General features: G+C 38.7%; 3 protein-coding genes and 2 long non-coding RNA genes across 8 annotated transcripts; 2 read left to right on the top strand and 3 right to left on the bottom strand.

Annotated features, from left to right (window-relative positions):
• Positions 1-1,790: 1,790 nt before the first annotated feature.
• On the bottom strand, positions 1,791-14,020 carry LOC309442688. 2 transcript variants are annotated; one of them, XR_014184651.1, is made up of 2 exons: positions 13,414-14,020; positions 1,791-1,971 (listed from the first exon to the last, which is right to left on the bottom strand). It is a non-coding gene; the product is annotated as an uncharacterized lncRNA (long non-coding RNA). The 2 variants fall into 2 exon arrangements; XR_014184652.1 differs by having other exon boundaries at positions 13,427-14,020.
• A 25,269-nt stretch (positions 14,021-39,289) lies between these two features.
• Positions 39,290-54,757, bottom strand: DDX24 (DEAD-box helicase 24). 2 transcript variants are annotated; one of them, XM_082058524.1, is made up of 9 exons: positions 54,619-54,757; positions 53,539-54,286; positions 50,140-50,517; positions 48,693-48,846; positions 47,791-48,306; positions 45,610-45,685; positions 44,820-45,008; positions 42,215-42,348; positions 39,290-40,460 (listed from the first exon to the last, which is right to left on the bottom strand). In XM_082058524.1, the coding sequence occupies exons 2-9, from the start codon at positions 54,266-54,268 to the stop codon at positions 40,229-40,231; spliced, it is 2,409 nt and encodes an 802-aa protein (XP_081914650.1). In that variant the 5' UTR covers positions 54,269-54,286; positions 54,619-54,757; the 3' UTR covers positions 39,290-40,228. The 2 variants fall into 2 exon arrangements, with proteins under 2 accessions (XP_081914650.1, XP_081914651.1); XM_082058525.1 differs by having other exon boundaries at positions 54,685-54,746.
• Positions 54,758-54,895: 138 nt separating this feature from the next.
• LOC309442235 lies at positions 54,896-62,391 on the top strand. Its single transcript, XR_014184566.1, has 3 exons — positions 54,896-55,011; positions 60,012-60,183; positions 60,292-62,391. It is a non-coding gene; the product is annotated as an uncharacterized lncRNA (long non-coding RNA).
• Positions 62,392-63,233: 842 nt separating this feature from the next.
• PPP4R4 (protein phosphatase 4 regulatory subunit 4) lies at positions 63,234-131,671 on the top strand. 2 transcript variants are annotated; one of them, XM_082058551.1, is made up of 25 exons: positions 63,234-63,640; positions 64,111-64,184; positions 88,646-88,748; positions 94,617-94,764; positions 95,459-95,532; positions 97,648-97,754; positions 100,268-100,375; positions 105,276-105,397; positions 107,928-108,050; positions 110,575-110,744; positions 111,728-111,847; positions 113,811-113,888; positions 115,351-115,434; positions 116,689-116,871; positions 117,846-117,951; positions 118,736-118,883; positions 120,482-120,626; positions 121,546-121,587; positions 121,679-121,753; positions 123,836-123,911; positions 124,341-124,421; positions 124,759-124,852; positions 125,301-125,371; positions 126,120-126,258; positions 130,598-131,671. In XM_082058551.1, exons 1-25 carry the CDS (start codon positions 63,524-63,526, stop codon positions 130,644-130,646), a joined length of 2,637 nt encoding a protein of 878 aa, XP_081914677.1. In that variant the 5' UTR covers positions 63,234-63,523; the 3' UTR covers positions 130,647-131,671. The 2 variants fall into 2 exon arrangements, with proteins under 2 accessions (XP_081914677.1, XP_081914678.1); XM_082058552.1 differs by having other exon boundaries at positions 130,561-131,671.
• Positions 131,672-133,719: 2,048 nt separating this feature from the next.
• Positions 133,720-139,740, bottom strand: SERPINA10 (serpin family A member 10; the record flags this gene model as incomplete). Its single annotated transcript, XM_082058586.1, has 4 exons — positions 139,017-139,740; positions 137,519-137,792; positions 136,665-136,812; positions 133,720-133,911 (listed from the first exon to the last, which is right to left on the bottom strand). The coding sequence occupies exons 1-4, from the start codon at positions 139,720-139,722 to the stop codon at positions 133,720-133,722; spliced, it is 1,320 nt and encodes a 439-aa protein (XP_081914712.1). The 5' UTR covers positions 139,723-139,740.
• Between the last annotated feature and the right edge of the window lie 4,439 nt (positions 139,741-144,179).

Raw genomic sequence — 144,179 nt, 5'->3', positions numbered from 1 at the left:
TGGCACGAGGACCTGGCAGCCTCTGGGGATCCTTGCTGTGGGGACATTCTCGTAGGTACCCAGCTGGTGCACAAGGTCCCTGCCCACCCTGGAGCTACAGCCTGGCATAGGGAGTGTCACTGGGATGAGACAGAAGGTGCTGAACACTGCTCGCCATCAAACAGAGGGGCCAACAGCTGTGACGTGCAAATCAATGTGTTCTCAGGGTGCACGGAGAGCCCCAAGGCAGCGCGTGGTGCTGCTGAGCCAGCACCTGGGAAATGACACTCCGTGGCAGCTGAGCAAGGAGAGGGTTTTGTTTCAAGGCATTAGAAATGGGATACAAACGGCTCCCTGGGTCACTGGGCTAAAGCTGACCCAGCCCAAATGGAGGGGCCTGATGCCTGACAGTTGCCCAGTAGCTGGTGGGATGATGGGAGTACATGCAGGCCTGGTCTGGGTGTGGGAACAGGTTGATTGATCACATCATGGGCTACAGAGGGTAATGCCTGACCTCCTCAGCCAAAAAACTCTCACCCTCAGGTGTGACAGTCTTTTTGGACCAGTGCAAAGCACATTACCCTGTCAGTGTAGTGAAATCTATCCATCCACTTTGTGCTTGCTCTCTGGATACCAAAGCACTTTGCTATGAGGGTATGTCAACACAACACCTTTCAAAAGTGTTTAAATCATGTTTACAATTTTTTTCCTTCAATGAGTGATTTCCTTTTGACCTGAGATTGTGAGACAGGTTTAGACATCTTAAGCTAACCACACTATATATGAGTGTAGGTGGATGCATACAGAGTGTCAAAGATATTTTTATTGAAATGCTGCAAAGGCTTAATAATTTCTTGGTTGGCACATTCTATTTTTCATTAAAATGGTTTTGCTTTCTGTGTTGTGGTTGTACATCATGTCTGTCACATTAGTTGTGGTCACAGCTATGTATCATAGCTTAATCTCTAATATAATCTAATTTTCTGTTGTTTTGTGCCTAAAAATCAATCAGGCCAGTGGTCAGCTTAAGTAGACCTCATAGGCTGTCTCTGACAGTGATAATTTAGGAGCATTTGCAAGAAACTTCTGTCAGTATAAATTGTTCCCCTCAGAGACGTCCTGCCAGCTCATAGAGACTGGTTTAAATCTTCAAAACTTGGCACTTTGCAACCTTTCAAATGTTTTTCTGATTATTTACTTCTCAACAGTCTCATTTTCATGTAATGCTGAACCCAACTTTGAACCCTGCTAAATTCTTTATCTCTATGACATTTTGAAGCAACGAGTCCCAGAGCCGCAAATAGCACATTTCTGTGCTATTGTTGTCAAACTTCTGACAACCTCTTGCTGTGTTCCAGCAGAGACCCACATGCGGCTTTGAACACCAGGAGCAGGGACCTCCCTCGCAGACGGATGCTGGCACTGCGAGCCAGGCACTTGGGGAAAGCACGGCTGCATGCACCAGCCTGGCTTTTGACACATCGAGTCACATGGAAATGACAATGGGTCATGTTGTGAACACCGAGGTCACGTTGCACAGGAAACTGTGGTTACCTTTAAAACACAGTCAAAGAAAAAAAGACCCCAAACCCCATACATGAGTCAAAACTATTTTTGCAGGCAGCAGCTCTTGATGAATGTGCCAGCACACCCACTGGGACACACGTGGCACCAGCAGAGCCTTAGACACATTCGTGTCTGGCAAGAGCCAAAATACTCCTTTCACAAAATAGTGATTGATAGTGTAAGTTTTCCCCAGTGTTATGAAGTGTCTCTGGCTATTGGTTCACTGCTCATGATGTGAATAGGAATGGAGTGTTTCATATTCATTTTATTAATGAATACACTTTTTTAAAGGGAGGAAAAAAAGGAAAGATGCGCCAGAAACCACTGGAGTAATTGGAGGGCGCTGTCCTCATCACTGATTCTTGTGAGACAATCCATACCACTTGTCTGGCTCCAGGATCAGTTTGTTTCTGCTCTGCATCATATCTGTATAATAAAGCAAGGGAACTGATATTACTTCAGTGGTATGCTCAGGTATATTGGTCCAAAATCAGATAAGATGATGGAGTCACACTGGAGTGAGGATAAAACAATCAGTCCAAACCCACTAAGGTCTCATAATAAACTGGAAATAATGTACATAAATATGCAAGGAATAGATTAACTAGGCATTACCAGCCTTTTCTTTCCCTAGTGTACTTATATTTTAACATTAATTATAACAAACTATTACTGTGTCTTCTGAACCTTCTGTCATGCAAAACACACACATGAATAAGCACTCTTTTTCTCTCTTTGCATGTATATGTGCATATGTACAGATATTTTGTTGGAAATCTGCTGTACTTGGGTGAAGAGGCTGCAATCCTTTACAGAATCACAATCACAGAATGGTGGGGATTGGAAGGGACCTCTGGAGATCACCTAGTCCAACCCAGAGGTATGCATTCCAGGTGTGAATTTGTGTGGCAAGAGAGTAGCTGAGGAAAACATTGCAGAAGGTGCAGGCTTTCTCCAGCTTTCTGTTGATAAAGAATTCCTTCGCATAGCTAGAACTCCACTTTCAGATGCTTTCCATCTTTCCTTAAGTTCTTCACTATATGCTGCAAAATTGACAGACAAGGCCAGAGAACAGAGTCTTTTGCATTTATTAATGTAAACAATAAGTGGAACTTTAGTTACTAGAAATCAGTTTATCCCTTCTTATTTCAGTAGAACTGTACTTCTTTGTTTCCAAAGCAGGTGCAGCTCAGGCCAAGGGACATACGAAGCACTTCAGGGAGAGGCATGCACATTTCATAAAGAGATTTTAAAAATTGTGTCTCAGATCTGTGAAATAATGTGACATGCAAATGGCATACACTGTCTTGCCTTATTAAGTTCTCAGGACACATTAATACTTTTCCATTTTGAGCTCCAGACTGATATTCTCCATCTGGGAAAGAACAATGAGACTTCAGGCTCTTTGGTAATGAGTGAAAAGCTCTCTGCTGATCCCGGATGGTTCAAGGTAAATCACTGACAACCACAATAGTAAATAGATGACATATTTGTGCACAGAGTCCACCCCTCCATCTGAAAGCAGTATCTATGAAATATAAAAAATAGGTGTGCATTATGCAGATGGTAGACTGAATTGGAACAAGCAGAAAGAAGAGTTTGTCTTAGGAAGTATATGTCTTTACTGTCATGGGTGAACAAGTCAGAGTTCTGTGCTGGCTAAGCATCCTCAGAAAAAAATGAATCAGAAAAATTAGAAGCACAGTATGCATATCAGAAGAGAACCAAAAGAAACGACATAAAAATAAAGCTACAACTACATATAACTAAAATAGCATAACCTGGATATAAGCATGGGACTCTGTACCTCTTTTGCTTACTTTGTAGAGGAAAAACACACTTTGCTGTGAAAATAAACCAAAATTCTGCTGAGACCACTGTAGTTTGGAGGAAGATTTAAAAAAGGTAAAATTTGTGTATCGGTGCATACACTGCAATAGATACACATACCTGCACACAGAGATGCAAAGAGGGGACTGGGAACTGTGTGTGAAAAAAGACAGGACCAAGAAAGTTGGGCAGCTTCTGAAAAATCAAGAAAATCTAACCCTAACCCCCAAATTCTGTTTACAACATTTGTATTTTGGAGGTATCCTAGGAACTGATTAAACTGAATTTTTTTGCAGTTGATTTTGAAACTTTCAGGCTGAAATTTTTCCTGAGGTGTTACGTTTGGCAAGGAAGGGACATTGCCCAGATAAGGGTGTTAACAGGACTTGGCAGATCTCTGCATAGTGGCACACAGAAGAAAGATTTGTCAGAGCAAGTCTTGAGGCCCAAGTCTTGAGACTCCACCGTCTCTGCCTGGACACGGCCAAAGCTGCAATGGGAACAGGGTCTCTGGCCATGGCCAGGAAGGCAGCTCCCCACAGCTCCCCACAGCTTCCCATATCTCCCCACAGCTCTCCACAGCTTCCCATATCTCCCCACAGCTCCCCACAGCTCCCCATAGCTCCCCACAGCTCCCCACAGCTCCCTCCCTGCTCAGCAGAGATCAACAGAGGATTTGCATCCATCCTGAAATTTGCATTGCTCCAAGTCATAGTCTGGTACAATTAAAACAAAGTGGGGTGGATTTTGTTGATGCAGGCAGAGGCTGTTAAAAACTTTTCTCCTCCAGCTCCACTGTCTCCCTTTGCAGGAGAAGTCATCAAAATACATGTGTCTCAGTGCATAGAGCACTGTGTGTAGGGAAAGGCTCCTACTGTGCTACCAATTCATTGTGAGTGATTGGGGTCCCCAGCAATCTCAACTGAGGTATTTGCTGCAGCTGCACAACAGCAAAAGAAATGTTTTGCTGACCCAGCTGGGTGAATAGAGGTAGGTGACTTCAAATTGCACCATACCCTTGAATATGAAAGAAACATTTATGGGAAACATGCTGGTTGGAAATTCTCAGAAACAGCAGTGTTTCTAAAAAAATTAGGAAAAAAAGGAAGAATAATGGAGTAGTAACTTTCCCATACATGTAAAAGAGCTCTATCTGTAAACTTAGTGCTGTGCATTTAAGGGCAGCATCCCAGAAAATAAAAACAAACTGGGATGATGTCAGTAGGCAATGGCTGAATTTAAATCTGTCTGGCAACATGGAGAAGGGAGGATGTAGAAGGCAGTGAGGTGATTCATCATTGCAAAATCAGAATTTATAGAAAATAATATGGAGTCAATTAAAAAAAAAAAAGAGAAGACAGAACAACACCATGCAAAATATGACACATATGTGTACAACTGGTTGACTCGGTCCCAGTAACGCCTAGGACAGATCTGGGAAACTGAGTATGTGCTGCTCATGTGTGAGTCTATCTAATCCATCCCTCTACTGTGATGTGTCCACCACAGTGGCGTCTAGTTACATACCACAGAGCTCTGAAACATGAGTGTATTGACCTGCTTTGTCTAAACTGCTGCCCAAGCCTATTTGCCTAGCTACCTACATCCAGCCAAGTTGCCCTCGGCCTTCTCAAAGTGGTGCAAAAGATCCGAGAGGCACAGACCTTCCAACGTGTGTTGGCAGCATTTATTTCCAATAGAGTAACTCTATAAAAGAATCAGCAACATTCCAGACATGCCCATTAGTTTTGCAGATTTCAAGGCCATTCTCTTGCAGCTTGCTCTCAAAGACCTTCCCCCACAGTAATAAAATACTCTAGACTTCCAAAATTTATAACCATAAATAAATCAAATGCAAAAGACCACTTAATACTTTTTGAATGGGACTAATCTTGGAACAGAAGCCTGATTTTTCATCTGCCAGGTTTATTCTGTGCCTACTAGAAAATTAGTAGCTGGGATGATATCTCATTTTCCCATTTGTAAACTTATAAGACTAGGTACTTTCTCTAAGACTTCAGCAGTTGTGTCCACTGAATTAATCTCTGTAGAGGTTGCAGGACAAACATTTCACCTGAAGAAAATCCTCAGGAGCTGTTTAGCATCCATCCGTACAGAAGCACTCATTCAAGAGACCAACACACTCTGAATTATACGGATAAATATATGTCAGTCTTGCCTGTCAGGATCTGGGCTTGTAGATTTCTAAAATTTCAGGTCTTCAGAGTTAAACATTGATGTTAAACTTAAAAGAGAAATGCGACATAAAGGCTGTCATGTTGGTAATTCCTGAGTTAAATCCTCTTGTTGGAAACCCTGCCTGCCTCCAGAATGCCTTTCTCCATTGTGCAATCTGATGCGATGTATTTGCTGCCTGGCCCCTGAATGCAGTACTGAAGTATAATCTTTGCATCAACTTCTTCAAGAAGCTAGACAGGTCTGTTTTATATTCCCTCAGTCTGTATTTAGTCCACTTTGTCCTCATAAGAAGCCCTGCCTGTATAGATATGTACATATTTATAAAAACACCTATTAATTTTGTGTGCAGAACATTTCAAAGTACAGGCATCTCTGTAAACACTCAGACAAAAAACCCTTTGGCACTGAAAGCGCTGATGCCAAGGCAATGAAAGAGACTCTTTTCTTTGTCTTAACACAACCCTTTCTCATCTTTGCTACCATGCACTACCGAGCAGAGCTGTGTGATTTTATGTCACAACAATGTACCCCATATCACCACTATCATCAGGGTTAAGAAATGTATTAGTAAAAATCCTCATCACTGCAAGCTGATATTTCTCATACAAGGTTTGATTCCAGAAGCAATTTCTTGATCTGTTTGTAAACATACAGTGTAGGCTTTCTTTAAAAAGCAAAATCTAATAAACGAGATCAGATTTCTTGTTACATTTCCATTTAACTTAATATTGAATTTAAATGAAATATTGAATTTAAATGAAATACTGAAATAAAAAAGACTGAAATGACTTACTTCATAAAATAATATTTTCCAAGTAGTGTAATTGTTTTTGAAACAGATCAAGCTTTGTAAAAATCAGAATATTAAACTTCCCTTGTCATCAATTCATAAACTTTTAAAGAACCTTTCAAACCCTCACTGCATTCAGTATGCTGATGACAAATCTTCTAGAGACAAGGAGATGCATCCTGCCCTCAGCTCTTTTAACTTTTCTGATTACATCACCTGTGAATACAACCACTTGCCTTTAAATTCACATCAGCATCATTGAGTTTATTACTTGGCCAAATAATTAAATAACTGTGTCTCAACAGAAAATCAGTAACTGGCAATATTATCAAAAGAAACCTAATGAAAGCTGTTGCCTGATCAGTTTTTGCTGGCACATAATGCTGATTTTTTACAAACATGTCAATTGAGTAATTTTCTGGCTGATGTAAGTACCTAGTCCCACATTGGTGTTGTTACCTGCCAGCAGAGAGAGTGCAAGTCTGCAATGAAACTAACCAAAGAGTCCTACAACTGTGCCCTGCATGGCTTAGGTGACAGACAGCACCATCAGTACTAACATGTGGTCAGTCCCTTCCTCTGGTCCCCAAGGGAGGAGAGGAGAAATGGTCACCTCTGACCATCTCTGAGACATGAGAGATGGGTCTTCTCTCCTTATTCTCAAAGTATGGGTATGAGGCCAGAAAGACTTGCAGTCCTGCATAACATTCAACTTTTTCTGCATAGCTTTGGGTGACTCCCCAACAGCTCTCCACAGAAAATGTCAGGTAGGAACTCTTTCCTGAGGGCAAAATGCCTACTGAAGCCAAAGGCTATTTCAGCATATAGAGACAAGTGAACACCAAGTAAGAAATTCATTATTTGGGTGATACTTTGGTTGATTTGATTGACTGCTGTGTGGTTTCCCAGGGAAGAAAAGGACAGATGCGTCACTCACATCCCCATCATCCGTGAAGTTGGACAAATCTCTTTGCCCATTCATGTGTATGTCAGAGAATCTCAGGAAACAGCATTGTCTTCTTAAATCAAAACAAATCCTTAACTCTTAAATAAACTGCTGCCCTCTCATGTGCCAGCCAGGCTCACCCCTAATGTTTCCAGCTATTTGTCTGTTGTCATTTGGATCCAAGCTTGGGCCCCTAGAGATGTGAACATGTGGCACTCTGTTCCTCGGGAAAATTACCTTAGTACAGTGTATTGACAGCCAAGGTGAGGCAGTGTCATGAGTGCAGAAAGCCAAGCATACAGTAGATTCAAAGTGTCTGTTCAAATTTGAGCTGAGTCACATTTTTATATGGGGACTTCCCTCAAGTAAAACTATACATTAAAAAATTATGCGTTTTTAAATACATAGAGCAACCCAAAAGAAGTTATTCATTATGAGAAAAAGGTAATAAATTGGGAATGCAACCAAAGAGGAAAAACATACTGTGTTAAGGAAATAAATCTTAGTTCCAAATCTTCAACAATAGCATCTGTAGTTTTGGACAGCTCCTGTTTGGTACGTGAAATGTTTCAAGTCCTACCTCAGGTACTCCCTCCTGCATGCAGAAAGCAGGATGTGCCTCAGCACCTGCCCAGTTCCTTTGACTGGATTCATCCCATGTAACTGCAGGCACTGAGCACTGCTCCATAGTCTCATCACCTCACACCCCCTGAATCGCGACAGAGAGAGGTGGTACCTCCTGGGCACTGCAGAGTTTGGTTGGGCTGTGTTGAACCCTCAGGATGTTCATTTTTGTTTGGCTTTAGAGTTGGCTAACCTTCTAACCTTGTCACCTTTTTGAAACACCTGGAGATAAACAGGTTGCTTTCTATTCAATTAGAAACCCCCCACGAGGTTAGAGCTATCTGGAGTTTACAACTTGCTATTCATTTAAATCAACATGCACCAAACCAAGTGTAAAGACAGCACTGAGTGAGGCTTAGCTAGAGTCTGGGCATTTCCCATCTTCACCCAGCAAGATCCATGGATGTCAGAGACTCTGAGGGCTGCCCAGACCCACATGATAGTGTCCCACCAGCCTCACTGGTGCAAGTAAAGCCCAGCCCACCACCATCCCCTTTGCTGCTGCTTGGCTACACCCCTGACTGAAGGATCTCTTCCTACTTTATGGTTCTTGGGGGCTGTAGAAGGATTAGACCCAGAGTCACAGTGGCTTCTACCACGGCCTGAGGAAGTCTCATGGTTTACTATGACAAAATGAGGACTCCTTAAAACTGTCATGCTCCTGTTCTGGTTTGGGGTGACCACTTCAAATTGTATGCCTGTACTCTGCGAGGGTGGATCTGCAGATTCTGGCCAGCTTTAGGACAAAGAGTTATTGCACTCTGACTTGGATTTATGCAAGCATAAGAGGATTTGCTGTTCACCTTTACTGACATGCAAAGTCGGTTCTGTTGGTAGGTCCCTAGCAAGACACTGGCAAGCAGCTCAGGCATACTCCAGAAGACTCTGCTTCTACAGGGAGAGGTTGAAGTCAGTCCTGTCACAGCAAAGCTCATTGCCAAGATGCCAGAAATTAAAGTAAAGCTGTGTCCCAGCGGAGAGCAGAGCTGGCTGCCAAGTGCAACAAGAGGTAAGCATCCTTCTCACTCTGTGCTAGGAGAGGAGAGCCCTGGCATCAGAGTTTAGTCCTGCTTCATCCCTCGGTGATCCTCTTCTGGCTGTTCATGGGGAGTGTTTGCACATTCACACATGTTGCAGTCCGTAGGAAATTTAAGCAGCAGGCATAGTCCATTGGAGCAGGGGAAGAGTTGCAAACAATAGTCTCTTTCCAAGGGAGAGCAGAGTGCTTGGTGTTTCTCTCCATTTCTCACAAGTGCACATCCCGCATGCAGTGACAGGAGTGACTTTCATATTTTACCATGACTCGTGAGTCAGTGCTGCATAGACTGAAGCCTAGGTGTTCACTTGTGCTGTAAAGTCTGTTGGATTGGGTTCAGCAATGACACTGGGGCCAATTATTACATGAGTGCCTTCCCTATGCTCCATTCCCACTGTAGACACTTCAGTCATTTGGGACTTGATCTGCTGGAAGCTAATAAATCTATCCAGAACCCTGGATAATTCATCACTTTACCAAGTCCCTGAATGGGGTGCCTCATCCACTTGTTAAATACCCCATTTAGTTTATTTTGTGCCAAAACAGGAAGCAAGTTCTGAAGTTTGATAAGTTTTTTTAAGGCTAATGGTGTGAAGAGGAAACAAGCAATCCAAACTACCAAGTGGAAGTAGAGCTGAATGAAATGACACAGGGAGAGAAAAATAAACTGGTCACAAATCCTGAAAAATTGAGAATCAGGTAAGGGCTAAGCTCCCCCTGCCACAAGATCAGACTGCATAACACAGAGCTGCCTCTGTCTGCACATGGTCTCATCCAACTTCATTCGCCTCCCTTGTTCCAATTATTCACTTAATAAAAAAAATCAGCACAATAGTACAGTACTGGCAATAGAAGCAAGGTAGTAGAAGGGACCACTGCATCTTTAAGTCTTGTTCCCTGCTGTTGTTAGTAAACATTATTTATAAACCCCATTTAGAATATAACAAGACCCAACAAAACCAAGCAAGAAAATCTGAGCTAGGAACAGTAAGGGGCTGCAGAACTGCCGAGCTGGGCAATAAGAATGTTGATGTATAGTCAAAGGGGACTCAGGATTTGGGAGCTCAGGTTCCTTCTACAGTCAGTGGGGATTAGCATCCATTTTCTAGCCTGGCTGTCAATAAAGAAGCTGTGCAAAACTGCAGATAGTGGAGCACTGCCTCCCCCTCCTGTAGCCATATTTAGAATACAGCAGCTCTTGATGAATATTGCTAGGTGCTTCATCCTGACAGCCCACTGCAACCCCACCACAAGGAGCCCTCCAGGTTTAAACCCCAGGACCTCAGCTGGTGATCAACCCCTTCTGACAGGGCTCAGGTGTGAGCAGAAGCATGAAGCTGCTCAGCATCAGCAGTGCTGGGTGTGTGGGCACACAGAGCTTGCAGCTCCCAGGAGACCTTCAATGCCAGCGGGAGAGGGCTAAGTGACCTAGGCACCTCCAGCACTAGAGCACTTTCAAGAGGCTGTTGCTTGCAATGGCAGTGTGCAATGTGACAGTGTCCAACATGGCTGTAGTCTCAGCTCCCGTTACAGCCAGTGATATATTGTTCAAGACCCCTCTCTTCTGATTACAAGCTTTCTTCTAATTGACTCATGGCCCTTTATTTCTTTTGCTGCCAACTCTGTCCTTTAGTTTAACTGGCTCTTCATTCTCCCCGCTGTTATGCCCTTGCTTTATTTATAGACAGCACTGGTATCCACACTGGGATACTTTCTCACTAGCATTAAGCCAGCCAAGTTTCCCTTGTTCCAGACAGGGTCTCAGTTCCCTGCTCTGCTCAGCTCTCCTTGATTGCACCTGTCTGGTCCAAGTCTGCCTTCCTGAACACTGGACACAGTATTTGGGAGTAGATCTCACTAATGCCTAATACCACAATATATTAATACTTGCTATTATTAACTATTATGATTATTAGCATTACTATTGTTTCAGGAAGCCATTGGGAGGGTCAACTGTCAGAACTGCTAGATTTCCCCCATCATAGGATAGTTGTTTTTATATACTCCTCCAACATCATGGAAATCCTATTTGTGTGGTATAGCACAATTAACAGTTCCTTTGACACGAAAGGATCCCTTTAACAATATGATTCATTCTCACTGTTTGAACTAACTCTTCTAAAACAGTCTTGTGTATTTCTTAATTTTCTTAGCAGGCAGCAAAAGCTAGAGATTTCGTACTGAAAATGAGTGACAAACTGCCTGACAGTTAAGTGTTAGTCTAAGTCACCTGTTGGCTCTTTTACTGTAATAACAGCAGCTGTTGCTGCTTCCCTTTTCTCCTGATCTGTGCTCCGGTGGATGCAGTCACCACCATCAGCTGTGTGGAGGGGTGCTAGCAGTAGAGCTGGCAGCGATGGCAAGAACAGCAAGGAGTGAATCACACCCACTTCCCTGGGGCTGAGCCTGTGTGCCTGGTCAGGACTGTCAAGCTGCAGGTAGAGGACAAGGGAAGCAGATCCCTTCTATAGCAACTGCAGCCCAGTTTGATCATGGGATCTGCATAGCTTGTGGCTGGGAATGAGGAGCATACACTTCTCCAGCTGTTGCCAGCACAAGGGGCAGAAATTGTTTTCAGCTTATCAATACAGCTGTGCTTGCGAAGAAAGTGAATCAGGACTGCACAGTGCAGCTTAGCAGCATCACAGCAATTAATTGATGGTGTTGTCATTTTGGAAATTGGGTTAGGCAAGATGACATGAAGTTGCTGAAAGGATTCACAAAGTATGCATTTCATTTGTGCCTTGCTGAGCTTGTCTGCTATTGAAGATAGGGTCTAAAACACGCCCCTTTCACAGGGAGCTCTTAGACCTGCAGATGCCAACGATGCACTGCAGTCAGCAGGGTTGTTGTTCCTGAGGAAGAGGGCAGTGATGTTTGGATGGCTCCACCACACTACCGCTGCAAGCACAGACTGGACTGAAAGTGGCTGTAAGCACTCTGAGCCCTGACCCCCTTGCTTCCCATTTCCACCCTTGGCTGTCAGCTCTGTTGTGCTCTTGGCTCCACACCACCTGGGTAGAGCCAAACAGAAGAAACCTGCTTTGACAAACTGCAACCTATTGGTCATGCTTAGCTCTTTTCTCAGACCACGTAGCCCCCAGGACTCCTGTTTTGACCATGGTTGGATTCACTCCCTCTAGGTGACTGTGGAACTTGGCCTAAAATGGCTCCAGAGCACATGCTTGCATGGGAGTAGTGTGGAAGGGAGACAGCTCTGAAATTCTATTTCCACACTTTTGTGAGTGACGCAGTCTGTTTTTCTCCACTATTTTATTAAAGGATTAGAGGATTAGAGTTGCAGTAGAAGAGGCTCCAGACTGTTTTATAGCTCAATGTTTTCCAGTAAATTGGTTGTCACCCCTGTAGCCCCATGCAAGGCAACCAAGAAGGTTGTGATATGTTGAAATATTTATTACACTATAAAATGAATATAGTCCTGCTCCCTGACCCTCCCCCCTCACATGTCTAAGGTCAGCTATGCTCTGTCAGCTTCTCCAAACAAGCAAGTCAGTCCAACAAGCTTTGATATTTTTTTCTCTTGCTTTTATAACAAATATACTGGGGTCAAGTGAATATTTATGTTAGAATGAGGGAGGCCACCACCCAGTGGAGATTGTTAAACATAGATCCAGCTTGCAGAAGGCTTATTTGGTGTAGATAAATCCATTTGTGTTTTAATGCTGTATTTAAACAGATGATTTTCTTTTAAGTAAATTCACTGATGTGTTATTTACATACAGGTGAAGACCTGTCAACCATTACCAAAGTGTCTAATCCTACTAAGTTACACATACCTTACAGGAGATGCATGAAATGCACATAAATGCATCTTAAATCCTACCTGAATCCATTCAAACATTCCAGATCTCTGTGTTTTCAGTCTGATCTCAGCCTGAAGTGATAATTCTGCACCAAAAAGTTTATCACTAAGAGTTATTTAACACCTAGTCAGGTGTTAAGCCTATAAATAGTTTATCTCCTGGCAACATTTAGACCTTGCACCATGAAAAGTCACTGGCTTGCTTTCGCTGTGAGGTCAAGCCTGTTTGAAGGAACAGCCTGTTTAAAGGACACAGGAGTCCCCATACATATTAAAAACAAAACAAAAAAAAAACAAACAAAAAAATCCCAGCCCAACAAAAAAACAAACCAAAACTCAAATAGGTTCTCTTAAAAACCCATTTCACTCATTGGTGTGAATTCTCACACTGGATTAAATTCCTTGTTGGGTCACTAAAGACTCTGGCTGTATTAATTCTCTATTCATGGAACAAAACCTTACTTGGTGAAGAGTTTTTCTCCTTTCCATCCTTATCACCATGTTTTCCAGCAATTAGATTCTTTGGGATTAGAAGCTTAAAACCCTCAGTAGTACAAGTCCAAAGCATTTTCCCGACAAAACCTTGAACTGAAATAACTTCAGCCACCTTGTTTTCTTACCTTTCCACATTACCTGAGTAAAACAGGGTTGTTTCCTTTTGTCAGACACCCACCAGCATACGGACTTCACATAGTTTTCTCACAGCTCAGACTAGCAGATGCTTTGGCTTCAGCAGATGAAGCAGCAGTCTTCACTGTTCAGGCAGGGGTAGGGGGAGGAGACATGGTAAGTTTTTTTTTCCTAAGGAGTCTGTTTCAAGCCTCTTCAAAGTTGCAGGGAAAGAACCTGAAAATGTGAAACTCCCACTTTATAAACTAGCAAGCACAAAGAACTCCCAGTTTCTATTTTTGGAATTAATGATTGTTGGGATGACCTCCAGATGTGGTAGAGATTTGAGTGCTAAGATACGAGTCCTCCTAACTAGGTCATCTTGAATCAGATTCCCACTGCTAGACTCACTCCCCAGCAGTGAGATGAGGCTGTTATGCAGAGATTCTGTTCCTTCATGGATTTGCAGGAGGCTCTTCCTCAGAGGTCCATGGGCCATCAAAATTAGGCATCCTGCAGGAAGAAATCTGTACATCAGCAGGATTTGGTCCCCACTATACACAGTAAAATGTGTGATAGACGGTAGGTGGTGCCTACATCCACTTGATGTTCCATTTCCCTTGTGTCCTACTGATTATTTGAAACATGGTGGAGACCCTGTGGTGAGAGCTTTCATCAGGAAGCAAGAGATTCAGCTACAAACCAGAACCTGATAAAGAATTCAGTCATCTTGCCAGATGACTAGCAAAAAAGCCAGCATGTGACCTTGAAGCCTTGCTATAGGAACATGATACCACAAAAATTGTAATGTTATTAAAATGCCACCCTCTTGGAAGAAATACCTAGGGCCCAGACTCACATATAATAGTTGAAAAGGAGAATATTTCTGCATTTATTGCTGACCATAAATACAAAATATATTCCCCTCTTTTGAACATACTAGAAAAAAAACCCTGTTATCAAATGAGTGATGTCAGTGGCCACTGCATAGCCTGGATTCCCTCCCTCCTGGAGGTCCCTCATGGGTATCAAGTGGGTTCCTGGAGGGAGGCCAAGTGCAATCTAGGCCATGGTGATACACAGATGTGGTGACTGAAGCCTAATTTTGAACCATGTTTACAAGATGTTACTACTGCAGCTGATTTCTCTGGTTAAAAGATTTCTCCCTATATTTTTGGTTAAATCAATCATTCTTTACCCTTATTTTAATTGGGATAAAAGGAGAAATCATGCCTTTACTGGGAAGATAAGATAATCCTGCAAAAGCCCAGATCCTCACATCATCACCGACATTCCAGGCCAAGTCCCAAAGAGGCTCAAATGTCACCTGCTGGGCTTGGTCTGTGCCTGGCCAGCACTCCTCCTGGCGCCGACCTTTCTGCTGGGCAATGGCTGATGCTGACACTGGAGCTGCTCAAGGTTTACCTTGGCGTTACTGGTGAGAGGAGACGAATGTGGCCCTGCCAGCAAAGGCAGAGTTGCACAGCGCTTTGCAGAGCCTTGATGCCTGTGGAGTAGCCCACCCTGCACTTGTCCTGGCCCAGCTTGGTAAATTTGCAAAGACAGTTGCGGTCACTTGGAAAGCCATTTGGTAACTGGAAGCCATTACAGCTGGCCACCTCTCTGCAAGTGTGAAGCACAACAGTGGGCGAGCTTTCTGCTTTCTTCATCCAAATCCTGCTGAGTGAGCTTTCCCCGCTTCAGATGATGGGCAACAGCTCACAGGAGAAAAACCAGGAGCTTGAGGTACACATGACCTGGGAGAAAGGTCACCTCAGACAGCAGGTGAACGGGCTGCACAGAGGCCAGCCAGGGTCACAGCAAGGAAATGGGGACAGGGACAAAAGCAGCAGCATCCCTGGAAAGCTCCGAAAAGAAAAAGGGGAACTCCCAAAGAGATTTGTGCTGGGCTGGAGCCCTGCTCTGTCACCACAGGAGAAATAGCCTTTTCTGGGAACTTGGCAGTCCTAGACTTGCTGTGAGGGGCAGAAATCCAGGCAGGGCTTTTGTGTCAGGGCAGAGCCAAGAATAGGGCAGGCGGCTGTCAGCCACCCCCTGCAGGTGGCCCTGGCAGGAGATGGGATTGCCAGCGAGTCTGGACATGAGGCAGGTAAGTAACAAGCAGGCTTTGAGCGTGGCACCCAGGCGGCACTCCTCCGTGAGGAGCATGCGCACCTGTGGGCAGATAAACTCCACAGACTCACCTGGTTCACCCTGCCCACTGAAGCACTCTGGCAAACACAGCACCACCCGGATCAGCAGCATCACAAGATCAGGAGTACTGCAGCAGTGGGAAGTGTCTAGAGCAAACAACCAGGAACAAGGAGTTCCAAACCAGCCCCCAGCTCTACCAGCAAGTTACAAACAGGCTGGGAAAAAGCCACGTAATGCAATGCCTCAGTTTCCCTGCAAAGAACAACATCCCTCCACCTCTCACATTTTCTCTGAAATTTAATAGGCACATTAAACAACTTAAATAGCAGGGGGAAAGGTGCTAAAAAGGACTGTATATTATCATCACCATGTGCACATATGTGTGGTATGCACATTGCAAAAAGAACTGCTAGTCTTGTCTTGCTGCTGTAACACTAACAGCACTGGATTAGGCTCATTTTAGATGATATGATGACAGACATGATATAAAGCCAGGACATGGAGACTTGTACTTCTTGTCTGAGATATGTCACAACATGTTCTTCAAAGCTGATCATTTCAAGATTCAGCCCCTGGGAATGTAAACCTGAGGAGCAGAGTATCGTTGGAGAAAGCCACAGAGCACACAGTCTGCTAGGATAAATAAATCAACTTGGAGACTGCCTAAGTTTAGCTATATATGGACATTTCTAGAAAGTGAGAACTGCAATGGTTTTTCCATCAGTATTTCCAGGGCTTTCTTCAGCCTCTCCCAAAGTCCTGTATTACAATGGTTTAGCAGAATAATCCTGTCTTAACAGGGAAATAACAGGGACACAGAGAAGTGCTTGGTCAGAGGAGGAGCCAGGGAGAAGGCCAAGAATAGAGTCTAAAGACAGTCCCCAAGCTGCTACATCCACTTCGAAATTAGTGCAGAACCCCTACGTTTAGTTCCTCCTCCTCGAGAAGAAAGAATAGGTTACAGAATGGGCAGAGTAATACGTACTGGATCACTGTGGGAACAGTCATAAGTGATGCTACTGGAATCACTCACAGTGACAAAATCATATCATCATACTTCAGAGCCCTTTCAGTGAGAGGTCAGTGGAATTCAGAGGCATTTGTCTTCTTGCTCTTCCCACTATGAACCTCACCTTGCCTGTGGGCATTACACTAGTCCCTGGAAATTCCCCCTGAATCTGGAGTCTATCGAACTAGCTGCATTGAGTCTGGTCCTCAACGCCCTCCCATCAGTGCCCACAGTCCCCCTCTCCCATCCATCTCTGAGAGCACCAGCAGTTAAAGAAGGACATGGGTGCAATTCTCCTTCACTCATCCTCCTTTCTGCAGTCCTTTCCTGATGACAATCCAGCCCTGGGGAGCTCCTCAGCTCTGGGGTGGCAGAGGCAGAGGAGGATTTCAGGAGCAGAGGCTCTCCAGGGCCAGATGATGTGAGCAGGCACAGAAGAGCAAGAAAAGGCAGGATGCAAATCCAGCACCATAGATCACATGACACTGGGGCAGCACTTTGTTACTGGTCAGTAACACACACACACACACACACACTGAACTGTGTTAGCACAGCATCCATCACTCTTTATGAAAGGGGATCTAGTGCCTTATGTCTGGTGAATGTCTTGCCCACGATTTTCAATGTCATAACAGCATTTTCCATACATGGCTCTCCATCAGGCTGCCAAATCTCTAGATTCTCTAGGGTCAAGACTGAAATAACTAGATTCAAATCTCTAGGCTTCTATACCAGAGCAAGTTTGCTGGAAAAACACTACCAAATTGGAAAGGAAGCACCTGACACTGTTGTGCACCAGCCTGCAGTGAACTGAGCCTTTGACTTCTCCCTCACACCAGTCTAAACAGGACAGCTGGTTGCTAAAGTTTTGTGTCCTAAGAGTCACTGAATTAAATACTCCTAAGTGACTCACCAGGTGGTGAAGCTAGAGGCATTAATTGCAGGTAGCATCAAGTTAATTCAGATCTAATCTCAAACTCCTTGTCTTTCTTCTGAGTCCAAAGGTAGCATCAGTTTTAATAGCTCTGGCATCAAACCACTCCTCAAGACCAGCCCTCCTTGAGTCACCAAGAATTATCCAGCTACTAAAAGCCCCGTGGGACAGCACCTAAATACTGTTCATGCCCCAGACTCGTTGCCAAACTCAACAAAGAGTGCTATCGGGTGTCAAGGATGCTGACCTTAGGACAGGTAGGCAAGTGGAGGTAAAAGCTAGCACTGGTGCCTTGTCTGGCAGGTGTGGAGCTGGGCCCAGAGCCTAGGAGTGTAGATTCACACATGCTGTCCAAAACGTCCCACCACTGTGCTGCAGACCCTACTCCCTTCTCACCTTGTCAATCCCGAGCTCCACCCTGGGCAGCTGCTAGAGCAGGGCTCGGACTGCCTCTGCCTTGCCATGAGAAGTACTTTGGACCTCTCAACCTGAGGACATGGAAAGACCTTCAAACACATTCCTAATCACCATGTTATTGATAAGAGATGAGCAGTGTTCTCCTGTGCTGCAGCACTTTAAAAAAGCCAGTGTGTGCTGCTCTGTTGTAAGGCAGGCTGCACGCAGGGCCAGGCACCCGTGGCCCTGGCTTCTCTGTGGAGACAGTGCCTCACTTCAGTCCCAATCAGCTGGACAAGCTATGGGAAGGTAAGGGAGATTACATGAACTCTTTTCATTATGTCACTAGCAGCAATCTTCAGGTAACACCTCACAGTGAGTGTGGGGGTTTTGAGGCACCAAGCTTCCCTGAGAAGAACAAAGAGAACTATGTATCTAGTTCTGAGATCAGGTGCCACATCACCGGCTTGTATTGGATAAATAGTCCTAAATAACTGACCTGGGGGCACTGGAGACTGGAACCTGCATTTCTTAATTCCCAGTGGTGCATTCGTCTCACGGGAGGCACTGTTTCGTGACATGCATTTGAAAACTCCTCTCAACCTGCAAAGTCACGAGTAGAGAGCAACATAATATCATTATCAAGCTTGGAGATGCAGAGAAAACAAATGAAAACAAACATTAGAAGAGTAATTAGTGAGAAAAACCAGCTAGCCTGATGGACACATTCCTGTGTAGCCTCATCTAAGTGTTCCTGCTCTGGCAGGGGGATTGGACTAGATGATCTTCTGAGGTCTCTTCCAATCCCTAACATTCTGTGATTCCCTGATTGCCTAAAACAGCATAATCCCACCTTCACAGTGACTGTCCCTGAAATTCACATGGAGATGGTGCCAGGTACCCAGGTTGGCACCTGTTGGTGTGAAGCCTGTCTCTGGCTCTCCTATACTCCCCAGTGAGGGTGTGGTAGTGATGGCTCTTCATCCAAAGCATGGCACAGTGGGCTGGATAAGACTGGGGTGCTCACTGGACTGCCCTGCATAATGTTTTGTATTAAAATTGCCTTCTGATCACAAGGAGGATGAGATAAATACCTTTTCTCCAGCTGGTACTGCAGCCCCATGTCCAATCAGTCAGTTGGAAGACAAAAAACAATTACTTCTCCTTTCATAAAAGTGTAATGTAGCAGTTCACTGACTCAATCATCCCAGATCCTGCTAAGTTCTACATTTTAGATTTTTTCAGTGTTTTTCTGATACTACAGTTACTACTTACAATGCTGCTGTATAGTTAAAAACCCAAAATGAACCAGTATGCCTGTGGGCTGTATGGATATAAAAACCAACCAAACAAACAAACCCAAAACAAAATGCCCCAAACCACCACACCACATCCATTGGAAGAAGGACATTGATTTTCTTTCATTGTTAAAGGCTCAGTTCAATAGTACTTGGAAACTGACATTTTTTGATAAATGGGAATTATCAAAGCTCAGTTCATGTCTTAGAAACCTTTAAAAGACATCCTATTTATAACAAACTACTGCACAACCAACCCAGGACAAAGTCAGAACAAGAACTGATAGCAAACTAAGTTGTTCAATAAGATAAAGAAGAAAATAAAAATGTGTTTAAAGGCCCGAGGAAGGCAAGTGTTTTTGTTGTTGATGTGTTAAGAGAAATGACTGAACAACAATTTACATATGTGAAAATATGACCCAGTAACTCTGTCCAGGTCAGTCAGCTGAGGGACAGCATGGTCTGCTGACAGAAAGCACAGCCAGCACGACAGAATTCTGCAAGTTTTCATTTACCATGGGTAATATAATGAGTATCTTACATGATCAGCTTCACTGGGACTTAAAAAGCAGGATTTAGAGGCCACTGAGTACATCCCATCATTCTGGCTGCCTCTGCTCATCTCCTGCCACTCTCTTTTCTCTGAGCATCCTTGCCTAAGACTGATGCATGGGTCTCACCTCCCACAGTGATAAAACCACCTTTAGACAGACAAAAGGACAAAGCATCAGTCACATGGAGATGGCTGTCAGGCACCAACCAGTTCTGGAGTGAATCCTGTTAACAAAACCACTGCTAACAGGCACTGCTAATGCTGAAATCGCTTCTGAATGAAAAAAAGACATTCCGAAAATGTGATTATTGATAGTAAATGTAGCTACCCTTTCACACACTACAGCTGATATGTAAATACCTGGGGGAAAACTGAAAGTCACAGGGTTTTTAGACTGGAGTTGTACTTTGCTCCCTGTATGCCTCTGCTTTCCGAGAGGCCAGGATTGCCAAGCCCCCCCATTCTGTCCCCAGGGAGCGAGGCCAAGGCCTCCCAGGGTGAGGAAGCTGAGGGGTCATCTTGGCATCCCAGCCCCAAGAGAAGAATGACAGCTGCAAATGTAAACACCAACTTCTAAGAGGCATTATGGCTCCTGTTTTGATGGCATGTTTTTGGAAATTAAGTCAGAATTTTCCGCTGAATGAAACGTTTCTATTTCAGCAACTATTTCCCTTGCTTCCCCTCCGCTATGAAAGTGCTTCAAAGGATTTAAGCTAAAACTGCAAACTGCACTCTATCATTTTTCTTTCCTTATTCTTTTCTTCAGGCTACTTCAAGTCCCTTTTCTATAAGAAAACGACATGTCTGGAGTTTCTGTGGTCTTTGTTTCTGTGATAGGGCTATGAGGGCAGAATGGTGCCCATATTGCCTTTGTTCCTCTGGCATAAAACAAAAGCACTGACAGTTACATGGACAAAACTCAGAAATGTCTCATTCCTCCTCTGTGCCTGTGCAGAATGCAAAATGCAACTGAATTGCCCTGGCCCAGGTAGCTCTGGTTTCGGGGCAGTGGCAACCAAGCGCTGATATTCCTCACCTGCAGTTCCCCACCATCTTCTTCAAGATCCAATGGAGACTTTTGCCTTCTACTGCTCATCACTCCCCACTGCATGGACATGCCATTGATCCCAGCCCAGGCTCATCTGTACTGAAGAGGGATGACCAGACTCCCAGCCCTCTGCTCCCCTTCCCCAGAAAGAGAGGTGGTTCTACAGCTATACTCACCGTGGAAAACCCCTCCCAGAAAGGACATACAGAGGTGCATTTGCCACTGGAGCAATTCTGAGGAGATTCAGCACAATTGAAAAGAAGATGCACCACCTGATTTATAATTGGTCATAGTCCATTTAGAGCCACAGCTTTTCTCCAGCAGCCAGTCAGAATCTGTAGAGAGAAAGTAAATGTGACCCTACTGAGGCTTTTTGTTGTTTACTTGGGGAGAAGAGGAAGAGGAGAGAGTGGTGGGGAGAGCAGGATTATCTGGATCCTGGACTTAGGACTGTCCTCTCTACAAGGAACATAGAGCTTTGCTGGAAACTCAGAAAGGACCTTGCTCAGCATCAAAATTCCACATCTCAGGTTTTTGAAGAAAGCAGTAACCAAAGCTTGGGCGGCTCAGTTTATCTGACTGATTATGACACATTTTGGCCTTTTCCCCCAAAACAGCATTGTGCAAGCCTGCTGCTCTTTTTTTTTTTTTTTGTTTTCTACACTCAGATGTTGTTTCTCCTTTAACAGATTATCGGTAGAAGCTGGTAGGCCTGAAATCTCCAGACTGCTTTATGATGTGAAAAGACACAAGTTAAAAGAAGAATCAGACTTTTCCAGGCTCTGGCAAAGCTGTTTGTTTTCAGTGTGGGCCTCAGGTGGATGGCAAGGTTATGTGTTAATGTTGTGTAGGTTGTCTACCACACCACTGCTACTGAGCCTGTTTCCAGAATTAACCACATTTTACCATGAGCAGTAACTATGTTCTGAGCTGATACACAAACATCAATACACTTCCAAACCGGGGAAGTGTTTAATGATGTCATTAAGAAACTGCTGTTTCAATGCTGGCTTTACCGGTTTAGTGAAATGGGGACATAATCAGACATCAATGACACTCCAGCTGGATTACATCTGGATGGATGCTTTGAACTATCTCTTTACTCCAAAAGTCAAGAGGACTGTTGTGACTGAAGATGTGGTCTTCCCTAAGAACAGTAGCTTGCATGATTCAGTTCAGGATGTATTGGTGACTTGGAATACACTGTGATAAAAATAAGTAATACTGAAACACAAAGCTGGCATGTTACTTATAAAGTGCTTCTCAGATCACATTGGTATCCGTATTTCAACAGAATGTGCTTACTGCCTTATGCAGCAGAAATAATCCTGCTGACTTAAAGCTGCTGATTTAGAGAGCTAATTGACTCTGGTCATATTTAAACACTGTTGCACAAACTGAGTAACTACTACAAGCTAAAAAAAATCTTATGTTCAAAAATATTAACTGGTCAGAGTCTTTGACAGCAATTAAACAACACAAAAGAAAAGCTGGCTGAAAATGAGCCAGCAGTGTGCCCAGGTGGCCAAAAAGGCCAACAGCATCTTGGCTTGAATCAGGAATAGTGTGGCCAGCAGGACTAGAGAAGTGATTGTGCCACTGTACTCGGCACTGGTGAGGCCCCACTTTAAATACTGTGTTCAGTTTTGGGGCCCTCAGTACAAGAAAGACATTGAGGTGCTGGAGAGTTCAGAGGAGAGCAATGAAGCTGGTGAGGGGTCTGGAGCACAAGTCTGATGAGAAGTGGCTGAGAGAACTGGGGTTTTATAGTCTGGTGTCTACAACTACCTGAAAGGAGGTTGTAGCATGGAAAGTGTTGGTCTCTTTTCCCATGTAACAAGTGACAGAATGAGAGGAAATGGCCTCAAGTTGCACCAGGGGAGGTTTAGATTGGATATTAGGAAAAACTTCTTCACTGAAAAGGTTGTCAGGCATTGGAACAGGCTGCCCGGGGCAGTGGTCGAGTCACCATCCCTGAAGGTGTTTAAAAGACACGCGCTTAAGGACATGGTTTAGAAGTGGACTTGGTAGTGTTAGATAACGGTTGGACTTGATGATCCTAAGGGTCTTTACCACCCAAAATGGTTCTATGATTCTATGATTTGATGATTACCTGTACTAATGTTAATATACCCTTCCAAAAATCTGCAGAAGCTTTGCAGTTAAGACACTCACAGTAACCAGACTGATAGCCGTGGTAAGTTCACACCAGGGTCTCGGAAGCCTGCTTTCCTAAGTAAAACTGGTTGCAGGACTAGGACTCCTCCATCCAGCTGGAGCTTCAAGGTACCTGAAATAGGTGAGTGGAGATGTGCCTTTTGGATATCCTAGAGAATAGCAGAGAGAAGGTGAGAACAACAAATAGCATGGTTCTGAGGACCGTATTCCTAAAGGACTAGAAAGCCTGGATAGGAACATCAGTTAACCTCAGATCAGCCAAGTTAAGGTAGAGCAAAACAATGCATTTACTGGCAATAGAAGCAATGTTCCAATCGACAAATTTTTACTGAAGCTGAGGCAGTTTGACAGGTCTTGACCACAACACAGGTGCTCCTGACAACTGCCCTGGGGCCGATGGACCCCGATGTGCCTGTGGGTCTGCCCCAGCATGGGGATTTTGGGAGCAGCTGCTTGGGGCACCAACAAATGCTGTTAGGAGGGGAACAGACAAGTGTGCCAGCTCCAGGCAGCCATGCCACGGACTGCGGAGGTTTCGGTTTGCTGGAAATGTTGTTTTACACCCAATTTGGATCAAAACTTTTTTTTTTTTTTTTAAAGAAACACAAAAATTTCCCATGACTTCACACTTTCTGGATGGCTCTGCTTACTATCTGTATACATAGCACTTCATGCAGGGACCCTATCCCGGGGGGAGGTCAGAGGCATATGGTGATATACAGAATACCAAGCCCAAGATCCAAGACAGAGACAAATACAGATTTGCCTCAAAACAAGCAATTCAAATCCTACTTTATACTGTTGAAATGTAATCCAAAGCTCACTCAGAGGAACAGGGGCAGACACTTGAAGTTCTATATTTTTTAAGCACAGCAGATCTTTTTTTTAATGAATATTGAAAGCCAACAAGAATATTAAAATCCTAAGCAAGATTTTGGATAGTGTCTATCATTTTAATTACTTAATGGAAAAAACAGCAAGAAGACTGTGTATTATTTTTATAATAATAAAATGGTGGGATAACAATATGACGAAGCTGTATTTATTTCCAAAACTATCTGTTTAAAAAAAAAATAGTAGTTTGCATTTATGAAGCAAGATCAGCATGTTCAAGAGAGATTTTCTCCCACCACATACTGTGTTCCGAGTAGAACAGCCATATCCCTTCCACCCAAACCATATTCTCTAGAGGCAAGGGAATGAGAAGGAAAGGAACTGGAAGAGAATAGTATAAAAATCAATCTCTCATGAAGTACACCAGCTGCTAGGAACTTTGTGTTTCAAAGATTACTCCAATCTATATTTGTCTGTGGCCAGTTGTTGGGGTGTTTTTGCAATATTCCTTCTCAACAGCTACTTCTGAATGCTGTCAGAGATGAAGCTGATCTGCTGCTGCAGTCCACAATGGCAACTCCAATGTTTCGTGAATCCAAACGACTCCATGCTCTCAACAGCTACAGAACTGGTACATGTGTATGTCATTAAACCAAGACACTTATCACGTCAACATTATGGAATTGAACATGTGCAATCCTAGTTCAGTTGTTTCCTAATTGAAGCATCTTTGTGTTACTTGACTGTCACTCGGTGAATGCCTTGCTCTCAGTGATAGAGAGAATTAAATCTGGATATTGTTTGATGTTATGGATTGAATTAAATCCAGCCTACTTTTGATTCAAACTCTCACGCCTTCCTAGAAATCTGAGGAACTGTAAGTTTTAAGTAGGGCTTCTGCCCTACAAACTGGGAAAATTACCGAAAACATCAAATACTGAAAGCAAAAAGTACTGACTTATTTACTACCAGGCAAGAGATGTACCTAAAGCTGAATTGGAGCACTGACTGTATAAAAGCTTACAAAGCTCAAGAGGAAAAACTAAGACTGGTAGAAACCTTGTGAATTTAGTATCCCCCATATTTTAACAGTCATGACTTGAATCTAGTACTTCCTATATTTCTGCAACCTTGCTGTGGCTCAGTCATCCCATAGAAGTGTTTTTGCAAGTCTTGACTAGGCTGTTCGGGACTGCAGTGTGAGACTAAGCAAAGACCTGGGAATCTGCAAGTGATTGCTTGCTGAATAATGGGAGGATTTATTAGGTGCAAGCAATGGTTGTACTTGCTGTATTTGTTTCATGCTTTTTTTAGCCTGGCTTCTGGGTTGGGTTTCTTTTACCCTCAGTGTTTAGAGAAAGAAACTAAAGCCAGGAGAGGGCAGGTGCTATGGGCAGCATTCCTTGTTGTCTTTCATGGCTGTGTCTAATGCCCCAGAAGGACATGGGGACTTGGCTGAAGAGCCCATCCCTATGGCTTTTCCCTGGTTTTGTTCCAGCACCAGACATGTTCTACTTTTACAAGCACTAACAGCACTTGAGCAAACTGGGATCCAGCTGTCCCACCTTCTTGGAGGTGTTACCCAACAGAAGATAACAATGTCACTTTTGGGTCATGCCTGTGGCCCAAGATGTGCTTCGCAAACAGCCCCACTGCATGCACCCCAACTCCCATGGTCCTACTGCCACCCTGTGCAAGATCTGCATGCAGCTAATCTGCTCAAATGGAGACCCCATCTCAGCCTGAGTGACCGTTGCAATTAGGAGTCTATAGAGCGTAAGTATAAATTAGCAAAGCATGAGTGAAACTTCCCCAAAAGAGTAACCCACAAGAGGTGTCTGCTAAGGCCATTTGCCAACAAATGCATGAAGAGTTAAAATATTATTCTTTCAGGCATGAGGCACATGGGGAAAACAATCCAGAACAGCTGCATTTGGACAACTTTGGAACAGTAACAGGGGTTCGTTCACCTGACTGATGACAAATCCCCAGTGCCTGCTGTCAAGAGCCACATCTGACCACTTGCTTCAAGGAGTATTTTGTCTAAAGCCTTTCCAGCTTCCTTTGCCCTGCCTTGTTAGGGCAGATTTAAAGGACAACTGTGGTCACCTTCATCTCCTGACTGAACACACACAGATCAACATGTGTGCATGAGAACAAAATGGATGCAAAACACTGAGGATTTAAGTGAGGCTAAAGTCTAATATCTGTCTGCTTATTGTTTCTTGTTGATGAGATAAGTAAGTTACAAAAATAAGTATGTTTGGGCAGGTAAAAGGGGTAATGTAAACATGCAATGCTCATAATTTCACCCATGAACCACAAAGAGGAACATTTACAGATGTATAAACTTGGCCTGTGACACCTCTTGCTGAGGCAAACAAAGCAGAGTGTATTACAGCTCATGGTTCATAATTACTCTGGTCACATTCCCTTGTTTGCCACCCATGTGCTTTCGCTGCAGAGGTCCAGGTTTGGCCCCAGGGAGAGGGGGGGCCCGAGACTTAGCCCAGCTCAGCTCAGCTCAGCTCAGCTCAGCTCAGCTCAGCTCAGCTCAGCCCAGCCCAGCTCAGCCCAGCCCAGCTCAGCCCAGCCCAGCCTTCCTCCTCCTTTGCCAGTGCATCTGTGCCATCTAGCGTCTTTTCCACGTCACTATCAAAATGTACCACTTGGAGCAGCCCACCGTTATAATAGAGACATTCTGGAAAGTAATTAGTTGGCTAATTGCTAATAACTTTAGCTGTGTAAAGATATACCTGAGATAGAAGACGCAAAACTCTGTTGCATCCATGGCACACAATCACTTAGTCATTAAACACCAGGGAGAGCTGATCACAATTGAACACACATTAACACAAGTTATTCTTTCTGCCTATCTCTTCTCCTGTTACCTATGAAAAATAAAGTGCTGCAGTTTTGTCCTCAGGGAATTACGCAATGCAATTCAACTATGAAGGTCTTTAAAACTCCCTCAATATCTTTTTAAGTGCTTCAAAGCAGTTGCATGTGTTTCCCTCTGGAGAGAAAACACAAAGATCCATTAAAAAGGATGTTAGTTATTCCAGATGTAAATCAAGCATGAAGTGCCTTACTAATGCATTTGCCTTTTCTCTAATTAATAAGTCTCTACTTAATCACAGCTTTTGTAAGCATCTATTCAAGCAGGTCTTCAAGAGCAAGACAGTCTCTGCTTAGCAGAGCCCACAAAACCCTTAAGTATTTGCAGCAAACTGAAGATCTTCACTACAAGATGCCAAAACTATGTGTGACAAGAAGAGAGCAAAGCAAAAGAGACATTTTCAGTGTTGGTGGCTCCTGCTGTAGCAGAGAATTTTGTAAGAATCATCTGGCTGTTTTAACCTAAAAAGTCACTATACTGCACAACACAAAGGAAGGCAAAAAAGCCCAGCAGCCCCAAATAATCCCCCAAAATGCACCAATTTCTGTTAGTGTGAATTTTACTATAACTGTTAAAGCAAGACACCAACCACATTATTGAATTTTTTTCCCAAGCCAACAGAAATAATAGAGCATTTTATCTGACATTGCATCTGTATGGCTTCAGAAAACACGAAAAGGCTTAAGGATTATGTATCTTTAAGCAAAAAGTTCTTTCCTGGTGTTTACAGAAGATCAGTACAATTTCTGAAATACGGAGCCTGCTGTCTCCTGCTGGCCTAGGCAGTGCCTTTGGTCTGGCCAGACGAGCTGTTCTTGAGCTCTGCCTAACATCTGCAGAACAGGAGAGTCACTTGCTAAGTAAAACTCCTGGAAACAGCACTGACATTTTGATGGGAACCTAAAAAGCATATGAAAGCCACTACATGCAACAGCCTGAAACATCTTTATTGCCATGTGATGCTTTTAGTACAGCTGAAGAAGCTGCCAGACAGCACAGGCAGGCTGCTGTGTTTAGGGACAGAGCAGCTGAACGTGCATTCGAGGTGGGGAGTAATGAGCAGCAGAGGTGCTGAAGATGAGCACTCCTGCCTGCTGCACCTCCAGGCGATGCTGCACCTGGTTTACGTGCAGCCAGATTGGCTGCTTGACCAGAAGCACTGACAGCTCTGTCTGGCTTCATGCTATAAAGAAATAACTCAAGGAGCAACACTTGGTTGCAGAAAATCAGACAAAATGTGCGCAAAGGTAGAGAGAAATCAGCAAGACTCGAGGAAACTTTCCTACTCATACAACTGTGGCCAGTGGAGCACCATGTAGAATCATAGAATCATTTTGATTGGAAAAGACCTTTAAGATCATCCAGTTCACTGTTATGCAACAATGCCAGGTCCCCTTTAAACCACGTCCCTAAGCATCGCACCTATACATTTTTTAAACACCTCCAGGGATGGTGACTTGACCACTTCCCTGTGCAGCCTGTTCCAATGCTTCACAACCCTTTCCATGAAGAAATTTTTCCTAATATCCAATCTAAACCACCCCTGGCACAACCTGAGGTCATTTCGTCTCATCCTGTCACTTGTTACCTGGGAGAGGAAACCAGCCCCCTCCATGCTACAACCTCCTTTCAGGTAGTTGTAGACAGCAATAAGGTCTCCCCTCAGTCTCCTTTTCTCCAGGCTCAACAGCCCCAGTTCTCTCAGCTGCTTCTCATAAGACTTGTGCTCCAGACCCTTCACCAGCTTTGTTGCTCTGCTTTGGATGCACTCAGGCATCTCCATGAGAGCTGAATTAAACTTGACTGTCCCAGAAAAGCCCCTCCTCTCTGTTATTCTCTCAACATTTTGGTCTGCCCCAAGTCTTCCCTCAGTTCTGATCCTCTTCTCTGCAGGTGAGGGGAGGTGGGTGCCAGCAGAGACCAGCAGCCGCCAGCGCTGAGACCACCTCAGGCACGCAGCTGTCACCAGCCCCAGGGTGACAGGAGGAGCAGTCAGCATTTCGCTGTGCTCAGCAGCAAGGTGCACTAGCTGTCCAGGGAAGGAAACATGGCACATTTCAGCAATATAAACACCTATCACGCTAATGCTGGATTAAAAGAAAGGCCAAGCTTAGAGTCTCTCTTAGCTCCCCTTAATGTGCTCCTATGTGACTGGGAAAACTGCAGTTGAAGAGGCTCTTTCCAGAGATGTGCTGACAGAGGATGACAGGTACAGAGGATTTTGCTTGAAAGAGGAAGACACTGGAGGGAAATATATCACCTGGACTAGGAATCCTCTAGCTTTAGTGGCTTAAATTCAAACATCACTGTCCTATTGTGAACCTTTTTTTAAAAAAATCATATTAACTAGAGACATTTTAACAGCTTAGGTATTTGCTCCATTATTCTCAATGGGAATTATCAGGAATGTAGTTACTATGAGTAGTGTCTTTTAGGAACTCTCCTTGTCTTCTTGGTCACTGCAATGCAACTACACCTGGCAGGTGTTGGTTTTGGCACAATAACTTAATAAATAAATACGGGAAAAGCTGCAAATGTAAAAAGAAGAGAGGGACTGATAGAGATTTATATTTAGCCATGGTAAGAACCAAGAAGAGACAGAGCAACAATTCATGCCTTATTATTGTTAATAATGCCTAGAGAAATGGGGCAGAAAGGTGGGGTGGTAACTACAGCAGCGGAGAGGGACTTTGAGATGTAAAATGCTGAAGCAGTACTGAGAGAAAAGCAAGGCTCTTCCTTATCTTACCATATTTCATTTGCCTCTTGCAAAGAGGAGGTAGGATTCCACAATGAGAATAACCACTGCTTGTGCTGCAGCATCACACTGGTTTTGTACACAGGACAAAACAGTATCTCTCTAAAATACCTCTGTGTGAAACTAATACTTCAGATAATCACTGTACCCGCTTATCCCTCATTGTATCCACTGCTGCAATGTGCTGTGCACTTCATAATTCAACAGCAAAGTGAATTTTTTTACTTAAAGTTCAGCGCTGGCTAGGGACGACTGTACTATCAGATTTGCCAGGATGGATAAAGCCAATGGTTAAAACAGAGAGAAGATCTGTTTACCTCTCACACCAGCAGCAGCCTTTTGAATTTGAAGGCTTCCTTCCAGAACCTGAGAAAAGTTCTTGAACATGGCATTTTTGTGCAAGGGACACACAAACACAGTACCTGATATTCACTATTTACCAGATAAAACCAGAATCTTTTCATGTTCTAATTGGGAATGATGCCTGTCAATTCCTCAGACACAATGCAGCCTGCTGAACTCCCAGGGTTTTAAAATGCCAAATGATTTGACACCCAAATGGGCTCAGGCTTCTGGGACTTGGACAATCTTGCTCAATAATTGTTAAGCAACCAGCACAGAGAGGCCCGATCTGCAACTGGCAGTTCTGGCTGTGTTAGTGGTATTGGATCAGTAACTAATGAGAGCTGTCAGGAACTGGCAAGCACCACTTGTAAAGCTGTCACTTGAACCCAGTGTCTCCCTCCCAACACCCTAAGGTATTTAATCAATTTTTCTAAGCGAGTGTTTACTTTTCACATTAGCTCACCTGAAAAGTTATACTGCTAACTTAAAAACAAAGCAGAGAGGGAGAACATATAGTTCTAGCAATTACAGGGTCCAGAAAATTGTTTTCTTGAACTTGTTTCTCCCTAACTCCTCTGCTTTGGCCACTTGGTAGAGCAAAGCACATTTACCTGTGCATTAGTTCTCTGTCAGGGAAATGATGTTATATATTCAAAAGCCTGACTTGCTTTTCAGAGCATGTAAAACAGTCATAAATATGAGTGCACTAAAGAGCAGGAATGTTTACTTATGGCATTGTTTGCCCAGCAGTGGAACCAGTGTCTGATGGCTGTTTGTTCTTGCACCGTAACCCAGCTCCAGGAGGCTGTAATTCACCGTGAACTGAATTCTGGTTTCACTGTCTGTGTATGAGGAACAGTTTAATTAAAATGCAGGAATAACAAAGACAGCTTCCATTGACATATAGTAGATAAACCTTTGTCAGTCAGACTAATGCCTTACAAGAGGCAGTTTTCCCAGTCTGTTTTTGGTTTGGTGTTCGGCTGTTTTTTTTTTAAATAATAAGGCATTGCAGTATAATGAAGTATAATGGAAAATGCAGACATTTTCTTCATTGCAATCAGAAAGCTGCCCCTGGATATTGGTAACACCCAGGCTTTTGAGCACAGAAAAGCACTGGGATAAATGATGGTACCCTTTTCTAAATAAAACAGTTCCTGATAAATGTCTTTCAATGTTTATTTTTGTGCTGTAATTGATCATGTTTTAAATAGGAGAAAACAACGTGGAATTTCAACTTGATAAAGATGTCCTCATTTTTATGCTCCAAATGCCAGGTCTTGATTCACTTTTTTTTTTTCTTCCGGTCAATGAACCAATGTCATTTTTGTTGTCCTTGGGTGGGAAGTAGGAAGAAGACAGGTAAGTCAGTATCAGGGATCCTGTTTAAAGGCTTTGAGAAAGGTGCATTTTTTTGGTTGAGATTTGAGATTAAACTTTGAGGTTTTCTTCTTTCTTTTGAAATGTGTGATGACAACATTTTTTCCAGCTCGCATTTGTTTATCATTTGGTAAACATATGTGTCACTTCTTTAAGGAATGAGACATACAACTCCTGGGGAGGGGAGCAAATGAAAATATTTTGTTCTTATATAAATATATGTGATTGTATTAACTAAAAGCTAGGTCACATTGTTTGTATGTGTATACACATATATAATTGAATGATGTACTAGAAAACAGACTTTCAAAAACTTCTGTGATGAAAGGCATATACTTTCCAATCATGTTTATACATGTTTATATGTGCAAGAATAAACTTTTTTTTTCCCAGCTGGAACTTAAGAGATTTTGAGAACCTAGGAAAACAAAACAAAAAAAAAAATAGTGAGAAATATTTCAGCAAATTGAATTCTCACATATTTTTTAACTTGCCAGGAAAACCACACTGTGAGGTCATCTCAGAACTGAGAGGATGAAAATTACCTGACTTGAGCAACTTAAAAGTAATACTATAAGAAACAGTCTGAAATGACTGCACCTTATACTTTGCGGCTTACGGCACTATTATTACCAATATTGGTACAGAAATTTAATAGGGTTATATTCCTTTGTTATAGAAAAAATTTGATTAACCATATTCTTCTCTCTGAATAGCCTCGTTTAGCATTAGCAGCTTAGCACTAGTAGCTGAAGTAGTTGAAGCCTCTACTTTCATGGATCAAACAGCTCTGGATATTAAAAAATGTTTTTCTAAACATGTTCCTGACTGGCCAGGGAAGTCAGTGGACAGGGTAGTGCATTTGGCTACATTTGTATGCAAAGATGGAAATGAGAAAAGAGTTGAAGAGACATCAGAGGAAAGAGGAGATAGATGTGCTTGTGGCTGTGCTGAGGGAAGGGTTTGGAGAAAGTAGAGGGAGAGGCCAGGAAGAATCATAGGATGTAGATGGCATCAAAATGAACATGATTTCCCTCTGGGAGCTAATGACTGTTGTGCTTATTGTGGGGAATGGGGGTACTGGAAATGGGAATCTCTCATGAGACCAAGAGGGCCCTGGGAGAAATTAGATGAATATCACTGAACAGCAATGATAGGAAGAGGGAGACTCAGACAAACCTTAGCATACGTATGGGTTTTGGAGTACTAAACTGAATCAATAAGGGTCAAATTGGGGGAAAACAGAAGACAAGGAAATAGCATTCCTAGCAGATACAGTAGCTGCTGTATTACTTTTGCATTTCAAGCCTAATGGGTAACTCTCAACTGATAGAATATTGGTTCAAGGGGTCACAGGAAAAAAGAAACAATCACGTAGCCAGCCGGTGTTGCTATGGATAGGTGGCCAGGGAGTGTGGGGAAGATTCTGATCACAGAAGAATCACCTATGTGTTTGCTGGGATGAAACCTGTTACAGTCCCTAAATGCCCAGATCTATCTGTCCCCAGAAAAGGTAGAACTTCCAGCAGCAGAGGTCTGTCTCACTGCTGAAAACTCACGCGAAGTTCCTGAATGAGAATGGATATAATTTCAATAGATTTCAATAGAAATCAACACGATCGGTCTCCATAAAAACAAAGGGAGGAAAGCCCATAGCACTCAAGCAGTATCAAATTCCCAGGGAAGCAGTAAGAAGTATTCAGAAACAAATTGACCAATATCTGCAAAAAAGGAGGCTTGTGATGATGCGGTTCCCTGTATAATACCCCTGTTTCACCTGCTAGTAAAAACAGGTTGGACAACGGAGATCCAGAATATTGTTTTTTACAGGATCTCAGAGAAAAAAAAATCAATGTGTGATTGCACCCCATCCAGTGGTCTCAGACCCAGCAACAATATTATTCCAAATTTGCATGTTGGGCAAAATACTGTTATTAATCTAACAGCTGCATTTTTTAATCTTCCTATAGCAGAAGACAGCCAGCATATGTTTGTATTTATGTGGAAAGGCCAACAACTAATGGGGGAACCTGCTTGCCCCAAGGGTTCACTGGGTACCCTATGATATTCTCCCATTTGCTTAAAGATGACATGAAAGATATTACCTGGAGGTTCTATACTTGTACAATATGTAGGTAATTTGTTACTTGCCAGTAAAAAGTATGAAAGATACTATTTGTCTATGTACTGCTTTAGCAGAAAAAGGTCACTATGCATTTCTTGGCTTCAGCTGTGCCAGCAGGAAGTAAAATATTCAGGATTCATATTAAAACAAGAACAAATATTAGTAGACCCAGAACAGGTCCAGGCTATTGTAGAAATACCTTGACCACTAACAAATAGACAACTGTGAGGACTTTAGGCACAATAAGGTGCTGCAGACCCTGGGTACTGTGGCTAGGGGAGTTAAGTAATCCACTGACTGAAGCTACCGGGGCAGAGGAAGCGGAGCCTGTACGTTGGGGACCTGAGAGAGGCGGCTTTCTAGGCTATAAAAAGGAGCTTTAGCTTCTGCTCTGGCACCGGGATTGCCAGATTACTCCAAACCCTTTGAACTATTAATGCATGAGAAGAAAGGAGCAGCCAGCTGAGTCCTTACTTTAAGGCCAGGTCCACACTGCCGCCCTGTGGCTTAGTACCCAACTCAACGGGATCCCGCAGTGACAGGGAATAATTCCCATGTTAGAGCGATGGCAGCAACAGCAACTATCACAGAAAAAAACAGAGCATTAGCCCTGGGTCACCCGACAACAGTGCATGTCCTGCATGAAGTAGAACTGATTCTTAAGGAACATGCTACACAAGCACTGTCCCCACAAAGAGTGCATCTCTACAAATTAATATTATTAATACTTCTAAAAGACGTAATGTCTTAAATCCAGCAACTTTACAGTCTGTTTCCTCCGATGGTGAGCTGCACCATGCCTGTGCTAAGGTAGTGTTTCACTCCAGCTTCAGAGGAAGATCTGCAGGATCAGCCTCTAGAGAACTCAGATCTAACCATTTTCACTGATGGATCTTCATACTATATGAATGGACAATGACACACAGGCTATGCAGTGGTGAGAAACTTAAGAAATACTGGAAGCAGAATGCCTACAACCCGTGGTATGTACCCAAGGACCTGAATTAACTGTGTTAGCAAGAGGAGCCTGGTGGGGACGTAATCAATGGTAACTGCTTATTCTGATTTTAAATATGCTTTTGGAGTGTTTCATGCAACAGGTATGCTATGGAGAGAATGAAAGTTCCTTACCTCGTCAGGAAAGAATATTTCTAAGGGAAATGAAATCCAAATGCTCCTAGAAGTTTTTAAGCTTCCAAGGGAAATTGCTATAGCACAGTCTCCAGATCACAGCAAAGGATCCAGCAAATTTCAAAGAAATAAAGAATTGGCAGCTAAAGCAGCTAGAGCTGCTGCTTGCCAACCTATACATCAGTGTACTGCCATAACAACTCTGCTGATGACTGGCCAGAGATCAATAATCCATCCCAAATATATGCAGAGATTACTCAGGAAGAACATGCTCAATGGGAAAGTTGGAGGTCTGTGAAAGGTTAAACTGGAATTTGGACTATTGAGGGAAAACCCATTTTAACAAGAAAATATTTAATGACTTGGTCTAGGTGGTTTCGTGATAAAACACACTGAGGGATGACAGCAATTGTTAAGCAGATTGAAAAAATGTTAGTAGCTCCCAGAATACAGATGGCATAAAAAGGATTGTGAGCTCTTGTCCCACATGGTCGCAGTTTTCTGATGCAAAACCCAAACAGGAGGCTGGAGGATGACCATGAGCATACTTCCCATTCCAAACACTGCAAATTGGTTATGTCGACATGCTTCCTGTGAGCAGATTAAAGTACCTGCTGGTAAGCATGGATCAACCTTCAGGGTGGGTAGAAGATTTTCCTACCAGGAAAGCTGATACTGCAGGAGTGGATAAAGCACTCTTGTGGGATATTATTCCCAGATACAAAAAACCTGAAACCATACAATCCAACAGAGGTTCTCATTTTTTTAAAGGAAATACTAAACAATATCTATGGAAGTTTAGGAATACAGCAACAACCACATGTTCCATATCATCCGCAGTCCTCAGCACAGGTGGAAAGAATGAACAGGTCTCTCAAAAATAAAAATGCTCAAACGTAGTCAGGTAGGTTTGAAATAGCCTCAGGTTTCAGGAATAGTGGTATGGGATATTAGAAAATGTGGTTATTACGCTTCTGATAGCCTGTTGGGTTTTTTTACTTGTATTTGGAATTGTTTTTAAAATATACTTATGAAATCTATACAAGGGTATTGAAGAGTCCTCATACAAGATGAACTACATATGGGCAGGGATGCCTGAAAAAAAAAAGAAAAAGAGGACTGTTACAGAATAAATTTGATTAACTATTTTAACTATATTCTTCTCTGTGAGTAGCCTCGTTCAGCATTAGCAGCTTAGCGCTAGTAGCTAAAGTAGCTGGAGACTTAGGCTGCAAGACCTGAGCAACAGTAAAGTTTTTGATAAAACTAATGCTAACACAGAACTAGCTGAATGCGGCAGATGCGGGTGCAATGATGAAGATAAGGACTAAGGAAACAATTCCAAGAGAATGAGGTAACTTCAGGAGAAGGCCAGTCCAGCAACAGTGAAAACCAGTAACATATCAAGAGACCAGCAACCAGGATTCAGAGATTGGGCTTGGGAAAAGGATGATGGACGGTGTGGGTAGAATTGAGGGGTGTGATGTGGGGCAGGGGTCCCTCTCTGGAGGCGCCCAGCTCGAGCTGCAACCTGAGAACTAATAAAAGAGGGATTGGAAACCTTCACTCAGACTTGACATCAACCAGCAGGAGGATCCTAGGGTGGGGGCCTGTTACGGTGGCTGGCGTGTGTAAGCCCGTAACACCTGTCAGTACAAAAATTGCTTACACTGGTGCAGGTATTCCCACAAGGAAAGGAACATAAACTCTACTCCTATAAAAGTATCCACACTACTGATTAGATTGATATAATTACATCAATACCAAAAGAACATCAGACCTCTAATTGGCTCAGTGGTACCAAAGCCCATTTGTACCTTGTAGTGCCCTTTCTCCTTCCCCAGCCCAGGATTTGGGTCTGTGTTCTGTAACTGCAGCCCTCACGGAAATTTGGCAATTTGTACCATCCAAATTTGGTTGCTCTGGAAACGGGCTACAATTTCTTCCAGCTTCACAGCAAGAGCTGCTGAACTTCAAGACAAACAAGCGTAGCAGCTCTGTTAACTCGTTTCCCCAGGCTGATAAACTTGCTTCAGGAATCACAGATTATTTTCCTCTTTCTCATGCACTCTGAGGTGAAACCCATGAGGAGCTTTTGATTGACTTGAGAAAACACTGAAACCCTTAAGTGCCTTTCACAAAAGGAAGCTGAAATAGGAGATCTCACATGGGCCAGAAACATATCAGACCACATCTGCCTGAGTATCAGAATGGGGGTGTGGAAGTGATCTATAGAGGGTTACAGAATAAGGATCATTTCCTAAAAGAGAACCCTTCTGCCTGGTGCCTCCCTCCTTCTCCCCAGTCCTATGACCTCTGACAACACGCTGCTTTTCTGCAAGGACTATTGGATATTACTTACACATTGCTGCTTGCAGTAATAGTCTATTACTAGTCACTCAACTCATGGTTTTCTGAGTTCCTTCCTTCACCAGGCCATTTATCAAACAATCTGGAATCACTCTGGCACCCTAAACACACCGTGCTAGGACAGGGCAAAGCCATGGGTATTCTAACACCCGAGAAAGCACAGTGTTTCCTACCAGATTTTCCCCCTGGAGTCAGGCAGTATAAGGTGAGATCATCAGAAAGTGTCATTTTCCCATCTTTTTTCCCCCCTTAGGGAGCTGGATTCACAGTCTGGTTGTAGTAAGCCTGCAGTACCCAGCTTCTCAGCAAGGTGCAAATTACCTCTCCCATGCCACATGGCCAGCCACACGCCTGGGCTGCTGGCATATGGCAAGGCAGCACTCCAGTTTCTGCTCTGCTAACTTGCTGTTTTATTAACATACAGGGGAGGAGAGAAAGAAAAGGCTAGGGTAGTGTCAGGAAACTTTGCTGTCCAATATGTGAGATCCTGTCCAAACTTATCTCCTCAGCAGATGTCTTACACTACAGGGACTCTTCCTTCTCTTGACACGCATATGACAGACCAGGAACTCTGCAGCAAAGATGAGGTCAACTGGCCCCACGAATTCATAAAATAAGGAAGGCTCAGAAGCTATTAGGGTTTCAGTTTTCTGTTATGTAGTACCGGCTGCCCTGTATCAGCTTGGCCCCTACCAACACTCTGCTGAACTCACACTTTTATTAATCTACTTGGAAGTTGCTGTGACTGCCTAAAGAGACTTAATTAGTCCTTTAATTAATGGGTATTTTAGCAGACAGAAGCTGCCACAAACCACAAGATTACTTGTTTGAGGCCACAGCATAACTGCTGTGCCAGTAGAGCATTACAGAAACTGTTTAATACTACATATTTCATTACATACTAAAATTAAATTGCCAATACATACTTGATGTAAAACTCTTCATGTCTAATCCACACCAGTGATACACATGCAAATGACCAGAGCTGGAGAAAACATTCTCCTTTGCCTTCCTCTCTTCCTGAGTAACCTAGTTCATATTGAAGGAGGGCAGCTAAGTGGTAATATTTTCCAGTTACTGTTTAATAATTTGTTTAATTTAGCTAAAGCAAGTACAAGGTTTTTCCTCTAGGTAGAAGACTCGGGGTATCCTGGTAAGATAAGGACAAGGCAAAGCAGGCAGCCACAACAGAGCTTTCAGAGCACTAGGCACGTATTAAGACACCGAGATATTTTTAGGGTCCAAGCTCCACTTGAGCTCCTGTGGGGGTGCAACATCAGTAGATTAAGTATTGAGAGCTCATGCTGAGCACATCAGAGGCTGCAGGAGAAAACCAGCAGCACAGCACACCACAGGAGAGCACAAAGAAGGTGAGAAGGGCAGAAGTGCCATGCTCCATCTTGGGAAGACTTAGCCAGGCAGTGGGCTGAGGGCCAGACAGAGGGGTGGGAGTGTGAGAACTACATTGTTGAACTGAGAGAAACAGAAGCAGCCGAAAATCTCCACAGTAGTGATGAAGAGGAAACAAAAATACTGTCCCCCAGTTCAGTTCTCCTCATGATCATGTGGAATTAGAAATTACCAAAACTATCCTACCTCATGCAGATTTTCAGATAAGGGAGGAGATGTAAAGCTCTTGTGTCAGGATCCAGCCTTGATTTCGCTGATGAATTGTAAGCAGAAATACATCACAAAATGCAGAAAATCACCACCTGTTCTTCAGTCCCTTCAGGGATGCAAAACCCATGCACATTTCCTTTCCACAGTGTAAGAATATGATTAAAATGGCACAGAAAAGGACCAAGGGCATGCTTGCCTTTGCTCAGTTTTTGTTGTTTTTTTTTGTTTTTTTTTTTTTTTTTCAGTTTTCTTTACAAGGAACTTTCTTTAAATTCTTGTTTTTATTTTTCAGATGTCACATTAACTCCAAAGACGTTTTGTCTTCTCACATGAGGGAGGAAGCAGAACCTTACCATCTCTCCTCTCTCAAAACTTTCCCCCCCATCTACTCAAAAGAGCATGAGACAAATAGTGTTGCAAGGTAAGCTTCATACATAATTGCTAAGCTCTGAATGCTTATGATTATATTGTCACAGCTCTTCTTCAGTAATGCAAGGAAGAGAAAAGCCCTCCAGAGGTTGGGGAAACTTCGATTATTCACACAGATGAAAGAGTAAAAACTTTGCTCTTCTCACATAACTGGCAAGTGGTTGGAGGCAGCACTCAACTCCATAGACAAATTTATTTTTGACTAGCTGAGTAAATCGATGCCTCCTGTCAGGGCAATGACTCTGGTTCTATACTGTATGAGACACAAAAACTCAGCCTGATGTAGAGCTGGCAGATGAGGGTTCCCTGTGCTCTCACCAACACAGATCCCAGTGCTATGTCTTACCTTTTGGACACTTTTCCCCTTTCCCTGCCTGCTATGTGCAAAGGGCATCAGCAATGAGCAATTCAGAAACCCACATGATAGAAAACGGACATAGGCCTTGAGGTTTATAGCAGATATAATTCAACAAAAATTCAAAATACATTTTTCTGATATCTTATTTTTAAAAATAGCTTTAAAAACTATTTTCACAGGTCAGGTTAAAATTATTTAAAAGCATAATTATCAGGTAGCATTCTTCAATATAATCATCTTTGTATTAAAGCAAACATCATGGTTCTAACGTTTCCAAATACAGACTTAACTCCAAATATCAATTAATAAAACACTGAGTAGCAACACTTACTTCTCAAAAATCTACACATCTCCCAAGGTCCATCCATGCCACCTTGACTTTTTTTGCACATTCTAAAACATATTAGCAGAGAACTTAGGGAATTAAGACCCAGTAGAGAACAGAACAGAGAAATATTATCAGAGTAGAAAGAAAATTGGGAGAGATTTTCATAACTGGAATTGGAGACTTGCTGGTAACACTGCCTATGTTTGCTGCCCTTCTCATTGAACTGGCTGCAGTAAAAGCCAAACTTCCCATTACAACCTGCTCAGATTGTACTCAGACCGTACACAGCCTACCTTCCCCGTCCTTTAGGACATTAAAATTCAAATCAAGTTTTTTCATTAGAGTATGCCCACTGTGAATTTTACTCAGTATCTTTAACCCTTCTCACAAAAAGGAAAAATAAACAGAACTATTTCAAAATTAACTTCTATCAATATAGAGAATTAGAACAAATAAGTAAGAAAGTAAGAAAACAAGATCCAAGACAAGATTCAACAGTAACTAGCCACATGCTAATAGAGCCCTTTAAATCAACATTTTGCTTTGTGCCTGTACAACCAAGACACAGGCAACATCCTCTGACGCTACGTGTCTTCTAGCCGAGTTCCTCCATAAGCACTGACAGCCTGGATAAGGATTGTCTTTGCTTTCGTTGCACTGAGTGATCTTGCTCAGTTATCTAATTTAGTTTTATTGATTTCTTCTTCTTGGCTTGTTGTTTGGACACGGTACCCAGAGCAGATTCTGAAACGCTCACTGACGTCTGAGGCAGCAGTAGTTTTCCAGACTGTGTTGGGTACTTAGTTTTCATAAGGACTTTAAACAGTGGCTGGGACAACATATGTTTTAGTTGTTTTTTCATCCCCTTCAGCATCTTTTGCTTCTGGCTTTCTTCTTGCTCACTAGCTTTTCTTCCTTGGGGCAGAAATCAAAGATACAGAATGTTACAAGAAAAGAACTTGCATTGGCCTCTTTCACCAGGCTTCTACAGTGCTAGGGGCAGATGTTCATCTCATCTTTCTCTCTCTAACAAGGTCACTGAACTTCCATAAAGTCTTCCAGTCATCTGTGACACTTTCAGGTCACCTAGGCTGTCCATGAGATAACAAGATCAAGAAGAATCCTAACTACTGAGTAACTATACCCCAGGTATCATTCTGCTAAATCATTCAGATAGCTCTCAACCCAGAACAGACTTGGGAACAAAAGGAAAAGGGGTCCAGAAGATAAGGGGTTAACCCAGGACTTCTAGCTCAGGCAAAAGCTTCTTCTATTTTGTTACTTTCTGCATGCCTCATTTCAGCACCTCTAAAACAGGAAACCCTTTCTTCCTTACACATAAAAAAAACCCATGAGGTGCTCAGATTTAATAACATAGAAGAAAGAAGGGCATAGAAAACACTGGAGATAGTTAATATGGTCAAAGGCCTGAACTGGAAGAATAAGTCAAGGCTGCTGTAAGGTAAATTGAAAGGACATTACTAAGTCTTTCGTAATGTGTAAGAGGCATTTATGGGAGAAATTGCTGAGATTTTAATTGGTCTACAATAAGCTATGAAAGAATCAGAGACCAAATACATTTTAAAGCATGAATCTGGCAAGATTCTGGCTGGCAATTACAAAGTGCTTCACTTGAGAGCTGCAACTTACTTGGACTGGATGTGCTCTTTTGAAAGTCATTTCAAAGCACAGCATACTCAGATTATGTCAAAACAAAACGGCAGAGTGCTAATTATCTGAGAGCACTCCTGAACAGTTTGGACAGAGACGATTAGTGTTTGCTTGCAAAGTGGCTGTGACCAAACTAGTCCAGCCATGAATAAAGAAAAAAAAAAATCTGAACATGCTTCAAAATCAAGGCATCTTCATATTTAGCAGCTAACAGGCTACAGACAGCTTAAGCTGAAGTGACCCAGGCAGCACCTGTACTCAGCATGCCTTCAAAGAACTGGAAGGAAATCATATGTCCTAAAATTTGAACATAATGTGGCATTTTATAGCACATCTAAGCAGTGCAAAACTTCACTGCCTTGAACTAATAGGCACCTGTAGTTGCACAGCCCTACATATTCTCTCAGGCACAGCCTGCTGAACGTTCAATTTTAAAAATAAAAGAAATTACTTACTTCTAACACACCAACGAAAACCTCAGCAACTTGAATATAACATTGGCCGTTTAGCCCACACAACTCAACCTACATAAGGCTCACATAATTTTTGGTGTTTGCTGGCGCTTCCTGGGTGTTCCCACACAGAGCTGTCAGGCTCCTGTCCTGCTGCCTGACTACAGGGGGGTGGGAGAGATAAGCAGAAGTGGAGAAACAGCTTTTTCTTTGATACAGAGGGGACAAGGCTGAAGCAGGACATACTGGGCTGTTAGATCACCCTAAAACATTTCCCAGAAACAAAACAGTTTTTGTTCTACAACACATGGACTTGTCTGTGACTTGCTAGAATTGTCACACCTCATTCCCTCAGATCCAGCACTATCTACTGTGCAATCATCCCAAACACACAAGCAGTACCATGTACTAAGTAGTGACATTACTTTCCTTCCCCTTCTGCCCTGCAGGTTTTAAGAATTTCTCTGCCACGGTGAAGAAGCCACTTCTGGACACCAGTGCTATGGGACCAACTAAGTATATCCATAAACAAGCATTTCTACTTGCCCATAAACATGTCATCATCAAGATCAACCTCAAGAGCCTCTGCAGCTTGCTGGAGCCAGGAGTCATGTTGCTTTGCCCGACTGTTGAAAAATTCTGCCTTCTCAATCTGCCGTGCCAAATTCATCCGTTCCTGCAACAAAAGCACATTTCAGACATGATGATCAGGTTTAAACACGGGACACTTTAGCAGAATCAGTGTTTGAGAGCATGCATAACAATGCAACTGAGGTGCAGAGACACTTTTGCTCCCTCTTGGCGTCCCAGCAGATGCCTCACTTAATAAACAAATCTCATCATTTGCTAAAGTGTTTTCCTTCTTCAGATCTATGATAGAATCTGACTTCTAAATCATGTCAACTATTAAATATGCCTGAGTGTTAACTCCTTATTCTTTAAACGCACCATTGCAAACACTTCAAAAAAGTCAAGGACAAATAATGATTCAGATACCAATCATTCTTAATTTACATATTTACACAGTACAGCTGATCTTAAAGTTACTGGTCTCAGCAATAAGGGGCAGCGTTGGCTTCACCCCACTCTGAAGAAGTCAGCTCCTGCAAGGCCATATGGAAGGAGTGACTCATGTTTTCAGAAACACACCTGGATCTTGTCTAGGCACAGGACAAAATGTCCTGCCCTTCTTCCCAGCTGCACAGAGGTGGAAGAAAGATGTCCAGCAAACCTAATATGACCTGCGGCCTTCCAGCTGGGCCAAGCTGTCTTAAATAACTAATTCTTTACGGAAAGGAAATCTGCACTGACAGTAAATAGTAATCAACCCAGCAGCAAGTTCTGCTGTTCGGAATGTTCCTGTGGTTGCACAAAACAAACCTTGTAGAGGATGCCCAGACCACCCCAAGGGAACAGTGTGCTGCTACACAGTAAGAGCACCAGCTGGAACTGCCAGGATAATTAACACACAGACAGAGAGGAAATTAAACATGCAGTTGACTAATAAAACAAGTCAGTCACTTTTTAGATCATTACAAGAAATTTTAAATAGTTTTTCCATCTTTGTAAAACTTGAGTCCTCTTGGTCTCTACTCTGGTTCACCAATTCTATTCTTCTCCACTGCGAAATCCTTTCAGACTTTTCCTGAACTGGAAGAAAGGCACGCAGAACCAGTGAAGGAGCGTGCCAAAGGGATAGACATAAAGGACCAGCAGCAACATTAGTCCCAGTGACAGTGGCTTTGTGATTAAGCCCAGGGCAAAGTGCAAAAGAGACCTGACCATGTGAAGGGCCTAGGAGGCTGGAGTCCTTTAATTACAATTACAAAGACATCTTTTTCTGGGGAGAGGAGCACTATTATGTATAGGAGAGAAGATCATGAGATGGTGGCAGGAAAATTTAAGTGTGGAAACAATATTCATTTGCCCATTAATTGACAGAGCATGATAAGAGCCAAGAACTACTCATCAAGAAACACAGAAGGGACCTCTGACGAAACACTCTAAAAACAACAGATTTCTTTCAGTAACCAGAAACATTTGGCAGGTGGAAGGGGGGTGGGGGGAGATGAAAAAAAAAATTAATCAAATTCTCTGTGTTACTACCAAGAGAAGAAAAATGAGTCTGTGGAAGCATTTCCTTGATTTTCTTCCTATTTCAGAAAGCTTCACCTCCTGAAAAAAATCATGCTAAATAGTCCATTTGCAGCAAGCCTGGGCTTTGAAACGTGCTGATGTTATTTGCAAGGTGAGAATACCCCTTTTGCCACTGGGGTGGACCCTGGGCTCAGTCCAAGTGAACTGGATGAGTATGAACCAGAATACCACATGGAAGGTACCTGTTGCATTATCTGACTACTTGCATTTTTCTCCTGTTCTCAATGACTGTGCAATATTCAGACACTCGAATCCCAGCTGGATTCCTTTCAAATGCAATATTTAAATATGTCCCATTTGTACAAGGCAGATGTCACCCAAACTGCCAGGAAAACGCTGAGACATGAAACAGCCTCTTATTTGAGAAGTAGAAAATCTGCAGTGACTAGAAGCTTTCTAAAATATATTGTTTTGTAAATTCCAACCGTTGTTTATTTGTGAGTTATTGAATGACTGAATTCTCCTTAAAATGGGCAATAACTTAAAAAAAGGAAACACACCTGGTTTCACAGAGTTCAGTGGCAGCTGTGGCCTCGCAGTATAAGAACTTTTAGGAAAGCAGATAACTCACTACTTCAGCTGAAAAGAGGCAGATGAAGACCACTGAACATCCCTGGACCTGCTACTGTTTTCTAGTCTGTTCCTAACACAAGAGGCTTTAAGCAACTCATTTTACCTAACAGAGCCACCCCAGCTCCCCAGCCAACTTCTCTGTACTGGTTTTTGGAATCTAGTCAGGAGAAGCTTTACATAACAACATGTAAGAAAAATGTAAGTGACATTTATGTTTGAACACCTTTTTTCAGGCTAGTTATTGAGGAGAAAACACAAATATTTCTAAAAAAAAGATAAAGTGTGATTAACTTAATTTTAAACCCAGGTCCTGAAGAGTAAATTTCATCTGAAACCTAGAAAGAATGTACTGGACAAGGCAGTAACATAAGTAAGCAAGCAACTATTCAGGCTGTAAAGAGATTGTTGTTTCTTTACCTTGATAGAAGTCATGCACTTGGTATCAACTGGGAAAAACGGAAGCTCTTCGCTCTTCTCCAATGTTTTATAAATTTTCCTAAAATTGATCAAGTCATCAGGGCCAATCAGCAATAGGCTAAGGCCTTCATTGGCAGCCCGGGCTGTTCTGCCGCTTCTGTGTACATACAACTCAGAAGTACGAGGGACCTGCAAATATTTGGAAAAAACATGAAGCTGGCCACGGAAAGCTAGCAGCAGCCTTTTATGCTTTGGCCAAGAGGTTGCCAGAGAATATTAGGTTTTAAATACACATGGTACACTGCATGTAACACAGCTGAAAGTAAAGTAAAAGATAATGTCTGGAGACACTTTTTCTTCTCTGGGCCAGTAATGTTCCTTGCATAACCTTTTGTGAGTCTCTCCTAACTTCTGACCCTCTGCCATTTCATTTGCAAAGTATGAAAAAATTCTATGTGTCCTCAGAGAAGAGTTATAGGGCAGAGTCAATTGACACCTTTGGATATCAAAGTTAAGCAAAAGGCAAGGAGAATCATAGCTATTATGTCCTTTCTCATATGTAATCACACTTTCATAAAGTGCTACCTACCACAGTCAGCCACTGCAGCAATGAGATCCTTAAGTACCGAGCACTAAGGAGAGCTAAATTAATAATGATTAAATCTCTGTACTCGGGACTATACTATATACAGGACCAAGAATCAAAGCTTTATAGCGTTCAGGGTTTGGATCAGCAAAAGCTTATTTCAAAACGAAAACAGTAACGGTAAAAACATTAAAAATATTTAACCTGGTAGTGGATGACATGCTGCACGTTGGGAATATCAAGACCACGAGCTGCAACATCTGTTGTCAGGAGGACACAGCTGAGAAAGTGATAACATAAAATTGAAGAGTAAACCATTTGCCAAGAAACACAAAATACAGCAAACCTGGAATTCTACCACAGCTATTTAAGGAACAGATTTGTACTACATCATCTGCTGGAAATATGCTATTTGTTTTCCCTTACAGAAAACGATACCCAATATTACATCAGAGGCAGCGTTGAAACAGCAATTCTTAAAAGTAAAAAATGCAAATATTACCTTTGACAGGTCTGTTTTGCTTCCAATAAAGAAGTTCACTACCTTGCTGGATCCTGTTTTCCTAAGCTTTTATTCTCTCCCAATTCACAGGAACGCTAATGCAAATCACTGTTCAGTGACCTAATCCAACCACTTGGCAGAGGGGTATGCTCCCCTTCATTACATTTTTCAGTGCTCTGCCCAGGTTGGCTTTAAAATTACCTTTAGCTTGATACAATCATACCACTAAAACCACAGTTGATCTTTTGGCAGGACAGATGGGTTATTACAAGTTTCTCCAGTTGAGAAAAATTGCATTATTAACATTATAGATTTAATTAACAGCATTTGAGGCTGAAATATTTTCTACCAAGTGGCATTCAAATAAATTTTCTCAGTAAATGAAAAGCTAAAAATATAAGGGGGGTATTCTGTTCTGACAATTAGAATTTCTGCTTACCCCTGGAAATGAAGAACTACTCAAAAAAGTCATTCTTTTATATAAACAGAGAAAGTCTGCCTAGCATATGAAATAATTTGTTTTAAAAAAATCTCCCTGCAACTGAGTTACTTGTAGGTAACAGGAATGCGTTCAGATTTTATAACATCTGACTGCATACCCTATTGCTACAAGGTTCAAAGCAGACATAAATAAAGAAAATTCTTTGGTTTGCAATCTGCAGGATGGTCTTATAGATTTCTTCTTGCCTTGGAAATCTGCAGTCGGAGAAGGCCCTGTCTGGCCTATGTCAGTGCTACCACTAGTACATTTTGCCAAGCGATACTGTGGATACATCACGGCAATTCAGCCTCTTCTCCATGCCCGAGTCCAGTACCAAGGTACAAATTCCCACACAGTCAGACAGCATACAAGCACTTCACCGCAGGACTGAACTGTGGGGCTTCTGGATTATGGAAGTACTGAGAACATCGACCTCCTCCCAAAAGCCATCCCAAAGCCAGCAGGAAACAATAATTCTTCAAATGGCAGGACAGGCCTGCCCAGGCAAACCTGACTGTCCACTGCTGCTGAAAGGCCAGCTCTTCTCTTGCATTGCTCTAGGATACCTTGACCCTCAGGAAGCTACTTTACCTAACTACACCTGAAAACCCTAACCCATCAAAAAGTGGTTAGTTTTCTGATGCCTTAGTGAGATGAAAGAACTTACAGAAGGATCAAATGAGCTGCAGTGTGGAGGCACAGGGGCAGAGAGGTGTGTAGGGCAGTTATAAAAGCATACAGCTGAAAACAGGGCAAGTGACGGCTTCTTCAGCAGCAATGAGCTGCCAGACCACAGGATAATTCAGGTTCCAAGGGACCTCAGGATGTCTGTAGTCCAATCTCCTCCTCAAAACAGGATGAGCTATAAGGTTGGACCAGGTTGCTCAGGGCTTTATTCAATTGAGCCTTGAAAACATCCAAGAACAAGCAGCCTGTTCCAGTGCCTGATGGTCCTCATAAACAAAAACCTTTTCATATCCAGCCTGAACCCCTTGTTTCAATTTGCACCTATTACTCCTCACCCTCCTACCATGCACCACTGTGAAGAGCCTGACTCCGTCTTCTTGATAACCTTTTAAGATATCAGAGGGCTGACCCAAGGTCCCCACAAAAATGTTTTTCACAGCTGTCACAAACTCAGTGCCCTCAGACCGTCCCATTCTAAAGCAAGTGCTTCTTGGCCATCTTGGTGTCCTTCCACTGAACTTGCTCCAGTTCATGACCTCAACCACCCCATGAAAACTCATCCGTAATCATTAATAACCTGGGCTCATGAATGGGGAACTCGCATCCCCAGCTAACTCCCCCAACCTGCTCCTACTCTAACAGAGCTGTTTCCTTTCCCCACTACGTTTTACATTATTTCTTTTTTTCTCTACTAGGAATTAGAAAATCAACTCACTTGTCTCGCTCAGCAAACCTTTCCAGGTTTTTCAGCCTTTGCTTTTGGTGCATGTTGGCATGCAAAGGAAGAGGATCGCAATTTAAGATTGTGAGGAGAGAACTGAGGCGTTTTACACAGTCTATGCTGTTTGCAAAGACCATGGTTCTTCCTGGATACTGAAGAAGAAAGTAATAGAGATAATAGTCCTTCTCATCTGTATTACAGTGAATTCTGGTTTCTGTCAGAGTCTCAACAGTAGCCTCTTTCCTTGTTAAGTCTATCACTTTGGGTTTGCCCTTTATTCCTACTTTTTCCATTAGCAATTCTAGTTTGGTCTTCTTGTCCATCTTTTTAGCATTCTTTTTCTGTAAAACTCTTGTGGGAGTCTGATGGACTAAAGTCAAAGTGGCAGAAAAAACAAAAGTCTGTCGTTGAGGGTTATACTGTGAATCATTTAAGATTTCCAGCAACTGAGACAGCTCTGCGAAGTGACCTTTCTCAACCATTCGGTCTGCTTCATCAATCACAAGGCACCTGTCAAATAGAAAAAACACAGTAAAAATCCACTTGTGCTGATAATACAAATGTGATAGACTTCAAAATAATTTTTCCTGCTAAACACTTAAGGAAAGTTCTGCATGTAAAGCCCAAAGGAACATCAGGTGTGCTGGGGTAGCTACAGCAGCCTTCCACGGTTTTTTGAAAAAACAGGTCTCTAATGAAAAAATATGGTGTTTTGCCACTGGCTTTACTTGACAGTCCCCTCCATCAATATAACCACTGTGCATTTCAATAAAACACTCTAACAAAAAAATAAGTGACCTTACATAGTTTAAATCATTTAATCAGTTAGTAAACGTAATCAGCATGCAGTGACGCCCAGTTCAGTATCCAGTAGTCAATCTAAAAGGCACGTTTACCTGAGCTGCCGAAGATTTGAAAGATGTGGGTGTCTCTCTTTAACTAACTCCCACAGACGGCCTGGTGTTGCAATTACAATTTCTGGCTTTCGATTCAGTACACGTTCTTGCTTCTGTGCAGCCATGCCTCCAACTAGAATTGCAGTCTTAATGCCTAGAACAGATAAATAATAGTTCTTAATCTCACTAGTTTATCAGTGAATGTCTTTACATACCTCCACTCAGAGAAGTATTTTTAAAAGTCTATACCGCAATTTTCAGCAAGAATCTTGCAATAGCAGGAAGAATCACTTATGTCCTCCATAGCTGTTAGCTTTGTTTACCCGTATTTCAGAATCTCATGTTTTGTCAATTAAATTTGCGTGAACAAGCAAGTTCCTGTTACGAATAATCAGCAGGCCCCTCCAAGAATAGGACTGAGAAATGCTTGTCTTGCTAATAACGGCTCAATTGCTACAAAATAATCCTAACAAGAATGCTCCCTCCCAATTAATGATTCTCTGGACTGCACAGCAGCACAGAGACCCTGAGTCAGCTTTAACCAATTTGCTTAGGTACTAAAAGTTTAGCTTTGTAAGCACAGAATCAACACGTGGCTTATTTTACCCTACTTCTTCAAAGAACCCAATGGCCTATGACAAACTCAATGCTACTGTGCAAGATTCCTCCAGTATCCAAGCTACCACAGATCCCTCTTCCCTACAACTTGTTGAACCCCCTGCTTCCAGGAGGGGATTTGTTTCAAAGTGAATTTGAGACAACAAAGCAAGCCCATATCAAAACCCATTTTCTCTCCTGCCGCAGCAACTATCCATCACTTGTGCAGCAGATTTTTACATACAAATAGCACTGCTCGTATCAAGACTGTGCTGACATAAATTGATTATTTCAGGCTAGGAGTTAAAATTAGCCGTGTAATCAGCTGTAGACTGATGAGCACAGCAGGATGTATAGACACCAAAGGAAGACATGCTTAAAAGCACTACACTGCACTACATATCCTCTTCAATTACTACTGTTGGAGAAGTGAGGAGTTGCTTCCCTGTTCTCCCCCTCTTGAACTGTTTCACACCCTCACTCACTCACTTAACAGATGTGCTGACCTCTGGTTTGGAAGAGAAAGGAACAGAATGGAATTGCTTTCATCAGACACGTTGCCCAGCAATGTGCAGTGTCCTGACTGCTGTGTTGCTGAAGCACAAGTCAATAGCTATTTGAAGACAGAAATATTTAAAACCAAAATATCTCACATTAACTGTTCACTTCCATATGCATCTCACTGAATAATCTTAATGCACTTCTCAAATACTAATGACTGCGAACCTTAACTCTTCAAAAGCCACCCCAGTTTTATGAAGAAGAAACCACGGCACACATTCTGGCTCAGCACCGATGCCAAGATCCAAACCCAGCATAATCTGGGACATGGCCCATGGGGTCTACATACCTGTGAATTTTGCAACTGCATCAATGTGGTGTTTTACTTGTACAGCTAATTCTCTTGTGGGGGTAAGGACCAGTCCTAAAAGAGGTCTCTTTTTATGGGAGCCAACAGTGTGTGTCTCATCACCAGAATCGAATTCAATATTTTCAAGCACCTTCACACAGCCTGTTGTGAAAGATGTATCATCTTCATCCCCACTGTATTCAACCTGCTGATGGATTAGTTTTTCTGCTTGATCCTCATTTTCCCATCTTGTTTCATTCTGATGCTGATAGGACTCTTTAGGAACGCTGTGATTTCTTGTTGTTGAGCTATTTGATTTTTGCCACTGCAGCACAGAGTGAATCATTGGAATTGCAAATGCAAGCGTTTTGCCGCTTCCTAAAAAAAAAAAAAAAAAAAACACCACAAAAAAAATAGACCATACTGAAAATATGACAAAAGTAACAGCGAATCACACACCGTTCTTAAAACATACAGTTGTAACAGATGCAAACTCTTGATCTTTAGAAGACCAGAAAGTTGCAGCAATACCATCTTTTCTCCTGTTCCCTTTATACATTGCCTTGAGGTCACCAATAGCACATTTCCTGAGGAACAGGTATTTTTCCAATCTCTAGCAGGTCAGGCAGATTCATTTGTTCTGAAAATGGTTTTTAAAAGCTGCAGTTTCAGCCAAGATATTTTTAAAGAACTGTATGCCCGTAAGGAGAATACCATGCCCTAATTGACAGTTCTGATCAATGTTCTCAAAATAAAGGAATAGCAAATGAGGCCAAGGGCAAACTGGAATGTACTTCAAGGATTTGTTTCCATCTACAATTTACAGTACTGTGTTTAGAACTTTCAAATAAACTGTATTTTGAAATATTCCACTGTCTAATTTTCTGATCTATTACCAGCTCACATTTTTAGAATCAAAACACATACATGTGATTTAAAACAAATAAACCACTTTGGAGAGGCGCTGTCAAATACAAAACTACTCTCCAACTTTAATTTCATGGGTTCACTGTGCCAAACTGCAAGTCACATCCCTGCCACATATTCCTTTCTGAACTACCTGACACTAATAAAGACGTTAGGAGAAGCCTGGTAGCACATCCACCCCAGTTAAGGTTCTCATGAATATCAGTTCATCAGTCACAAAAGCAGCATCCAGAACACAAGACACTATCACACCACTCTTGTAACAGGCCACTGCTGGGGAACGGTTCTCTGGAAATCTCATCTCAATTCCTTAAGCGCAGTCTGTCCTATCATAAACCCAAAACGATTTGTCAAATTCAGCAACAAAGCATTTTGCCTGTTTAGCGAAGAACCTTAATATTAGTTAATAAACAGCTAAGCCCAGTATCCTGACCAATATGGCTGCAGTCTCCTCATATCCACTTCCCACCTTTCTGAATGTCTAGGAAGCCTCTTCTGACTTATGCAATTGAAGCAAAAAAAGTTTATGATCTGCATTTGCAGAGCATTTATACAATAAGATTCTGTATTACCAGAAGTTCTGTTTTTAAGGTGAAGAACACTGCTGATTTTGAATTAAATGTACTGCAATTTGGCTGGTGCAAATATCAGTACTGCACCCAGGCAGATTATAGCTGTGATAATCACGACTATTCTGCAGGCACTAGATTCCCCCATGAATTAAACAAATAATCACCTCACAGGGCACGTTATCTTCACAACACATTGACCACATACCATAACAAGGCCTGTAAAACCTGGAGAAAAGGTACCCTCAGACACTATAGCTCAAGCTATTTCATGTGCTTTTAAACAGTTTTATACTGTAAGATTTTACAGAGATCAAATTTGATTCCTTAACCAAAAACTTCACTACTTCCACATGGCAATGCACAGAACTGGTTAGATCCACTGTAAAAACAACAAGCCTTGATGTTCCCTGTATCTGATCTCCACAGGGATCTACTGTCATATCAAAATCTTGCTATTCTCCCCTATGTAGCTACCAAAAATGGAAGAAAAACAGTTGTTTCACCTGTCACCTTCCTCCCTCAGGCCCAATGCTAAGGGAAGCTGTAGGACATAGAAAAAAGATCTGGAGAGTTCCAGCCTCTCCAAGCTGCAACACTTCCTAACAGACAAGCGCCCACATCTCTCAAGTCTCTACAGGAACACTGATGACCCACTGGACTCTCTGGAGAGAACCTGGCTTTCTTTCATGAAATAATAATAGAGCAGAACACAGTCCTGCTACTTCAGGGTTATGCAAAATTAGACAGCAACAACACAACCTGCTACCAATCGTGCTTTCCATTCTGCAGCTAGAGAAGGATTTGTTTTCCAGCACTGACAAAATGTCACTTTTTTGCAGCACCAAAAACACCACTTAAATTTTCAGTTCCATTTTCAAAAACAGTCCCTGCGGGGTTTTCTAATCTTATTAAACCTAATAGTGCCAGCCTAACTTCTAATTAAAATAAAAATGCAAATGACTGCATAAATTATTAGTTACTATAGCTTCACGTTCAAGAGCAGTAAATGGCTTTACAAGACAAGCAGTAAGATAAGGCAACTGGAACAGATGAAAAGAATGCAAAGGAAGCCTTTAAACTAATGCAGCTTCCAATTGTGCTTTCTATTTTTAGTTTTTATAGGGAAAAAAATGTTGCATTGCTGAAGAGACAAAACTTCAAAGATATGAGCAGCAAAAAAAGTTAAAGGGAAAATAATGCTCTGCGACTTCACAGCGTTGTTTAAGTAAAAAATAAGCGATAACAAATTTCACAAAGGCTAGCAATGCCCAAAGAAAAAGGTATGAGCTGATCACAAGCTGGACAAGAGACAGTACCTCTGCAGTTAATGACCCAAGGTAATATTTCAAGCACAAGCCACGAGAAGGTTTGCTGACAACATACAAGCCAAGCCCAGAGACAGGGCACAAGGTGGGCCTCTTTTGCTACAACAAAGGCCTAGGCCACATCCACAACACCTCACGCCGTGCTCAGACTTTATTCACCACTCCAAGCTAGTACTGTATGTTTAGAGGAACCTAGTTCTTGGCTTTGCCTCAGAACAGGGACATCCACAGAACTTACTGCTGGAACATGACTCTGTTTCAATAATTCTGCCCATTGCAGTGTATCACCTTACAGTTCCCAAAACAGGAAACAATTTGAGAAACATCAAAGCATAAAAAATCATTGAGACTTCAAAGCTTTGCACACTGTGCTTTACTGTATAGATGGAATGTCCTGTGTTTGTAAGCTGCTTCACAATGAATCATTACTAATATATTGGATATGCAGAAAATACAAGCTCTTCTACGTACAAATGCTTCTTCTGCTACATATAAAAACCCGTAACAATAACCTGCATTTAAAGAGGGGAGATGGGAAGCTCCCAGCATATACAACCAGTTTAAAGGATCTGTACCTGTTTCTGCAGCACCAAGAACATCCATATTATCCCGGATGGCAGAAGGCAAGGCTAAGGCTTGAATAGGAGTTGGAGCACTAAACCCCAGGTAGCTCAAGGCCTGCAACACTGGCTCAGGTACAAAGAGGTCTTTCCATGCAGACACATCAGCTTTGTGATCAGCTGAGGCAGATAAAACTTCTGTTGTCCAGTTTTTAACTTTTTTAGAAGTAGTCATCGACAGAAGAGCTTCTTGAGCCTGAGAACCCTTATTTTTAGCTGCCTTCTTTTTCTTTTTCTTTGGAGCATCTTTTGTGCTTGAAGTGCTTTCAGCCACATGTCCCCGGTCCTCCAGATTTGCCACTTCAATTATTTCATTACACTTTGCCTCTTTATCAACTGGCACACCAATTTCTGTTGCATTAGAATCATTGCTTTTATCTGTTTTGTTCCTCAAATCTTTGTTTTTCTTTTTCTTTTTGGGAGGGATGACAAGTTCTTCCTCCTTCTCAGTGTTTTCTTCTGAAACACTCTCAGCTTTTCTCTTATTATCTTTTACTTTCCCCACTTTGGAAGAACTTACTAGTTTGTACTCTGTGAGTTCCTCCAAGCACACAATGTCTTTAAACTCCTCATCAGCAAACAGATTGGGGTCAATCTGCACAGTTTTCCATTTCCCTATTACTTCAATGCCTTTTTGTTTCATTTTAAAGGGCGATTTAAATCTCCTTCCTTTTTTCATCTTCATTTCTTACCTAAGAAGAAACTGAGGAGTAAAAAAGAAGAGCATTAGATAAAATGAATAAGGATTATATTGATGATATTCAAACACACAAGAACACAAGGCTTATTTTTTTTTTTTAATCTGGGAAAAATATCATGAATGGCCTTTAAATATAAGACCAGCAGGTCATGTTTTCAGCCTCACCTTTGGAACAGCTTCGGGGTAAAACTAAAATCGCCAGAATAAACCCCCGCAAGGCCGCGAAGAGCTCCCGCCCCGCCTGCCCGAGCATCACCCGCCAGGGGCCCCGCGCGGCAGCTCCGGACACCTGCCCGGGCCCGCGGGAGGCTCCCCGCACCCCCTTTGGCGCTTACCGCGCTCTGCGGCCCCAGAACAGCGAGGGACAGACAGACAATCGAAGCAGCGAACAACCGACCGACCCCGACAGCCGTTACCGACAGCCGCCTCGTGCGCTCGCGGGCGCCGCCATTACTGTGTGACGTCACTGCGCGGCGCCCGCGAGCGCCGCGTATGTGGGCGGAGGGGGCGCGCGCATGCGCATAACGGGTGGAGCGCTGCCCTCCCGAGGGCGCTGGCCGCCCTGGGGAGGGGTGTCTCGGTCCTTGTCGGGTTTCCGCGCCGCCCGTGACGGGGGTGGCTCTGGGCAGCCGCTGGCTCGGCTGGTCCCTCCCCGAGCCGGCGGGCCGTGCTGGCCGGGCCGTGCTGAGGCGCTGTGCAGCCGGCGGTGTCTGCGGGTGCTCCCCGAGGTAACAGACCGTGCGGGCCGGGTGCGGGCTGTTGCTCAGCAAGGCCTGAACGCAGGGGTTCTGACAGCGCCCTAACAGTGCTCTGGACTCCTGTGTTTGGCTCTGATCATAGAATCATTTCGGTTGGAAGAGACCCTTAAGATCATCGAGTCCAACCAGAACCTAACTCTAGCATGAAACCATGTCCCTAAGAGCCTCGTTTACACGCCTTTTAAACAACTCCAGGGATGGTGACTCAACCACTTCCCTGGGCAGCCTGCTTGCATCCTTCACAATCTATGAAGAAATGTTTCCTAATATCGAATCTAAACCTTCCCTGGTGCAACTTGAGGCCATAATGAGCTTAGGGATGCAAGCTTTCTAACATATAAGCAACTAACATGAAGGAATGAGGGTACTCCCTCTTCCTTCCAGTTTTTGGATTACTGGAGAGTAGCATCTGCTTGCTAGTGTTACTATCGACTTGTTACTGTAACCTGTCTTTTAAACCATGCCAACGGCAGGCTGTGGCTTGCCGGCCCCTTGGGCTGACAATGGAGATCGTGACAGCTACTTCACCAGTGTAGAAAAGGACATACCTTTTTTCTAATCAGGCATTGCATTTATGTTTCACAAGTACATTAGTAGCTATGGTGCTGTTTGCATACTAAAATGTGGATTAGACATACTACTGCAGCCGTGACAAGAAGGAATAGGAAAATTTGTTTACCTTCCTGCAACTGAAAATTTTCTTTTAAAATATAGTCAATATCCCTATAGATCATTTGTGCGTTATTGTGTGCATAATACATCTCATTCAAGAAAGAATGCATAAAGGGCCTCTTAAATTTCAACTCTAAAATTAGCAGCTAAGGTTGAATGTCATCAGCATTGCTCATTCAATAAAAAACTTGTTATTCATGCTTCCTTATGTGTTAATATGTTCTTTATTATTCCCCATTTGCCAGAATATTGTGGGTGAAGTAATGGAGAGAAGTTGCAAATAGCTATAGAAGCAATCATACTACGGCGGTCACAGCATGACTTTTTCTCTTCTGTGATCAAGTGTTCTTTGCAGCTTGATCTTGGTGTAGGAAGAGGATGTAATAAATTATATACTATTATAATGGAAGATTTTTATTTCTTCTAAAAGACTGGCAGATGCTCCAAACAGCTGCTTTTGCTATGAGACATGGCGAAGAGACGAAAACACAGGAGGTTTCTAGGAGATAGAGACCAGGGCATTAGATTAAGGTGCAATTATAGCAGCAATTACAATTATTCCTTCTCTGTGGTATCTGCAGGTGCTTCTTGTTTCTGTGAGAAGATGGGAAAATGGAGGGTCTTTGTGGTTTGTGCTTTTTTGTGTGTTTTTTTTGTTTGGTTTGGGCTTTCGTTTGGTTTGTTTGTGGTTTTTTGGTTGTTTTTTGTTGTTGTTGTTTTTTGAGGGTTTTTTTAATGATCTGTCAATGCACAGCATGAGGACGTGCTTCCAATTCATATTCTCATAAGAGTATTTGGTGCTTTGTCCTTGTGTTCTGTAAGAAATGAGTTGAAATTGGTGAGAGTCCCAAACTGAGCTCAGGGAGTAGGATTTGGTAACAGTAGCTTTAACACTTCAACAAGAAAACCTTATTTATGTAGTACTGAACCAGAGACAGCGATGACCAGCAGTGCTAGCATGCTGATAGGAGCCATGACTATATCTTCAGGGTCAAGTTTATTGAGGAGTCTCAGCAGTCTTTATGCATTCCTTCATTAAGTATCTCTCATTCCAGGTTGTGTAGATTTAAATTTTTAAGTGAAAATTGTGCCAGTTTGCGATTTTTCCACTTATCTCTTTTGCTTTTCCTAATATACAATAAAATAAAATTTGCAGAAGCAGACTGATTATTCTCAAATTCTTCGGTAAAGATATATCAAGGTGAAGATTTTTCTGTGTAATTGAAGAACAGCAAGGGAAACATTTGCAATGATTGTGAGTGCAATGAGATGCAATAGATACTTCAGAATGTATTTTGAAGGGAAGAACAAGAAAAGAAGTTATGAAAATAACGGGAAATAAAATAAAGGGCTTTATTGGTTAACAAAGGGGAAAAGGGAGATTGAGTCATGTCAATTGACAGGGTAACTGGTTTTCTGGGCAGAAAAACAGAGTTAATCTAGTCTATCTGGATGTCCTAAAAATATTTTTATATGAAAAATAATTAAAAATAAATAATAGGATGGAACTTTGAGTCTAAAGGAGTTGGCTAAAGAGGAAGGGAAAGGCATGTTTCATTTGGGGGAGCACATTGGTGTGTGTATGGATAGATTAACCTATCAGGTGTATAGAGTTTACTCAAGGAGTTTCTTAAAGCCTTGTGGACTAATCTTATTTCATTAGTAACTGTGATACAATATTAAATTTACTGATGACACAGTTATTAATACAGAGGGGAATTACAATATCAAGCAGATTGAAAGGACCTCAAGGACCAGAGTAATTGGATGAATTTACTCATACGAAGGCCAGCACCATTCAGCTAAGGCTAATGGTGAGAATTTATACGATTAAGAAGGGGGTTAATTAGTTTTAGATCACTGTGGATGAGAATGACCTCATGTATTAATTGATCCTAAGATAACTGTGAGCTGCCAATGTATATTGTGTAAATTAATTCCTGTATAGATATCCATTCTTCATGGGAGGCATTACTTCTCTGAAATGCTTATTTGCAATACTGTATTCTGATCACCTCAGATCCAGAGAGGTAAAGCTGAACTGCAGCAAATGCCAAGGGGACTGCTAGGGTGGTCAGAGGAATGAAGAGCCTGTTTCAGGAGTGAAGACTAAATGCTGAGCTTAGCTTGTTTAACCTAGGACTATAACAGATATGATTGCAGTCTTTAAGTATCAGAAAAGGAAGAATAATTTAAAGCAAAGGACAACACTGGCACAAGAAGAAACTCTGTAAACTGGCCAACAGTAATTTTAGGTAGGAAATCTGAAGTTTCTATGGCAACCAATGAGTAAAGAATACTTGAAGGCAAAAAGTTGTTAGTTTTTATACAAAGTTTGACATGCGTATGACAGATAGTGTTCATGGTTGTCATAGGAAGGAACTGGACGCATCGGCCACCTCTGTGTTATGAAAACAGCAGTGACAGTCTTTGGCTCTGGGCGGACTGGTGTGACGTGACCATCTCTGAACTGGTAAACCCTCTGAACCTCCTGAATTAGGGCACTTGCACCCTTCCTGCTGATGGGAAGTGTCTGGGCTGGCGCTGACCCAGGGAACCAGGTGGGAGCGTGCAGGCTGGTTCTGGGGACCGTGCTGCCAATGTCACCGTGTGAAAGATTAAGCTCCAGTGCCTGTACCAGGCCCAGTATTGTTTAATCTGTTATTGGTTCCAGAGATGTTTTCCCTTCCCTGCTCATTGTAAAGGGTTGAGAAAATTCCTGGTAGAATATGGTATAGACCTTCCCCGCAAAATACTGATGGCACTGGCATTTTTGCCATTATTGTTTCTGTTTCTAAAATGTAAATAAATTCTGCTTTATGCAGACATTTGAAACAAACAGTAAACCCGGGGGGGGGGGGTGGAAGTGTTATTTTTATGCAATAGAAAATAATTCACTTAAACTTAATAAAGTAATTGTCTATTAGATCCTACTCTTAGGTCAAAAGTCCTACAAATAGGTGGAAGATGAGAGGAAAAATGGCAGTTTCTATTTGCTGTGTTGTTTTTCTGTCTTTATGTATGTGCTATTAACAACTTTTGGACAGAGAGTAGTGGGTTAGACACCGTAGGAGGAGAACATCACTAGGTCTTATAGAAAGACATGAAGAATGCAGTGATTGCAATCTTATAAATTTTGTATGTTACATAAAAACAGAAACAAATTTAAGGGTCTTTTGTGTTTTCTTGTAAAGTAATGTTTTGTTTAGATCTTATTGGAGGGTACTAAGTTACAGGAGAGAATATGGGAGACCAGTTTACAGATGATGAAAGCACAGTGAGTACATTCCAGTGTTTTTTCCTTTATACCCCTTTTAATTATATAGCTGTTACAACAAGATGACCAAAGTGGCAAAAGAGCAATCAGAAATTTTCTGCAAATGACAATAGTAAAATGAAGCAATGGTTTCTTAGCAACAAACTGGAAAATATGCTAAATATATATATATATTTTTTTTTTTTTTCTGCTGAGGTTTGTGTATGCTACATTGCAATAATTGTTCTGAAGCAGACCCAGATTTTTGTCTGTGGTCCTTTTAGATTAATGTTCTTACACGTTTGCCTCGACATGAAGCTTTTTGGAAGAATCACTGTGGAGACATTCTTACTTGGAGTATGATTGAAATAATAAATCTTTTATAAGGCTAATGCATTAGGTGGACTATTAAAGCTGCATTTTTAAGGGTTTGGTGAACTGTAAGAAAAAAAAAAAGGCAAGCCATTCCAGTCAGAGGTTGCTCATTTGGAAATGGTGAGGGACGGTTCATCCAGCTCTGGCTGTCTCAGTGGTTTTGAACAGACTGAACTGAACTTCGGCACAGTTTAGGTGCTGAGTCCTGAGCAGAGCTGTGATTACACAGTGCATAATCTACATAGTGTACATTATGAAAGTGTATTTATTTTTTTGTGGAATATTAAATTAACAGGGGAAAAAAGGAAAAGAAGAATGAAATATTTAAGTCTGACCTTTATGTAAACTCTTCAGTAGTAAAAAAAAAAAAAAAAAAAAGGCATTAGTTTCATGTTGACCCAAAGTGTATTGCCTTATTGTGTGGCTCCCTCCACCCCCCAAACCCAAAAATATTGTGCTGAATTTTTCCTCCTTTTTTGATTTGGCCATTGCATAAGAAATTCTGGCTTTTAATGTAGAGTGCACACATTTTGCCTGAAGACATTTCTTTGCATGCCCATCTTTATCCTCCAAACCAGTTACTTCATATTTCATCTGATTCAGACATTGCAATACATGCTGAGACTTCCTAAATTTTCAACTTCTCTGTGAATAATTTGATTTACAGGTTGATTCTTTGGGAGCATGCAACAGGTAAAGTAAGAATTGCAACATTTTCAGAGGAGTTTCCAGAGGGCAGACACCGAACAGCAAAGAAAACCCCTGCATCTGAGCAACGTGACAAACCCCATCACCCCAGGCTCCTGAGGTAGAGTTGGTGTACCTGAAGAATCCTTCAGGTACAAAGCCCTCCCATCGATTTGTCTTTTTTTGATCTTGGTCTCTATTGCATTTAGAGTTTATTGCTTTAGAGGGCATGAATAACACTATTTCTTTTCTTCCACTAGGTATGTGTGATGCTTTCCCAGGTGCTCTGCAGTTGTCTCCATCAGTGAAGGATTATTTAAAATCAGCCCTGTTTTGGCTTCACCAGTTTATAAAGCTCCTGTGTGAAAATGGAGGTTCCAATTCAGTCTGGATTTCACAAAAGCAGGATGAAATAGCTCTTCATTCCATTACAATAGCTCTGACAAGGTTAGAATGAAGCTGAAAGTAGAGCTGTATTTGGGAGAGTAGTAGAAAAAGAGAGGGTTAAAGCAGCAACAGTGGAAGGGAAGTCAGGCATGACTTTCATCACAGATGAGAATGACAGACCACTTGGGGAAAATATGCCTGCAGAATTACTGTCAGAGGGGATTAATTTTTATATATGTGGTTTTGGTACAAAATATCAAAGCTGCTTTTTTTTTCTATGTGGAAAATGTGTGGGTCAAAAAGAGGTATGTTTATATTGAATCTGGGCAAGCTAATCCCTTCTGTGATCTTTATTCTGGTCCAGTATTCAATTTAGAGAAAAAAACCCCAACCATACTTTTATTCTGCTTTTCACATTTCCAGGATTTTTGTAGAATTCTTTGGCATGTCTACTGATTGTAGGATTCATGGGAGTCATTCCTGCACAGTGTTTCCTGGACTGACTTATAAGGACAGTTTTTTAAAGGCATTAAGGGAGCTGTTTACATGTTTATAAAAACCTCTCTTCTTTAGTGGCTTACAAAATGTATGTAATATGATCATTTATATAATATTATAAATCATACTAAATCAGCCTAATTATATATCTAAACTCCACATTCCTCAGTCTTTAAAACTGAGTAATGAAATACCTGATTAGAAAACTGCAATCTGTTTCTAATTCGAGGCACACAAAAGAAAATATCTTTGGTCTCATAAGATCTTTAAGATTCAGGAGAACTGTTTGCAAGGTGAAATAACCACAAATTGGCTGTGAACGAACTTGCAGAAGGGTTTTCCTAACTAATTGAGATGGGGATTTCAGTATGTTTTCCTCATACTTATCATTGGCAACAGCCTGCAGCTCAGGATCCTGAATTTGAGAACATTTTATATTTATATTTATATTTGAGAACATTTTATGAGATGTTCAAAATAGTGTTTCTCATTTTAATTCATCATGCCTTGCAAACTCCGTTGTGGGTTGGGTTTTTTTTTGTTACACAAGTTTAATTATTTATATGTATTTTGGATTAGATTTTTCTTCTAGTAATTGTGTTGTACATTTGAAATTAATGGAGATGCTTTCTTTTTTTACCGTTTTACTAGTTTAATGGAGCATAGGATTTGGCCTAACTAGGACACAGAGCAGTAACACACAAAGCACCATGGTTATTTTTTGCTAAATAAAAGCTGAGGTACTTAACAATCATAAAACAGAAGTCAATCAACCTCTGGGCAATATACTACATAGTATTATCTAATCCTTACAATTTCTGGTTATATCTTTATACTTTATCAACAAAACTTACTGGGTCATGCAAGCACTTCACAGTCATAGCAAAAACATTGCACCCACTCAGATAAGCCCTTGTGCAATATTTACAGGGATTTTTAACTCATGGTGTGAGCTTGATTGTTGAGTTGTGTTCACTGTAATCATTGTGAAGGCTCCTGTCCTAAGGCCTGGAGAATTACTTAGCTCAGTAAGTGCTAAGTGCAACTGTGTGTGTGTCGATGCTTGTCCTGCATGTGTTTTGCATCACTAACCCACTCCAAAAGAAGCTGTCTTATGATTTTTTTTTTAAAAAGAGAGCATTTATTTGTGCATCAGTCAGGGGTAGAAATGGCATACCTTTATTTTGAAATAAATACTCTGCCTTGTACCCTCAATGTAGTCTGTATGTCAGCCAGAATGAGAAATCCTGCAGCATCCAAGGCATATCGGAAGAATGTCCATGTTGAAGTCTGCCCTGTTGTATGAGCGGAGTGTAACCTGAGTTACAGAATGGGGCAGGAAAAGATGAAGAATAAGAAGTTATGAGGAGTGGAAGTGATGCCTTTGGTGTAGCTTTGCATTTCACTGCCAAGGACACGAAGGTTTTTCTTTGGATTTTTTTTTTTTTTATTTTTTTTATTTTATTAATATAAGAGCATTCTTTGGGGGGAGGAACCTGCTTTGGAATTTTCATTAAAATCAGTGCGTTTATAGGTTTCTCCTGTGTAATTTTGCTATGAAATAGTTGTGACGGTGGGGCAGGACGCTGGCGAGGCGCCACAGGACAGCTGGGAAGGGACACGGTCCGAGCTGCCCGCGGCGAAGAGCCGCCCTGGGGAGGCTGGAGCTGCAGGAGGGAAAGCCCGTGGAGGCCACAGCAGTGGAAGAGGAGCCCCACGGGTGGCCACCGCAGGCCGGGAGGAGCCCGACGGGGCAGGCTGGGCTGCGTGAGGCGGCGGGCGGTGGGGTCGGGGCGGCCGGCAGCTCCCCGAGGGGCGCGAACCCACGCGGGTAACCGCCTCTGAGGGGGCGGTGGCGCCCCCCGCGCGTTCGGGCACCGCCGGGCTCGGGCGCTGTTCTGCCCCGCGGAGGCCGCTGTAGCGCCGCGTTGCCCCGGCTACCGGCTCGGCGGTGCCGGGGCGGACCCGGCGCGGGGGCTGGTGCCGTGCGGGCCGCGGGGCCGTTCCCGCCGGGCCCAGGTGCCGTGGAGCTCGCCCCCGCGCTGCCGGGGGGCTGCACCGCGGGAGCGGGACGGGGGCGGGGAGCGTCACTGCACCGCAGCGGCCGTCCCTCCTCCCGGGGTGCGGGGGCAGAGGCGGCACCGGGCACCGCGGCGGGGGCTGGTCCGCTCTGCGTCCTGCCCCGTCGGTGGGGAGCCAGCCCCGCAGTCCGGGCACTGCGCGGAGAGGCTCCGCCGTTCCCTGCCCGCGCCCGGCGGCAGCCTGGCCCCCTCGCCCCCAGCCCTGCGGACAGAGGCGGCCCGCGAAGAGGGGAAACTCGGCTCGAAACTCCCCCCCGCCGAAGTACCCGCGGCTGTACCGGGGTCTGCAGGCGCTGGCCCCGCTCCCTGCCCGCCCGGGCCAAGCGGAGAAAGTTTCCCGGCAGGAGGCTCGGCGGGGGCGAGCGGCGGCGGCCGCTGCCGCAGTGTGTGCGCCGAGGAGAGCCCGCTGGCGGCGGCTCCCGGCGGCTGGCGCGCCCGGAGGGGGAGCTCCGCCGAGCCTCCTGCCGCCTTCCGTGCGATGTGAGGCTCGCGGAGAGCATCGGTCGCCAAAGGCTTTAGCGGTTACATGCATCCAATAATCTTCTTCTCCAAAATGGATTTTAGTCAGAGCAATTTATTTGGATACATAGAAGACCTGCAGGAACTAACTATTATAGAGAGGCCAGTACGCAGGAGCCTGAAGGTATATACCTCGAAACAGAACCGTGCTTTAAAGTCCGTTTGCGATTGTGTCTGTTTTATTTATGCACAACTAACTGAATAGGCAGTTAGTGTATTTCTTACAGCACCAGGATACTAAAAATTGCTTTCATTCATTTTGGAATAAACAATCGAATTCTATATATCTCTATTCTCTCTCTATATATGTCAGACTTAGGTCTTCTGATTAATTTGTATGTGACTTGTGTATATATAAATAGTCAATAGTGATAGTGTCTTACATGGAAATGTACTTCTGTTACATTCCATCTTTTCCTGGTGAAAGATTTATTTGATTTAATTTGAAATGTTGGCTTGAGTTTTCAAGGATTAAATTCAAATTACTTATGGAATTATCTCTGGATGTGAGGAGGATGGGGTTGTTTTAAGAAGAATAAAATGAGGAAATAGTAAGGCATTGTAAACTCATAATGTCTATTTCATGCTTGACAGACACCAGAAGAAATAGAAAGATTGACAGTTGATGAAGAACTCAGTGATATTGAAAGGGCTGTTTATCTACTCAGGTATTTCCTAAAATAGTACTGTGGAACATTACTGACTATCGTGCTTACATACAGCTTTTTTTTAGTGCTTTACTTTTCACTCCTTTTATTTTCTGTCTTTCAGTCGTACTTTTTTACTTTCTTCTATGTTAAATGCATAGACAAGATAAAAATAGGTACTGCAGATGTTTTTTTAATGCATATAATAGAATGCCTGTGTACATGTATAAATATTTATTTTCTGAGTTTCTAATATGGCCCTCACCACCACGGAGTTGTACTTCATCTTTTCCCCTGCAGCTAATTTTGCAAGATTCCCTGAGTGTTAACATTAATAACACCAATCATTCAGTGACTTCATATTTACTCTAAGGCATATGAGCAGTTACCACAGACTGATAACAGAGCTGTTTGAGCATACTGTATATGTCCGGGCATTCAGAAGAGAAAACTTCAGAGATTAGTTTTATAGCCCTTAAGAAATACTGTAGAAGATACTATACTAATAGTTCACTGCATTCTGTTTTTATTATTATTATTATTATTTTATTTTATTTTACCTCCTTCTTCTTGTTCTTTAAAGTATTTGAAGTACTTGAATAACTTAGATTTCTATAGTTTAAAATACAGATCTTGCAACTACTGTGTAAGTCGTCTTTGAGAGTACAAATGTTCTGAGAAATTTTGATTTGAATATGCACTTTTAAACAATACCTAGTAATTGGAGAACCAGCTGCAGCTCCCTCTCAGTTTGCTTATTCTGCTATTTTAAGTGCTTTTCCAGTCTACGGCTGTCTTCAATGTTTAGAGTACATATTCTCAGTCCCTTAATTTTATCTTTTTGGGGTGCGTGGCATTATTTTTAGATAAGCATTTTTGTCCACTGCTATTACTTTTTATACTGAATTTTGTTCATGTTTTTTTAATGCTGAACTTAACTAGTGATTTTAAACTTGCTTTGCTAATAGTTCCTGGAATCAAAGAACTCTGTTGACTCTAGGGAAATTCAGAGGACACGGTTTGCCTGTGGTGCATATCACTCAAAGAATGCAGATCAGTTTTGGTTTTTACCTCATAGTGATCAGCACAGTTGACTTTTTTTTTTCTTCTCCTTTCCCTATGTGGCAGCAAATTTCTTTGCTCTTTTCCCAATTAAATGCCATGTTTTCAGCAATATGTCTTTCCTGGATCATTGCCTTGTTAAAGGGTAAAAGGTTCCACTTTGTATCTTTCATTTTACTAATTGCTTTGCAACCTGGCCTTGAACTTCTCCTGACATCTTCATCTGCTTTCTATCTACCTGAGCAGCTGTTCTGGAGACATAATATTCTTTTCCTTGTAATGAACTTTTCATGTTTGCCCCTGCATTGTCCCTATTGCTGAAAGGTAGCTTCGTCTCTGCTTGATAAGCTTTGTGCAAGGCAATCACTTGCTGTGATTGTCCAGGTATGTTAATACAATAATCCAGTGGAAGCTTTTGCTGTTCAATAGTATATTGCCTTCCCTGTACTGAGTGTAATATAAGCAGACTTGAAAAGCTGCCTGTAACACAGGTTGTATCCTTTATGTAATGTACAAAGGAATGTATTTCGGGCTTGTCTGGTGGTTTTTAATCTATTATAATACAAAACCCCTGCCTATTTCTTTTTGACAATGTCAGTCTGGTCTTTTCATGCCTCATTTTCTCACATGGATTATTTGCTGCCCTTCAGGTTGTTCCTTATGTGGGGCTCTCCTTGATGTTTTCCAACAAGACACTGCCTTTTCTGAAAATCCCACTATAAAAATTGCTTTGGTGAAATTGAAATGAATTGTTAATGATGTCTGTGTTGTGCTCCATTTGGAAAGGATGATGCTATCTCCATACACATTAAAAAAATTACAAGAATAATAATATAAGGCAAATACCTTACCTTAAATATCTAAAAATAGTATCAAAATACTTAATGTTGTGTCACATTGGCTTTTGTATTGTCAATTTATGTAACCCTAATCTGCAGACTGGAGATTTTTAATTTACTGAGAAAGTTATCTGTAGTGTTGCTTGTACAGTACAATGGAGCTGAGTGGAATATTTGCATGATACAACAAACATAATGTTTAGTAATTGCTTTCTCTGAAAGCTCAGAAAGAGTCCTCACCTTTTAATGGCTTTCATTTTGAATAAAAAGATTGACCACTTTCTTATCTTTTTGCATTGTCCTTTCCCTCCAAAACCTGTCCCCAACTTCTCCACCCCACCCTTGAACTTGGATACTCTGGTCTCCTTATATGAAGCTGTATGCTTTGTAGATACTTGTTTTTCTAGATTTCTTCTTAAGCATTTTACTACTGTAGTCTGAAAACAGGTACGTTGACATCCTAGTTGGAGAGAATAGGACAGCCTTTTACTATCTGAGGTTTTTGGTGCCTTACTAGTATTTTTTTTCCTGTGACTGATTCTTGCTATACTCTATATATGAGGAGGTATTAATTCCCCAACTCTCATCAGTTTCAATGGTTCACTCTTTTTTTTTTTTTTTTTTTTTCACCTCTTTTATGACTTTTCATTTGCTAATAATACTATGGAATTTCTGGCATGCTCCTTTACTTCTTGATATTGTAAAGTTGTTTTCCTCATCTAGTATTTATTTGTCTAATCTAATAATTATTTAGTATTTCTGCAATGACTTGTTTGTTTATATCAGGCCAGATATCTTGTAAATTTCTGTTCATTGCCCTAAGTATGACGTAAATATATGTCTGCAAATGTTCTTAGTACATGTGGAGTATGTTGACATATTAATCCTGTTTGAAACCTCATTTTCACAGGAGTGTCTTCAGTTAGTTTTCTGTTGTTACCTATCATAGTTTGGTTTTACATTTTAAAGTGCTAATTGCAATTTTTATATAAGTTTATATATATACACAACTATTATTTTTAGGGGGTTACTTTGGTTTCAGTCTACCCCTTTCTGCTAGTAGTATTATTCAGGTAACTATGTAATGAGGTAGATGGACAAGATGTTCTAGCTAAAGCTGATCAGTTTTAGTCAGATTAGTTTTTCAACTAAATCAGCTCCTTGATTTGGTTCATCATGTGGGTATGGAAACAGTTGTGCAAGCAAAAGGCAGGGACTCAGTAGCCCTCCTGGTGGCCAGAGTCACTTTAATGTGACAGAGGCACAGGTGAACTTCAGCTTTAGATCATCGTTTCCCAGAGTACTGAGTTTTAATTAGGTAACTTTCTGCAATTAGACTGAGCAAGTTCTAATTTAATAAAAATGCTGTAGCAAATTGGGTTGTAATTTTTTGTAATCTCAATTAACCTTGATTCTGGTTGAGGAACTGGGTTTCATTAGGCCAGGTTATCAGGGATGTTTATGAACTTGTCATGGAAATCAAATGGATTCAGGTACCTGAGGAGGGAGAGGTATCTGAGTGTCTAGGATTTGTGTTTTAGAGCTTCAACCTTAGTGTATGGGAATTATTGGAGGGTCTAACTGGAATCACTGAAGAGTTGTATTCTGACCGTGTTTGGGATGTTGCTGGCCCAACAGAGGAACAAGGAGGCCAAAACAGCTCTGTGAATCTCAACCATGTCTGTGTCGAGACTGATGGTTTATTGTAAAACTGTCAGCAGATTAAGACAAGCTGCCAGACTTTGTACCAAAGTGACTGAATAGTTTGCATTCCACTTCAGGGCATCCTGAACTCCACATGACAGTGGCAATAAGCAGCTCAGGGACAGCAATTTTTATTCCTGCTATGAACTTTTGCCTGTAGTCTTAGTTTCCATGTTTGCTGATGTTTGATGTTATTATTTATTTTTATTTGTCTTACTGTACTTCACTCCTTTATGGCATACAGTCAATAGGAAATACATAATCATTGCCTGATGTGAATCTGGTTTGGATACAGGGATGCTACTGGCATGCACGATGTAGTGTGGTTTGTTTTCTGGGACCTTTTCTGATAGATTTCCCTAGGGGTTTTACATTGTTATGTGTACTGTATTTTCTATTCAGCTACTTTTTTTTTTTTTTTTTTTTATTGTGCCTGCTTAGTGTTAAAGCTTACAGGCCTTGACATTTTTGTCATACTCAAAATAACAGAGTAGTAATGAGTTATCAAGGTGGAAGGCTGAGTTATTCACCCTTTTGAGAACATACTGTACTTTGGTTTTGGAGTGATCCTATCTATCAGTTCAGCAAACTACACAACAACCCTCCAAAGCATTTAGCACAGTTTTGGAAGACACAATAGATACTTTATCTAGATTGGAGAGAATTCAATGCCTGTAAACTTAGCAATTTTTTTTAATTATTTTTTTTTTTTTAAAAGGTTATACTTTATTGTAGCCATCCTTGATTAGCAAGAGTATTCTCAAATTCTAAAAATCTTTTTTATGCAGTATATGTTGTTAATTGTGAGTGTCAAAACCACTATTTTAAGGATGTTTTGTTTTCCTTTTAGTTTTAGTCTTCATCATATTACTTTTGAGATATTATCTTCTCTGTAGGTGCAGTCAACTTACCTTTAAATTTAAATGAAAGCTTTCATTTGAATGTAACTTTATGAGCTGATTTTCTATTGTGAGAACTAGCTACTCAATTCAGATTATGCAGCTGCTGAATTTATGATCCTGATGTGCACATACAATACTGAAAGGTCCAGCTGTCATGCTAAGCACGTTGGAAAAGAATTCTTCCAATTATACTGGCAAGCTGTAAATACTAACATTAAAAGTATTTCTTTGGTCTTTTTTTTCCTGGGTACAATTTAATAGTGTCTTTTATTTTTAAAATCACAACTTTAAAAGTTTAGTTCCTGATTCACTTAGTTGGATGGATAAATTAGTTCCTTGACCTTGACTCTGTTATGCAAATTAATGTATATGAAATTGATGCTTTCATCTTGAAGTGACAGGTGTATCTGTAGTCTTCTGAAATGATGCTAAGTCACATACTTTTAATAAAATTTAGATTTGTATAAATACTTCTGTAGATCATATATGCTGAGTTGAAAGTACAACTGAGAAACCTGCTTTAAATATATAGAGCAGAGTTAATATAGTGCTCTGAGAAACATCAACAAGAAAAAAGGAGAAAAATCTTCATTTCCGTTTTTTCCCCCAGGCCCCAGCCAGTGCAGGAAGGTGGCACTGCCAGTCCTGTCCCTGGTTGCCCTTGTGCCTGCACAGCACATTGGGGGGTTTGTCAGAGGCAAACCGTGAATGTAACAGTTAGTTTTAAACCAGATCCACTGTGTGATCCCAGACTTCGTGCACCCGGAACAAGCCCTGTGCCAGCACAGAAGAGTGCAGCAGCGCGGGAGCAGGGTTTGGGAGCGGGTCAAATGGCTCTGAGATGTAGCACTATGTTTGGCTGGTTTATGGTATTCCTGAAGCTACACTTTGCTGGTATGTAGTTTTACAGTCACATTAAGCTGAATGAAGCTCTTCCTGTACCAGAAACAGTGGCTCTTCTCTCCTTTCCTTACGTGACTGGATGTTTCTGATACATTTTGTGCACCAGCAGTAATGCTGTAGAAGATGTGCAGTCTCAGTCAGATTAGGGAACTGATACTAATTCTAACAAATTTCTGAGGTGCTTGCTTCCAACAAAGTGTGCAACTGCATGCCCACTTGTGCTCCTTAAGCGGGACCATGAGCAGAGAGGATGTCACAGCTGGGAGATCACTCTCCTATCAACAACAGAATAGATTTAGTTCATGTTACACTAATGTTGAATCTACGCTTTGAATCTGTGAAGTCAAGTACTGGTTGAAACGGTGAGGGACTATGAAGTATCAGCTGTAGTGTATTTAATGAGCCCTTTGACATTAAATGGACTTCTGGAAGTCTACATGAGAGCTGCGATGAGTGAGATCAGTGGTGGCTCTTCCTTATGTATTGTCAGATTCTCCTCTGGAGATGTCAATTATATAGTTTCAGAGCATCTTTGTGCATGACATAATAAGGAGAAACTAGGTAGATGTGTGAATGCCTTTTTTTAATAGTAAACACAGCTGAAATAACTGTGGGTTTTCTTAACTTCTAAAAGTTGTTCTGTTACCCTGGGAAAATCTTATCATGCTCTCCTAGAAAAGATCTAGTTAAGAATATCCAGCTAAGTATCTACAATGTTTCTTTCTTTCTACATGACAAATCCCATACAGGAATAGCATGTTACCCAGCAGGAAACAGAGTTTGTTTTGGTTTTGTTTAGATGATCACTGGCATTTAATAAATAACTTTAACAGCTGCGCAATTTATTTTGAGATGGCACAATTAAGTGTAAGTATAATAATTCTCCTTTATATGACCATCCTTAAAAAGCTCCAAGTGTTTAAAGCAACACTTTGTACTTGTAAGGAGCTTTTATCCTCATGCTTGCTCAAAATTCCTAATTTATGTTTGTATCATTTGCCTGATTTGGCAAGAGGTAATAGTATTCCACTAGTTTATGTCGGGACCTGGAGATGCATCCAGTGGAAACTACTTGAGGATGTATATGGGAAAATGTAATGTTTTGTGTTAGAATATGTCAAAGGTACAAAATCCTCAAATAGTAGGTCAAGCTCTCAATTTATGGCAAGTCTGAGAACATTTTCACACAATGGTGCCCTGTAATATGATGACTGTCATATGCTAGTGACTGAAACTAGCAGGTTTTCTTGAAAACTCCTGGTGTTTTGAGAACTGCTTTGTTGTAGGCATAGGAAGCCCTGCACATGTCGTGGTGTGATGCTTCCATGACCCTGCTCTCTGACTGCATTTGTTGCTGACGGAGAGAAGCAACAGCTCTTAGTACTGGTCCACCTACTCATCCCCTAAAGGCAGTAGTAGACATACCAGTTTTGTGAGTGTCAGGATAGTTGCATTCACTGTTACCTGTCCCAAAAATCTGAGTACTCTGAGACTCTTCAGTATCATGATTCTTAGTGCAGATATACCACATTTTTGCATTCAGATTTCTTTCAGATATGCCTCTGAATCTCCACAAAGTGAGGCAGATAACACTCTGTTATGTATTGTTTCACATTGCTGCAGTTTGTAAACTTTGTTTGAGGGGAAGTTGTTTCACTGAGGTGAAACTCTGGTTGTAATTTAAGGACTTCAGGAACTAGGACTGCAGGAACTAGGGCTGCAGGCTTGGGCCTGCGTCTATGCCTCAGCTGATATGCTATGACAGGAATAATTTCGAATGAGACAAGAAATAGCTTCATAGAGATTTAATTTTAATCCTGCTCTCTGTGGTATACTTGTAGAATGGTTTTATTTAGCTATTTTTAGAGTTAACTTTAGTGATATTAATGCTTTTGTCTTTGTTCCACCAGCTGGTAGTCTAAATGCCAACACTGTGGTAAAGTTACACTGTGTCTTTGTCAAGCCTCAGAGCCCAAAGCTTTATGTCACAGGAAACAAACCAGAATTATTTCATCACTTAAACAGAAATTTTGATACTGGGAAAACAGAATGGGAATGTAGATAGTTCTCGAGACTAAGAAATTTGAGGAGGTCTCCATTATTCATTGAGAGGTTCTCTTACTTTGGTAGGGGCATCTTATTTAACCTTTCAGAGGCAGCTTTTCTATAAGAAAAGTTCTTTTTAGGTCTTGAAGACAAACTGAAGAGGAAACTGGAAGTGACCTCTAGATTTCTATTGATATGGTCTGGCAAAACCCATGTTACAGCTAACGAAACAACTGTTTAAATTACACTCACTTAGGACTCTATGCTTGAAAATGAAGATCGCTTCAGATTTCAAAACTGATACCACAAGTGGCATCTATAGCCAAAGACAGATTTATGCCCTCAGGGAAAGTGAAGGAAAAGTAGCAAGAATCTTTTCATTTTAACATGATAGTGATGGGAATGCTACGTAACTGAGTTCTTGAAAGTTGCACTTTGAGAATTAACATGTCACTGTCATTTTTACATCTTGATTCCTGCATCCTTCCCACCTCTCCCCAACACACCCAATGTATAATTACCCTCCTAGATCAGGTTGTATATGGGTCTTTCCTGTATGGACCATAACAGTATCATTTGCAGGCTTTGAAAACAAGGGCTCTTTAACTCCCATGCCTCAATCTGTTAAAACTAGTTTTACAAGGCTATCACATTCACTGCAGTTCTTGAAGTTGCTCCTCTCTCTCTGTGAAAAACCTTGCTGGTCTCACGGAGACACTTTTTGACAAGATAGAGTCTTTCTCATTGAATGTTTATTCCCTATAGCCTACCAGATGAACACCCCTGCCTATAGAAGAAAATTGTCTTTCTGCTTTGTGAGTCATAATAAAACAGAACCAGAAAAGAAACAAAGAACCACTTGGAAACTTCTGCTAGATCTCTTAAATACATCTGTGTGAGGCACGCTTTATTGCCTCTGACTGATACTTCTATATAAGCCAGAAAATGTAACAGATATTTCATATCCATGTGATTATTTGAATGGACTCTTGATGATACAGGTATTTTTATTTTAATTCTACCTTTTAGCTTCTTTTACATTCAAATAAATGCTTCTACATGTTTCACTTTGCAAAACATTGCCCTACGAGGGGTTAATGTTAAGGAATAAAAATATCAGGCTCTGGATATATTCCCCTGTATCTTGGTAGCAGTTATTTCAGGAGCAGTTTTCTTTATTCCATGTTGTTGCGTGGCTGCGGGTTCTGAGTATGTGTACAACTCTCATGTGCAGACAAGCTGAGTCATTCCTTGTCAGTGTATCAGTTCACAGGAGGAGCAAGGGGAATTGCTCTGCTTTACTGAACTTGTTAACTGTTCCTGGAAACATCTTGCCCATCTGCCCTTTACATACGAGTGGATTTTAGGTACCTACCCCTTTCCTAACAGACTGTACGAATAAACAATACTTCTTTGTCATTGTATAATTTCAAAATTATGCACTCTTTGTTTATGGAAGCGTACTACAGTGTGATTTTAGTCCCAGTGTTTCTCCGTAATTCCTACTTTCCTGTTCTTCCACTGTTCTTAAATTTACTGTAGCACAAGAAATTCAGATTGAGGCTGTGTGTGAGCAGAGATAGATAATGGATATGAATGGAATTGTGTAAGTGTAAATGTGTATGAATCCAAGCTGAACATAGTAACTAGGGGTCTTGTTTTATTGACTTCATGTACTTAGAGTAAGCCAGGAATGTATTTGTAGGTCTTCAGACTTCTTTTATTTTTTTTAACTCACATTTTCAGTAAGATTACATAAATAAGGGTGTTTAGCATCACTAAATAATGTACAAGGATGAAGAAAGACTGAACCTTCAAAGAACATACATAGTCTTACATTCTGGGAACACACTTTTTAAAAGGGCATTTGATGACAGGACAAGGGGTAATGGTTTTAAACTAAAAGAGGGGAGATTCAGGCTAGACACGAGGAAGAAGTTTTTTACAATGAAGGTGGTAAAATACTGGAACAGGTTGCCCAGAGAGGTGGTAGATGCCCCATCCCTGGAAACATTCAAGGCCAGGCTGGATGGGGCTCTGAGCAACCTGGTCTATTTGAAGATGTTCCTGCTCATTGCCGGGGGTTGGACTAGATGAACTTAGAAGGTCCCTTCCAACCCAAACTATTCTATGGTTCTTTCTGATGGGGGGAAAAAAAAATATCATTTATCCATTCTTCTTGTCCTTATCCATTTTTCAATAATCATCCGGCTTTAAGAGAATTCTTCTGGTTTTGTGAAGAGATCAACACAGACTTTTTTTTTCCTAAGGCATTTTTCTCAAAGGTTTTTAAAGTTAAATATTGCACTTGATTTTGGAAAATAAACATAGATTTTATTTATTTTTTTCCCTTTCCCCAGTGTACTTTAAGTCTGAATGATTTAATTTGTTGTTAGTTTTTTTAAAATGACAATGCCCTGTTACTTTGGATAAAATTGCAAAAGTTGCTTCAGGGTTTTCTGTGTTAGTCCAGGAGCATGGGGAAGAGTATAAGCAGAAAGTCTTGGGGCCCCTGATTCTTTGCTTATGAGAATAGGTTTGTGTATGAACTGTCAATTTTGTCCCTCTTTTTTTTTTTTTTTTTTTTTGTTTTTTTTTGTTTTTTGTTTTTTTTTTTTTTTTTTTTTTTTTTTTTTGTTTATGAGAATAACTTTGTGTACAAATTGTCAGTTATGCCCCTGGTAAGAAGCTTTGAGTCCACATCTCTTGAAGTAAAAACTGAATTAATTTGGGTATGTATCAATTAGCTTTCCCTCTGGTGACTATTGTTGAACAACAGAGAACAGCATTAAGCATGGAAGCCATCAGTTTATGCCAACATTAAATTGTAGTTGTTCAAAGCTACCTCCAACACATTTCTCTTTACCAGTTGGAGAAGAGCAAGAAAGTTGGATTCAAGCTGAGTCAAAGCATTGATAACTCGACATCAATAGGACAAACAGAGCTGCACAGCAGGAGAAATGCTGTTTCAGTCAGGAATACCAATAAATACATTTTGCTTGTAAGGGGTTATGTCTGCAAAATGGGCTGATTTACTGTTTGCCTGTGCTGCATTAGAAGTGCAGTTGACCAGCTTGTGATATGACTTTCCAAAGCAGCATATACTCTCTTTTCTATTTTTAAAAATTATTATTATATTTTTCCCCTTAGTGAAATTGCCTGTTAACTTCTGTTACCAAGAGTATATTGAGAAGACTAGACTAGGGACAGTAAATAAATGCTTTAAAAATGCTAACTATGTTTTTGTTGTGAATATGAATTGGATTTACTATCTCTGACAGAATAAATGTATCTAAAGGAGAAATGTGAAGGGCATCTGCTTTAATGTACATATTTACATGGTAGTATTACTTTGTTGTGCAGACCTACAGATAAAAATGCTGGCTTTAAAGGGAGAAACAGAAAAGATGCCATTTTCACTGCTGAAATCGTAACTGAGCTTTTTGAGGAGGAGGATTTACGTCCATATTAAATAGCAAAACATGAGTCACAGCTTCATTGCTGCTTGCACCAAAATTCTTCTGTTAATTCTTCAGTTAATCTCCTTTATGTAATTTCATTTAAAAGCTCAAGATTAGGATATTTATTTTTTCTGCCATTTTGGGAGCTAGAAGTTATTTGGGTTATAGTTTTCAGGGCAAGATATATATTTATTTTAGCTTTTCACAACTGCATCAAGCGATAACCACTAATTCAGTAGAGAAGAGAATGATGACTACTTAAAGTTAACCTGCTTCTTTAGTACAGATTTTAACCCAAGACTATGTCTATTTCCTCTTGTTCTTATCACCATGTGGCGCCAACTGTAAGTGCATTTTAAGGGTTACATGTAAATTCTTTTGAACCTTAAATGCCTGTTCCATTACACATGAAGAAAATACTTGCATCATGTGCTTGTAATAAACTGTTAGGTGCATACTGGTATGGAAAAATCAACTCTTAAGGGCAGAAAAATACTCTTGTGCTTTGACGAGTTAAATGGCCCCACCTATTTGAAAGCAATGAGTTAGAGAGTAGCTAGATCAATAAAATTAATATCCAGATCTTTGTATCTTAGTTATTACCACTTCTGAAGGCTTTGAGTACTCGTCCAGTGCCTCATCTTACTTCCTGATTAAATGGAGAGGATGATTTTTAAAAAAAATAAACAGTTGGAAAGCGGCAGCTTTAAGATCTATTGTGTTTATGGCTCAGACCTATAAGACCCATGAGTTGATGAAGATTCTAAGTAGAATTTAGTATGTGTTAGGTCATTCCAGATACTCATGACTCACTTTATTTGCTTTTTGGTGAAGGATGCAAGTACAAGGTGTTTTCTTTAATTCTGTTGCTCCCCCTTTTTGAGTCCAACATACAGAAGACTGATTTTATTTTTCCCTAAATGATATTCCTGCCCTTGCAAGTGCATGCATCTTATTTTCATTTTCTTTGCCATCATGACTGCCTTATCTTCAGAAGGCTACACACTGAATACCATTTGAGATGGTTTGTGTAACACCCGTAAAGACCGTTAGTTCTGTGATAATCATACAGAACTTTGGAGTTCTGTGTGCACTGAAGTAACATTGATATTTGATGCACTGTGTGCTGTTTTTAAGGTAAATTCTACCTGTAGATACTCATTTGCATAGATGCCATATCAGATCCCTAATAAGAGTATTATTTATGAAAATAATACACTGTTTATATTCCACAGAGAGTTTAGACTGAAGATTTACTGTCCCACACCTTTTAGTGATCAGTTAATTCTGTTCATTTTCAGTAACAAACCAAGCGAAGGCGGGGACAAGGAGAGGAAATGGTGTGCAAATGGTATTAGTGGTTGCTTTTTACTGTAATTTTTCTTATTCCATGTTACTTTTGTTTCCATAGAAGAACATTGATACTAACATAGTAAACAGATAAGCCAGATATTCTGTTGGTTAACATTGGTATGCTGTGAAGGATCTATGCAGTTGAGCATATCTGACACGCATTCAAAGGAAAGGGATATTCTTTTCTTCCAGAGATGATTCTGAAGTAATTTTAGTAAATGTGGGTGGAATTACTGGTAAATGCTTTATTTATTCTTTCCATTGCAGAATGTCAAACTCTTTTTGGGATAATTGTACCATTAGAAATAAGTTAAAATATGAGTATGTGAGGAAAAAATAGTCTAATAAAAGGCTATTTAAACTTATTGTAGTGATTTTAAAGGTAGGGAACATGTATGGATTATAATTACCTAAACCTAGTTGGGTAGGCAGGAGGATTCTGATGGTGTGCTCATAATGATTTTAACAGGAATGTAAATACAGATGAATTATCTGCTATTTTTGTATCTACTGTTTGAATTATTCTGCCAGAGAGCTGGAAATTTGCAAGATTGTGTCATCACTTCAATGTGTTTATTATGTTAATTGTGTTATCTGGTTTGATTATCTGTCCACTCCAAGCTGAATGCCACCAATGGAGAAAATCTCATAATTTTGAGAGACATAACTGTGACTCTTCCTTAATTTCAATTAAGTAGCTAAATTCCATCTTACTTTCCAAAGTGAACATGAATCAAGTAAAGCACTCTTTTGTTTGACAGAACATGAATCAGCAACAGCTTGGAATTGAAGTAATTTATAGTTATTTGCTTGTTTACCTCAGAAAGCTGCCTTTGATGTATGGCTGCTACTGATGGATGAGAAAACAGCACTAGAGTCAGCTCTTTGACAGTGTGTCGCTGATGCATCTAACTGCATCAGTCTGAAGCAGATGTCCAAAACTACTTGAAAATATTTGAATAATGAACAGAGGGCAAACAAGCAAGGCTTTCCACTTCTGAGCCGTCTAAAAGCTAGCTTCAATGAGGAGTACGTTCATAGTTTTGTGTTCATTTTCTAATTATTTTTCTCTTTTGAGTCACTGGGTCTTTTGAGGATGACAGCAATAATTTGGTAGAGATTTAGGGTTAGCTGTTTGAAGTCATTCTGAGGTCACAGTCAGATTTCCTTGCTCAGGACGAAAGAACTGCTTCTACAGCTAAAGCTTCCAAGAGTTTCTAAAATTTCAGATACATTTTTCAGTGCTCACAATTTTGCCCTCATATTTTTCAAACTTAATTTAAGTTCAGCTTATTATATATGATACATAGCTACTCACTATATTTCTATAGATAAATTTTTCTTCCGTATGGTGGAAAATGCTGTGAGCAATAGTTTCCAACCCCTGGGTTCGGTCTTGTTATCTTTTTCTTTACCTTTTATTTTTTTCTTGTGGCTTTTCATTCATTCACTGTACTTATGCACTATACTTTCATTTATTCTGTACTCAGCATTCTTTACAATGTCTCTACTAGTCTTTTACATTTGCATTTTCTGTGTGATTTTGAAAATGGTTGGTCAACTCATGTACAAATAATGTTTTGTGTACCATTTGTCTATGATATAGTGATTGATGAAGCAACTTAGATTTTGTTGTTCTGGATCTTATAAACCTCTTCTAAAAAGTTTGAATTTTTTGGAAGATGGCTCAAAAGTCCTACTTGTACTTTATGTCTTAGAAGGTTATGGCTATTTCAGGCTTTTACTCTGTTCTTCAAAATAAGAAAAACTGTATGGTGTGTGTTTTTTGTTTTTTTGGGGTATTTTTTTTTTTTTCTATGAAACAATGCAGCTGTAGATAAGTAGACCAGTAACAGTTGCTTTCCTAACTTTTAACACGCTTCTCCTAATGGTATGCAGAGGAATTCCTAATGGAATTAGCATAGCATAATTTGGTTCTAGCTGGTTGAAGATGCTCATAGCAAAGGTTGAAGTGAAGTGCTATCTCCTGTTAGAGTAGTCATTAAGTATTGAAAAAAATAGACATTTTTTTTTTTAGACCTGCAAGTCCATTTTCTAAAGGAGAGGTTGAAAAGTACAAATACTGTTTTTTGGATCAAGAACCTTTAAATGTTTCTGAGAGGATACTCATTGACTTCAACAACTATTTGATTATAGTTACTATGAAAAAAAAAATGGAATTGATACAAGATAGAATATGTTATGGTCAGCAAGAATGAGAATGCATGCTAGAAAGACACACAGTTAAGTAATAAAGTGGGAGCTATCGGATCTATTGTGTATAATACCTGTCGCGGTTGAAACGGACAAACGACAGAGACCAAGTTCTTACAGGATGAAAGTAGTAGATGCCATTTGTTGCCACAAGTGCACTTTTATACAGTGTTACCAATTCATGTGTCTCTTCACTACTGGTTACAAGTTACAGCAGTAACATCTCATTGGCTATTTTTGCTATCATCAATGTTACTCTTCTACTCCCTTCTCTCTCACGGGTACATCCTTAACATCTCTGGATACTCCTTTACTACCATTTTTCCCATGGGTACGCCTTCATATCTTCAAGGCTAATTTCTGTTCCCATGCCCTCCATCAGGGAATCCGAGGACCCACCATAGTCCCCCACAAATACCTCACACTTATAAGACCCACAAATTGAAGAAGTCTCCAAGTAGATTTTAGTGCTTGTTAGGTCATTTGAAGTATTTATTTCTTTCATGCCGCAAATAGCTAATTCAGTGGATGAGACTACTGATACAATAACACGACTGGAGAATGAAAAGGGATCCTATGTCTAATTTAGACTGTAAGATAAATTTAGGTCAGCAGAAGTAATTTACCCTTCTAGAATTTGGTTAGCATCTGTGATTTTTTTTTTTTTTTTCTCACTTTCTGTGTGGAAAAATTACAGGCCTTGTACTTTTCCAGAAGACTTCTGATTTCATATAATGCATGCTGTGAAATGACAAATCTTGCTGAAAGTGAAAATTATAAATTCTGAGTCAGTGAATGAGGACTGAGCAGAGGGAAAAATAACATCAGCTACTAGCTCATTTTTGTTATATTATCTAGGAGTTGGAAATTGCATTATTGTGATCTTAAAGTGAAAAGACTGGATTTAATTTTAAAAATTTAAACTCCAAATAAAAACCACCAAGACGAATTCTACCCAGAGACCATACAAAATGCAGTATGTGTTATAAGTCATGTAAGGAAGAGGAAACACTTATCTTCCAGGAGACAGTAACATTGATACTAGAGTAATATTTGAGAGGAAAAATGTGTTCCTTTGAGACACTTCTCATATTCTTGAAACTTTTCTTAAAATTAAAGGGAGAAAAGCTTAATGTTTCCTCATAGTAATTAGTGTCTAAATGCACAGAAACTGATGATATTAGGAAGAATGAAGTGATTGTGTCATTATTGTGTCATTATAGTACATTTATTTTTGACTCTGGAACAGAAAGGTGTATATGTAAGAATTAGAAATCCTTTCTCTCTTTGACAGTTGTTCAGCAGGCAAACAGAAATAAGAAACTTGAGTTGACCAAGCTGATCCTGGTAAACAAGGTTACTATGTATACAAAACTACTGTGTAGCTAAATCTGGGGTTTCCATTCTTACTTCAATTGCACTAGGATTTTCATGTGTAGTGGTGCATGTTCAGATATGTGCTACGATCAGATTAATTTCTACTTTTTTAAATATATAGATCATGTAGATTTTATTCAGATGTGCTGTAAAATGGCCATAGGCACAAATAACTGAAGAAAATGATCAGGATGCAAAAGTGGTTTTGAAAATGAGATTTTAATAGAAAACAGTCATTTTGCAATGTCAATTTGCAAGGAGAGGTTCATACTGTGATATTGTCAGGACTTCTGGTTTCTTAATCAGGTCTTACATTTTCAGCCTAGTTTTATTCTTTCTTACTTTCAGCAAAATTATAGAAGCTTGAAAATAAAGTTTCTTCTCTTCATTTGCTCTGGCTGGACAGGTAACAATGGGAGGGAAGCGTTAAAGGACAGAGCTGCTTAATTCTTATTGGCCCCATCAGAGTCTTGGACTTCCAGTCTGGTTTATATCTCTATTCTAGAATCTTTTAAATTATCATGATTTTCATATATATGAAGGCTTACATACAGAAATGTTATAGTGTATTACTACATACAGAAAAAGGCCATTGGCTCCAAGAACAATTTAAACTAATTTTGAGGTTGTTACAGTTCTGACAGTGAAGAAAGTGAAGCATATAGCTTAGGAGCCCCAGTATTGTATTTTAATATGTAAGATGAGTCTATAACAGATAAGATAGTTAATATGATAGTGTGTGTCTAAAAGAGTAACATTTTCTGAATTCTTGTACTGGCCTTTTTTGAGAAGGAAGCCTCTTTTTTTTTTAGCAGTTATGGTACAATGCCAGAAATATAAGCGTGTATGTGATTTTAGAAACACATCCCAAACATCTTGGACATCTTTGCAGTTTCGAATCCTAGGGCAAATTATCAGACAAAACATCATTTTGATTCCACATCCTTTTATTTGTCATTTGCAACATGGTAGAGTATAACGTACAAACGATTTTGTACAGCACTTATAGTCTATGAAATCTCCCTTGTAATATATGGTTTCAAGACTCTGGTAGTATTTGTACAGCTTGTGCTTCTCATTCTTTGTTCAACTGAGGCTCTTAAAGGAAGTTATTCTGATGAAATGACAGATCTTTCCGTGGAACTGGGTCTGCTTATAATATACCTATTACAATACATGTCAAATAGACGTTCAGACGTTCCTGTTACATAATTTATGTTTACAGAAGTATACTTGAAATGTAAGCATACATAAAATGAAATGAAAGCAAAGTCACTGCTTTACACTGGTATTAAGAAAGGATTGTACTTTTACAGAAAACACTAGGTTATATATATCAAAGGAGTATTCACCTTGAAGTGAAATGAAGTTTAGTCTTAAAATCACAGCAATATTTTTGATTTCAAGACATTTGACTTTCTAGATTTTTTTTACCCTTTTTGTTACCAAAAGCCTGAAATTATACAATGACAAAAACAAAACAAAACACAACACTTGTAAAGTGTTAGTTTTTACTTAGCAAGAGTTTAATAATTTTTAAGTGTGTCTCCCTGTCTGCATAGTAAAGATCACTATGTAAAAGTCTTTACGATAAAAGTACAGAAGATTCTCTAAGGAAGGCTTATGGGCCAAGCACTTTTATTTTATTGACTGAAATATTTATCTGGATTTCTATTTGCCTTGGCAACCAGTATATTGTACCGGAGAACAGAAATCCTAGAAGGAGAATGAATATTGAATCATTCCGAATAGGCTAAGTCCTGTCAGACACTGAACTTTTATATAAATAGGAAATTAAGTTTAGGATTTATGAATCACAGTGACTGAATAGTTTAGATGTTTGGGGACCTCTGGAGGTCATTAGGACCAATGCCCTGCTCAAAGCGGGGCCAGCTGCCAAGTCTAATGTAATTTGGTGTTAGATCAGATTGCTCGAGACATTGTCCAGATGAGTTTTGAACATCTCCAAGGATCCCCCCAACCTCTGGGCACCCTTTTTCAGTGTCTGACAATGTTCTTGGTGAATTTATTTTTCCTAATACCTAATTAGTTATTGAATACTTTATTCATTTTTTTTTTTTGTCATGTTATTCTAATCCCTCCTTCAGTGAAACTGGTAATTTTTTCTCTTTTCAAGAAGTGCAGATTTAGACCAACACAAAGCATTTTGGGGTCTTGCACTGAAAATAATGTCACTTATGGTGGGTGTTGAGTTATAACTGTAATCCCCTGCAGCCATCCATCAGAACTTCTGGCTTTGTAAAACTAAGTTGCACAAAGCACAGACTTCAGTGTTTGTTTCAACAATCACTGTTTAGCAAATAATTTTTGCTGAACTGATACAGATAGCCACACTGCTAACGAAAATACAGTTCATAAACACAGTGCTTTAGTTAGAGCTTGGGTAAACACTGTACCTCAGCTGCCTTTACAATGCTCTGTCCTGCTCCTGGCATCATGTTTTGCAGGCTAGTGCAAACGAAGGAGAGACATGTAAATCTGTCTTCTCCTTTTCAAACTCCCCTGTGGTAATATTCCCTTGGGGAACATTCAGTGACTAATCTTCTTCCTTCATGCTATAGAAGGAACTGTAGTCATTCATTCCCTTTCCAGATACAGGTTTTCCTAACTGAGTACTCGGGGACTCTTGAAACATTTTTGGTTCTTATTTTGCAGAATCTGTTTTTAAAAATGCTTTTAAAATGAAACTCAAATTGGATTTTTAAGCATCTAATTTAAGTAGTTATTTTTTTTTAAATATAAGAAATCTATTTGTCTGCCCTGAGCTTGTTGAAAGTTTGCAAACCTGGAAACACCTATCCTGAGTATGAGAACCATAGAATAGTCGTGGTGGGAAGGGACCTCTGGAGATCATCTAGTCCACCTCCCTGCTCAAAGCAGTGTCAGTTAGAACAGTATATTCAGGGTCTTGTCCCAATCTTGGGATTTTGAATCCTAAGGATGGAGGCTGTACCACCTGCCTGTGCAATTAATTCCAATATTTGAGTACTCTGACTTTGAAAAACTTTTTTTTTTTTTTTTTTAAGGTTTAGAAGGAATTTCCTGTGTCCATTGCCTCTTGTCCTGTCGCTGGGCACCACTGGAAAGAATCAACCTGCATCTTCTTTGCTTCCTCAGATCAGATTTTATACCTATTAAATAAGTCTCCCAACCTTATCTTCTTGAGACAAACATGCCTGTTGTCTAAACTTCAGCTCAAATATTAGATGCTGTAATCCCATAGTAATTTCAGTGGTCCTTCAAGTTACTCGCTCTTGTCTAAGTTTCTTCCGCTGAATAGAGAAGAATAATCACATCCCTGTTGCTGCTGGGGACGTTCTTCCTGGTACAGTCCAGGATGCTGTCAGCTGCCTTTGCCACAAGGGCACGTTGCTGGCTCCTGGTCAGCTTGGTGTCCACTGGAACCTCCATGTCCTTTCCTACTGGTCTACTTTCCAGTTGGCTCGCTCCAGCCTGTTCTGTACGTGGGCTTATTCCTCCACAGCTGCAGGACTTGCTTTTCCTGCTGTTGAACTTTCAATGATCGCTGTTGGTTTGTTTCTCCAGCTTGTTGAGGCAACACAACCTTCTGGTCTGTCAACCCATGCTCCTGGTTTTATGTCACCTTCACAGTAGCTGAGGGTGCACTCTATCCCATCGTCCAGGTCATTAATGAAAACGTTAAACAGTATTGCCCTGCTGTGTAGACCCTTGAGGTGAAGCACTAGTGGCCTGGCCATTGATAGCAACCATTTCAGCTCAGTAGTTCAGCCAGGTTTCAGTCCACATCACTTTCCATTTATCTGGCTTGTACTTCATCAATTTATCTATGAGGATATTATGGCAGAAGATGTCAAAAGCCTTGCTAAAATAAGTTAAACAACTTCTGCTGTCCAACCCAGTTATCTCATCATAGAAGGCTCTCAGGTTGGTTGGTCAGGCATGACTTCCCCTTTACAAATCCAGGCTGACTACTCCCAGTCACTTTTTTGCCCTTCATATGTTTGTGAATGGTTTTAGGAGGGTTTACTCTAGTCTCAAGGCAGTCAAATGTGATATAGACTTCATTTTTTAAGGGTAGAAAAAACAAGTAAATCCAAATGCAGGGGCTAGGGGGAGAGGCTTAGTGCTGCGCTTATGCTTGACGAGTACCAGTTCTTCAATGCACTGTGTAGCCAGAACAGATTTGGTACCACAGCTGGGCTTGCAAAGCCAGCAAGTGTTGGGACAGGAGTGTTCAGGCGTGAGAGCTGAGGATTCCCAGCATTGTGAAGTCACTGGCATCTCCTGTAGGATGAACCCACAAAATGAATCCTGAAGTTTTATATTTAAATTATATTATCTATATGGATTTTGCTGGCACAAAAGAGGTTGAGCTAAATTGCCTCTAAGTATAGGGCTCTGTTGAGTTCTTCTATAGTTAGCACTGTTAATAAAGGAATAGCATTTTGCTTACATTGAGCTTACTGCGACTATGAAGAAAAGACTTAGCATTTGTTCTAATATATTTATTAGTACAAAAATGTATAAATCTGAGCATTTAACAGTAATTCACTATAATCCTGAAGTCTGTAATATTTAAAGAAAATCTATGGTGCAGCTTCTTTGGTAGAAACATAAGAAAAATCTTCCACAGTTGGAAAATTACAGGCTGTGTAGGTGTTGAAATGCCTCCTGCTTCACATTCTTAATTGGCAGCAAGCCAGATACTGAGCATTTCTCATTTAAAGAGAAATGCTCCCATTTTATTTACATTTCTGATGGAAAAACATTGCATTTTGATTGCATTTTTTACCAGTTAGGACTGCTTCCATCTTGATACGAAGTGAATGAAGTTTTCATTTAAATAGCTTCTCCAAGTTACCTTGACATTTTGTATTATTGCTCGACAATACAAAGGTGCATATCTTTTCCTTGCAAGTTGTATCATAAGAAGTTTTGGGCCTCATCCACCTGGTGACCCTTTCCACTCTGGGAGCTCTAGATTCCTCAGTTCTGCTTTAAAGCTTTGTTGGAATTAGTATGCGACAATCAGAGAAATCTTCCATAAACATAAAAGGCTTCAGTATTCGTGGCTTTAAATTAGATAACAACATGGTTTTGAATTATGCAAAAATATTGCAAGCAGTAAATAGATCAGTTATTAATCATTAATTTAAGTCAGTTTTCAGTAATTAACAGAATACTGTCCTTTTACTGAGTTTATACGTTATCAGGAGACGTGTTTTATTGACCGTGCACATATATGTACACCAGATAAGATTGAAGGGATGATGATATTAAAATTGTACTAAATTCTGCATTCTCATTCATTCTTGCTGGTTTTGAATGGCATTAAAAAGGGTTTTGGTGTAGCCTTGCCCTGTCAAAACTTGTCAACATTCTTGTGTTTACAGACAACACTTTAAAAATTATAGAGGGGTGTCTATGGTAACTAGCCAGAAAATTGGTTCCTAATACTTTTTGTGAAAATCACATCACTTTAATTTTACATCAGTAGTAGTCTTAACAGAGGATTAAAAAACTACAAAAATACTGATACATTTTCTCAGTTAGTATACACACTGTATTTAAAAAACATGCAGTATTGGATTAGTAATTTTCCATATTCCTAAAGTAAGGTATATACAAAGAGAAAAATACAACCCATATTCAAAAAATACAAGAAAAAGTGATTAATTTTATGCTCTGCCAAGCCTTTTGCTCTTGACCTTGAAATTATGTATCTTAATTTTTTTTCAGCCTGTTGATTTGTTGTTGTTGTTGTTGTTGTTGTTTTCTGAAGTGTTTGCTATTATACTGTGATATTGTGAATTTCAGTGTATTTGTTTTACATCTGTGGCAAGCTCCTGCCCCAGCTGTAGTTTTTGTTCACTTTTTATTGTTGTAAATGTGTAGCACAAAAAAGGTGAAGTCTCTACTCTGGGAATGATTCCCAGATTGTGCTCAGCGAGTCAGAATGTTGCAGTCCTAATGACAGCAACGTGTGATAACCTCAGTGCAGTGTTCACAGCTTTCTGCTCACTTGTTACTCATTTTAGAATTTGTGATAACTCTTCTATTTGGGTTCTTATCTTTGTAATATTAAAGTGTATATAGTCCATTAAAAACACACACAAAAAACTAGGCAAAAATATCTGGCATTAGTGGTGTGTAGCACCCATGTAAAACAGTTGTTGCCATGACTAAGTTTGTGATGGATCGTTCTTGATTACTGTGGAACTCCAGGAAGTAGGAATGTTTAATTTTGTCCCAAGTTAGTTATATTATTTATGTGTTATTGTAACTCAAGCGTTTCTAAAGATGTTAATTCAAGTGCAGATTGGACAGTAGGAGAAGGTTCTTCACTGAGAGGGTGGTTGGTCCCTGGAACAGGCTCTGCAGAGTCACAGCACCAAGCCTGTCACTGTTCAAGGAGCCTCTGGATGAGGATGCTCTTAGTGATACAGTTTAGTGTTACGTAGTCCTGTGTGGAGCAGGCAGTTGGACTCCATGGTCCTTATGGGTCCCTTCCAATTTGAAATATTCAATGATCCTAATATATTACTAGGTGAGAAACAAATGGGACTATTTGCATTCATCAACATGAATGCCTGTAGGACTAAAGCTTGAAGTTGTTTCTGTGGGCAGGATCCATCATTTCCTTACCCCTGCAGGTGCATGCAGGAGGGCCAGTCTTTGTGTCCACCTTTACAGGTGGTAGAGGGGAAACAGGCACTTTGGGACACTCTCCATCTCATCTTTTTAGACTGAGATAAATTGCTCTTTATTGAGTCCTGTTTATTTTCATTGATTTTGAAGGAAAATTATCTTAGAGGCAGACACACGCAATCTAAGATTAGGTTACTTCCAGCATATATGCTTTAGACACATGCTTTCAAATTAGAGGCACTTTCTGTTATTCTGTACAAAAAATGAGACATATCTGCCATAGCAAGATTTACGCTTTCTGGAAGGGGAAGTTTTTGTCTGTCAGAGGTTTTCCAATGTGAAGACCCTTATACAGAGGGCTAACTTGTGTTTGGTGAGTTAGATGATTGCACCCATCTGCTGAATGGAAACCTTACACAGAAGTGAACTGAGATGTGTGTAACTCTCCACCTTGCAAAAAGGATTTGAATTCCTGCCTCCCAGCCTGTACTTAATCTTCCAGAATTTACTGCCTTCTAACACAAAAAAATTATCTTTGTGACGATAGTGAAGAATTACAGTTTGCTAAACATGAATAGGTTAATGGTGATACATAATTGTTTGAATATTTTCACTGGGAAATTATAGAGTGCAAAGAAAAAATCTTTATAGTAGAATATTACAATGTTTCTGTTGGGGTATTGTGGTTGCTGTTGATTTTAACCAAAGCTTTTACTTTTGCCTCTTGCTTATTATACAAACATATCCTCTTTTTTAAAAGCACATTTTTTATGCATTTAACAAAATGGATCTGAATTGGCCTGCTTGAATATACGTATAATTTCATTTGGTCTTCTGAAAGATGTTAATGTTGTTGATGGTGTAGAGCATTAATGAAATGAGTAAAGATCTTTTCAGCTCTGAATGCTTCGGGAAGGCTTCGCATCTTAACTGTGAATTCCTCAAATATATTTCAGAGACAGAACAAAAATGGAAGGTGGTTGTGCAAATCTACTGTCCTGTGACCAATTTATGTACCTAGTCCTCTTCCTGAGCTCATATGTTTCACTAAGAAAACTTGGAGCGATGAGGGGATGGGGAGTGGTATAGGGAAGTATTTAAAAGTAGTTTTACTATAATTTTCTCTTAAAATGATATGTATAATGATATTGTACATTTAATTGCAATGCCACACTAACAGAAGTGCTTGCATGTGTACAGTTGAGCTTTGTGTGCTTATTTAAAAACAAGCTGCTTAGCTGTTGGAACAAATCTGAATTTGCTTAGCAAAATGGATTTCATGCACTTAAACAGGAAAAAAGAATATGGTAATGTTTAGTTTTATTTTTTTATTTTGGCAACCAGACTCTTTCTGATTCCATTCTAGAAGGTTATCCACTTGGGTAGCTTTTGTTTTCAACTTATGCCTTTTCTTAATTGCTGCTTACCATTTCCCTCCCATCCTGCTTTTTTTATCTTTTTCAGTTGTGGGATACCATTGAAAGAGATGGGATGAGGAGAAATGTACAAGATTTGTAGTCTAACCAAGTTTTTGCATCCTTCTTTAGTCATGTTTGTCAATAAACATCTGAGTATACATCTGATTGTTTTCCTTACAAAAAGGGGAAAAAATTGTAGATTTCTGTTAAAATGTTGTATGAATGTACTTTTTACTTGTATTGTTATAATATAAAAGCTTCCATGAAACCACTGTCTTGATCATCCTGTTCGAAAAGATCTTTCAAACATTTTGTTTTTTTCCAAAACTACACTAAAAATTAGAACATTCTATATTAGAAATGATACATAAAGGCTTTTATGGTTGATATTATTTTAATGTTGTTTTCTACTACATATTATATAAAAAAGTAATGCCTCTCTTATTATATAAATAACCTAGGTAGTTTGTGTTTTGTTTGTTTTTTAAATGAAAACTGTGAGCTTGTAACCATCCTAGAGAGTAATATATTGTATGTATATATTTTTGTAAGTTCTGGTCAGGATATCCAAGGAACAAGTGTGGTGGCAAATCTTCCAGTCCTGATGCGACAGAATCCTGCAGAAACACTTCGTCGAGTTTTACCAAAAATCAGAGTAAGTCATACGTGATGAGGTCTGAATGCATCTTTTCCTGCCAGTAAAAGTACTTTAGCAAAAGTAAAAAAAAAAAAAAAAAAATCCCACTTTTATTATGAAGTCGCTCTCTGTGAGAGGTATGTCCAGTAGATATTCCACATTAATTCACTGAATTTATGAAACATTGCAGGTATTTTTTTTTTTTTAAATGTTACAACAGGAAAAGAAAGCAGAACTAATCGTATTTACATATTCTAAAGATTTACCAGTGTTCTGACAGCTGCTTGAGAACTATTTTGAGGACCAGCTGATCACAATGGTTCATTTTTGTGTTCTCAGTCACCTTCATCCAAATGTAAAGATTTTCATGCCGCTCTCCAGAAAAGTATATTTTTAGCTGACTGAAGTTTCACGTGCTGCCCTCCAGAGTTTTAATAAGTCACTGCTAGCTGTGGTAGATACATGCTGGTCGTGTAATGTTATACACTCATTTTCCATACAGATGTGTTTGTATAAAGGATAGTTGGGGTTGTTTAACCTGGAGAAGGCTCTGAGAAGGCCTTCTAGCAGCCTTCCAGTACTTAAAAAGGGCCTACAAGAAAGCTGTAGAGGGACTTTTTACAAGGACATGTAGTGATAGGACAAGGGGTAATGGCTTTAAACCGAAAGAGTTTAGATTTAGATTAGATATAAGGAACAAATTCTTCACCATGAAGGTGATGAGGCACTGGAACAGGCCCCATCCCTGAAAGTATTCAGGGCCAGGCTGCTTGGGGCTTTGAGCAACCTGGTTTAGTGGAAGGCTGGAACTAGATGATTTTTAAGGGCCCTTCCAACCCAAACCATTCTGTGATTCTCTGAAATACCTGAAGGGAGGATGCAAAGAGGATGGAGCCAGGTTCTTTTCAGTGGTGCCCAGGTGACAGGGCAAGAGGCAGTAGGTACAAACTGAAACACTGGAGGTTCCTTCTGAATATCAGGAAACATTTCTTCTCTGTGAAGGTGACCGAGGACTGGCACAGATGGCCCACAGAGGTAGTGGTCTCTTTCCTTGGAGGTGTTCAAAAGCTGTCTGGATGTGTTCTGGCTCTAGGTCACCATGCTTGAGGAGGAGGATTGGACAAAATTACCTCCAGAGGACCCTTTGAACCTCAGCCATTCTGTGATTCTGTGAATAACAGACATCACCTTTCAATTTCATATTATCTCCTGAAACATCTGTGATCCCAGGAGGCTCCTGTTTCTTAAGAGGAGCTGTTCCAGCTTTTGTCTAATTATTTTAATCCAGCAAATGGCCAAGAAATAGCTGTCCTCAGAACTGAGGGCTAGTATAGACTTTAAAGTACTTCTAGTTATTGTGTTCTGTGTTAAAAGATGCAGGTCAAGAGGCATTTTGTTTAAATATATATGTGCATAAAAAAGAATCTTTGAGAAAAAGAATGACTTGAAGTTACAAAGTAATTGCAAACCCTTTAACTTACACCAGGTTTCTACAGTTACTACCATGGGTTATTCTGACCTTCATAATGCATTATTTCTTAAACCAACCTACTGTCTTCAAGAAAAGGGTTTATTTTTAATTTTCTGTTTAGCATACAGAATCCATTTGGGTCTCTGGTCTTTCTGCTTTGAGAGGAAAGTTCTTCCTGAAATGAAGGAGTAATAAGAAACACTGTTTTTTGTTTCTTTGTTTTTTTTTTTGTTTGTTTTTTGTTTGTTTGTTTTGTTTTTGTTTTGTTTTTGGTTTTTGTTTGTTTTTTTTTTGGTGTGGGTTTTTTTTGTTTTGTTTGTTTTGTTTGTTTTTACACTTATTTGCCAGGGGGTATAGAAGTGGTAGTCTTTGCCTCTCCGTCTTTAATAAAAAGTTAATATGGGAAAACAATTTTTTATTTTACTCTTAGTTTTTTTATATAGGGATGGAGAAAATAATTAAAAGGATGATCAGAGCCTAGGGCCTGGAAAATACGGAGAGATTTGGAGCTGGAGTTGGGAGTTGGAGCTCTGTGTGCATAGATCAGGCGGTACTTAATTACTTTTTATAAAGTATCTTCCTGCATAATAATAATGGACATTCCACTGAAAACAGTATATGAAGAAAGAAGAATTAGGAATTGAAGACAAAATTAGAAATGAAGCAGACAATTTTAATAATAAATCTAATCAATCTTTGAGCAACTGAGAGAAGTAACATGTTTTTCATCTTTCAGTGTCATTTAAATCCAAATCGAATACTTTCCTAGATGATAAATTAAATGAAACTTAATATGCTTAGGGCAGGGGGAAAAAGAGCGAAATATAATTAGGTCAGTCTAAATTTAAGAGTTCCTTTAAGGTTTAAGCTTTATCGATTAAAACTTTCTGGAATGTATGCAAGCTAAATTTCTTTCTGTGGATATACTCTTATGAAGCAGGTTCTTCAGTGGTGGTCCGTTATCTAATATTTATTCAATCTCTAATAGAAGAACAGTTCTTTTGTACCCAGGTTCACTGCACTTTTAACAGTATTTGGCCTATTTTTTTTTTCTTATCCTTTTATTTATGGAGGAATAGTTCTCTAATGGAAACTGTTATATATAAAGGCATAATCAAACTCAACTGTGGTTAAAGTCTTGCAAATGTATTCTGGTATTGCAGGGAAATAAGCTGACTTAAATTACTGCACTTGGTTTCACTTCTGTAGGTTAGGAAAAATCATTTTGAATTCAAATTTGCACATGAAAAATGAACTGTACAGTAGTTTCAGGGTGCTATTTATCTGAAAGTATTGTCACTATATAACTGGGAACAGAAAACTGTACTTATTTAGCATACTTGAAGAAACCTAAAAGCAAAAATAAATACTGTTTTTATCAGAGCTAGGTATATGCAAATTGCTTATCAGTCCTTAAAACCTAATTAAATAAAAATTATATCAAAGACCCTGTATATGTTTGACATAAGCATTTCAGGTCTGAGATGAGCAAAATAAAACACACAATACACCAATAAACATGCCAGATCTAACTAATTATTAAATTGAGTGTCAGTATTTTGGTTACACTAAAAAAAATATATGTTTTATGTAATTTAGATGGTAATTTAGGAATAAGATTATGAAATATTTTTAAAAATTGTACAGTTAAAAAGAAGTGACATCCTTGTATGCGTTCTTTTGCATAGAGATCCCCACTCTCTGGATTTCTGCATGCACCTCCTCACGAACCTTGGAAGTCATTGGAATGCAGGTTTAGGGAAGGCTTAGACACTCTTCTCAGCATTTCTGGTTGTGCACCAAATGGCTTCTCTCAAATGACGTTGGTTGTATTTTCCCTGTTGTCCATCCTTGGGCACTGCCACCGGCAGCAGTGGAGGGAGATTACAGGTGTCAGTCTCGTTGACTAAAAAGAGATTTTTCCAAATGCTGTGATTGTAGAAAACTATGGCTACTCTTGTGAAGCATAAACATCAAGCCTTCTTTGGTTCTGTCTGATTAGTTCCAAACTCATCACAGTTACTTTTTTTCTGTAATATATCAGTCTCCCCTTGAAAGCTTTTCTTTTTTTTTACCACAGTTTATTTTATAGTTTAAGAAGAGGTGGACTGATTTTCACCATCTTACACCTCACATTGATTTTTAAGGTCTATCCTCATTGTATCTTAGAGCTTCTGTAATCTCCATTATTTCTGTGTCTTTCTATTCCTAAATAAAGATTTCTGGCATGCCATCAGTTACTAAAACAATTGACTGTGTCTCTGCTTGCAGCATTCTTTCAAGAGAAATCTGTTGCTGCAGGACATAAGTCTATTAAAGTAGAGGTGAATTTTCTGTTTTCCAATTCATAGAATAAGCCAGTCTTTCTAAATTTTGCAAGCTTTGGTGCCTGAGTTTAACTCGTAGACATTAGGATAGTTCTAGAACATGTCGGTGCCCTTAAATTCCATTAAAATGCTTGTCTGAGTAAGATAGGAAAATAAATATATTTATATTAAGTATATTTAAGTCACTCGACTTAAGTGAAATTGGAATGAGAAGGGGAGACCCGTATGCTTTCCTGTGTGGAACTGTACGGTTCTGAGTGCAAACATCAATTCAGGCAGGTGTGTGAGCAGTCTAGAAATTCACATTTCAATGTCTCCCGAGGTCCATGAGGAGGCACATCCAGAGAATGTGTTCACACACATGGTTATGCAGAGTTGTGTGGATCTGTGGAGGAGACTATTTGGAAACTTTATTTGATGGTAAGTAACCCTGTTTGCATTGCATACAGAGCGAATACGTACATAAAATTTAATTCAGCTGCATTATGTTCTGATCTGCAGTGGTGTCTTAGCATCTTCAGTGCATAGATAGTTCTTTTGATTATTTTGGGGATGTATTTTTGAACAAATGTAGGCCAAAATCCCAGAACAGTATGCACAGGTATTCTGATCCCAGAAACATTCCAGTTACAAAACTGGTAGGTGTCCTTATTCTTAGCTGTGGCTGTTGCAATAGCAATGGAGGCACAAGGCCAGAGACAGGCTGTGGAAATAACAAGAGGATGGTTTCCATGGCTATTGGATGAAAATATTTGATTATATCTGAACCATGCTGTTCCTTTTTTCATTTGGGGATGTCAGGGCACAGAGAATGCTGTTACAAATATACACAGCTGTAAATTAAGACAGCTCATTAGAGATAATTCATGATTCTCTTTGAAATCACATAAACTAAAAATTACACATTTGCACACATGAACTGGTTCACATTTGTGTATTGAAAACTTCATTTTATTTTACTTTGAAGTAAGCTTGATCTACTAAATTTCTCAGATGTTCTCTGCAAACTGCATTTTCTCTGCATAATTCCTATTCTACATAATACTTATGTGCATAGTGGATATTTTATTAATCTGGTCTAGGTTGATTAAAAAAAAAATTAAAAGATCAGCTTCTTGTTTAATGTAATCTGAGAAAACATTGCTTATTTCATGCACTTCAAAAAAAGAAATGAAAAAAAAAAGAAATGAATATATGAAATATTGAATAGAAAGTATGGGCTTTAAACTCTCACTGAGTTTTGAACCACTGAGTGCAGTGCTTTAGTGGTAGAATAGTGCACTTTATTTTGTCATGAGATACATTTAGAGAAGTAAATTTAGTAAATGAGATAAATTTGGAGAAGTGGAATTTTCACCTAGCTGGTATGTACATATTTAAAGGAATACTATATCATAGATTGCATCCTGCAATCTCTTTGGTATGTATATAAATCTGATTTTTTTGTTTGTTTGTTTCATTCAAAAAATCTAGTAATAATTCATTCCTGTATTACCTTTGTTTAACTTTTGATCTGATGTTTTTAAAGACAGCCTAATTCTTATATTCTTAAATATTAAAGCTAAGTACTAATAAATGCTGAGTTACCTGGATAAATATTCTAGTACATCTTGCTTTATTTTTAAGACTACAACTGTATATACACATATACATTTTTATCTGTGCTGCATGTCAGTTGGCAAGGGATGAAATCTAAATTGCCTTCTGCTACTTTTGTATCATTCACTGGATGAATGAAATATTTATTTTTAATTCATGTGCATAAACAGCAGAAGTACAGTTTTTGGCTTGTCTGTTTTTACATCTCATTTTATAAATCAGAAAAATCCACACATATGTATTAATGAAGCTGGAAGTCACCAAAAATGTTACAATTAACTATATTTTCCTTAAAAAGTTAATGCCATGGTAGAAGAGATTTGAATATCTCTGAGTAATTGCTGTTAAGAGAAAATACTTTTACAGCTGATATTGTAGTTTACCCAGGTTGTTGCATATTCACTCTTAAAAGTGAATGTAAAAATTTGAATATTCTTTCATTACATTATTGCTTCATGCTCTAAATTGATATAATTTGTAATTATACAGGAGGTGCTACATGTTGCAGGAGTGGAAATGCAGTTAACAGCTGCTGTTTCGTTTTTGACGGTTCTGCAAGAGGAGTCGGTGTCCATTCATACGTACTCCCACTCCTTCCTACATATCATTCTCCAGCACCTGGAACACAGAGATGCAGGTCAGGGCTGTGCAGCTGTGCTGGTGACTGGTTACTTCTATACGTGTTGTTTCCTTAGTGACTGTGCAATATTGTGTAAAGCAGTGAGTGCAGTTACTGGTACTTGATATCTAGCCTTGCATGAATTGAAATGTTTTTGCATGCTGACCACTTCCATACTGATATTTAAACATAATTCTGATTGAAGCAAACAAAAACATTTTGTCTGAAGGACTAAATGCCAAAGTTGTTATTGAGTCCAGCTTCTACTGAAGTACCAGAGTTTGGTGGCTGAGAAAACAGAGCAAGAATGGTTGACGTTTCTTCTGTAATGATTATTTTTTCTTAACTTCTTTGACACTATTTTCAAGATATAAAGAAAAAAGGACCTGTTGTAAAACTACAAAGTTTTAGTGGGCATAAGAAAATAATATGCGTCTAAATGACAGAAATTGTCTTTTTAAAATGAACAGGATAATTATTTTCCTCTACCAGAATTCAAAAGGTAAAAGAAATGGGGGAAGAATTTGCTTCTGGCCTATTCTACTACTTAATGGGTGTTTGAAGTCTTGAATGTTAACTTAGTGACTTTTAGACATATAACTCCTGGAAGAGATGCAATTAAAAAATGAGAACTAATTTTGTAAAACTGATGTGTGTTTTGTTATACTCGTTATATGAACAACATAACATATAACCCTTTTCTTTCTGATAGGAGTCAGCAATGCATGGCTAGAAACTCTTCTTGCTGTAATAGAAGCTTTACCAAAAGAAACTGTGAGGCATGAGGTAATAAGTCTCCCACCGATGCTAACAACAACAAATTAGTAATATTTTGTAAGATTATAGTGCCCTGCAAGTCTCATTCTCTTTTCAGATTTGTGGCAGTTCTGTGTCTGTGAAAACAGTAATGCTTGTGGCACATACTGTAAGAGAGGAATGTGCTACAAGGCGAGAGAGAAAGGTCGCCTTTAAAAACTTAAGTGTTCTTCAGCAAATAAAGACTTTTTACTGTAACACTTCCAGTGCACTTAGTCATGTATTTTCATGTATACTGTTTTGGGTTACAGGATAGTATCTCATTCTGTCTTCATGAAAGAACTAAATTTTGTTTGCTACTAGACTAAAATTCTGATTTCTGCTAAATGGGACTTAATGCAGGAGGTCAATTTCATTTTGTGTTTCAGTTGTTCTTGATGGAACAAAAACCTGATGCCCTGCCACCACTCTTAATTTTTCACTGTGTAGCTCAAGCAAGAGGAAGTAAATCTGTCACTAAAGTCATCATGTCACTCCCCTTTACTCGGCTAATTTATTCAGTTTTGATTTGAGTATTCATATTTCATTGTTAAGTTTAGAAGATTTGAAAGAGGTATATTTACTGTATTTTTAATAAAAAACATTATGGAGATTTACATATATTATTTCTTGTGTAGTATAAAAAAATACTTTGAAAATAATGAGTAATCGAAGTCCAGCACTGTATAAAAAATAATCTTCTGAAGGGTGGAAAAGTTGGGTTGGAAAAAAAAAGAATAATTATTCTAGTAACCTCCAAAAACTAATTGTAATATAATTTTAAATATGCCATTTAAAGAAGATGGAGTTTCTCCCCTGATTTGTCTCTGGGAACATACTTAAAAGTTTCCACAAAAATTTGCTTTGGGAAGATCACAACTGATAAAGCAGTGCTAATTCAGCAGGAACGTGAATCTGAAAAGGGGGCTTTCTTGTTACTTGAAGGATCTGTGTATCAGAAAACTTGGAGTATTCTAGTTATTAAACTTTTTTGTAAGTAAAAATCATGAAACAATCACAGACTTCAAGGACATAAGGAAAGGTGTGTGTGTCAGACCAAAGGTCAGCCTAACCCAGTGTCATGGGAGAGGCTCTGTCTAGGTCAGTGATTGGAGTTAGTGTTACTGGACACAGTGTGTTTGCTGTCATAGTTCAAAGACCAAATAAATGATAGACAGTTTTGTAGGTTAATGACATGGTTTTTTTATGCAGTGTTATAGTTGGAAGCATAACTTAAGTACCAATTCCTGTTTGGGTGATCTCTTTGTCCTTGCAGCTGGTAAGAGAAGGAGAAAAATTATTCCAGATTTTTTTTTTTTTTTTAATTTCCTGCCATGTATATTATCCTTTTGTGGAGCGCTGCATAAGAGACTGAGTGAGGAACTGTGGCAGATTCCAGAAGATACCTCTCTGTGATTTTCCTGTTGGGCTGACACCTGGTTTTCTGTGATTGTTTCTGGGCAAAAAAGAATATATCTAAATACAGTGTTCTGTGGGCCTTTCTTTGTTTATGGCACCACAGAGGTAATGCAACAAATGACAGTAGAGCTCCAATAAAGATGCAGGTTTTCTGCATTTATAAGGAAATGAAACCTCTTCCCTACAGATCCCTGAAGTATGCATAATCAAGAGGGATCATTGCCTCAAAACTTCACATCACAAGTGGTGTTTCCTGGGAAAACTTATAAGAAATAACCTCAGAGAGGCTTTCTCTGATTTTTTTTTTTTTCTTTTTTTTCCTAAGCACATATCTAACAACTTTTGTGAAAATTACCAGCTAATAGCTATAAATATTCATATACGACTTAGTCTCAAAATAAAGACACAAGTAGACAGATGTAAAACTGTGGCTGTGATTTGAATCATAAACTGCTCTTTGGGCCAAGATGTGGGTTTAACATGCTATAATTAGTGCTGAATATTACATATAGGTTTCCAATAGACTTTTAGTGTACATAGGCATTATTGTTGTTAGTACTGATTAATTCCATGAAAGAGGCAGATGACATTTGGGATGTGTTTTCCTAGATATTTTTTATAAGAAGGGGAATAAAATATTTACTGCTCACATTTATTTTCTTTGCATTTCTTTTTTCTTTCATATAGATCCTGAATCCACTTGTTTCCAAAGCACAGCTTTCTCAATCACTTCAGTCCCGCTTAGTTAGTTGTAAAATCATGGGAAAATTAGCTAACAAATTTGAAGCCCATATGTAAGTAAACTGTACATATATTTTAATTCCACAGTATATACCAGTATTTCTCTCTTAGTGGGCAAAAATCACTATGAGAAAAGTAGACTTTATTGCAAAAAATTAGATGCTTTATTTTTACAGATCCCTTTATCTGGATATTAATTAACAATAAAAAGTTCATTATGTAACTGGCATATTCAGACTTGCTGATGTTCATCAGTTTATAATTTCTATTTGCATGCTCTTCCACAGGCTTGAATGGGTTCCATTTTCATTCTGTTCTTGTGTATTGTTTTAATTACCAGGAAGTAAGCCAAGCACTGGATTTCTCTGCAGTTTACAGAGACAAAACACAACTTCATCACCTTAGTTTCTTGTCATAAAGAGAAGAATCCTGTTCCTAACTTTTTGTTTGTCTAACCAAATTTAACACATAGATATATATATATTTTTTTTTTACTATCCCTAATTATATGGAGATGTATCAGGAGCCACTTTTGTTGCCTGATATTATCCAGCTCTTAGATTCAGTATCTGTGGGTTTGGACAATGGTGCAGAAGAGGGAACCGGTGATGAAACTAAATCTGATTAGCTTATCTACCCAAAGCAGTTGGTGTGGTACATTCTTTGCATGGTTTTTCCAGTCTTACGATAGTAGGACCATTTCACCAAACTGTTTCCTATCCAGGCAATTGACCATGTGTGATTTTGCATTACAAAATAAATCTGCTGAAGGCTAGTAAATGCACAGAAACCATGCCTAACTGAGGAAGTCTGCTCTAGTAGTGATTTTTATCTGCCCTGAAATGCAAGAATTCAGCATAACAGAAAAGGTGAACAACAGACCATGTGACAAGACATTTAGGAATGAATGTCTTTAAATTGTAATTTTTTTCTTCAATAAAAAGAATTAGAGGCAAACAAAAGTAAGCTAGCTATGTTCTCATTTCTGATGTAGACTACACTTATTGTACATGTGTGGTAAAGTGAGAATGTTACTAAAGCCTTCAAATCTTTATCTTCAAAATTTGTAGAATTCTGACAGAATCACAATTGCTTTTATTTATTTAGTGTTAAATTCTCATGACAATTAAGTGAATTTCCAGATTGTTTGGAACCTTATGAGAACTTATAATAGTGTTATCCATTATAAATTCAAATATTTGTACCTTCTCTTGTTGGTTTCTTTAAGATAATTCCTTGCTCTTCAAAAATAGGAAACCCCTCATTTCAGTGAACAGATAGTCGCAACATTTCTGTACGGAAGCTACATGTTAACAAGATCACTGAGAATTTTTGGGGACATACTGATCCTCTGGCAGAGGCCTCTGAGTGCAGTTCAGAGGGCTGAAAAGAGACCTGGAACCACAGATTGAGAACATGGCAGACTAAGATTCATGGCACACTCTCATTCCCCTGTCTTGGTATAGGCTCAGGAGACATGTCTGGCCTCAGAAACAGGCAATATATAAGTGTATCTTCAAGTTCTTCTTCAGAATGGCACCATTCTTCCTCACAAAATTTGTACTATAATTAACACCCTTTATTTTGTATTTCATATGACTCATTATATAGAGTGTTGAAAAACTCTTGACCCTGGAATAGAATATTAGTTTTCCTACCTTTTGTTCCAACAGCTATTTAAAAACAAGTATTTTTTGGAACTAGTCCCTGCTTCAAGGTATTCTAAAATTCCAAACTCCCAAGACTTTGTACAATTTTTGAAACTTCAGGCCAAATTTTTCTGTAAGAAATAAATTAATTTTCACTGAGATGACTGGAGGCTGTGCAAGCTGCCTTGAAAATTTGCTTCTCTGTGGCTTCATATTATTTCTCCTGAGTTTTGCAACAGCATAAGGATTTGGACAGAGATATTTTATGAATCCTCATGACAGCATCTTGGGCAGTGACAGGCAACACAATGGCTGATTCTGCCAAGTTGTAGTATGTGTTTTTATTTAAATGGAATTCAAAATAGTGTTTTGTATCTGCCATTGATTTAACATGAAAACTTGGCTCTACTTGCATAAAGACATTGCAGTACTGAAGCTTTTAATCTGAAAATAATTTTCTACTTTCTTCCCAAATATCTCTTTGCTGAGACATGCATACCAAAGATAAGGTATCAGAGGCAATTAATTGGGAATTGCACTTCCATTTATATAATTCCTTGTATTCTTGCAGTGGCTTTTCAAAACTTGTCCTGAAGATGGTTATTAAATAAGGACAGGATCTCTAAGTCTACTTACTATTTTTGTAGTTAAAAAATAAACAAAAAACCCCCATGAATTATGAGTAAATTATAATGGTTGTAAATGATCGTTTTTCTGTTTCTTTATAGCACATATTTGTGTCTGATGTATATTATTGTTCTATAACTGCAAATTCTCAGAAAAACTCATTTACCATATGTGATAAATTAGTTTAAAAAATTGCTATTAGAAGTAACATATGGGTAAAATTTGAGTACTACAGAGTGGCTTTTATATATTCTTGTCTGTATATTAATACAAAATGTTCATGTTTTCAGTATTAAAAGAGAGATTCTTCCATTGGTAAAGTCACTGTGCCAGGATGTGGAATATGAAGTTAGAACTTGCATGTGTCGGCAACTGGAACATATAGCTCAAGGAATAGGGTGAGTACAATCTGCATAACAGCTTCTAAATGCAAAATCTTTCTCTAAAATATTTGATGATGGTAACCTAAAAATTCCTTTTAAGGTTTCTAACTAAATTCTTGCATGCTCAATAATTAATTTGGAGCCTACAGATATGTTCTTAGGAACTGGCTGTTGGCAGTTGGCTCTTTTCCATTTTCAGATTTTTGTTTCTCCCTGATAGTAAAATTGTTGAACTGTACAGACAACAGATTTTTGTAAATAGTGAGTTCATCTGCAGCTTTTTGCAATCATCTCAATTATCCATTGATGTCACAGGGCTTATTTATAAATGAAAGAAGATCATGGCAAGTATTAGCAGTTTCTAATAATTACTGTGCAGCATTTTGGAAAAGGGGAAATGTGTTTTGGAAGCAAATTTCATTTCAGTATCAACTTTTACTCTAAGTCTGAAGACCTTCAATCTTAAAAATACAGAAATAGAAGAAGTCTGGAACTTTTATTTTAATCAACAGAACCTGTTAACTACCCACACAGGATTGGTCTTTGAGTGAACAAATATTTTAGAGTTCCAGGTCTGCCCACATGTTATTGTGTTAGGAAGAAAGAAAAGCAGAAACTTCTCTTACAGACTTTAAGAAATTATCAAGTAAGATTCCCTGCCCTGTGTTATACAGTGGGGATGGATCAGATTTAGAGTCCCTCTGGCTCTTAAAATTGTGAGTTTATGAGCAAATTCAAGCATGAGGCTGAAACTGAAATGTAATTTGAAAGATATGGTAAGTATGCACTTCAGTTTGTTAGTACCGGTGTTTGGAGAAAGGTGCCTTTCTGTGACTGTGGGTTTTTTCTTGTTGTTGTTTTTTGTTTGTTTTGTTTTTAATGGAGAACTATTTTGTAGCTTAGATTGTGAGTTTAAAATAAACTAAAATTCCTGGAGCAATGTAATTTGCCTCTCAGCCATGGAACACTGAAAAAGTGTGTGTTCTGGCAGTGTTCTAGCTTATTCAGATAAAAGGGATGGATATTCACAGCAAGAGCTAAGCATTATTGTCATGTACTTAGTTTAACTTTGTTTTACTAAGGTCATGAAGGACAGTAATGTCTAGATTCCTAGATTAACTTATATTTATTGCAAAAAAAAAAAAAATTTGATGTGTGTGCTTTAGGCACCTCTTCTGCAGGGTCCATGTTCTGCAAAATTCAGAGGATGTGAATAATGTGAAAACACAATATTACTCATCTCACTTAAGTTAATAATTTGGTTTTGTACTTATTTTCTTTTATAACAAAATGTAGTTTAGCATGGTACATATTTTTAACGTTTCCCATATTGAATGGCTTTGACTATAAAAGAATTTGCAATTACAGAAAAGAAAGGTAGAATTTATTGATAGTTTTTATGGTAAAACTGAAAATTTAACATGCATTCTACTAACCTGAATTACTGAATAATTTGAGCTTGCATTTATTTTTACTGTATGCATGTATCTCATGTATCTTTGTGTATCCCAAAATTGAAGTCTGTTTAATGGGAGATCAAAGATGAGTAAAAGAGAGAGTTCCGTGTATCTTCAGGGAGTGACCAGGTGTGGGTTTTTTTTTCCATGACTACCTAGTTTTGAAGAGAGGAATGGCTCTAATTGTCATATTATTTTGAAGTTTATTTGTTTGTTTGTTTTATGCCACCAAAATGGAGATCCAGAGAAACATCCAGAGAAACATATTTGCAAAGCAGGTTTTTTTCTTCTGATTTCTGGGTCTTGATTTAGGATGTGGTCCTACCCTTCTCTCCCCTGACCCTTCCTACGCTGTATGTTTTTGTCTGTCTCAGTCACCTTTGTTCCTTATTTCTTATTTGTTATTGCTCAGTCCCATGAGATTTTTTTTTTTTTTTGGTGTCTTATTTGAGATGCCGTCTGCATTTCCATGGATTCTTCTAACCTTCTCAGTTAACATCTCTTATAGTCAAGAGCTGAGAACTAATCACATGAATTTGCCTTTGAAAATGATTTGTGACACATAATACAGCAAAATAATTTAAAAAATAATGTAAGTATGTTATTCTGAGTAAAATAACTCTCATCTAGGATATGCATATAGTTAGGGAGTATTTCTTTCAGATATTCCTGAAACATTTCTTATGTTTTAAAAATGCACAGGTTGTACAGCTGCACAGATTGCCTTGTGGCTCAGTCTGTTGAGATGCAGAAAATGGCTTTGGTGGTAGACTTTAGGGAGCACTCACAGTTTGTGTGAATCTGTATGAATTTGCATTCAGCATTCTGGTTTTTTACATTAAAGATATGCATATGTACACCCAGGTGTTAAGAACAAAATGCATGCATTTGTGGTATTTTCCTCGCTCCTCTGAATGCTTTTTAAGTTCAACGTACACTAAACAGTATGAAAGAAGAAGCAAAGTTGTCCTAATTTGTAACAAGATGGCTATATCTTATACTAAGAAGTGACCATTTTGGAAAGGAAATAAAATTTTCTTCATTCTGTTTATTGTCTTTAACTAAATCACATTTATTATACCTGGGAGCTGAAAGTCTTAAAATGATATAGGTGTTATGCAGTGCCCACTGACAGTATTACTGGCAGTTTACCCAGCCTTAAACTAGTGATTTAATAGGGTTAAATATGTAATTATTAATTAGTGGTTCATTCTGTATATTTTTCTTTAATTCTTTTAATTCTGTTATTTTTGATATTAATGTATCCATATACACAGTTCGTGATATTTTCACCTAGTCCCTTGCCAATGACTTTGATGCCGTAATCTTTAATCTCATAAAAAATGGTGAACTGTCAGTATTTTTGGTATGTAAGCCATTATAGTGTTTCATGTTGAGGATCAACAAGTAGTAGGAAAATAAAGGAAATTAAATAAATGGGAATAAGTACATTTTTAGATTAAAGGCATAATGTGACAACAGTAGCAATGGTTATTTGAAATATATGCTATTCAACTCTACCCTTTCTGAGAATTCTGGATGTTTAAAGAACTTGAAGTGTAGCTGTTCCTTTCATCTGTGATGCTATATATTTCCCTGATTTTACTTGCTGATGTTTCTTTGCTTTTGTTTGTTTGTTTTGGTTTGGTTGGTGGCTTTTTTGGTTTTGTTGTATTTTTTTCCTCTCCGAAGTGTTACTTAGCTAAAAACGCTGACTGCAAGTCAGAACCCCAACGTAAGCACAGGAGCTATAAAACTGAGATTAGTGTGTCCTTTGTACTAAGCAAATCCTCTGTTATCTATGTAATACTGCAGTTTTGGAGAAATAATATCACAGATTTTTCCTATCGTACATGCATTCCCATCCTTTCTTAGCTGTGGGAGCACGGTACTATAGAGCAAGTTAAACCCCAAAGACTTTGAGCCTTTCCAGGCTTGGATTCTCTCTTACTGGCCCAGGTCTTATTTGAGAGCAAGATCTGCGTGAGCAGCATCTTTATTTTAACACTATTTCACTAAATATTTTGTTCCACTGGCTCAAGAGGACAATTTTTGCTCTATTAATTTTTATTTTTGGAGTTACTTTTAATCAGAAATTTAGTGATGTTACCATTGAAATAATAAAATGTAATTTTCTCATAATTTTATCTCAATAATTAATCATCTGTTTGGAAGAATACTGTTAAGCTATATCTTGATTTTCAGGTAACGATAATAAACTCTGTAAGGTGCAAATAACTTTGATTATAAACATTTGAAAGTATTATTGTTAATATTGATTTACAATAGGGAAATCTATTACTTATTTAGTCTGATTAGAAGGGATATTTTCAGGCATTTTTATTTCAGTAAAAATCTATCATCCTGGAGGTTGTGATTGGTTCTGTATTATAAACTGATTGAAATGACAGTCTAAATTCTTCATACACAGTTGCTCAGAGTGTCAAACGTAGTTCTGATTTTGTCATCTTGGTTAATGTAATTTTATCAGAGTTTCCCTGCAGTGTTATGCTTTGGGCAGTATAAACATTGAGAGCCAGATCCCTGGCTATTATAAATTGCTGAGGTCCCGCTCTTGAAATGTGGTGCTTACAACAACTTTCATTAGTTGGTGAGCAGACCAAGAGCTTGTACATGAGAACAGGACTAAATGGGCTTCTTAAATGCAGACAAGTTCAAACACTACAAATCTTGACTAATACAAATTAAAAAAAAATGAGCATGACAGAAAAAATAAGCGGAAGTACTGGGTATGTCTTCTTGCTAGTAGCAGGACTGCAGGAAGATCTTTCTAATATCTTAAGGCAATCAAGAATCAATTATATACTGGGACAGAGGCAGTTATGCTGGCAGCTTCTACAGAAGTTATACTTCTGCTCCATCGCACATGCAGATAATGCTGGTAATTACCAAGGCAAAAAAGGACAAGCAGAACCCTTTCTTTACTACTTTAAAACAAGCCTAAAAGCTAGTGTTTGGACTAGTTGGGAAACTGTGTTTTCTCTGAGCAGTAGTTACTTACCCTCTGTAAAGAAGGCTCATCTTTGAGGTGTAAGATTCCCAGACCACTTCAATCCAACATCTTTAATGATTTTTGGCTTTGGACCATTGCATTGAACAATTTATGTGTATTTCTTCAGAAGTGACGCAGTGAAGTAGCTGCACTGCTTTGAGATTTTTCAGACTGCATTTTCTCCAATTTGTTTTGAGCTAATTTGAATGCTTTTTTAGGGATGAAGGTTCACATTTTAAATATGCATGTTTCTTTGACTGACAAAGCAAGAAGTCCTGAGATTGACTGGAGATTTTTATTTAATTTTAATTTCCTTACAACTTTGGCAGTTTTTCCTTCTTGATTACCCAAAAAATATCTAAATTAGTATTTCAAGGAAGAATTCTGTTTTGCTATGGCAATATTGTTTCATTACATGTTTTCTCTTGACTGCTTCACTTTGCAGGACAGAACTAACAAAAACCGTGGTGCTTCCTGAGTTAGTAGAACTGGCAAGAGATGAGAGCAGCAGTGTGCGCCTTGCAGCTTTTGAGACGTTAGTGAATCTGCTTGATATGTTTGATGCAGGTAAGAATTTAATTCAGGCTTACTAGCCCAGTTCTTAATGCATCTTACAAATTTATTTAAATGTTTTTTGTTCTGTCTACATTCTTCAGATATTTCTGACTTCATTTTGTTTATTGTTTTGTCCATTATGTATTTTATGTCTTCATACATAGTACTTCATACATAGTAAGTTTTGAGGAAGCTGAACCAGTTGTCCACAAAATCAGTTATCTTATTCCAAGTTTCTAATGTAATGTGGCTAAATGGAATGAGTAAAATTACTGTATAAATGATAGGAATATTAGGTTATTAGTATTTACTTAGTGCTCCCAAACCACAGAATACAAAAAGTTAGCTCAACAGATGCCATTTCTTGTGCTTTTTATTTGCTGTTACCTAGTTTTTACCACTTAATTGAAGTAAACCTGGTGCTAGCTACAGGCTGCAGCCCGCCTGAAAACCCAGGCTGGGGCAATTATATGATACATTTGTGTAGGTATTAGTAAACCTTGCAGGTTTTAACATCCAGCGTTAAATGTCAAATGCAGTTGTAAATTTTGGAACAGAAAATATTTCTTCATGTCCCGTAAACTGCAGTGTGCACAACTGTTCAGTTTTAGAGGTACTAAGCATCAGCGATTACTATTTAAGTCCCTTTAAACTTGTAGCTATATGGTACTGAAAGCTTCTTTGCAATGAGAAAGTGTGTGTATTTTATAAAGCTTTTCAGTATTTAACGCAGAAGGTGTGAATGCTCGTGTTTTCTCAGTGGTCTGTATCTTTCCTCTGATCTACAAGCATATTTCATGCTTTTCTGGGCTTAGGGGTGAGTGTCTGTGTCTTCACGTGATGGAGAAATTCTCTGTTGTATCATTTCTTTTGGCGTGGTGTGGTGGGTTTTCCTACACACATGGCTCTTGGGTTCTCAGTACAAATTCAGTTCAGCAGGGATTGGGCCAAAGTTTAAGGAGAGTTACAGTGACATCTCCAGTGCAGAGGAATGTTCTGGGTAACTGCTGTGCCGTGGCCTCCAGCCAGCTGCTCTGCCTTGAGTTTTTCAGGGCAGTGTAGAAGACAACAACAGCCACCTTTTCTGGCTCCGTATCAGTTGTGCTCTCTGCTGGTTTTTGTGACTGGAAGTGTACAAAGCAGCAATGTACGTGATAGATCATTGCTGTAGTGTGTATGCAAAATATTGTTGATCACTGTTCATTATTTGCCACTTTGCTCTTTATACTGTCTTTTTCCAAAATCTTCAGTTATCTTCATTAACAACTGTATTTTGCATCACATTTTCCACTCCCACTCGCATCTTACTGTCTCTACTACTCCTTCCTGATATGTGAGTGAGGAGCAAATATTTATTGTACAAGTTGGTGTTGAACTACTAAAAGACGTGATTGCATATAAGCCATATGGAGGAGTACATAAAGAAATAAGGTAGTTTTGGGGAGAATACCATAAAAAGATTTTTTTAGCAGTTAGTGCTTCTATCAGTAAGTTTGATAGTAGGTTAATTTTCAAATTATTGAGCCTTTGCATTGATGTTATCAAGTTTGTGCTTCTCTTTGCACCTTCCAATTGCTCTAACTACTGCTTTTAGCTATTGAAAAAAAAGCTCAAAGAAAGCAATCAGGGACTGTTTACAGCTTTGTAAGGAATGTGTTTTTAGGAATTTGGTTTGTGTAGTTTTTGGTTTCCTGACTGAACTAGAAATTGAACATTTTGAAGGTAGATGACCCAAAACTATATCCTACAATGTCTTTCTCACCATATCAAAATATCTCTTCAGGTCAATCTAAATATTTTGTCCAGCTGTAATTACTTGCTGAATTTTGGTGTTGATCTACTATTAAAAAATCCTAATCCCTTTAAAACTTGAACATTTTAAAATACAATGGTTTATTCAAAACAAGTCAAAACACACATTTCTTTGAACATTTACTCCTTTATTTTATAATGAGGCACAGTGCTTGGATTTGACATTAATTTCTAAATGATTTAATTTCTTTTATCTTACTGTAATTATTTTGTTTCTCTGTGAATTTATTGTTTACCAAAAGACTTTCAACCTCTTCTTCTCAGTAGGTTGAAAAAATTGACTTCCAGCATATCCAGATTTTTCTTTTTACTGTCATGGTCATGTTCAGTCTTGATCTCCCTGTATTCCTACCATTGTAACAAATCTTATTGTAGGAGTACTGCAGTATTCTTTTCCTTCCTGTATTCTTGGTGAATGGAGAAGTTAGTGACTGTTCATTTATGCTCTGTCTCATCCTTTACTGGCGGGTGCCTTTCCCCTAAGAACAAATGAACAAAAAACCCGAGCAAATAAAACAGGTAAGGTATAATAATTTAGGACCTGTATTATGGTAGTATGTTTGTCTTTCTCTATGCGTCTTGTTTCCTACCTCCAGTGAGGGCCTACCAAAAATACTCCTGAGCATGTTAAATTATATTTTTCGTAACTTATTATTGAAGTCCACTCTCTGTTCTCTTTTTTTCAGATATTGACAAATGGCTAACTTTAAACATTTCTTTTGTTTTTCAGATGATAGGAGTCAAACTGTGCTCCCCTTAGTGAAGTCATTCTGTGAAAAATCCTTCAAATCAGATGAATCTATCCTAATTTCTTTATCTTTCCATTTAGGGAAACTATGTAACGGATTATATGGTATGATTTAATGTTCCTTAAAAAAATCTTAGAAGTGAGGGAAGATCGGAGAATTTGAAGCCCTTTAAAATACCCATATTTGAATGTATCAAATGAAATTATAGGAAAGGAAATACGGAAGCAAAAGTCTGAAATCACCAATGCATGAATATTGGATTTTGTGAATTTCTGCCTTTTTTTTTTTTCTTCCATGTTTAGACGGGGGCAGAGATGGAAATGTGTGGTTTGTGTTTATTGTTTTGACTGATTTGTTTTGATTCCTTCTTGGATATTCTGGAGCTTGTGAATTGGATGACTGAATTTTTGAAACTAAAAGTCTTTGAAAACATAGTCTGATGTTAACAGTGAACGTTCACTTCTGTGCTTGGCATCTGTTTTGAGGCACAGTACAGAGCATGGCCCGTAAGGAACTTCAGGGGAAAAAGGAGACCTAATAGCCTGTGAATTCTCAGCTGCAGCTCAGGCCAAGTCTGTACCCATAATACTTGTGATTTTCTGTACATTAGCACTTGAGCACAACAGATCTTTCCTTAATCATTCTACCCGCCATATACCCTCTACACAGAGCTTACCTGGGGAGTGGCCACATGGAATCATGGTCTTATTTTACAGAGACTTCCCCCCCTAGACTCTTAGACCCTTTGATCTTTCTTACAGGTCTTTAAAATGATCCTTAATGATTATGTTAGAGACTATTAAAGTCACGGTTACTTCACTACAAATAACTCAAATGGGCTGCTCCGGTGTCAAACTCTTCATTACAGAAACATAAGCTGGGACAGTCAGTCGTGGTTTTGTCATGTCTTCCCAGTCTTGTCTCTTGGTTGAATGACTTTAATTGCTGATCTCTCTTCACCTCTGAACCCTGTTTGACAAGTTCACATTTTTCTGGAAGTGTTACTATGCCTTAGGAGAGCTGAATAAAGTGAAGGGGTTACTTCATGTGTCTTGCAAGCTATATTGCTGTTTACATTTTTCAGTATGAAAAATTGTCTTTTTATTTGCAGCAGTTTACAACAGGTTGACATTATTTGTTCAAGTGCAACCTATAAACAGAAGTAGCTTAAAGGTCTGCGTTTTTTTTTTTTTATTTTTATTTGGTTTTATTTTGATAAAACTGCCACCTAGTTAGTCTTTCTCTTTCCTGGCCTTATGTAGGCCATGCAAATTTGGCTAAGCGTGGTACCTTACCTCTGTCTTAGTGGAATAATACTCTAAAAGTTTTAGGACCCATATGTTCAGTTTCTGGAAAATATTTTAAACTCTGTCTTCTGAAGAACTAAGTCTCCCTCCTAGGCTGATGTTATCAAATTATTCAATAAGGGTATTCTCTAATCAAACATCGAAAAAAACAATTAAAATACTGAATAGTACCAGAACTAGGACAGACCTTGTTTTATACATTTCATGTCTTGTCAGTGAACCATGGGTAACTTTCTCTAAACTGCTTTTCCAGGCAGTTTTGCAGCAACTTTATAGTTTTAAATCTCTTTCCTGATCCTTTATTTTGGTTATGAAAAACATGGCCTTCACTGCCTCTTTCTGTATTCAACTGGGATATCTGACAGGTTCTGTTATCCAGTATTAGAAGGAAATGGAATCACTTTGACAAGTTTTTCTTTTGCCATGTTGGCTGCTACTTGTTTTCTTGTTTCCTTTTTGGTATTTACAAATAGATTTTTGATTTTTGTTTCAATTAAAGAAAAAACAAACAACAACAAACCAACTTGAAAGTAATCTGACTGTCAGGTAATTATATGGCTTGTCCATCACCTCTCCAGCTACTAAATATCTGTACCACATCAGCCCTTTTCCATTCCGGTATCTTCCTTATTTCAGCTTTCAGCAGCTGGTACTTTAAATACTTTTGAATATTGGAATGAAGGTCATCTGACCCTGCACATTTTGAAAACTTTTCATGTTTAAGTATTCACTGACCTGTTCCTTCTCTCCTAAAGCTTCAGTCCTTGTCACTAATTCTGCTGATCCTGATGATACTAGTAGAGTTTGAGAAAGAAAATAAAAGCACCAAGCATTTCAGCCTTCTTGATACCAATCACTGATAGCTTCTCTCTCTCTTCAGTAAAAAAAACTAGTCTTTCCTTGATTGTTTTTATATTACTGATGTACTTCCAAAATGACTTGTAATTTCTGAAGTCATCTTGCAAGTTGCCTTCCAGTTTGTTTTCTAATTTTGTTCTTACACATTTTTATTATATGTAGCAACATAGCCTATTTTTTCAACTTGTTGCAGATGTGTATCAAACAAGTATATTCACAATCCTGCAGATAAAATCCTGAATAGTTCAAGAATTATGTAAATGCTATTATAGTTAACTATCATTTTCCTGTAATCACCATTTCTGTATAAAATATACTGATGATACTCCACTAGACTTACTATATGGGAGAGGAGGGAGAACAAAAATTGGTGTATTTGATAGATTTGTGAAAGAGATTTGGGTTTTTGACTTTCAAAATTCTGTCTATAAAGATAAAATGAAGCTTTTTCTCCCCTCCCCAGGCATTTTTACTCCTGAACAGCACTTACGGTTTTTGGAATTTTACAAGAAGCTTTCCACACTGGGTTTGCAGCAGGAAAATGGACACAATGATAATCAACTACAACTTCAAACTCTAGAACAGGAAAAGAAGTATATTTCAGTGAGGAAGAACTGTGCTTACAATTTTCCAGTAAGTAACTTTAATTTAAGGTTAAGTACTTCATGTCATGCATATAGTTCACTAAACTGCATGAATGATAGAGAAGTTATTGCCATATTATACATAGGTAGCTAGATTCTAGCTCTCCCCTATGAAGTTCAAGTTACTGGCTTAAAGTAGAGGTTATCCAAAAGAGTTACTGGGAAAGATTCCTTTTTGCAGAGCCTCAGAAAATTGTTACCAGGCTTTGGTTGAAAGAGTGCTGCTCTGAAACGTCACTGGTCTCATCCTTTCCTACAGGTTTTCTCCAAACCCTTAGCACAAAGGCACTGAGAAAATGGCTGTGAAACAGAGTCCTCAGTTTCAAATCCCTCAAAGCCCATTTTTCACATTTGCTGTGTTGTGGCATTACAGGGAGTTAAAGATTGAATCTGTTTATGTGAAGTGTTCAAATTTACCACTCTGTTTCTGTAAATCTACTTTGTATTTTGACAATCTGCATTTATATTTAAAGAAAATATGTTTTTATCGAAAGCCAGTACACAGTTATTTTTATTCTGCCATTTAAGGACAAGCACCATGTATATAGGTAGTCATCTGTTGGTTTATTTGAGAAAAAAAAAAAAAAAAGGTATGTACACATAATTATGTTGAAATTCAGATGCTTGCTATGTTTTTGAAATATCTAGTTTCAGCTTCCACTAGTGTACAGAAACATTAACGATATTTGTAAAACTAAGGTTTTATATCTTGTGTTTTTAATCTATATCTTAAAAAAAAAAGCCTTCAGCATGTCTGGAAGATATGTAAATTCAGTTTAGTTGTCAACTCTAGAACTTGTCTGGTGCCTGTATTTTGACAAGACCATCAAAAATGCCACACTTCCTATTTAGAATCACAACCTGCTATCTCACAAGTGTCTCGCTGGTTGTAACTCAGTGTTTTCATCTGAAAATCTCTGATAGTGTGGTCCTTTAGTTGGACAGTTAATAAAAGACTTTATCTTTCCACAGGCCATGATTGTTTTTGTGGATCCAAAGAACTTCCATTTAGAACTATATTCTATATTTTTCTGCCTTTGTCATGACCCTGAAGTTCCCGTCAGATATACCATGGCCATAAGCTTCTATGAAGTAAGTCTACAAAGGTACTTTGTTAGTACTTACATGTTTTTGGTTTATGTTGTTTTACTCTTTAAGCTTACTTTTGTGACTGTTCGACCAGAACTAAAGGACTTGAGAAAACCAGTTGAAATGTAGTTTGCAAAAGTGTTCAGTCCCTTCTAATATGTAAATACAGCCCATATACACACATTGGTATTGAAGTTATGTGATATTTGACTACAGAACCTACTGCTGTGTCTTAAGGAGCAAAAGCTGGAAGAAACTTAAAATAGTCTAATACAATAAATATAAGCAGTTGTACTAATAAGAATATTTTAAGGTTTTGAATGCTATTAGAAAATAACAAGACAAACAGGAAAAGGACCTTGCCATTTCTGATCCTGAAAACCTTCTTTAGAACTGTACAGTTTGCTGCTATGCTGGTGTGGAGAATATTTGTATGTATCACATCTAAGTTAAATACTCAAATTTATTATGAAACTACTTGTAAATTTATGCAGATGTAAAAATATATGTATTCTTAATATTCCATTCAGTATACGTAAGTTCCACTGTATTATGTTCATGGAAGTTCAAAAACACACAGCTGCATAGATAATATTAACTATATGAAGTACATTCCAGAGATGAAAGTACTCTTTGTCCTGATGGTTGTAACCCACGTAGAGAGATCTTCAAGGTTTGATAGTGTTTTACTGAGAATCCTTGTGTTTCAGTCCTCAAGCTAGCTTTTTATCCCATTTTGTTGCTGTAGAAATTGGTAAGTTAAGCAGCTTGCTGAAAGTATTTAAATAACTAGTAGAGGCACCAATCTTAAGGAAGATTGGTGGATTTCTAGTTCCCTTCACCTGTTGATGCCTTGTCTTAATGAATGATAATGCAAAGTAATTGTTGAAAGAATAAAATTAGCATATAATTCTACATAATGTTTTATGTCAGATGTTTAACACTTTTAAGGTACTGCCTGAATATAAGAAAAGCATTCTATCTGATTAAAAAAAACTTGCAAAGTTATGTGATGGTCTGAATATACATTTAGTGCTGGTTGATTTATTTTTAACAGCATAATTTGCAACCACATGACAGCCAGAAATGAGTAATTTATGGCATTCACTGCTAGGTGGATTTTTTTTTTTTTTTTTAATAAACTTTCTGTAGCCATTTCTCTAAAGCTTCATTTTGATTGGAAGTAAGGTCTTATTTTCTCTTGGCTTATATACACGAAGAAAACTGTTAAAAAGCGTAATCTAAATATTCCAAATGGGAAAAACCTCATTCCTATTTTTTTTTCCCTTATATTTGCTATAAAACCTTTTTAACAGTGTGGAGATGAACTTGTGGTGGCTTTTACAAATTTGTGTGCGACTTATGAATCACAGTAAAAAAAAAAACCCCAAACAAACCACCGAAACAACCAACCAAACCACCCGCACTCCACCTCCCCCCAAAAAACAACACAAACAAAAAAACAAAGCCAAAAATAAACAAAAAAACCCAACAACATCAACAACAACAAAACATCCAAAGAAGTAAGGAGTGAAAACTTTGGATGGAAAGTTGGGGAAACTTTAAATCCATAACAGCCTAAGCACATTTTTATATTTTATCTGTGGTAAATTATATAGGTGACTGTTGTCTCTCCTAAGGAGTATGAAGTATATTTGAATATTCCAGAAGGAATTTTTCTAGCCTTGCAGTGCAGTCTTAAAAATGTTTGGTAAATGTGAAAGAGAGTTCATTCTAACATGTTTCATGGTTGAGTAATAGGCCTGTTTCTTGACTCATATTCTTTAAATAAGTGTATTTTCAATGTGATCAATGGTAAAGTACACAACTTTAGAAGGCTGATATTAAGCAATTGTCCTGTCTCTCTATTTCAAGCTTGCTGTAAAGTAAGCACATGTAGAATAGTTGCTGTAGTGCAATGGAACTGAAGAATGTTTCACCTTTCTGTCTTATTGTCTTTTTTTAGGTTGCTAAGCTTTTAAATTCTGGTGTGTATACAATACATAAAGAACTGGTTACATTATTACAGGATGAGTCACTGGAGGTAATATACTTTTATTGGAACTTTCTTTGTTTGTTACATAGAGGCAGATAATCTTGATGTTTAATAACTCTGAAATAAGACAGTGCCATAACAGTTTGAAATTATCAAGAGCTTTTACTTCTGTTTCGCAGACGCTTCATTAAGATGCCAGCCGTCTGTGAATAAAAAGGACAAAAATAGGAGGTGTTTGAATTTAGTAATCCCATACTGAATGTATTAGCTTTTAAAAATATTAATTCTAAATTGTTTTAATTGCTATATTTTTTATTACCTTACAAATGCTTTGGAAAGGTTTGCTTTTGATACTATATTAAAATAATAATTGATAGCAGACAAGGGTTTTGCTTTGCTTTATTTTCACTTCTCTTAATGAACAAGAGATGAAGAAGTTGTGTATGGTTCAAAGACCAGGATTTCTAGAAAGAGTTTCACTCCAAGATCTGCTACAAAAATCTGTGTTTATGAGACAGTTTAGTTTAATGTGCCTTGGTTTCAGCCTACATGAGACTTTTTGTATTGAGAATGACATTATTTGAAATTATTTGTTTGAGACAAAATCACCATTTCCTCTGATACTAGTTACTCCAATACCAGATCTTTTTTCTATGTAGCATCCTTGGATATGGCATGGAAAAAGGAGTTTTGCTTTCAAATGTTCCTTTTTGTTTTGATACCCTTTGTTAGACATTTTTAAGGAAATTAAAACTGTTCATAGAATATCTACTTATTGTTTATGAAATTTTGACCCATTTTAAAAGACTTCTCAAGTTGAATACCTGAATGTTGAGACTCAGAAGCAGCTGGTCATTTTGAAAAATTCCTTGGTTTGATCCCTATACAGTTGTCTAAATAAGAAAAAATATTTGTTCCTTTATTTTGTACATCACCTTAGTCAGAATTGGTGCAAAAAATATTTAATTATGTACTTTTCTAGTCTAGTTTCAAGTATTCAACCATTCAAAAGTAAGGTTATTCTGTTAATATAGGCTATATATTTTATTTTAATGTATCAACTGCATTTTTCCCCAAAGCAGGAAAAAATATTTTAGGATCTAGCTGACAGATACAAAGAAAAATGTTTCTTTTTGTTTGCTGAGACTCTTAACTATCTATGAAATACAGATCTTCCTTAAGAATGAATGTTCATTTTTAAATATTGTATGACGTGAATAGTTAAGAAAGCATTGGCTGTGATATTCACATAAATCAAAGCTATAGTTTTTTTTCCTAATCTGAAAGCTATAATACTTACTTACTATATTAAAACATAAATGTTAAATCCCAGTCATCGTCAATGCAAATACATTGCACCTCTTTTTCCTCTCCTTTATAATTTTTTTTTTTAAGATGAATCTGAGAATACAATGACGTAAGAGATGTCAGCAGTGGTATGTTGGCGAGAGAGAAAACTTGAGTCAAATTAAATTAACAGACCTCATTCATGCAGCCTTTCTTTAAATAGGTGTTAGATGCCCTGGTAGGTCACCTTCCTGAAATCCTTGAGCTAATGGCTAATGGAGGAGAAAACAGTGGATCAGAAAGCAAGGTGGGTGTTCTCATGTGTGTTTGTGGTTTTTTTGTTTTTGTTTGTGTGTGGGGTTTTTTTTTAAGTTGCTTTCTAAATGGATGTAGTAACAAAGTTATTGAGACATAAATTGTGAGCAAAGGCTTTCATGTTTAGTTTCTCATTTGGAGAGATATAAATTTTCTGTGTTTTTTTGATTCATTGTTGGGCTTGTAAACTTCAAAATAAAAAAATGCAATATTAGACTTAATATAAAAATAATCAGTTTATCCATGCTCTTTTTCTAATTTGCTGAAATAGATCAAGTTTTGAAGTGCGGTCATTACATAAAAACAAACTTGGTTTCATGCTAAAGGAATGATAGCAAATACCTAATTTGCCCATGGTTGACATTTGCAGACACAGTTTCTGCTAGGAGGTTTCCTTTTTCCTCAGGTAAAGGCACTGAATTAAGATTTACGAGACATGTATTCAACTTCCAATTTTGCTAATTTAATTGTATGTAGCTCTGGATGATGGTTTATTCAGTGACTCCTTACCTGTAAAATGGAACATGAAAGATCATCTTGTGTTTCAAGATGCTGTTTTGAGCATACTTACTAAATGTACTGAGAAATTGAAATATTCCGACAATAGAAGAATTGAATAAATTTGTTTCCTTGTATAGACAAAAGTTGAGAGTATACTTCAAAATGTGATTTTGTCAGGTTTTTACAGCTGTAACACATAACTAGGGCCATGTCAAGTCTCTTGTGATTTTGCTTAGTGCTAAAGAGAAGTTAGCTTGACTACTATAAAGGTGTATAATTTCTACTAAAATTAATTAGAGAGCTGAGAATAATAACTGCAAAGTTTAAGAGGCTAGGAGAAAAATGAAATTTATTTTTTTTGATAAAGACTGGGGAGGATTGTCATAATTGTCTTCATATCTGTAAAAGGGTATTACAAAGAGAACGGTAATGAGTTTATCAGAAGGACAAGTTGGAAGTCACAGTGTATTTAGGTACTGGAGTAGATTTTTGACTAATTAAGTGGAATTTACTGCTTAGTGGAGATTGTTTAACCCTGATCATTATTATTTTTTTTTAAGAACAAGTTAGGCTAATATCTATTTGAAATGGTCATGGTATAGTTGATCCTGTCTGATGAGAAATTAATTGTCCCCCTGATATCGCTTCCCTTCTTACATTGTTATTATATACTTTTTAATTATAGTAATATGGAATATAGCTAGAAGATCTAAAATTACTTTTATGTTTATATTTTTATTTCTAGTTATTGTCTATTCCTGACTTGATTCCTGCATTAACAACAGCAGAACAGAGAGCAGCAACTTCTTTAAAGTGGAGAACTCATGAGAAGTTACTACAAAAATACGCATGTCTCCCTCATATCATATCGAGTGATCAGATTTATTACCGTTTTCTTCACAGAATGTTGACAATCATTTTGACAAATGTGAGCCTGTCTGTCTCTTTCCTAACGTTTTGCAGTTGTGTACTGTATTTAGAAAATTAGCACTAGATATTTGCTGTGTGTAGCACTTATATATAAATCTTAATGTACTATTTTTCATTGAATTGTGTATCAAGCTGTGTTTTTTTATATAAGACTGAGAAACAACCCCCCAGTTTGACGAGTTAAATTTGCTTGTCAGATTGGGATGTTTTTGCTCACACCCAATATTTCTTTCCTTTCACTGTGCTAATTATCAGTTTGTTTCTAGAAAAATCAAAACTTTTTCCTCTGAGATATGCCTTCATTTTCCTAGTTCCATAGCTTACGTTGCATTGTGTTCCATTCTTTATGAAAGAACACTTAATTCTGAAAATGAATGATCATATAAAGTTGCTGGTCTGAAATGTTATTGAATTCATTCAAACTGTCTGTTGTAATAGAAGATCTTGTATGTTTTCCTTCCTAACACCCACAATATAGAAGGTGCCTTCCAAACATGGAATACTTTTAGCCATTCATAAAACAGTTGGATGAACAACCTAGGCAGATGGGATAAGGGAGTAGGTGTCTCATGAATTGGCCTGGCTTCATTGTTCTCCCTTACATTATGCCAATTATTTCAAAATTGCACAGAACCATAGAATCATGGAATATCTCAAGTTGGAAGGAACCCATAAGGATCATCGAGCCCAACTGCCTACTCCTCACAGAACTACCTGACACTAAACCATATCACCAAAGACCATTGCCCAGATGCTTCTTGAACTGTGAGAGGCTTGGTGCTGTGACCACCCTTTCAGTGGAAAACTTTTTCCTGATGTCCAATCTGAAGTTCCCCAAAGCTTCATTCTATTCATTCCAGAATTTTTAAAATTAGGCTAATTTTTAGTTGTTTTTCTACTTCTATAATTTTTATACATTTTAGTCATATTCCTTCAGGTATGTTTAATTGTGTTTCCTTTATTTCCTTCAAGAATGTCCTGCCAGTCCAAAAAGCAGCTGCTCGAACTCTCTGTGTTTATTTACGTTATAATCGCAAGCAAGAACAGAGACATGAGGTTATTCAGAAGCTGATTGAACGTAAGATAATTTTTCCTTCATTACTTAGAGATGCAAGTTAGTTTTGACTGAAGATCTATTTATAGTTATATTTATTCAGTGTAGCTTCCTGCTTAATTGTTGGGATTACACTTAGAAGACATTCAGTTGCTCACATTATCACTAGGCAAAACATATTGTGCATATGCAAGGAATGTATCTGAAACTTATGCAAAGGAATTGAGAAAATTGCAATATGAGAAATTGATAATATGCCAAGACTGTTCCAACCCTACTTCTTGAATCTAAAACTGCTTCACTGTAGGTGCTGCAATATACAAAGCAGAATTCCTTTATAGAAGTAAAATTCTCTAGGGATTTCAGCATGAAAAGTTGTGAATGAATCTTTTCAGAAATTAATTTATGAATGATTTAGTCACCTTAGTTGACTTTCTAGTCTATACTCTGTGTTACAAGGTTGAATAGTTCCCATTAGTTAATGTTTACACAGTAATTTTGCTTCACTTGTGCCATGGTTTGAATGGCATACAGGGCTTTGTTCAGCACAGTAACTACTTCCTTACTATTTTTGCTTTTTCAAATGGTTAAAGGGATAGGTTGAATTTCTGAAAAAAATGCTCACTGACAGAAATTGTTGAATTCAGAAGGTTAGGCTTTCACTGCAAGAAAGAATTGAGATAGACTGAGAAGGTCTGCCTTGTGATGAGTGTGATGGTTATCTTTGAGTCAAAGCTTAACCTTTGAAATATTTTCTAGCTGAAATGGAGAACTTAACAGGTAATATCTGTGGACTGTTATTTTTCAGAACTGGGCCAAGGAAAAAGTTATTGGAACAGACTTCGGTTTTTAGATACGTGTGAATTCATTATGGAACTGTTTTCAAAATCATTCTTCTGTAAATACTTCTTTCTACCTGTGCTTGAACTTACACATGATCCCGTGGCAAATGTGAGGTACTGTACTGTACTGTAGCAGTGTACAGGAAAAAGCTTTAAATAATATATTAAGGAATATTGGTAAAGGTTTTATGTCTTGTTTAAATAATGGGACTTGAGTAAAAAGGTACAGAGCGTTCAGAGTGACCGACATTAAAGGTGGAGGGTACTATGAGAATGTCAGAAAACCACAGAAGCGGGTCAGTCTGGCTGTTCGGGGGACTGGCTGGAAGTGTCAGATTTTGGGAGTGAGAAAGGAACACCAAGGCAGTGGAGCCAGTAGATGAGAGGAAAGTAATATACTGGTTTGTGCTTGCAGAGAGAGAGAAACATAACTTTAGTCTCCGTTAATTTCCAACCCTTTCAACATCATGATATGTAACGTAAAACACACAAGTAATTCTTTCAGTGATCAGAGCTTAACAAGTTAGCATAGGTTTTACCTTATGTAAAAGTTTTATACTTCATTGTTAAAGTAAATTTTTAAAAAATAGAAAAATATAAGAGAATTTGCTATGTTTTTCATTTTTATGCAGTGTTTTTTCTGTTATTTTTGTAGCCAATTATTTTATTCATTAAACAGATAGGGACCAGGCAGTTATTACCAGTAAGAAGATAGTTCCTTTTTTTTGGTCAGGTAATTTGTGTGATTTTTACCCTTTAATCTTATTCCTGATGTGTGCAATTCATGTTGCCATCAACATGTCTGAACGTCTAATACTAATGATGCATAGAGATTTACACCTGAACACTCTAGTAACTAAAATATTTCCACACAGTGTCAGAGCAGAAAGTTATTAACTTAGAAGTGTCTGTTCTTGGTTATTTTATATGAATAATTTTTCTCTCTTAATTTACTGTGTTTAAAATTGCATTCTCAGTCAATAGAGCAGCTCATGTCTTCTGAAAGCATCATGGAGTGTTACTGATTTCTAACCACACTTTCCACCCCTTCTGTTGCCTTGAGGAGCACTTATTGGACCTTTGGCTGGGCTGATTATACTCACTAAGCCATCAGAAAACTGTCCACTTTCTTCTGCCCTCCCCTTCTCAAGGAAGCTGGTGAACCTCCAGACAGAAGAAGGGAGAAAGGGTAGGGGGAGAAGGGCTTTCTTCTTTTAGGAGTCAGAAAATAATGAAGTCCTTTTACTCTACCTGATACATCTTTATCCTTGCAGGTCCCTAGAACTGTGTTCACACATTTTTTGGTGAGACTCAGGCTCCTTTGTACTGATGGACTGGGGTATTTAGGTACCTATTAACCTATTAGAGTGAGGTGTGTAGATCGTTTTGATAATCTAGATGTCTGCTTTCTAGTTTAAGAAAGCAAACAACCCACACAAAACAAAACAAAAGCCACCACCACCAACCAACCAAACCAAAGAAATCGTTATGGACTTTCAGATACAGGACTGCAGTCCCAATCCATAGAGAAGTTTTTGAAAATGTTACAGAATGTCTGGAAACAATGTATAATCAACAATCATTCCCCAAAAATGAGACCTACTAGCAATTATTTAATGTCAGATGCCAGCATGCAATACAAAATTTAAAAATGTTTATTCAAAGGTGAATGTTTACTTTAATGTTTACTTTTTTTTTTTTTTTTTTGGTAGAATGAAGCTATGCTATTTGTTGCCAAAAGTTAAATCTACTCTGAAGATTCCAACTGATAAACATTTACTTCAGCAGTTGGAATTATGTATAAGAAAACTTCTGTGTCAAGAGAAAGATAAAGATGTCCTAACTATTGTAAAAAGAGTAAGCATTTTTCTTTTCCAGCAGCGTTTTGTCTTGGGGTTATCATTAAAAGTTAAAATTATCAGCGTTATGCTTTCTGTTAATTCTCTTAATGTAAGAACAGGAGACTAAAGAATTCTGTTGTCTGTTATGTAATTTTAAACAATTAAGATAAGATGTAGTACAGTGCATTCTGTCAAATTTAAGAGTGTTAGTGTTTCCTTGGTTACTTATGTTGAAGTAATTTTTTTTTTAGTGATTTGGATTCAGGATTTTGGCTCGGTGACCATTTGTGAAAAAATAGCAGACGACTAGAGAGAGGATTAAAAGTTGACCCTAATAAAAATTACCAAGTCTTTGAGGTAGAGATATCTTGTTAATCTATCTGTTTTACAATATACAGATGAAGGATTTGCAGGATTTTGAAACGTTACAAATACCCTTGTAATGTGAATATTCATGAAAAAAAATACATCTTTAAGAAATGCCTGTGCTTGGTCTCAAAGAAGCCATGAAGTGAGGTAGCTGAAGTGGGTGGCTTCCTTACACAGCTGGTCTGCAGGAGCAATTGGATGAACACCCACCTGGAGCCTCCTGGCTCATTCACAGGTTCCTGAGTTGTTTCTTCAGTCTTGGTTTTCAGGTCCATGGTCTGGCTGTTCGTGCTTCTGTGCTTTCCTTGGGTGTATTTGGAGTTTGATATAGACAGGCTAGTAGTGCTTTGTTATGAATCTCAGCAGGGTTCTGAGAATACTCTCTGACAGTTTTTAACTGCCTTTGTAGCACAGAATTACAAGTATAGGCTTCAGATGTTTAGGGAGAAAAGGCATGTTAATTTTGAATATACCACTATTCTAAGCTTCGCATCTGGACAGTTTTTTAGTTAGAAGTGTGGCATGCTATTGAGTAAGGATAAATAATGTCTTAATTTTCTTTATAGACAGTGTTAGAATTGGACAGAATGGAGATCTCTGTAGATGCTGTAAGTACTTACCAACTTCAATACTTACCAAGTACTTTTAATTCCCATTTTCATGTAGTGATTTTTTATTTTTATTGATTTTATTTTGAAGTTTCAGAAAAGATTTTACGAAAATGATTTATTGGATCAAGAAAAAGAGAGACAAGAACATCTCCTTTTGGAAATGGTATAATCTATCAGTACAATCTGTCCTGTTTTAATAGTTTGTGGCTAAACATTAATGAGGCAATAATTTTAAGGTAGGGGAAATGCATATTATGGAGAGTCCTGGTAGGTTTGTAATCTGTGTGTGGTTTCATTTTGCACTTGTACAAAGTTAAGTTCTTCAAAGTAACATATAAATTCCTTTTCTGTACTACCTTAATTTTGCTGTTTCAATTAGAAAGGTAAAATGGAATTTCTTGAAAAACACTCATGCTTGATGCCTCTATGGTTCTAAAATCCCTTCAGTAGACCTTAATGAAATTTTTTGAGGGAGTTTTATCAATTTTTCAGGCATGTATAACATAATAAATTGAATAATAAAATACCTCAGAGTTAACATAGGGCTTTCATAGGCCAAGAAATGAATGTCATAACTTCTTTTGTCCCAAGGAAGCTGAAGGGGGCTCTGTGTGCTACAAGCTTTCCTGTCAGACAGACAGACAGACAGAAAGGTCATTAACTTTTGCAGCCTGGCAGGAGCGGGTCATAGCACAGGTTGTAGAGAGCAAAAAGAGCTGTGAGTCTTTCAGCATTTGGAACATTTAGGATTTGAACTCATCTGTAGAGAACCAGAACAGGTTCAAGATTGTCCAGAACGTCAGTTTTTCGCCTTTGGGATTGTGACAGAGCCTGTGTTTGTGGACCGGTTTGGTGTCAGTAGGTACTGCTGGTCTTCTCTTGGGCCGTTGGTTTCCTCAATCAGGATACCTGTCTCATATTTCCTGCCACCTCCCATTACCTCAAGCCAAAGGTTCAAGCTTTGTTCTCAGGACCTGCGTACACATATTCAAAGATTTGAACTTAGCTTCAGTAGTTTTTAAGTAGGTACAGTTAATGGTTTTATAGTGAAAATGATTGAGGCTGTCATGAAATAGCCTTCAGTGTGCCCTGTGTTATCGTGTCTTGTACGATAAAATTAATTTTTACCCGGTTTCTACAGCTAGACTTTACAGGAGCACCTGTATTTTTATGACATATCCCATTGATATGGGCATACCTTTGGTGTTACAAAGGTCTCATCAAGTATTGTCTGTGAGAGGCTTTTGAGGCACTGGAGATGTACAAAGTAAATGGTGACATGTTGGAGTAGATGAGGAGCCATTGAATCCAGTTAAATGTGTCTGACTGCTACAGATTTTAATACTGAATATGTTAATAAGTTTCTTGAATTTTAGTAACGGACTTGGTAGAAACTATATTCCAGCAACCTTGACCTGAATTAGTGCCCTTTTTTTATTATTATTATTATTAGCTTGCATAGTAATTAGAGTGAAATGAGGGTAGAACAATTATGTTTCACTTGGCACTTTTTATTATGCATGTAGTACAGAAAAAACGCTAATATTAAATAGCTTTCTGAAGCTGGAGTGAAATCTGTTCACCAAGAATTCTGAAGCAAGTATTGGCTTTTGAAATTACTGATATAACTGTATTAACACTGTCTGTGTGTGTGTGTGCTCCCAAAAGGCATTCTAAAGCTAGCTAATATTACTGAAAGGCAAGTAAATTCCTTAAACTTGAAGAATTATAACACTTACTTTTGTTTTGCATAAAGGCTTATCAACTGTAGATGGTAATTTTAGACCTTTAAGAAGTTTGAGCATATGTGACACCATTTGAGAAAAACATTTTCATTGAATTGTGTGTTTGAATTTAAAAAACTGCCAGTTCTGTTATCAGAGTATCTGTGTAATACAAAAGTTTCACATTGTCAGCTGCCAATTTCTGCATTATTTTAACTAAAACAATAAAAGGCCAGACATAGTTTTAATAAATTATAACTGTGAACTTAAACTCTGAGTTTTCTCCATGATAAAACATTTTCTGATGTGATTCTTCTATAGGATATGTATCCTGATTTTATTTTGTACTATTAAATTGGTTGTCTGGAAATTCATTAGGGTTCATACTACTAATAGCAGGTGAGAGTAGAAATTAAATGTTATTTTGGTGATTTGAAAGCAATCCCTAATTGAAACACTTTTTTTTTTTTTTTTTCCTTTTTTTTTTGAGTAATACCTAAGAAAATTATTCATTCTTTTAGGAACAATTGGAAAAAGAGAAGCAGCAAAATGAAGGAAGATCTACAAATATTAATGATAAAATGTTTGAAAAGAAGCGTAAGTTTGTTTATTTGTGAACATATTGTTCATGCATGCATTACTCTTCTACAAAGGCAGAAGAGTAGGGAGCAGAAAAGAGACATTTTCTAAAACTCTGCTATTTACTATATAAAGTGGCAATATTTATTTTAATATTGCCAAAGATGTGTATGAGAACTGGCCTCGTTTTATTAGAAGGAAGACTTTTGGCTTTATTAATAAAATAGATAACCATTTTAGTTCTCTGGTATTTTTCATTTTGGGATGTAATGTAAATACTTGTCTGTGGTATTTCTGAAGTGTTGGTAGCACTGGATTAGATATTATTACTGTTTATTCCAGAACCGTGGTATGTCCTCTTTCTGTATTTAAAGTTAAGATTTAAGAAAGAAGTATTTATATATTTATACCAGGCTTTTGATTTTTTGTTTGTTTGTTTTTTTTCAGGTAGAGACAGTAAAACATCATCAGTGTTGACAAAAAGTATCACACTGTCTGTTCCTGGAAGCTCTTCTGGTACATCAGCAGGTAGGAATTCTTTAAAAACTCTTCTAGAATGTTTTGATCTCACAGCATCAGGTTAAAACTCAGCAAAGCTGCTGTTGGCATTTATGGGCCAAAGTTTCACCTGCTGCACACAGGAAAAGGCTTCACTCCTAGAACTGCATGCATTTTCTATGGTTTTTAGTTTTATTTCAGTTTTTAGCATATAAATAAGTGACATAAGGTTTGTTTGTTTATTCTTATTGAAGTATTTAAATAAATTCCTTCAGCTGGCATAGGCTAACAGAAAACTATGTGTTCTGAATTACTGAGGAAATGCAAGGATGTCCGTGTTAAAATTTTCTGCTACTTCTAATTTTAGGCAAAGAAGACAAGAAATCCAAGTTGGTTCGAAGCCAATCTTTCAATACTCAAGCACTACATCCAAAATACAGCAACATAGACAAGTGTCCTAAGTATCTTTATTATCTTCATTGTTTACCTCATAGGCAACTGTTTACCTAATAGACAGCTGTTATGAAATTATATGCACGTGAATCTATGGAAGTAGAGATGTGTGCATTGAATTGTGACCTACATTTTCAGCTTTCTGTTTAGTTGATCAAGGTTTGCAGTTTTGAACTGAGGGAAGAAATACCATTTTAATGCAGGCTAAGGCCTATAGATTCTTATTAATTCCTTTTAAGTTAACATGTGTCATCTTTTATCATATATTAAAAATATTTTTCAATAAGAACTGCTAAATGTAAATTTGGACATTTCTTAAAGAAATTTCAGCATAACTTTCTCATTTATTTTTTTTCATATAAACTCAGAAATGACCTCAAATATTATTAAACAGCATGATGATACAATTGAGAATAACTCTCTTCTGTAATAAGCAATTTTGTTTTGTTTTTTAAGTAAAAGCTCTGCTACAGCATATACATCTTCAGTATCAGGGATGGGAAAGAGTTGTATGTTGTCCTTTAGTGGTAAGTAGGTCATTATATTGTATTTTACATTAGTTTTTTATGTGGGTGCTGAATCTGTGGGCCCCACTAAACAGGCATACTGTAAGATATCATACTCATAAAGAACTTAAGTGTTCAAACATCTATTATTTTAAGTGCTAGTCTAGTTAGTCTATGTTTCAGATTCTTCAGGGTTTTTTTTGTATTTTGTAGTTGGGGGGAGTGTTTGTGGGGTTTGGTTTTGTTTTGTTTTGTTTTCAATATCGCTCCACCCATTTTACATGAGGAAAAAGATATTTTGTATAACTTCTCCTGAATTAGGAGAGAGAAACTGCTATTGGGAAATGACCCCCGCTCCATTTGTTGTTGAAGAATTTGGGTGATTAAAGATTAGAATGAGATGATCTGCTTCCTAGAGGAACCAGTCTTTTTCTATTCACTGCGAACAGACACTAGACAATTAGCTTAGGTGAAATAGCTAAATTTTAAGAAGAAAGATTGGTCAATTACATCTCACTATTTTCCTATATTAAATTTATTCATCTTCTCTTTCAAAATGTGTCTTCTAATTATTTTTATTTTAATTTTTCATAAAAATACTTGAATAAATTTTAAGTTGAAACCATTCTCTTACAAAAAAGTAAAACTTTTGCATTATTACTATAGGAGATATGCCACTATTGCCACAGGAAAAACAGCTCATTCTGTTCATTGTTTGTGTATTTTTTCAGACAAAATTCTTTCTCTAAGTTGCAGCTCTTTATTTCAGATGATTCATTCCGGAGTCATTCTACTGGTAATAGTGGAAATACTGCCTTCCCTTCCAGTTCTTCTTCTCGCAACTTATTTAACTCAACTGACCAAAAGAGCAATGGAAATAAGGAGAGTCAGTCCCGAAAGATGAGCATGTAAGTGGTTGACAAGAGGTTAAATCAAGCTTCTGGGTAACATTTTCTAAGGGAACTCAAAAGAGATGTGTAAAATTAAGCCTGTATTTATGATACTTCTGCGCCCAAATTTTGAAATACTAAAATAGCAGGGTAGAAATGTGATGTGTATAATTACAAGTGTTTTAAAGATTGCATTCCCTTTTAATTAGTCTTTCACATTTTTTCTCCTGCACATGTTTGTATTCAACTAGTGCATTATGGGGAGGGTGGAATGGAACAAAGTAAAGGTTAGAGCATTTGATATATAATAACAACAATCACAGTGATTTAGCTGCCTGTAGCTGGAGAAATAGAATGTATGTATTGTTAGATGATTTAATTTTTCCTTTCCTTTCTTTTATGTGCTTCTGTATGTTTATGTATTATTATGTAACAATTTCATGATGAATTTTGAGAGCTAAGTTGAACTGGTACTGCCACTCGTTATTAAGACTGCCTTCTTTGTCTTATTGTAACCATTTAGATTATAAAATTTCAATGCTAGGCATTTCCTTCAGGCTGATTTCCTTTAATCATCATCCTAAACTGTTCAGTGTTTTGTAAGAACAAAATCAAAGATTAATTTGTTTGCTCCTATGATAAAAGAATAACAGTCTTAAAAAATCACTGTGAAGTGTGCTTAGTCAAATCTCTAGACTCTAACTGCTAATTCCTTGCAGATTCCTTTTATGCTATAACTTGTAGTTCTAATTTTGGATGCTCAAACTGAGATTTTTCTTTGATATCAGAGATTTGTTTTCATAGCCAAGGCAGAATGGAGAAAGGAAAGGAGCCAGCTATGGCAAGAAAATAAGGTTGTTTGGGAAAATAGACTTAAGTGCAATAGAAGTATGAAAGAAAGTATGAGGAAATGCAAGCTGGGCCTTGGGAACCTGGATAGGTATGAAGGACCAAGAATGAAAGAAGAGTTGGAATGTGAGGCTGTGAGTTACTGGTCAGAGATAATGGAGCTGAGATACGGAGCCTGCACCAGATAGGAAAGGTGAAACACCAGGTATAAAGAGGAAACAATAATGATAGTGATGCCTCTTGAGTGGTCATTTCTGGTGACTTAAGTATCTGTATGAACTCATATTTTTCCACTTCAGTATTTTCAGGTTCCTTTAAAAAACAAACTAAAACCACCCCCCTCAACTTTACTCAGAGATAAAAGTTAATAAAATTCCTAAATTGCAAAATAAAACACTCAAAAGTTTAACTTCTCTGAACACCTTGCATTCAGCTACTTGTATACATAATATAATGTATACATTATATATGTATACATTTGCTGTCTCTTGCTGTGAGATCACATAGTTTTTTTTTTTTTTTTTCTACTGGAATTTTACCACTTTCACTGTACAAGATAGTTTTTTAATGGAATTAAATCAAGCTTGCATACTGACTTATTGTTTTTAAAACTTCATTTTCTTTCTAGAAAAGGTTGGAAGATAAGTAGTGAATGATGGTGGACAGTTCATGTTGAGTCAGTGGTTTCACAGCAGAAGCACCTTAGGTGCCAAGTCAAATTGCACTTTGTGTCTTTGCCAGAGTCTAATGCCTTCTCTTAAATATTACCTACTGTACTTACTTCAGACTTTTTATAAGTCATCATTAGGTGGTCACTTACTTCAAAGTGCATTATTTCAAACCCAGCAGTTAGATTAATGCACATGCTGACATTTTCAGCTATCTGTAAAGTAAATGGGACATGTAACCTGAGTACCTAAAATGACATACAGTGCTAAATACTTTCAAAAATCAGGTGTGCTCAAAAACCCATGTGTTTTTACCCTAATCACTGTAAATCTCTGTTCCCTCTCTTTAAAACCAGAAAATTAGTTCAAATGTTGTAATTTTTTTAGCAACCATTGTAGACGTTCCAATTACTTATCCATCTGAAAGATTTGGAGAAAATAAATGGATTAATTTTCACAAAGCAGTTAGATGCAAAGGTTAGTTAGACATATTTTTTACATCACATGAAACTTTTCCAAATTTCAAAGGTTTTTCTGTCTGTCACTCAAAATATCTTTTGTTTGAATACGAAGGGACAGAAAAAGACCCACATAGCAGTTTGCACCTTTGTCTTCAGGCAGGAAAGTGAAATTTAAGAGACTCAGCTTCAAGTCTTAAGGTTCCATTCCCAAATGAATACCTTAACAGCAGACTGTTTGAAAGCAGGTATCTGATCAAGCGCAATGATCTGGATGCTCTCTCTGGTTCAGAAAGTCCCTAAACTGTGTAGTGTCAGAAGCCGAGAAGAAAAATGTTTTTGGAGAAAGAAGAGCAGGCTTAGGATGACCTACATTTAGCTCTGAGTAAGAGTTTTAGTGTTCTCTTTCTTATGGGAAAACACAGCTCTCAAGTTGCTATAATTTCTGCTGCACTGCAGATTCAATTTCTGTATTGTAATCTAGCCCAGTAATTGTTTTAATAAAAAAAATAATAAAGGGGGCAGCTCTATAAGAATATATTAAGAGATACAGATAATGGAATGGTTGATGGTAAATGCATTAATCTGCATAACCTTGTTTACCACAGATGTATTTAGGTGTACCTCTTTTTCTTCTACTTTCTTCTACTGACTTTCTTCTACTCAGAAATTCAGTCCTGGTGCTAAATATACACATAGTAAAATACAAACAGTAAGTTTCAAGGAAACATTATTTTCTGACTTGAATGATGGAAAAATTTAATATATAAGCAGTTAACAGAAATGGCACTTACTCAGAGAGGAATTTGAAAATTATACAATAAGTTGCAATTGAATAGATGCTCATGAATGAGTGTCACCATCTGTGATTCACTAAGGCAGGAAAGTTGTGAAAAAATAATAATTGAGTATATTTTTAGACTATATCATCATGTAAATTTATATATGTTCTGGTTAAGCATTGCACTGACCGGCTTAATTCTGGCAAGTCCTAGCTTCTAGTTTATTGACTCTGTAACATGAGTACAGTAACTTCTAATATGTTTTTTTCTAAGCAATTATTTGTGTTTGTGATGAATGGAAGGATGGGCAGTAATACGTTGTTTAACAATTAGAATATCAACAGATATAATTAATGATTCTTAGTTCAAAGTGATGTATGTTTGGACAAAATATTATTTAATTGCTTAGGTGTAATCTCTTCCATAAAACGGCTCTACTGAATATTGGCAAATATTCCCTTTTGACAATACAGAGCAGTTTGCCTGATTTTATTTCACTTTCAATTAGAACCTATTTCAAGAATGAGGGGCACAGTCTTTCCACCCTGTAAGATTTGGGAGTAGCTTTATTATTGCATATAAATAAATTTCTTAATAATAAATTGATATCATTATTTTCTAAAGTGTCCACAACTCACCTTTAAGACATCCATGTTGTAACAATTATATGCATAAGTATCTTAGAGCAGGGTCTTTCATCCAGTCGTATAATTGCTTAGGAAGTTGAGCACAAAATGAAGTAGTTCTGTCACTGATCTACTACACTTTGAGTTGATTACTTATGGCTTCTAATCAAGTTTTTCTTCTGCCATTTAAGCTTGTAAAAATTCCGGTGGGACTGGCATGTGGTTTAGGTACCATTTCTAAGATGAAGCTAGTAGATATCCTAAAACTGGTGTATTATCATGAAATGTTCCATCAGCAGTTTTGAAAGGGTAGAAAAGAACCATATTTTGTTTTGTTTGTAAATTATAGTGTAAAATATTGATGCATATATTTCCAGAGTTCTAAAAGTTAAGGCCTGTTCTTCCAAACATCTCTGACCATTACAAACAGTTGTTAGTTGACATAACTGCAGCTCTGCAAAGCTGACGAACAGTATATTTAAAGATTAAAAAATTAAGGCTATGAAAAGTGCAAAAATTGCCCAAGTGACATGATCAACAGAAGATGTAGAGATAACACTGTCAAGAACTCTAAGCTTCTCTCTCTTGCCCATCTCCACTTTCCCCAGATTTTATCATGGGTCAAGCTGGAGACCTCTGGTTTTATTTATAGGCATGAGCAGACTGCTTGCACTGCCCTAACCATCTCACTTAGAGGGATCTCAACAAGACCTTCTGTAGAAAACTTAATGAAGACACCCTTTTTGTGAAGATTGCCCTCAGAATGTGTTCATTCATTTTTTTCAGTGGGTTCAGTAGAGCAGCTAGTCATTTTTAAAGTACAGCAGCTAAGAGTTAGATTAAAATGTTGCATGCAGTAGCAGTTTATTATGTTATGTTATGTTATTTAATAATATATCAACAACAATATTATATGTGTTTCTTCTTTTGTATGAAGAAAAAACAGAAAATCAAACCCTTAGATGTTCTCACAGAAAAAGAAGTGAACCAGAGAGTGGAGGAAGCAACGTTCTGGTGCGATGAGATGGGAGCAGCAAATGGGACTCTCTAATGACTGGAATGAGTAAAATGCATCTTGCAGTGTTAAAACTTTTTATATTTTAAATAAAATCCCAAGTTGTAAAATACGTTCCAATAACTAATGTAATGGTTGCAGAATTCTAACATTGTAGTGAAATGTTATGAAATATAACTATGTGCTCTTAACTGCTGCAGCTAAAGAGAGGATTTTGTTTTCTTCAATTATGCCTTTGTAGTTCAAATTCTTGGATTTAGAATGCACGTATTCATTACTTAATTGGCTTCTTCACAATTTTAGCAATTCTTAGCACCCATGTGTTATGCAAGAAAGAGGGAATTTTTATCAATATGAAAAAGTAATCCCACATTTTAAAGAAACTTCAAACCTAATTTAAGACCAAAGTCCAGAACCACTTATCAGTCTATAAAAGATACAAACTTCAGTAGCATTGTGCTGTGAATTTGGAGGTCATGTTTTTACAAGTACTAAGTAAAGTTCATAAAAATCCTCTGTAAGCTACAAAGCAATCTAAAAGCAGATGTCTCCAAATAATATAAAAAAATGTTTTATTTCACAAGTTTTGTTGTATAAATACTTGTTTTAATTTTTGGTATTTCAGATTGTATTTTCACTTGAATAATTTATAATGATGAATCTAGTTTTTAATCAGCTGTTATAGCAAGCTATCATGCTTCAGTGATGTCATCTGCATTTGTTTGTATTAATGCTAACGTTTCTATCAAAATTTGTCTGTGAGAAAACATGCAATTATATTTTAAAAAGTTCTATTTATGCCAATACTTGAGAGAGAGCCTATGAAGCTATTGTCAGCTTCTCTGCTTCAAAATGAAAGCAGCATAAATACATTGATATCAGAAATACATGGTTTTTAAAATTTATTGGTGTATGATAAAGATGATCTGATCTGTGAATGCATATGCGTGCGTGGTTACTTTTTATAATGTAAAAATATGAATGATGATTTATTCAAAATAAAACCCAGGACAATGCTGTACATGCATGTTCTTGAAAAAAAAATTCTCAGGGCATCTTTTATAATTAAAATGAATAAAAACACTTACCTATAGAAGGTATTTATTTTAAATAGTAATAATGCTGGATGTATGCTGTCTTGTGTGAAGTACAAATTGTGTTTTTTGATTTAGAAGTGTTTCACTGTCTGAATTCTTAAGCTTCTTACACTGCAGCTTGATTTAGGTGTATTCCACATCATCAGTCACAGACATTGTTTGGATTCTGTGGAAACATTCCAGTTTTCAGTTTGTTCTGCAGACTGGTGCGGGATCTTGTAAATCACAGGTTTCTTTAAAAGCTTCTTCAAGTATTATGATGTTTAATATGCAGTATAGATGCAGATATACACATGGCCAAAGCTGGTTCCTCCCAGGTTCTGCTTTTATCTCATTAATGAAAGCAGATAGTCCTGGGTCCCCAGGGAAAACTAACAACGTGTCACCTGCAGCTGCTCACCTATGGCCACAGGAGCTGCTCAGTCTGTTCTCAGTCTGACTGTGCCGGGGACCACACTCAGATCAGCAGTACCCAGCTGCAGGACAGGACGCAACACTGTGTTTGACCCTCACATACCTTTACTAGAGAGAGCACTGAAGAGCAGCCCCTAAGTTCAGAAACTTGAATCCAAGCTATTTCTCCTTTTAATACGCATGTAATGAGGTCTGTATACAGTCTGTAATTTGTTTCCTATTGGCTGTCATTTGTCTGGCATTTTTAGCTGATTAACTTATTTAATGCTGGTAACACGTGCTTCACTCAATAACCCTACAATGTATTAAACTCATGCTCCGTAATCTTTAAATGCACCATTTAGACATTTTTTGGTCTGCATATCTTCCTTGTACAATACTTCTGCAGTCTCATGTATCCTCTTACTACATGTATTCTCACACCACAGACGTCCATCCCAGCAATCTTTTTTGGGGCTGCTTACTTCAGGGGTTACTCCTCTTGGACAGCAGTGATGCTGCTGAACCCTTCACGGCATTGTTTTTACTTGCAACTCAGAATAACAGCTGGAGCTCTCAACTGTACAGCAGTGACTGGGTGGTTCTCTATAGTAACATTCTTCCTGTTAATTATTTTGAGGCAGGAAGGAGCAATTCCCTTTCTTTCTGGGTACATGCATATGTGGAGGTGGGTTAGATGCACCTTCGTAGTTAGATACCACAGTCTGCCTGCTAACCCATTTTGAGAGAGGCTTATCCAGTGTCTGGGTTGCCATGGGTAGACATCTAATGGTAAATGAGGTGATTTTTAGGGATGTTTACCAGCTTTACCCTCTAATGCATCTGTTGTATCTTCTCTCGTGGATTCACCTGTCTGTGTGCATTTACTGATAGACACCTTTGAAGTTTCTTTGCCAAATAATTTGAAAATTCTTCTGCCTGCTTTTGAGCAGCTATTTTGTGAAGGCTGCATAAGAAACTAGATCTGGCTAGATCTGTTCTGTGTAGCTAAAAGTAGCTTTTTATGTTGTTTCAAACTTTGTATTTGGGCTCTGCCACCAATTAAAATTTACTAAATATTCAAGATTTTGCTGTTTGGTTGAAAGAACTGCACTACCTGAATTAGGGTGATTGTATTTAGAGTGTGGAAATGTTTTTCTGAAACATTTTGGCAAAATTCTGCTAACATTGAGGTCAGTAGGCTCTTAAGTCTCATTGCAACTCCATATAACATTGAGGAATATCAAGCTCCAGTGTTTGCAAATGAGTTTCCTGAATATTTTGGCATATGCATGTTTGGTTTTCATTCAGACTTTTCACTTAAATGTTGCATTTTGAAAGTTCAGTTCTGTGGGGATTTTTAAAATTTCCATAGTAGGTTTCAAAACATATTTTTGTCATCTTGTGCCTTAGTAAATTTAGCTTGTCACTTGAGCATTAATAAAACATTAATAGGATGACCTGCTGCTATTTGGAGAGACAAAACAGGTTTTCACATTTTCATACTTCACCGTCTTTTTATTTTAATGTAAATTAATAAAATAGAAATAAAGCCTCTTACGTAGCCCACAATAGAAAGTGTTACCTTTATTCACATTTCTGTTGGATCAACCACCCTGCCAATGAACAGTAATGTTTTAAAAGTTTCTTCAAAAATCATAAAAAGGAACGGTCGGTCCACCTTGACGACAGGAGGCACTGTGAATGCAGTGATTTCTGACCCACTAGCTGCTGTGGCCTCAGTTCCTTCTTCATCCACTTCAATTACTGCCTTTTGGACAACCTGAAATGCAATGTGGTAATAAAATATGTGACAGATAAAATATTAACACGAAGAATGTTTTGCAAAGTACAAGAAATCCAGTTGAAGCAGGCTTCTGTTAAGGATTAAAAGGAGTCAGTCTATGCCATCTAGCTCTGTCTGGTGGACTGGTAGACCCATATGGTGTCCAGCACCAGAGGAGCGGGTACAGCTGCTGTGACCACGCCATTACAGGGTGGATCCTGCTGCAGGTGTCGTGCTTTTCCATGTCTCTGAGAGTGGGTCTCACTTGGAGATTCTGTTCTTGCAGCTGGTAGCATGAAGCAACAACTGCATTTGTCTAGTGGTCCTCTTTGACACCTAACTGTGCAAGGGAGAGTTTCTCAAAAGTGAGAGCTGTGTTTTCCTCACTCTCAAACACTGAGTGGCTGGATATGTCATTCACAGCTTATTTTGTGAGAGTTTAGCCAAACGCACCAATCTTTTTTTTTTTTTTTCTTCTGTTTCTCATCTGTACCTTTGATAGCAGAGTAAATATGTACAGCAATGAGTTGCAATCCAGGATTGGTCTGAGGACCTTCTCTTCCCACTCAAATCGCAGCCTGACAGGGTCTGATTCTTTTTGCTTTTTGTTCTTTCAGCCTGCACATACCCCTGAGTACTTCCCCTGTATTTGGGTCTGTATTGGTGAACTGCCTAGTCAGGCAGGGCATTCCCATCTCCCAGATTCCTGATTCTAGGAATTACTTATGTGAAGACAGTTGAAGGGCTTCACCAGTGTTGAGCTCTCTGCTAAACATTATTAAATAGTGAAGCTGACTGTCACGATTCACAGGGACAGGATGCTCCTCTGGCACTTTGTGGCTGATACACATATTGCTTCTAGTATCAGTTAGCAGCTCCTGTGCAAGTGTGACTTTTTTTCATAACACGAGAGTTAACTCCTGAGAATCAGCATGGAATAGTTATGTCAGCAAGAGGAAGGGAGAAAAGTGCTGCAGATTGCCATTGTGTTTCCCGAAATTGTAATAGTTTATACCAATCTGAAAATCGGTGTGATTTTATCTTTTAAGTTTTTTCTTAGGATGTTACATTTTCACAGAAAAGTTATTTTGTTAAGTCGGCATGATTTTAAAATATGTGGTTCAGGGCCTAGAGTTTTTGAAGCTTGGATAGAAGTGTTTATCATATCACCTATTAACAGTTTTGGCAAATCACAAAGGCTTCTGGAAGGAGCTGGTGTAGGGAGACTTGTAACAGCAGCACCCATAGTTGAGAGGGATTCTTTCTGATAGGATGCAAATACTTTGAGGAAGGTGAAAATGAGATGGAGCTGGGCTCTTTTCAGTGGTGCCCAGTGGGTACAAACTGAAACACAGGATGTTCCCTCTGGACATCAGGAATCACTTTTTCAACGTCTGGGTGACAGAACACTGGCGTGGGTTGTCCAGAGAGATGGTGGAATCTCCACCCTTGGAGATATTCAAAAGCCTTCTGGAAATGGTCCTCAGCAACTGGCTCTAGGTGGCCCTGCTTGATCAGGACAGTTGGACCAGTTGACCTCAAGAGGTCCCCTTCAAACCTCAGCCATTCTGTGAGTCAGTGAATTCTCTCCCAGAGTTATGGTCCTAGGTTATCAACACTATACAACCCTATATAACCACAAGCAGTTGCATTACATGAACTCCCGACACAAGTTTATTAAGCTATGTTTTAAATCCTCTGTCAAACTGATCTCATTTGAGTCTTGTTTTTCTCAACTGCTTATAAATCCAGCTTGTTGCAGAAGTTTTGTTACTTTAATATATGAAGTTGAACTTAAGATTAATTTTATTTCATCGTGTTCTGGACACTCCAGTTCTTGAGGCCACCAGTTTCTCTGTGTGGTATCTCTTTTATCTTCTTTCTTTGACCACGCCTCTGAATTTTCTATCATCACAAATTCTCTTCTGTGTAGACTAGCTGTTTCTTCTTAATCGTCAGGTCCCTTCTCTTCCATTTGTTTCTGCTTCTCATTCTACCTCTGTTTTCTATCAGTCTTCTGCAATTCATCTTTGCTCTCCCTTAAATAATGGTACTAAGTTATCTTCTCTTTTTCAGTGTGGCTGTGTTCCGCTCTTCTTGGCCATTCAACACCCTTGCCTTTGCCTGTTTAAGTGTTGGTCTTTAAAAGATTAGGTGTATGTAATGCAACATTGGAATGGGCTGGAATACAACTGTGTTTTGCCAATGCTTTGCTGTGAGATACTTTTTTTTCTCTGCCAAGTTATGCAGAAGGAAAGCCAGGACTGCTTTGACTTCTCTTTCTCACTGTTACCTTTTTGAGATTTTATTATTTGAACTTTCTAAAGTTCTCTGTTTATTGAGAAGAATACCTGTTCCTGGACCATGTCTGAGGGATTTCTTCTTTGGATTTCCTTCCTTGCTCTGGCTTTTGCCATTTGACTGTTATTTGCAATGTCTTTTTTGTTCACAGTTTTTCTTGAATTGTACTCCTCCCCTGCTAACTGTATTCTTCTTGAGGCAGAGCTTTCCTCCTGTGATGGGTTGCCTTTGGAAGGTGTTGAATACATGTGAAATGTCACCACCCCTTACTTCTACACACCTCATACTTGAAGAGGGATCAACACTGATTAAAGTGTGCAGATTGCATATGCTTGGCAGATGAGGTCCTTTCCTACTAGCATCCTTATCAGTGTTTATAACACAGTCTCTTGGCTGAGCTGTTTATATACTATTATGATCCAAATAGCAAATAATTTTAGAAGGCTTACCTGTGAAACTGCTACATATCCTTGATCTGTGAGATGACCAAGATCTGCCATACGTGTAAAGAGATTTTTAATTCCAAGAGCATGAAGCAATTTCTTCAGTTTGTATTTTTGCTCTAGTTTGAACTTTGGAAATGAAATATCCACTTTTCTGTTTGGGGGAAAAAGAAAAGGTTTGATGCAAACTTGGACGACATAGTAGATCACTTGACTGCTGAAATGCACACTATTTGGGAGTTAAGCTTTACACAAAGAAGAAGGCACAAAACCTGAATATCATCTCTGGTCTGTTGACTGCCAAAGATGCTAGAAATAATTTCCTTCTCTGTATAAAATATTTCCATCAGCACTTAAGAGTGCTCTAGTACCAGGGTGACACACTACTGACCAGTGAAAAGACTCGTCACTTCAGGAATCACATTTCACAGGAATTATTTGGGTTTACATTTTTATATTTGAATTTATCCATTATTTTGGGTTTCCACTGGTAGCAAGGGTTTCATAAATATACTGCGTGTCTAGATTTATTGTGCACTTTGCCTGGCAGTGCTAAATTTAAGGAGAGAAAAGGGAAGGCCAAAGGAAGAACTTGGAAAGACTTGATTGACTCTGCCCTCAGAGAGACAGACATTTCTAATGACATGAACCACAGACTTGTCACCTCAGAGTAGAAACCTTCACATGGCACTTGGGCTGTGGGCTGGCTTTTAAAGGACCTCTACTCTGTTGATACCAAATGCCACAGAGACACCAACATCTGAAAAGGCTTAGGAAGACCAGCTAATCTTTGTTGTGTTTACTTGCTTTGCTGCAATAGACATAAAAGACATTAAGGCCAATGGGTGTCAAAGCGATACCTGGTTTTCATGTTTCCAAGCCAGAATTCCACAACCTCTGTAGTCAAATGGTCTTCAAGAGAAATGTAATCTCCCTCCTTTTCTGGGATGACAATCAGCATGTGGGCTTTCCCTTTGTAGGGAAGCTTTATCACAGTGCATCTTAAATTCTCATCAAAAGTTGAATTAACTTTGTCTGACTTGAACATCATGGGTACCTGTACGCTTCGGTATTTGTTTATGTGGAAAGTCTCCATTTCTGTGAATTTGGAATTAAATGGATAGACCCACTTCCCTGGGGACAGAAAAGTTAAATAATTATGTGGATTCAGACTTGTTCAGAAACCCTTAAAAACCAAAAATATAGTGTATCTTGTGCATCTAATTGAACTGGATGTCAGTTGTGTCTGGGATCAGTGGATGACAGTTGCAGTATCTTTAGTGCAGGTGCTTTAAATGGTTTATAGCGAGAAAAAGGAAATAATCCACAAAATAACTCCTTCATTTGCAGGGAAAGAAGGGAAATAATTTTCTGAGGTTAATTAGTTGCCAGTCAAGTACACAACTGATACTTTTTGTTTATTGAGTGTTATATGAGCATCTATCTTCTATTAACATGTCACATTCTCTGGAATTCTCTAGCAGCTGTTCAACATCCTGTTTTTAAATTAATTATAAAATCTTTCAGATGGGGATTCAGCAGTGCACTTACTTGTAAGGTGCAATGGAATACAACCTCTTCTATAGTAATGATTCTGATCTCTACCATTGCTTTAAACATAGCCACAGCTATTTATGTTTAGCCTGGAGAACAGGAGGCTGAGGGGAGACCTTATTGCTGTCTACAACTACCTGAAAGGAGGTTGTAGCAGGCTATGGCTCCCTGCCTTTGCCAGGACCTCCTTTTAGAGTCCCTTATCTATCTTCTAAGTCACCAGTCAGAAAGACCCCAAAGGCAGGAAAAAGAGCATAAGATATTTGGCAGTACAGGACCTCTTCACCAAAGTCTCTGCCCATCACAGCTATTTCTTTAGCTCACTCTGTAAGGTAATATAGTGGAATACTTTGTCACGTTGGTTCCTCTGGGCAAAAAGATTATTGATTGAAATGGAAAATTATTTGTTTTCATGATTTTGTGTACTATGTGAGGTAAGACAATGATTTTATGTCCAGCATTCAAAAAACTATTATGATTAAGGTTTTCTTCATTTTAATTGGTAAGTGAAAATAAACATCCTTTTTAGTCCCAAAGAGGGATTGTGCGGATTGAGATAGTTTGATGCAAGTCTTTTTGTTCTCTTTGAGACTCTTGTATGGAAGAAAGCAGAGAAGAGTTGTGGTTCCCTATCATGAAAAATAATTTCCTATTAAATAAACCTAATAAAAGCAAGTAAATCTAGATTGAGATGCAGAGAAAACAGGACATCTGAATTTATTTAAACTTCCCTTAATGTAGCTGAAGTTAGAGTCCTGATTCTTCTAATAAATAATCATTTTGCAAAATAATAACAACAGTTACCTTTAAAGACAATGTAGTCCACAAGAAGCAGCTTAGTATGACGGTCAAGCTCTTCAAAAAGCTCTGGGATTTTTCCTTTTGTCCTTTTTTTAATATTTTGATTTATGAGAAGTTTTGCCTGTGTAAAGTTTTGAAAGTCCACTCTCAGGAATTCCATATCAAAATACTGCTTAGATAAGTTGAGAAAAGACTCCTTGAGTCTCAAGTCTTTTTGGATGAAAGAAAGAGTACCTTGCACAAGAAGTTCATCATTCATTGTGATGTTATCTTTCAGTTGTTTAAACAAAGCTGGCAAATGATGGCGATCCACTGTGTCCTTCAAAGCATGGAGGTTTAGACCTTTTGCTATTTGTCTGTGTGTTTCCCCTTTGGCTGCCAGCATATATGCAATCATGAGAGTTGATACGGAAAGGGGAGAAATTATGACATTGTTATCATGTGTCATTGCAATTTTTCTGTAGAGATTAAATCCAAAATTTGCAGTCTTTTCAGTGAAGTTGTAAAGAGTGAACTCTTCAAGACCTTGCTCTTCAAAAGGCTTAGACATATTTTTATGATTATGCCACTCTTCAGCAATATTAACATTATTATTTCTTTCCCCAAAATTATTCTCTTTTTCCTTCTGTGGAGTTTTAAGTTTGATGCCAGCTTTGCTGATTTCAACACATATTTCACTTAAGACAAGTAGGTAAATTCCTGTTTTCATGTTGACATCCAGTAACGAGCTCTTTTGTTTCTAGTAAAGGGAGAAAAAAAAAAAAGGCAACAGTTACTTTTTAGGTTTTAGTTTGTTCTTCTGTTCGTAATGCAAAAGGTCATAAGTGTAGCAAGGTGGTCTTTCTGCAACTTCAGTATAATACTCTAAACCTAAGATCTGGTTCCTATTTTAAAAGTAAAACTAAAACTTAGATCAGTGAAAGAGAGAAGTTTCCAACATCATTAAGTGAATCCAGAAGAAATATCATGATCTTCTGGTATTGGTAGTTCATGCCAGAAGTATTTCACTAATTTTTCCCTTGCTATCTTGTTACAAAATCAAACCCACATTTTGAATACAATATGCAGCTCAAAGATGAAAAACTGGCTTGTTTGGACCAGTGTCACAGCTTTCACTCCTGTGAAACTGGTGTCATCTATAAGCACAAGAATTCTAGGCAGAATGTGATGGAAATGGCATTTTCCCTGGAGACCTCTGACACAGACTAATCCTAGAAAATTTGGAAAGCTGAGACCTGTAACCCCCTTTCTGCACGTCATTGGCACTGGCAGGTGGATTTTGTTCTCCATGGTATATGTCTTAATCATGGTTCCTGTTCCTATTGGATCCATCTTTTCCTGGATAAAGGTAGTGGCCTACTGGTTATCATCTCTCCTGTAGCAATGTTGACCCTTAATGTTTGTTACCTTACATGTTTTATATTAGTGGCATGTTGTATCAACAAGATTAACCTCCCTACAGAAAAAACAAACAAACAAACAAAAAACCCACAACACTTGAGAAGCACAAAAAGTGTCTGATTTTCTAGTACATAAATGCTAACCCAGAAAACCATCTGGTTTTGAGAGTTAGAGAACATTATATTAAAAATTTTCTTTTTAAAACAGCCACTTAAGTACCTGTATGCTTTACAGACAAATCAAACTGCAGCCACTAGGTTTTGTTCTAGAAATGGTAACTTCCAAGAATGATGCAGAAAAATATTTATTTGTCTAAATATTTTTGAAATATTTCAGATGTAACTCAGAGAATGCTGGAGTTCTACACTGCAAATTACTCTTACAAACTTTGAAAAAGGGAATTTTACCATCTGATTATGCCTTGTTTTCCCAGGTGATTTTTTGAAGGATATATTTATCTCGTTACTTAGAAAATCAAAAGGAGACAAAAACAGTCTGTCTTTAAGAAACTGTCTTAAACCAAACTCATCAGAATAAATCAGGATTAACTCCACTGACATATAGATTGCACAAAGCTGGTCTAAGGCAAGGCAGAATCTGTGCCTATGGGACTTTTACCCATTCATTCATCTAAACAAGTGAAGAAACAGTCTTGAAATAGGTAGCCATAGCATAGGAGGGAACTAAGAAGTAATGACATCTAGTCAAGGTGAGCTATTTTCACATAGGTGAAGGAAAACAAAGATCCTAATATTAATGTGCCACCAATAGCTCTTTGTCAAGCATATATTCTTTCAGGGTTGTTGTGCTCAAAGGCATCCATAGTTAAGTGCTTTTATACCGTATCTTGCTCTTTGGTTCACTTATAGAAAAGTACATTTAGGAAAAAAATGAGACAGCGCAGATTTTAATGGTATCTGTAATCATACCTCTTGCCCGGTCAACTCTTCCTGTGGTACAATGTGTTTGTGGATTATTGGAGAGCCAGGCTTCAGATGCTCTTGTCACCGGTATAGAAAACTTTCTATCTAGTTCATTTTTAGTATCCATAAAACAGCTGGAGCTTAGGATAGAAGCAGTAGGTGAAGCAGGTCTACAAATGTGAAGGAACATATTGATGTGACCCTAGAGAATCAGTAATGATTTAGACATAGGAAATTATTGCCAGTGAACCCGATCGGCACTCCACTGCCAAGAGCAACCTCAGAAAGAAAGTCTAAGTTCTGTGAAAACCTAGATAAATACTGTTAAGATATACTGGGTTTTGTATGCAATGTACACAGCAGTGGTCAAGGAGACATTATGGCTACTGTGTTTGCATCCCTGGGGATAACACCCTAGTACATGGCTGCATCCAGAGGGCCAACCTCTTGCTCAGCAAGAGAACAAGGCTGAAGTTCTAACCTCAGTATCTGCACAGAGTGAGGTGTTGCAGCTGCCAGTGTACTTCTGCCAAGAGCCTGCTCTGTACTGCTGCTTCTAGCAGGTCCATGTGCAGTTTCTGTGTTACTGCCCAGACTTACCAAGCCCTGAAAAGACAATATGAGGAATGCCTGCTGATCATAATTTCATTTCACTGTTCATTCTTCTGCTATAGGTTGTTTATTACTCCATTCATCTCATTCTCCTGATCACATACCATAGGTTTCACTGTTCTTTTATACTGCACTGCCCAGCAAATCCTGAAGCAGGTTTGTTAGTTCTGTCTCTTTACTGAAAATACCATGTTTCACTGTCAGTTAGCACAAGGATTAAACAGTTGTTCTGTGCTTAAAAATACAGTATTTTGCACAATTTGTGATTTCTGACCAAAGTTAATACAGGGTCTCATCTGTTGAACAAAATGTTTGGAGAGAACTACTCACATTCTACAGAAGGCCTCGGGCAGACTTTAGGATCAGACATTTCTTGTGCAAATTTGCACATCCAAATGTACTTTTAAAGCATAAAATGCAAGTACACTTATCATCTGTCTTCCTACCAAAGCAATATATGAATTTCTGTCCCGTGTTGAATTGCACCTTATGGAAAAATCTTGAATGGCCATAATCTTTGGAGATGCATTTTCCCATTGTAAATTAAACAGGATATTCAAGACCAGCAAACCTGCACAGAATTAATTTCTATAGCAGTGGCCTGCAAATGGATGAATGAGATGAAAAGATGGATTATATGCCCTATCATTAAAGTAGTAAGTGATTCAGCAATCTAGAAAACACATGGCAACTATTAACTACTCCTTTTCAGTTAAGGATCTGTAACAGTAAATTATGGTGGTTGTATAATTTGTGATTTGGCATATGGGAAGCTGCTTTTATTTGATTGCCATTTATTCAGAGTTCAGCTGAATTTCACTGTTGCCTGATTCAGGCTGTGGGAGTTAGTCCTGAAAAGGTATGTTGATGTGAGTACTGAGACATTTGGATGCCAAGTCACAGGGTGCTTTTGGCAGTCAGGTGGTGTGCTATTTTCTTTTGAGATAATAGGTCACGTTCTGTACTTTGTGCAACACAGATGGGCTGTAATGACTGAATCGGGAGGCAGCGAAGTCCCTGAATGCTATGCCTCCTCTTGAGTGTGTGGCAGCCAGGGAAGAGAATAAAATGTGCAATGTACTGTGACTGTGAATTTTTTTTTTCTATTTTTCATTTCCAATAACTCTTGCTTTATTTTCAATGAGATTCCCAGTGTCTGGTTTCTGCAGGACTGGAATAGGGAAGGGGATGACCTGACTGCAGCTGCTGTCTTGCTGGCCAGATGGTGCAAGCGACTTCTGACGGACTGCAAGCAGTGTTGTTAAGAGCTGTGACAGTTACTGCAGGGCATTTCTGCTCCTTATGTAGTGACCCACTTCTGTGGGAAGTGACATGGACACCGAGGAGCTGTTCCTGCCACAGTGCTGTGCCTGCCCTGTCAGCAAAGGACGTGCTTTCCCCTGGGAGTTGTCCCTACTTCAAAGAGGCATCTTTGGACACTGCAGAGTCAGCTCTAGCATAGCACCAGGGATTGGAAAAATCTGCTTTTGGTTGTATTCAGTCACAGAGAAAAGGTTTTCTGCAACACCAATGGTCCCTCTAAAACAGCATCAGGCCCCACTGCTCACTAGGCATTGCAGAGAACCAGCTCTTCCCTGACTTTTCTGGGGACAGTGCAACTCCTGTGCAACCTCTGACAGTCCAGTTGGGCAGATGTCACTGTTACGTCTCTCTCTGAGAGGTGTGGGACAGTACTTGGCTCAGGAGGGCCACCAGAGCCCCACTGGGACATGGGAAGGGACTGAATGGGGAAAGTGGTGAGCTGCCTTCCTGAGGACTCTACCTTCCCATCACAAATGCGCCTCAGACTGAAAGGACGGGGCAAAGGCAGAAGCCCTTGTTTACAGGCACATCCCAGACCATTCAACACTCAAGAAAAGAGTCCTGCAACCTTGGGCATACACAAGTGCTACTGATTTGGGTGTTATGAACATCACAGGAGTAAGAACCTCACAACTGCACAAAGCATTCACTGCAAATTTGAGATTGCAACAATTTCAAGTTAGCATTACAGCACCTTTGTTGTGCGCCTTTCATAACAGAAATGAAGCATGTTCTCTAGGACTGGGAAAGACAGTTCTGGAAAAAATAAAGTAATATTTTTGCATACTATAGGCTTGCATTTTTAGACCTCAGGGAAGCTTATTGCTAATTTTAGAAAACCCGCTTTATGCATAGATTAGACAGTTCATTAATAAGCATATAATTGGTACAGCAAAGTTAAAACTTT

Source organism: Streptopelia decaocto (genome assembly GCF_964273445.1).
Source record: "Streptopelia decaocto genome assembly, chromosome: 7".
Classification (NCBI taxonomy): Eukaryota; Metazoa; Chordata; class Aves; order Columbiformes; family Columbidae; genus Streptopelia; species Streptopelia decaocto.
Note: the sequence above shows the minus strand (reverse complement) of the source record. Positions and strands in the feature narration are given on the sequence as shown.

Bases quoted from the DNA above. Each gene is read 5' to 3' on its own strand.
- DDX24 (XM_082058524.1), bottom strand. From the start codon at position 54,268: ATGAAGATGAAAAAAGGAAGGAGATTTAAATCGCCCTTTAAAATGAAA. The intron at 50,518-53,538 runs GTACAGATCCTT...TTTTTTTTTTAG, and splicing joins TCTTGGTGCTGCAGAAACAG to GAAGCGGCAAAACGCTTGCA. The intron at 42,349-44,819 runs GTAAAGAAACAA...CTTTTGTTGCAG, and splicing joins AGTGCATGACTTCTATCAAG to GAACGGATGAATTTGGCACG.
- PPP4R4 (XM_082058551.1), top strand. From the start codon at position 63,524: ATGCATCCAATAATCTTCTTCTCCAAAATGGATTTTAGTCAGAGCAAT. The intron at 97,755-100,267 runs GTAAGTAAACTG...TCATGTTTTCAG, and splicing joins AACAAATTTGAAGCCCATAT to TATTAAAAGAGAGATTCTTC. The intron at 113,889-115,350 runs GTAATATACTTT...TTCTTTAAATAG, and splicing joins TACAGGATGAGTCACTGGAG to GTGTTAGATGCCCTGGTAGG.